The sequence below is a fragment of the Netta rufina genome, assembly GCF_964035555.1.
Source record: "Netta rufina genome assembly, chromosome: 9".
In the NCBI taxonomy this organism is placed as follows: Eukaryota; Metazoa; Chordata; class Aves; order Anseriformes; family Anatidae; genus Netta; species Netta rufina.
This window is the reverse complement of record NC_140132.1, coordinates 24,995,948-25,137,821: the sequence shown is the minus strand read 5'-3', so window position 1 is coordinate 25,137,821 and position 141,874 is coordinate 24,995,948. Positions and strand designations below refer to the sequence as shown.

At 43.1% G+C, this 141,874-nt stretch overlaps 6 protein-coding genes across 11 annotated transcripts in view; 4 read left to right on the top strand and 2 right to left on the bottom strand.

Annotated features, from left to right (window-relative positions):
* Positions 1–24,785, top strand: part of RSRC1 (arginine and serine rich coiled-coil 1) — a 141,417-nt gene extending 116,632 nt beyond the window's left edge. For all 3 annotated transcript variants that reach the window (XM_084291853.1, XM_084291854.1, XM_084291852.1), the window contains 3 exons: positions 20,834–20,940; positions 21,887–22,033; positions 23,103–24,785. In XM_084291853.1, the coding sequence (XP_084147979.1) occupies positions 20,834–20,940; positions 21,887–22,033; positions 23,103–23,195 (347 nt within the window). In that variant the 3' untranslated portion in view covers positions 23,196–24,785. The remainder of the gene's footprint in view (positions 1–20,833; positions 20,941–21,886; positions 22,034–23,102) is intronic.
* Positions 24,786–34,714: 9,929 nt separating this feature from the next.
* MLF1 (myeloid leukemia factor 1) lies at positions 34,715–50,042 on the top strand. 3 transcript variants are annotated; one of them, XM_084292277.1, is made up of 8 exons: positions 34,715–34,941; positions 39,035–39,197; positions 41,755–41,799; positions 43,974–44,063; positions 44,928–45,056; positions 46,123–46,282; positions 46,840–46,972; positions 47,895–50,042. In XM_084292277.1, exons 1-8 carry the CDS (start codon positions 34,922–34,924, stop codon positions 47,995–47,997), a joined length of 843 nt encoding a protein of 280 aa, XP_084148403.1. In that variant the 5' UTR covers positions 34,715–34,921; the 3' UTR covers positions 47,998–50,042. The 3 variants fall into 3 exon arrangements, with proteins under 3 accessions (XP_084148403.1, XP_084148405.1, XP_084148404.1); XM_084292279.1 differs by having other exon boundaries at positions 34,715–34,955; XM_084292278.1 differs by lacking the exon at positions 41,755–41,799.
* Positions 50,043–51,144: 1,102 nt separating this feature from the next.
* On the top strand, positions 51,145–73,295 carry GFM1 (G elongation factor mitochondrial 1). Its single transcript, XM_084291988.1, has 18 exons — positions 51,145–51,220; positions 51,634–51,786; positions 52,517–52,649; positions 52,866–53,070; positions 53,705–53,821; positions 54,412–54,562; positions 58,660–58,814; positions 59,893–59,977; positions 60,619–60,756; positions 61,438–61,539; positions 62,212–62,268; positions 62,667–62,804; positions 63,607–63,689; positions 69,715–69,877; positions 70,798–70,942; positions 71,310–71,470; positions 72,342–72,395; positions 72,859–73,295. The coding sequence occupies exons 1-18, from the start codon at positions 51,170–51,172 to the stop codon at positions 72,988–72,990; spliced, it is 2,223 nt and encodes a 740-aa protein (XP_084148114.1). The 5' UTR covers positions 51,145–51,169; the 3' UTR covers positions 72,991–73,295.
* LXN (latexin) lies at positions 63,928–69,069 on the bottom strand (the record flags this gene model as incomplete). Its single annotated transcript, XM_084291704.1, has 6 exons — positions 63,928–64,017; positions 64,615–64,677; positions 66,820–66,956; positions 67,491–67,665; positions 68,219–68,281; positions 68,917–69,069. The coding sequence occupies 6 exons, from the start codon at positions 69,067–69,069 to the stop codon at positions 63,928–63,930; spliced, it is 681 nt and encodes a 226-aa protein (XP_084147830.1).
* A 2,122-nt stretch (positions 73,296–75,417) lies between the features above and the next one.
* Positions 75,418–84,185, bottom strand: RARRES1 (retinoic acid receptor responder 1). Its single transcript, XM_084291909.1, has 6 exons — positions 83,940–84,185; positions 79,402–79,464; positions 78,313–78,487; positions 77,495–77,631; positions 76,608–76,670; positions 75,418–76,514 (listed from the first exon to the last, which is right to left on the bottom strand). The coding sequence occupies exons 1-6, from the start codon at positions 84,177–84,179 to the stop codon at positions 76,356–76,358; spliced, it is 837 nt and encodes a 278-aa protein (XP_084148035.1). The 5' UTR covers positions 84,180–84,185; the 3' UTR covers positions 75,418–76,355.
* Positions 84,186–107,283: 23,098 nt separating this feature from the next.
* Positions 107,284–119,500, top strand: MFSD1 (major facilitator superfamily domain containing 1; the record flags this gene model as incomplete). Of its 2 annotated transcripts, XM_084291631.1 has the most annotated exons (17): positions 107,284–107,425; positions 107,559–107,611; positions 108,017–108,129; positions 108,470–108,512; positions 108,822–108,889; positions 109,522–109,630; positions 109,860–109,962; positions 110,609–110,707; positions 111,329–111,440; positions 112,275–112,331; positions 112,823–112,979; positions 113,500–113,597; positions 113,898–114,010; positions 114,510–114,557; positions 115,289–115,349; positions 117,666–117,780; positions 118,033–119,500. In XM_084291631.1, the coding sequence occupies 17 exons, from the start codon at positions 107,284–107,286 to the stop codon at positions 118,090–118,092; spliced, it is 1,551 nt and encodes a 516-aa protein (XP_084147757.1). In that variant the 3' UTR covers positions 118,093–119,500. The 2 variants fall into 2 exon arrangements, with proteins under 2 accessions (XP_084147757.1, XP_084147758.1); XM_084291632.1 differs by lacking the exons at positions 117,666–117,780; positions 118,033–119,500 and adding an exon at positions 116,682–117,578.
* Between the last annotated feature and the right edge of the window lie 22,374 nt (positions 119,501–141,874).

The window sequence follows — 141,874 nt, the reverse complement described above, 5'->3', positions numbered from 1 at the left end:
GTGGAAAGTTGATGTGTAATGCCTGGGTAATTAAAACAAATGTATTTTGCTTATATGTCAGAGAATAATGGGAAAAGATGTTTTCAGTTGTGTGACAAAGCCAGTGCAAACAATTGAGGGAGCCTTACAATTTCTCCCTTCAGCTGTGAATGGCATCCCTGTCTCAAAGAAAATATCTCAATTATTCACATCAAAATGAATCACTTAACTGTCTATGGCATGTATTACTTTCACATTGACTTAAACATTAAAAAAAAAAAGTAAAAATATTTACATTCCTCGATGCAGTGGTTTTACTCTGGAAATATATGCTGTCATGCATTGCTTGCTGCAGTGAATTTTATCTTCAGCTTGTTTGATTTAGATGAAGGTAGGTTTAAGGTTGCAATTGTTATTTAATACACTGAACAACCTCCATGGAAGTGTGTCCCTGGATCTCCCTGCACTCTGCCCCTTGCCTACCTCCAATGGCCTGGATGTTCGCTCAGTTGTGCCAGTAATTTAACCTCCCAGTGACCATGACCAAGGTTTGAAGACGGTGTAATGGTCCAGGAGATCGTGTATTTTTCAGAGTTGACCTTTTGATGGGTTCATCTTCTATGAAAATCAGCCCTGTGCCCAAATGCCAATCATATTTTGGGTAAGGGCGGGGTGTCATGCACAGAGCAGAGTAATACAAAGTAAAGCTGTTTAGGACACCCTGAAATTCAAGAAGTTAAGAGATTGGGATGTTGTTCATTCCATGAGATATGATAACCATTAGGCAAAACTGAAAAAAAGGGAGGAGGTGGGAGGTTGCAGGAGGTTGCTTGGGAATGTGGCAAGCGGAAGACAACAACAAAAGGGAACAGCAGCAATGTTTACAATTTTACTATGCCATCTCCTCCAGTCTTCTCTCATCATCTTTCTTTCCATTTTTTCTAATCTTATTTGAACATCTCCCTGCGTCTGCCCACTCTTTCCCTATCTTTGAGCACAACAAGTTGAACTTCACGGCAAAGACAGAAAATTTAATTTAGCATCTATGGTGCCTTCATCTCTGCCCATCTCTCCTACACCTTCCAGGTTCCAGAGTCTGATTCTGCTTCCATGCAGTCTGGGTCTAAGTTCCCACTACATTGCCATTTTTTGAAGAATCACACCACTTTCCTGGTGATGAATTTCCTGTTGTCCTGCTTGAACACCCTTATTTTTCAGGCATCCTCACAAACAAACAAGAGGTCTCAAACAGCTAACCTCTGCTAGCATTTCTTTCCCCACAGTGCCATTCATATCTTGGGCTGAGCTACTGCAGTTTTTTAGGGCTTGCTCCAAAGGCTCTGAATTTTAGGGAAGTCTTTACATATTTATTTGATTTTGGAATAAGTCATTAGTAAGATTTTCGGGTGAGGGAAGTATATCCTACCTGTTTGCATGTTGCCACCTCTTCTCGGGTACCAACTTGGGGTGCTGTTTATTTGGTCACAATCAAACTCCCATTTTCTTCCTTAGGTATTTTTTCTTTAGATGGAACTCGAGCCCCAATAATTTCTGAAAGCAATTTGAAGCTTATTTGCACTTCAGATACAAACAAGCTCCTTTAAATCTTCCTGCGTGAATGAGAAAATTAAGTATATTTTGCAGGTCTGATTCAGTTGGTTGCAGCCCTACAGGATTTAGACGTTTTTATGTGATTTCCCACCCACTGTTTGTTTCTAGATTTAGATGCCTTTAATAAGCTCCAAATCGTGGGACTCACAGCGAAGTATGCTGAATGTATTTCAAAACTCTAATGTAATCTTTATTAAAAATTCATGCAATTGATTCCCTTCATCAGTTGTTTGTTTTCCAGAAAACAGTTGAAATTTTGGGTTTGCGTTATCAGGTTAATCCAAAGCAGCTAGCGTGTATTGACTGCCTAGAAAACAAGCTAGAAATCCCCAAGTTCACCCAGCTAACAGAGGATGAAATGGGCACTGGTGCTTCTTCAGTTTAGTCATGTTCTGGCACGCCTTTACCAGCGGTATGAGATGGAGCTAACCGCTGTCCACCCGTCAGGCTCAAATTCAGAGGACTGGTTAATCCAGCAGGAAGCTTTTGCTCCTATCAGGTTCCCAGTAATTACAGGCTTATTTAGCTCCTGGTAAAGTTGTTGCTGCTGGCCCTGCACGGTTTTAGGTGTAATATTCAGGTCTCGCTGAGCTTCTCGTACCTAGAGCCCCTGCTGTGCTTGACAAAAATGAAAAATAGGACATAATTATCTGTGAAAAATTTGGACTAATCAATTGCATTTCTTTCTCTGTTTGAAAGAGGTTGGAGGTGTTCACATTTAATAAACTTTTAGTTTAATGATGTTTAAAAAACAGTGAGATGGATGCTAAGCTTTTTTTCACTTCAAAGAGCATTAGGCAGTCGTTACATCTGAAGGAAACGTTTGTTTTTATGTTAATTTTCTAATTATGTTATCTGGGATGCTCTGTGAGAAGGTATTAGAGACACATCGATGCTCCTGCCCGTTACACCTAAGCGGGACAAATGCCAGCGTGCACCCAAAGCAGTGTCACCACCTCCGTGCCAGCCACTTCACCCGCCCAGGACAGAGCTACGGGGCTGCAGACCCCTCTGGGAGCTGGGCTTCCTGGGCAGGGGGGGTTCAGATTAAAGCAAAGTTGGGAGCAATTTAGCGTCTCAAGTAAAACTTGCTAACATCATAGGTTCGTGGACAACCGCAGCTTCAAAGCAGAAGGCTTACTCCTGCTGCTTGTCCTGCAAGAGTCGCACGCGCTGTAGGTGGCTCAGTCCCTTTGAAGTCTCTGGTTTTTACTTTAGCTACGCCAGGAGTGTATTAGGCTCTCCGTAGAGCTCTTTAAGTAGACACTTAGGTATGAAAGAGGTCTTTTTGTCTGCAGGAAGCTGATGAATCCAGAAAACAAGTCCCAGGTTTGCAGTGATGGTGCTTCAGATCTGTGCTGCCCCGGTGCAGCCGAGCATTATGGCTCCTCTCATACTTTGGGACGATCTAATAGAGCATCCAAACCACTTGCTTATATCCATGTGATAAGATTTGGGCACGATTTAGAAATCTGTGATGATTTTCAGTCGGGAGTACACCTCAGGCTGCCATGCTGTGTCTTTATAAAGATTCCCTTGCTCTGAAGAGGTTTCATAGCATGGATTTTATAGATATGTATCAATGAAGATCTGTAAAAATCTGTATGAATTGTCTAGCCTATCAAAATGGAAAAAACAAAGGAAAACCACCTGTGTGTTCCCATACACTGCTCTCCTAGCATCTAGCAGCTCGCTGATGTTTGCTCCCCTCTTTTCTCAGGACCACTCCTGAGATCGGGCTGGAAGCGGGCGTTTTGCTCTGTTCTCTAAGAGCCTTCACACTGCATCTTGCAGCTTCCATCTGCCATGTGTAGGCTTTCGATAGCTTTCTAGGAGGGTTAGGTGGAGCAAGATTATATGGATATCATGTTAGCAAATTGGTTAGTAATCTAGGAACAGGGATTAATAAACTGTTCTCATGTTCCTGTGTGGTTGTGTTCTTGTGGGAGAAGTCTCCGTCGTGTGATGGCTTCAGATGGCTCAAAGTTCAGGTGATCTCTCTCCTGACTTGTCTGCAAGATGGTGCTTGAGATCTTTGTAATTCCCCTTCTGATCATTTAAATGGACTGGGAGTGAGCAGAACTCATCGTGTCTGCCACGGTGCTTGGGGAGGATGGAGCTGGAAGTTCCTTCAGATACTTTGCTTCTCCTAACTTCTTCCTAAGCTATTCTTTTTAGTTCAAGAGGTTGCCAATAAGCTCTTGCTGTGAGTCCCTGTTGATCTCACCAGGCTGTAAAGCTGTGTTACGTTGCGGGGAGCTGTCCTTCAGTCTGCTGCTTGCTCCTGAAGCTCTGAACTTTGCTGAGCAGCACCAGACTGCATGGCCAGCTTTAAATTCCTCCTCACGGACGATCCAAATCCAGCAGTCCGGTTCCTAAGGAAAGGAAGGGTTATGTGCAGAGCAGCGAGTTTTACAGATCAGATTTCCTCGAAGCTTTTTGGCTCTCCAAGTACTGTGTCGGGTCCGTTTGGGATGGAGGCAGCAGCCCACGTGGCGCTGCGAAGCTTTGGTCTGCTGCAGGAAGGGGAGAGCGATAACTAAACTGTGTTTATCTCGACCCATGCATTTTTTTTGCATCTTTTCTTCCTTTTCTCTCCTGTCCCACTGGGGCTGAGCGCCAGAGCTGCCGGCCGGGGCCAGCCCCCCGCAGCCATCTGCCTTCTGCGTGCGCGGCCGTGGGGAGGGCTCACCGCGCGCAGGAGACGTTCAAAAAGCAAGCGGCTATGACAGCCGATCCTATAACCACCCATCTGGGACTGATCTGTGGTTGATTATGAGATTAGAATGTGTAACCAGGAGCACACAGCTGTCTAAGGCCCCTCGCCTTAGGTGACCCCCGTACCGAGCTGCGTGGCTGTTGCACGGGGTGAATTCCCCGGCTGCTGCGTTCGGGATGGAGCATTTCTGGGCTGTGCACAGGAATATATCTCATGTCATAGCGATGAGGATAGTGGTTTGGTAGATATCTAAGGTTCCTGATCCAGGGATCTCTACCAACTCTCTCAAAATGAAGTTACAAGCTCTGCGGAGTTAAAGCTTTGTGTGTGCTTCGAGGCTTCACGCAGGACCAATTTCCCTAGGAAGAATCGCATTATCCCCACTCGCTGACCCAAACGCGGTCAGCATCCTGACCAAATTGATGTTACTCACCTGGAGATAGACAGCTGCAGAAATAAGGCATCCTTCCCAGGTTCCAGACATCTCGATTCAGCTTTGAGCCATGGTGATATCCATTTGGAACTGAAAAAGGTGCTTGGTAAAGTATGGTAGTTTAGCTCAAAATACCTCAAGCTGGCTTTGCTGGTTCTGAGAACAAAAACCATTTTTGAAACCCTCAGCTCTCAGAGTTTCAAAGGCAATTCTGAAAATTTCAACTGAGGAAGAAACGGGAGGTGGAGAAGTGGGATAGCCGGGGCCTTTTGTCTGGGCAGGGAAGGAAAGGGGCGGCTGGAGGCCAGGATAAGAAGGGGAGCGCAGTCGGTGGAAGTCAGGCGGTGCCGGGATTCGGAGCAAAGCCCAACCAGGACGGGAGGGGAAGGTGGAAGGGAGCTAACTCGCAGCAGGACCACAGACCTGCACCGGTGTGTGCTCACAGGCACGAGTGGGGTGGTGAGAGCACGAGCAGGGCGGATGCACCTCGTCTGCCAGTCTGCCCTTTGGGAACCCTTCTAAACCATTCCGTTTGCCAAAAAAAAATCGGGCAGCGTGTGTCCCTTCATAGCATGTCAGCCGGGCTCCGCTGAAAACCAAACCAGGAGATTTGCTGTAGAAGAGTGGGAGACAGCCTCCCGGCTGGAGGCTGAGCAGTCCAGAGGCTCAGTCCTGGTGAGATGACTTGGGCACGTTAGCAGGCTGTGTTTGGGAAAATACGCGTGTGGTTTTGTCCTTATATCCCATGGTGAGGAACTCGTATGCGAGAAATTGTTTTGCCTACAGGAATTTTAAAGGCTGAGAATAGAAAGGCGAAGGAGAAAAATGTTGGTTAGGGAATGAGGAACAGTGGTAAGTTACAGCGAAAGCAGGAGGAGAGCTGCTTTTCAATTTATTAATAAGCACCATGAAAACCGTCCCGTGGAAAAAGTTCTGCAGAGAACAATTATGTGTATTTTTGATCGTGGGATTTTTCCTAAATTAGCTTCTATTGAGTAAGTGGAAAAAAGGGGAAAAACTATTTCAGGTTGATTTTTGAATACCCGCAGTGGTTTTATTTTGTGCTCAATTGACCGTAGTGGTTCCCTGCCCACCCTCCCAACCCTTTCTGGCTGCAATTCTAATAATGAAATTGTATCAATCCTGTAATGCCCAGTTGTAAAAGTCACCCTGCGTTTAGGCAGGCGCTGCCTGGTGATCCTTACTCCGTCTGCTCATATTCAAGCACGAGCATTTGCCTCGGATATCCATCGATTCGTCACCGAAGCGTGGTGAGCCACTTTCAGAGGTCTTAAAAAAAAAAAAAAAATAGAAAGAAATCAAAATGACTAATTCTCCTGATTATTGCATCTTGTATCCAGCGTGTTGCATTTTCCCGGCGCGAGGGAAGCGCGGAGCGGCAGCGGGTTCGTCCCCCGCCCCATCGCGAGGGTGTCTGAACATTACTTTTATTGTAATTTTATTGCCAAATCAGGTGTGAGATTAGATGTTGGATGTTACATGTAATCTGCTCAGAAATCAAATTATTTGACCTCCAAGCCCACCAGTCCACCCTCCTGCTGGTTTGCTGTTAAATATGCAGCGTTTCCCTGTCATGAATACAAATAGAGGACAAATTAGAATCTACAGACAGCTGACCTGAGCTCCAGATTAGAGACTAGGGGCTTGTGCTGTTTTAAATGTTTTAATTACCATAGTCCCTATAGCCAGTTGAAGGACACACACAAAAATCATTTTTTTTTTGTGCGACAAAAAAGCAAAGAAAGAAAGAAAAAGGCTCCCTCCTTCTCATTTGAATTTTTCAGTTTGATTACATTTGCACTTCCATTGGCTCTATGCTAATTTGCTGCATGAAATTAGGTCTATTAATAAAGAATGCGCTAGTTTAGCAAGAGTGTTTTCAATGGAGGTCTTTTTCCACTTTGTTTTTGTTTACTTGCTTCCGTTTGGGGCTGCCTGAAAATGACATCAGAATCTGGAGGGAATTTTCCTGCCAACCTTGATTTTAACTCCAGGCCTGGCAAGGCAAATCCAGAGTAGCTGAAATGTGTAACAGCAGCCCTGGAGATAATGCATGCAGCGTGCTGCGAAATGAAAACGTGTGTCCCTCCAATAGTCACCCAAAAATGTTGGACTGCATTACTGCAAGGTTTTTGGATCGTTTGTCTTGGCGTATCATGCATAATAATCCTTTATTTTTTTTGAATTTAAATACAAGTTGTCTTGAAACACGTGTCCTGCAGTTGCACGGAGAGGCAGAACCGGGGACCCTGCGAGGCAGCCGCCGCTCCCAGCAGTACGTTGCCCGTAGCGGGGAGGCACAGATGGAAGGGTTGTGCTGGATAACAAGGCGAAGAAGTTTTTTAGAATGCAACTAAATAAGGTTCGTTCTTTTAAACCCAATCAATAAATAAATCAATGTGGCTGTGGTGCTTGCACCGGGCGGATATTATCCCCATGCCTTCATTCTTGGATTTGCATTTTTTGTTTCTCATGTGTGTTGGCCCAACGCTGAATTGATTAGTTATGCCTAGCTAGTAAGCACTGAAACATTTTTATATACTCCAGGGAAATAAATTTGGCAGAAAATCAGCATGAGTAGATTTAATTATCACTCTGAGACCTTTTCCTTTTCTGGCTTAGTGATCCTGAAACTCTGTGTGTTTCACTGAAATCTGTGTGGACGCTAAGCTTCGCTTCCCAATTTGTTCCTCCACGCAATGATAAGCCAAGCAATTACTGGTTTATTGATTTTTCATCATGGCAAATTTAAAGTTGATTTTTTCCTGAAAAGGCAGGGGTGATTAAGTGTTTCCCCTCGGTTTAGTACAAGAGAGCTATGTGGCAGAATCTAATATCCTGAGGTCAACCTCTGCAGGCAGATAATACGGTGTCTTGGCCACGTGTTAAGGAGAGAAATCAGGGCTACAAATGTGATAGGATATATGTGGAGACAGTTTAATTTGCTCCATTTATATGAACAAGTCATGTGGCACATGCTTGGAAAACATCATTTTGAATAGGCTTGGAAATGAAGCCCACGTGGGTAGGAGGAATGAGGAAATGCAAAGAAGAGACGCATTAAAGCACTTAGTGTTAGAAGAAAATTGACCTTTAAACAGAAATAAAACAAAACTTCAATGCTTAATTCAAAGATTTTACTGAAATTTTTGTGTTACTGTGGTGTCACCTATGCTGCAGGTTCACCCTTGCAGTAAAAAATAAGTCAAACTGTTCAAGTCTGAAAAAGATGGGGTTTGTATCTGAAGGATTCTCGTAGCAACCCTGGTATGGAATGGCACCGAGCGTTGTATGGCTTTCTTGGAACATGTGGATTAACGGGATTTAAATCAGAACGGGGAAATTGTGCTTCATGCAGCAGATGTAATGCGTTGCCCTAGCCTAAATGTGCTTGTAAAGCAGTGCTTTATGGACTGGGATAAACGTGTGTTTATCTCTGCATGCAGTAGGATGGTTTAAAATAACTTTTCTCCTATCTTTATATTCTAGATTGAGTAAGTATCTAAATCTAATTCAAAATATTTTAAAAAGAAGGCGAACTTGTACTTAAGGAGGTGTTTTGATCAGTTTGGAAGAACCTCACCACTTCCCAACTGTCTTCTGGCATTTAACTCAGAGCTGTGGAGGACAGCATCAGGAGCAGGTTGCAGTGAAGGCATGGTAGAGAAAAGAAGGTAGTAGAAGTCTAACAAATCCGAGTGAAATGGATGAACTGTGGTTTATATAAATGCGTTGGACCCAAGCTATAGTATTGGAATCCAGATTTGCAGTGCCTGTATTTGGTTTGCCTGAAGTGTTATCATCGAAACAGCCTGGATTCGCGTCCTGAACCAACCCCATCCCTCCCATAGCCTCAGCCTGCGCTTTTGATGGGGAAGTCTCGTGCTCAGCCAGTCTCAGTAGTAGTGCTGGAAATCCAGGAGTGCCTACGCACAACTCGCTTTTTACTCTGTGGTGTGAATGGAGTGCTCTTTTACGAGGTAGGACAGTTTAATTACACACTGAAAGCATCAGAACATTTGCTTCTGCTGTGCCTTCTGTGTACGCGTGCTGCCTGGTATCTCGCCAGCGTGATGCAATTAGCGCTATCCTTTCAGCTCCCACCGGCTTGCCCAACCCTTCAGTGGCAACAAACTGAGATCAGAATTTCCTACCCAAACTCCTCCGTCGAAAGCTCGATCCGCAGGGAGTGCTCCCCTCTGCCTCCCGCGCTGCTCTGCCTGACGCCTGGGCTGCATTCACCCAGCGCCTCCACCCAAACGGGCACCGCGCAGGCTGAGGGCGTAAAGCCCGCGTGGATTCTCAGGGATGTGGGGACACAAAGGAAAAATTGCTGTGTGCAAGAAAGGCTGGAGCACTAAACTTTTAGAAGGTTATTTAATTTTAAATTCTGCACATATTCCAAACTACAAGCTCTGATTTTTGTACTCCCTTTTAACCTGTTGGACAGGAGCTTTCGCAGAATGAATCTAACCAGTAGTGTAGGGTGTCCATGACAAAACCACGCATGGCACACACCATTTTACTTAACACTTCCTTCAGTAAGAGTTGAAGGGCTGTACCTTGGTATAATTGATATGAAAAACACCGGCTGCACCTGCTACAAAAGGATTTGATTGCATGAGGTCAGGCCACGTAGCTGCAATAAGTTAAAGTGCTTTACTCAATGATACGGGAATATATTGGGATGCCCTTAAGTTCGTTAGTTATTGCCTTAGGTCATAGCTTGCGTTCAGTAAATTTTATCCAAGTTCATTGTTCTGGTGATGACCTGAACTCAGTCTGTTGAGTCTCCAAATTATTTAGTGTAGATATCGTGAAAGAAATGCCGTGCCTGCTTCTATCCTTATGCCAAAATGCTCCGTGGTCGTCATCCCACACTGGGTGCTTCGGGCTGGGAGGTGCGCCTGTCTACGAGGAACTCTTGGACTTCTTCACACCGAGTAACTGCAGGAGAGCGCAGGGTGAGATTTTGCAAAACGAGCAATGGAAACGCTTGCAAACATTCCGTTTTATTCCCACAGCGAAATTTCACCCTGTCTCATCACGATTGTAATTTCAAGTCTTTCCAGATTTGCCTTCGTAATGGCAGATTTTGAGCAAAGTGCAGGGCTCTGCAGCTCCACCCTTCGCGTCCCCTGGGTGCGGATGCTGCTTCATTAGGCTGACACAAACACCTGGTGTTGCGCTGCCGGTCTCTGGAGGCTGTTTCAGCATCTGGCACACACTGTGATCTTTTTTCATGTGCGTTTAATCTTTTTATTGACGTTTTATAATTAAAAGTAAGCAGAAACAAATCAAGGATAATATAAAAAAAAAATGTGAAGTTTTGTGCAGTTGCGGTGGCAAAGGACAGCGTATTAGGAAAAGCATCTGAATAGCAGTTAAAAATGCGAGGGATAAAATTGCCGTGTGAACCTTGGCGTCCTCATCGGCCGTCTTCCCCAGCGCAGCTGATCACCAGCCCTGGGGTCGATGCACCCCTGAAGATAATGGCTTCTTTGCTAATCAATCCCAGGGTTTTTATTAAAGCTCCTGTAATTAATAACCACTTTGGAATGTGTTTCTTAAATTTGGGGCTGCTCTGTGACTGTCCTTCTCGCAGAAGATGGTGGCCTCCCGCAGCTTCCCATCCTGTGCCCCCTTGGCCATGCACCCCGCAGGTCCCCCAGCAGCTGTGGGGTCTCTCCCTGCCCCATCCCGAGCACATGGGGGACCCTTTCTTTCATGTGTTTTTTCGTTTTGGGAAGGGGGAACAAGGGAGAAAGAGAAAACTGATCCTGAAACCCTGCATGCTGCAGATGTCATGCTTGCTGGAGAAAGCCTGGGCTTATTTACCTCTGCCTTTTGCTGCTTTTATGAGGCTGCCACTCGCAGTGGCTGTTCAGAGCTGGTTTAGCAGCCCTCCAGCTGCGGGCTGTCCGCACAAAATACTGTTTTGAAGATGAAGCTCTGAAGGGAATAAAGCAAATACCATCGGTGGGGTGGCAGTTTGTCAAGAAACCCGCACGGTGTTCAGTGCTGCTTTCCAGTTCGGGTGGTGCAGAAGTGAGAAGTGCTCCAGTGCAGGGCTCTGTTGAGCAGGAGCCGTCCCCAGCAGCTTCCCTGCAGAAACCTCATGTACTGCTCCTCGGCCAGATGGCCCATCAGTCCTAAAAGTGTCTCAGACGCCTTTCACCCACTCGCTGTCTGGGTTTGTGTAAAAAACATGAGCGAGAAGGGGAGTTTCAGGAGCAGCAAACGGGGTGGCATCGATGTGGGGTAGCCCTTGCCTGTAGATGCTCCCCGCGTGCTCGCTGCGGTTCATTACCCACCCAGAAGGTGGGCTGCTTGTGTATTGTTCGTGCATGCTTTGACTCCACACAACTAAGTTTTGGAGGGAGAACTTATTTACGAAATATTACCCTTATTTAGATTTATTTAACTTAAAAGTGCTCTGACCAGCAGCAGGACTTGGCAATAGTTCACTCGATTTTAGAAGTTTGGTGGCAGTGATTCCAGAAATGGCAAAGGAAGTGGCACAGAAACATAAATTGTTATCGTTGTGGGGAGTTAGTGTTCCTCAGCACCAGGTTGTGGAGCCAGGAGCTGGCTGCACACAGGAGCCACAGTCTCTGTGCAAGAAAACAGGACTCTGGGCGATGGGGCTGCACGCACAGCGGCTCCTGCACGTCTTCCCCTTGCCTGACTCGGGTGAATGCCCAAATTCAGCGGGCTCTTTTTAAAATTGCCCTAAAACTATGGGTTTTAAATAGCACCGTGGCCTTTTGTGAAAAACATCAAAGCTGATGGATTTACACAACTGTGGTCTGATTCTAGGGAAGGACAGGAGCACGGATCCTGCTCATGTAGCGCGCACGGCTCCCGAGCATCCGTCAGGCTTGTGCCTACCTGCAGGCAACTGCACTTGGTGGAGGGAGCTGACGCTGCTTGAAATATCGCCGCGCTTTTTCAGGGTTATGAAGGTACATTCTTCACCTGGGAAAGAGGAATGGTTTATTTTAATCCTCGAGTTTGCATATGAATAGTCTGAGATTTGGCTTTATTGCGCGCATTAGCTGAAAACCCATGGAGCAGGAAAGCAACGCACAGAGCCTGTGGAGAGTTACAGGGAAATTGCAGTGCGCCCTTATTTGAAGGAAAAGTAGATTAAAAATAACTACTTCCCTTATATCATCTGTGGAAGTGTCTTGTTTTGCTCCTGTATTAAAATACAAAGCGGCATTTATCCCTTTCCGTACACAGTTATGGAGGGAAGAAATCAGATAAATTCTCCTTTGGAATGAAGCCCATTAATACAGGGGATGCTTTAAAAGAGACAGAATAGCAACAAGGTGTGCAGAAATATTAAAAATATTTTGCAGCTGGTATTTGAAACGTTTTATTTTAGTGAGGACTGTGGGTTTAATTAAACTTTCATTATCACACCTGCGAGGATCAGGCCCTACCTAGGGAGGTAACGCAGGTTCAAAGCTAAAACCTCACCTGACAAAGTTATTTTCCCTTCCCTCCCGTCCCCCAAAAGAGAAATGCTGCTTACAATGGGCATGAACTGTATCATCAGCATCATGTTAAAAACCACCTCTTCCAAATCCTTTCAGAGGCGTGCTTCAGGTTAACCAGTGCTGGGAAGGTGCTGGGAGGGGGCACACACGTACACAGTTGCAGGGGCCAGCACATACTACGATTTTAACTGCTTCTATTCTAAAAATGGGAATGCAGACAAACTCACATTCTGTCTCATCGGGCAATTTATGACTTTTTTTTACAAATTAAAAGTCTTGAAATTGTCTTCAAAATTTAAGACAGACGACAAATAAACACTGCGCCTGTATGTCATTGATGTAGTGTATTTTACTGCTGCTTTCGTGGCCTTTCTTTGTGCTAAAGGATAAGTCTGAGACAAGCATCAGTTAAGGTAATGGGATTGTAAAGCAATCACATAATTAGTTATCTGACTTCAATCATCTTAGAGAAATTTATAGCTACGTATTGAAAAGCTGCGTCCAGAAGGGAAAATAAACAAGGGCGTGTGAGACGGGGCACGGGGGAGCCCTGGCAAAAACCCCAGGTAGTTCCCGTCCTGCCGAGCCCGAAGGGCTGCCCCAGGCCCCGCAGAAGCCCTCACGGTGGGGACTGCAGCGGGGTGTCCCACAAAAAGTAAAAAGGGCTGTGGGACGTGAGGGCACCAGTGCCGTCATCTCCCCCTCCTCTGGGTCACGCGTTTGTTTTATTAACAGAGAGAGAAAATCCTGCTGAAGAGGAAGCTTAAGCGTGTATTTGTTGCTGCTTTTTAGATCCCAGCATTATTTAAAAACAAATAAATAGAGCTCGGAGGTAGGCGGGGGGGTGGTGAGCTGTTGGTTTCCAGCTGGTAGCAGCCAGCAGCAGCCAGGGGCCGGGTCAGTGCCGCGGTGCCGTGCACGTGGTTCGTCCCTGCGTCGTTCAGAGCGGTTGGTCCTGCAGCAGTCCCTTCCGAGGAGCTGGCATCTCGAGATCGCTGCCCCATGGCACTGCAGTCCCTGCCTTGGGGTGCCAGGAGATCAGCATGCTTCTGGGACCTTCCCCCTATTTACTCATTTGCCCACACAAGAATTCTCCAGCCATGTAAGGCGTCCCAATTCATCCGTTAAATATTTCTCTTAAATCCCGAGGTTTGGTCTTTAAATTTCCATTAATTTGCACTGTTTGGTCTGTTGAGGTTTTCATTTGTCAAAATTGTTAGCTCTCGGGTATTAGTTACGCAAATATTGATGTGCAGCTTTGGCCTGTTGGCTATCAATTGAAATCAGAAAATCAATGGACTTAATAGCTGCTCATTACGCAGTTGATGCATTTGCAGGGCTGAGCCGGGTATCGTCAGCGACCAATCAATTCAGTCAGAAACTATTACACCATCACTGCCAGAAACATTTTCATGGTGTTTTGGTGTGTTTAGAGTTGACCTTAGCAAAATCACCCCCCTGTGGGGTCCTGGGGGGCAGCACGGGAACCCCAGGGACCCACAGCGGGGAGAAGGCAAAGGCAGGAGCATTATTTCGGTCTCGTATTTATGGTCGCTCATGGCAGCGCTGCCTTGGCTGTCTGTTCCCCGTGGCTGTAGCACAGTGCGTGGCGGGGGCATCGGGGGCTCCAGGCTCCCGTGCCAGAGGACACACGTTCCTTCTTGCTTTGCACCTTCGGGAAATCACAGCGGGAAAATTGTCGGCGTGTTAAAGGGATGATTCCTAAAAGTTGGGGGTTGTGTAAGATCGTGCTGCTGTCCTGGCAATGTAGATGTAAGGAGGGCACTTGGTGATTAAACCTTGTGAAATAGAGAAAAAGGAGGAGTCAGGTGTATCAGTCACAGACCACAGCCGTGCTCTAACTTTCTGTCAGAATGTGTGCTTAGACAAGTCACGACGATGTTGTTCCACCGAGGGATGGCCCTGTGGATTTTAAACAAATTACTTATTTGCAGCCAGAAAAAATGTAGCTTTGTGATTTGAAGTGCAGTCCTGCAGAAACACACGCATTTGGTCGAAGTTCCCATGCAAGTCAACACGCCGAATTTAACAGAAATCACCAGTTCAAAGCACCAAGCATCTACGTATCTGGTAGTTATTATTTTTAAGTCTGTACCACTGTTCTCCAAAACAATTGCTAGAAAGTCGTGCCATTCATTTTAAGCAGGTATTTTTCCCAACTGGAAATAGCTTATTAAGGGTTATATAAAGTAATAGGTTATTAAAGTCAAAGAGAAAACCCAGACACTCGGTAAACACGCAGGATGAGTGAAGCACAGACGAAATTAATGACATTGAAGATGACATACATAATTATAACAGAAAGGTCAGGGTAGGTGGCAGTTTTCCCAAGTATATAGAGTGTCAGAAAAATCCCCCAAGTATATATTTTAATTGAGTTATGTTTTCTTTCCTTCACGTTGAGGCATTAAGGTTTTACCCCGTTGCTGGCTCTGTGCTCCTAGAATTTACCATGGCAAAATTCCCAGATCTGCGTTTTGACAGTAAAACCACATCATGCGTAGGCTCCTTCCAGGAATGAAATACAACTTTGTATTTGCCTCCAAATCATCGCCGTCATTTTTTGGTTTTAACAAAAATAGATTTAATACACAGGAAAACAGCTTTGACAAGAGCGAAGATGAATCGGACGCTATTTAAGACGTGTGAGAAACCTGTGAGAAGTGTAAGGAGCCAGCAGCCGTGACACAAACAGAAAACTACGGCAAAGAGCGGACGAACTGCGAGGAGACGGCGCGTGGCGAGGAGCCGGGTTGCTCTCAGAGGTGCCGTGAGCCCCACACAAAGCAGCAGCCCCTCTTCTCTGCTCCGCTCCGACGTCGTGCCCAGGTCCAACGCCTCTGGCAGGGCTGGGGCCAGGCTGTGGGTGGAAAGCCTTGTGGCAGCAGCCGGCCACACGCTGTCCCCTTGAAGAGTTACTCTTACTGAAAAGGAGAACAGAACAGAAAAACAGGCACGGTGCAGCCAGCCGCTTGGGCTTGGTTTTCCTGGACAGAGCCTGGCGTGAAGTTTTTGCGCCAGCAGAAGCAGAAAGCGGGAGGGAGGAGCTGGAGGGACGGGCCACCCCGCCTCAAGCAGCACCAAGGCCTTGTCCACAGGGAAGGGAGCCCTCAGGGCTGCGTGTCGGCACGTGGGGAACACCCTCACTGCACATACCCCCCAGAGGAGGCAGGTAGTTGAACTGTTTTCCAATAGCAATTGTACGAAAGTGGGTTTTTTTTCATTTTCTTTAGCCTTTGATTTGCCGCCAGCCACCGTCCCATGTGTGCTTCTCTGCTCTCACCGTGTCGAGGAGAAAGCGCTCAGGGCGTGTGCACACAGCTGAAGCACATCCCTGCAAGCACACGGAAATCAAGGAAAAAAAAAAAAAAAACAACACAGAATTAAGCATTATGGCTTTTAAGTCCATAATTGCAAATTATCCACTGGATTTCCCCCTCAGTCAGTGTTGCTTCCTCTTGGACAGTTTAGTTAGTAGGAACTGTTAATTATTTTATAGGCTCGTTACTCGACAGGCAGGTCTGTACTTTATTTTGCTGCAGCTATTCAAACCTCACCTTAAAAACAGCATCAGGAATCTGTTCACGGGCTGTGCTGGGGGCTCACCACCACAGGATCGGCGTGTTCAAGCTGTTGATGTCTCATCTTGCCACAGCCCCGCGAGGTGAGCGCGCGTTATTCCTTCAGGGATGTTAAGAAGAGAGCAGAGAGGGCAGCACAGCAGGGCTTCGGGTTTGGAGAGCTTTAAAGGCAGAGCATGCCGTCGGTCCTCACCGTCATCTGCAGCAGCTGCGTTTCGAGTAAAGTCCGGGGGGTTAAATTGTGGGCGTGCTTTGGATGTGACTGTGCGAAGCTGGGTGCAGGAGCTGGGAAAAGGTTAAGCCCAGCTCAGTGCTCGGGCAGAAAAGTAAGATGTCTCGGTACAGCAGGAGCAAACGGGATCATTCCCAAATGTCCTGATTTGCCTAAACAAAGGTGGATTTTGGCTAGGAGGACAAAAGCATTCTCGACACATGGCCAATGGGTCGAAGAAGCATGTTCGAGTCTCTGGGCATGGAGCCTTTTTCCCAAAAAAAAAAAAAAATGGTATGAGTTAAGGAGCCTGTGAAGTTAGGGGAGACCACTTCTTGGTTAAATTCATCAGGAATTGGATCCGTTTGTATGAACCACAGCCCCTTGCGTGGAGTCTTTTATCAGCTAAAAAATGTTGTTTTGTTTATCTCCGTGACTGTGCCAATGTTACATGTGGACTTACTCATGTCAAATGTATTTATTTGGACGAAATGAATCCATGGGATAAGTGTGAGACTTAGCTGAGAAGGCATTTTCTTGTTTGTGCTGGCTAATGCCTCAGTGTGGTGGGATTTTTGAATACATGTGCCTAGCACCAGTCAAATATGACATGTTTAGGTGGTATGAACAGCATCGTTTCATGTACCAACTAAAGGCCTGGCCCAGTGAAGAGCTGGAAAAGTAATTCTAGAAAAAAATACAATTTCTGCTCAGCTATTTTTCATTTAGCCACTTAAATTGCGTTCGGTGTTTGAGGGTAACCAGAGGTGGTTCTTGCTACTGTGCATTTCCCCTGTTGTGTTACTCAGAATCAATATATGGACTGGAATAAAAGCATGGAAGTTACTGCTATTGACACCAGCAGCACCGTGGCACCGTGTGTCAATGCGCAGTGCGGGGGAATTGTTAAAATCCACATATTTCATAGCTCCTCTTGGAAAGCCTCCTCTCACGGTACTGCACGCTGCAACGTGCAGGAGAAAGAAATCGTGGGGCGTGTGCAGTCGCCGGTCCTCAGCTTTCAGCACGGCTTGCTGAAGAGCAGACAAAGAAAGGTCCACGGAAAACCCCGTGAGGGTGCACGGGTCCAGCGCTGCTGCCCACGTCCCGGTGCTCATCCCATTCCCAGCAGGTCTCTCAAGCACCCGTCTCCTCCCGCGTGCCCGGTGCACGGGGCCAGAACGGGACCGGCTTCGATCCTGCCAGTGCTGTGCTGCTGCATGGGGCACAGCTGGGTGTGGAAATACTTTTATTTATCCGAAGGTGTCCGAGAGACGCGTGTCAGCTCAATATAGACAAATTGCTACACATTAAATGTATACGCAATAGATGCACTCGTTAGTTTGTACATAGAATACAGAGGTTATTGGGGATACAGATATATAAAAGATAGAAGAACCCAGTAATTGCCTTTAAGATCAGAGCACAAAGCATTACCTTGGATTTTACAAGGCCAGCGAGCAACAAAAGAGCAGTAATTTATGAGCTCAGCGTAAAAGAATAGCATAATTGCATTAAAAATTAATGCTAATGAACACTAAAATGGGGAAGGTGGTTATGATGAAAGTTTGTATTCATCTTCCCTGGTTTGAATGATGGCTGGTGGCTTGATTAATGGCTTAATTTCTATCAATTAGCGGGGAAAAATCTCCTACGAGACAAGGGTAAATTGAGCATTGAATTACATATCTTGCTTTTGTGTGCGGAGAAAAAAGAGCAGCGGATCCCTGCTATTAGCCACGGTGACAAATGCGGCGTGCCCGGCGACGTCGGCAGGCCCAGCGCAGGCAGCAGCGCGGGGCTGGGCTCGGGGCGGCCCCGGCTGCCTGCGGCCTCGCACCAGCACGGCTCGAAGCATCGACCACCTTCAGCGCCGTGTCCTAGCGCTCTGCGAGCCCGCTTTGCCTTCCTCCTGCGTGTCTGTAAATGTCCTCGAAGGCCGCGGGGTGTGAGTGGACGCGGGGAATGGCAGGCGTGGAAAACCCACAGGGGTGAATTTGGCACGGGTGCAGAGAGGCGGCTGCTCCTAGCTGCCCCTGCTGCAGTTCAGAGCTCAGCGGCTGAAGTTTCCCCATTTGATTTGATTTGAGCCCTGATATTTCTGTTCTGCTAAGGAAAGGATGTCACTGTGCAGACTTGTTTTAAGATACCACAAAGGGTGGGTGATGTGGCTATAATATATTTAAGCAGTGGATCACAGGTGTGAGAGTACTTAGAGCTGAACTACAGCTGAAGCAGTACGTGCGCAGTAGGATCAGGATTCTGCGGTATCACCTCATGGTAACCACCCAGAGTAACGCCAGGTGAAGGGGAAAATAATTTCCTTTTCAAGCCGGTTTGTCTGTTTGTGTTTTCCTTTCATCCTCAGCTCATAAACAAAAGAGCAGAACAGACAGCAATTTGTTCTGTATTTCCAAAGATTTCCCTTAACATGTATTATATTTTAGCGGGTCAGTTCAATTAGCCAGGTATATCCCTTTAAATATAATTAGTTAAATATGAAGAAATGTATTCTGAGGAACATCTTAGGTTTATTTTGACGTTGCCTTGATTCTTAAGGAGTTTTCTTCAAGCAGCTTAGGAAGAGGGATCGGTTCATTTTCCCAGTCAGGGCTATAGATTAGCAATGAATCCAGTGAGCATTACAACTTTGCACCTAAACGCCATACAAGAAATATATAAAATAGATTTTTATTTGATTTAAAACAGTTTGATGGGTCACTCACAAGGTGCTACCCACTTAATGCTTCTGCTCCAATACCTGTTAAATTCATAGCAGGATTCAGCAGCGGTTTTGTCTTTAGGAATAAGCAAACAAACGGGAATGTGTCAGGCGGGGCTTGCAGGCGAGTCGCTTCTTCCTTTATCTGATTCCGCAGCGCTTCTAATTACTGCGTGCGTGAAATTTGGGGATAGCATCTCAGGCATCCATCCGACAGAGGTATATGTTTTGTTTCTAAAGGGACATTGCAGATTCCTGCTAACACAGACCAACCATGGCTCGGGCAACCGGGTCCCAGGGATCCGCAGATTACTCTAAAATTAGTTTAGGTGAAGGCTCCCTGGCAGAGTTGGCTTCATGGTGGGAGGCAAAAAGAGCGACAACGGCCACTGGTACCCGCGTGGCGCTGGGCAGGGCTGGCCACTGCTCCCGGTGCGGTGCTGTGCGCGGTGCTGTGCGCGGCGTGCTGTCAGCGGGCCCCGGCTGCTGCCATTGATCATCGTTCTTGCTGCTGCTGGAATGGCCTATTTATAAAAAATGGCCTCAACAATCCCTAACGCGATATTTAGCTTGTTTTTTTCACGGTAACACAGTAAAAAGACTTGCTGGGCAATGAGTTAGTATTGATTTTTTTTTTTTTTTGTCTGTAGCCTCTTAGCTTTCTGACTCCATTATTTTTGATTTTACTATGAAATACATATCCTTCCCACTGACATCTGACAAACAACATATGGAAGTCATTTTATCTACCAATAATGCGTTTGTCAAAAATATCATGCGCTAATGGGTTCTGCTTCCTCCAGTCCATTTTCCCCAAGTTAATGTCACTGATGTAATTCTAAACATTTAGTGATTTTTGCCCCCTTAATAATTTGTCATTCCTATAGGTTTGGGTAAGATTCGCATAGGGTACTGTAGCAGGCTGGGAACTGGCCATAGGCTGTGCGTTACAAAGAGCTGAGCAACTGGTTTGAAGTCCGCATTCACCGGCTTATCTCTGATCCTCAGAGCTCAAGGAACTACGATTTCCTCTCTCTAGGAGGGCATTGGTATATTTAGTTTTGTATTTCCCATGGGATATTTAGAAGTCTTTTTTAGAAAAGAAGTCCTTAGCTCCAAGCCAGCAGAACTTTTAAATGTGAGCTTAATTGTAAGCAAGCAATTTTTTCCTTTTTAACCCAAAAGAATTACACTTAAGTACGAACTCAAGCTTTGCTGTAGCGCAGCTGCTGGCCTGAGCTTTGCCAAAGCTGGAGCTTTCTGGAGGCTTCTTGCAAGTTGTATCTCTTTTGTCTGCCTCATCCGTGCTCTAGTGCTCTTCACAGAGCCTGTCCCAACATACGGGTGCAGAAAGCATGTTCAGAAGTAACTAAGCTGGAGACAAACTGGTTAATGTTGTAAGTGGGAGCATGCAGTTAGAAGAGTGAATTCAAGACTTGCTTGTCACTGCAGTTAGACACAGAAGTTGGTAACGAAGATTAACTGCGCTCTGAATCCGAAGAAGCAGAAAATGAAACCAGCAGTAAAGTGAACTCTTTTTTGTCAGCTGTACTGCAATGACCAAGCCGTACAGAACTAATGATGTAGCTTGTCACCAGAACTGGGGTGGTGGCACGTCTCTGGGCATCCACAGCCAAAGCAAAATTCACCTCGGTACAAGGAGAAGTGGTTTTACTACTGCACGCAGACTGGACTCCACTGGGTTGGTTGTTCTGGCCACGAACCCTTACCTTCTCTGGGAAATTCCCGTGCCATAAATCTAGCAGTTGTCCTGCAAGGACTTCTCCAGCAAATTCTTAAGTTAGCATCTGGAATGGTGGCATGCCTTCAACAGTGACGGCCCACTGACTGTTGTTATTTTTACTAAAGGAGAATGATTTTTTGTGTAACAGAATACTTTGGGCTACATTGCAAGTTTTGTTTTTTTCCTGGCATGCGCTGCAGTAAGATATATTCAAGACATCGCTTAGACACAGCTTTTATCAGAGGCTTACAGTAATGTGTACTGACATTGCACCTTCTTTTTGTAGACCAAGCCACCCTAGTAGAGCAAGTGAAACGAGTGAAAGAAATTGAAGCTATTGAAAGTGACTCCTTTGTTCCACAGACATTCAGATCAAGTAAAGAAGTCAAAAAGGTAAGTTTTCAATATCCTTTCTTGGTGCGTAATCCTTTCAGAGTCAGGTGGCTTCTACGCTGTGAATACAGTTTCCACTGATGAAAGAGCATCGATGTTGACAACCCTAAATCCCACCACTGGAGTCAGAGTTTGGACAGCGACTCTCTGGTGTTCTCGTGTGGTGTGCAAGGAAGAACACGTTTAAGTGTGTAACAGTTCCAGCGAAATCCACTGCTTTGATGGTACATTGTAACTAAGCTGCACAACTCCAGTTTTTAAAAATTATTTTTAAATCATAACAAGTCATTAAGATTTTTTTAAGGAAAAGCAGAAGGATTAAAATCCAAAAGTAATCGGACACTTACATTGCAATTAAGGATAGAGATCAGTGCTTTTAATTCTTCTGAACTGAAAACAGAGTTCAGGACTGTTCTTACTCGCTGAAACAAAATGACCTCATTTTCAGACAGCTTTCCAGAAACCTGATGTGAGACATCCAGGCTTCAGAACTGTACCTGCATTTGGGCTGCCAAGTTTTCTAGGGAACTCGGGCACTTTTGTCTTTGGCAGCATGTAAGCAAGGTGTTGGTTCAGTTTTTCCACCTGACAGCAAAGGATTTTGAATCATCACTGTTTGATTCCCCAACATGCAGATTATTGTTTTTCCAGAAGTATCTGAGAAGTTCATGCAGCTTCTTCAGAAGGTGATCCAAAAAGAAAAACAAAGCTACAGTTCTGCAAGCTCTCTCCTTGCCTTTGGCAGTACTTCTTCCTCTCCGTGTGTTCGGTCTGGAGGTGTTAGTCCATGCCCAGGCAGTTCCTGCTAAGCACGCTGAGAAGTATTCGCGTGAGGATCCTTTTGTGGGCATGTGTGCAATTCAAAGAAAGTTGAATGCTTGGTTAAGATCCTGTCGTGCTTGGGAGTTTGAGGATAAAATACTCAGATGTGTTTCTTTCTTTTTAGTCAATAGAGCCTGCTGAACTAAAACACGAACCTGTAACAATAGGAGCGGGAACTGTTGAAGCATCTGCTCCTGAAAAAGAAACAGCACCTGCCAATATCCCTACTGCCATCAAATACCAGGACGATAATTCTTTAGCACATCCAAATGTAAGTGTGTCAATATTTACCTTATCTTTAGAACAACGCAGCCCATTGAATGAGAGCAGGTTCACATGACCTAACAACAGTTTTGCCCATCAAATAATTTGTGGTCTGAAGACTGTTTACTAATGGGCCGCTCGCTGGCTCAGAAAGGATTACTTTCCTTGCATAATCCAACAGAGAAAAATGACAAGAGGAGGTTCACCAGCTTCTTGGCTAAAAGCCACGTGAACGCAAGTGAAACATCTTTTTTTTTTTTTCCTCTTTTAATTAAAAGAAGAAAAAAAAAGACTTTTCACTTGCATTTTAACTGATATTATGTATTTTAACAGACATTTCTGCTAAGTCCTGTTACTGATTGAGTCACCTGACCTGGATAGCAAAACCAGTGCTTGGCAATAGAAATGCAAGAACAAATACTTAGGGATTTAGGAAAGTTAGATAGGAAAACTAAGCACTGAAAACCTTTATGAATGTTTTAAGATTTTCTTAGAGGGAATTGTGTTGAGAAGCTATCTGATCATTGTAAAAAATGTTAAAAAAAAAAAAAAAGTTCTAAGTTTTATTTTCAGTTATACAATGGGAAAAATATACAATCACACTCATTTATCCAGTCAAAACACCAAGCTCTGTTAAAAAGTAGTGCAGTTTTTGAGTTGCAAACACATTTTATAACAAAGTAACTCACTGGTTGACTGTAGGGGAATTTTAAATCCTTTCCATGTCCATAGAAATTGAGGAAAAGAATTTTTAAGGATTAGCAAGTTAAAAATTACTTGCAGTAACTAAACTAATGCAAGTTTTGAATAATGGATATGGCTAACGATGACGCAAGACCTATGCAAAACAACAAACTCATTGTTTCAGAGGGAGACTGAAGGTAGAATATCTTGGCTTTCAAATTACTGGCGTCTCAACCTTTACTACTGTGTTTGTTTCACTATTTTAACACCCACGTGCCGCTGAGCTTCTGTTCTTAGCATTGAAATAGTCAGTATGTATTTCAACACACTGTAACAAACAGAAAGGTTAATGACTTGTGCCTACTTTATTTCTTCCCCCCTTCTTCTCTCAGCTGTTTATCGAGAAGGCAGAAGCAGAAGAGAAGTGGTTTCAGAGGCTGATGGCACTTCGGCAGGAAAGGCTGATGGGCAGTCCAGTGGCCTGAGCAAACTCCTGTGACCATAGCATACAAGTTCTCAATGAATGCTGAGAAATTCTACCATTAAATGTTTTATTTTTCTCTTTTGAGGGGATTTTAATACTCAGTATGAGATGTACAGAGAATAAATATTTCATCCGAATAAACAAGAGTGTTCTATCCTCAGTTTTTTTCCCCTAACTCATTGCTGGGTTACTTGTAGCGCTGAGAAGGGAAGGCTATCAGAGCAGTGTAATTTGCTTTTTCTGTACTGGATTCCTCTTGGGTGCAGACTTGACAGCCCAAGGAGACGTAATTTTATACCTCCCAATCCCCCCAAATATATAACCGTGCAGCAGTTTAAAGATAAATGAAAAAAATAAGACTGTCAAAGAAAGTTCAGATTTACCAGTGCTCAGACAGTAGGAGTACAAATGATTCCGCCCTGGGCCATTAGATCTTTTGCAGCCGTAGAAGGATTCAGGGCAAATTATGTTGCTGTTATCTCGTCTTCCTTCCACCTTGTGTTACGGGAGCAGCTTTTGAATCCTGAACATCTGTGGGCAGTCTCCTCGCTGAGGGGCTGTTCTGAATTGATGTGCTCATCCGCCTGCTCCAGCCTTGTCTGGGGTCCTCGCTTGTGGTGGTCCTGAGTGGAAATAAATGTTTTAAATTTCCCTGAGTGTCTGCCCACTACTGTTAGCATCCTGGTAGATGTAAGGAAAAACTATGTTAACCTTTTAAATAAATTAGTTAGATTTTCAGCAGTTTTCAGTAACTGTATTTCCTGTGCAATTTTAAGCATATTAAGATGATCAATAATAAGGCAGTCTTCTCTGAATTCTTAACGGGAAATAACATAAAGTTTGTGTCTACTGATACAGACCTTTGTCAAAAAGACAAATGAAATACCTCTTACTGTACAGACAGTTTTCAGTATATGAAGTTACCATTTGTCCAAGTGTGACTTTAAAATAATGGGAGATTAGTCACATTTGACCATATCAAGCTTATCCCTCAGGTATATTTAAAAAATATGGATCTGTCCATCATCTAACTAAATTCCAGAGATCAACCAAATAAAATACAAAAGTTTTTTTTTTTTAGGTGTTTGGTAAATCTGTGAGAAAACTATTCCATCAAGAGAAGACTAAAATAAGCCTCCAACTACTGGACATAATATCTCATTGAAATTACCTGCCTGGGCTTTCCTTTGGGAATGAAGAAATTCTTAAGGCCTTTTTTTTTTTTTAAAAAAAAAAGTTTACTTTTCCTTGTTCTCAGATCTGCAGTGAAAACAATCAGAGGGAAAAAGATTCTGGAAATGTGGAAATGTGCTTTGGTCGTCTTATTTTTATTTTTGTTTAGATCATTGATGGAAAATGTATTAAATTTGCATTCTAACATGTTTTTAAGTTTTCATTGTGAACACTGTTAGTTTTACGTGGTCCTGCATTAAAATGGCTATCTGTGTTTCAAGACTATCTTGTCTGCAACAAGAAGTGGAAAAAAAGTTGTTTGTCTTGTTTCATTTCAGCATTTTCAAGTGGCAAATATCTGTCATTGTCCTGTTTTCTAATCGCTTTCTATGTTTCTTTCATAGTAAATAAAAAACTGTGATCCCTACATAAGGTGCAGAATTAAATTCCTCTTTTTCACACATCGTGTCAGATAATTTTAGTATTTGATTCAAAATGATTCTTTTTATTTAATTTGCATTCCTACACGTTATTAAGAAAATTCTACAAACCAGTCAAAGTAAATAAGACTTGATGGAAATAACAGGAGGTGCGTACTATTTCTAATCAACCAGTAATTAAATTTGTCTGGGCTGAAGGAGAATTGTGAGCAAGATCTGGAAAGAAAATGGAAAACAGCACTTAGATCTTCTGAAATGCACTGAGAGGTTGAGTATATGGTCCTCTACTGAGATATGCCAAACATAATTTGAGACACAGAGCAAATCCTTGTCAAGTTGATTTCTACAGTTGCAGTTGCAGACTGGTGTTCGGAATAACCAATAAAAGAACCATTCAGAATTCGGTAGTTTTAATGAAATATTTAACTTGTTTCTTGCCCCAGTGTCTCTGTGGAAACTGTTTGTTTAAGGAGCAGTTTCTTCTCCTTTAGGCCCTATATTCTCCCACCTTCTCCCAACTCCTGTTTTGAACATTCATTACATGTACTTGAAGTTTATGAAGTTGGTGGTGCTGGGAGAAGGACCTGTCAGGATTGGGTTTTTAACTTGGTGCCATCTGTCACAAATTAGCAAGCACACTATCCTTGTTAGAAACCTGCGAATTCATACAATGCAGATGTTTAAAGATGCCTACATCGAGTCGGTGATGCTCAAGTGTGTGATTAATGAAGGGAAGGTTTCACACGGAGCTGAGCAGCAATCTGAGCAGTGCCAGGTGTTGCATCTTGCAAGTGGGTTTCAATCTTCTTGTGGCTCCCTCATTGCCTGTAGTGAAGCTGGATGTTCAAAGCACTGATCCTTGTGATGTTCGTGGCCTTCTGCAACATTCGTTTGCAGTGACTCTCGGTGCTTTCCAAAGCTGAGCCCTATTAAGGGGCGCTGGATCAGCACTCCGCCTTTCTGAGAACCTGCTGTTGCTGCTTTTACAGCTTAACTTTCAGCAAAAATAGAAGCTGTTCCACTGAGTTTGCTCTTGTAGAGTAAAATAAAGGTTGTATAAGGCCAATCCGTGGGGTTATAAGTGTAAATGTTTACCACAGCACTCTTGATTCAAGTTGTGTAAACTCTCTATTTCCTTCTTTTGCTTTTACTTGAATAGCAAGCATCCTGTGATAAATTATTCATTTTCCTGTCAAAGGTAGACAGATATTTGAACATGAAAAATGAAGTATGGAAGAAGGCAGCAACATTACAAATAAACTTGATTCTATAACCAGCACTGCAAGACTACAGAGAAATTTGAAAAACTTGCTACTTACAATTATTTTATAAGCTTTAGGCACATTTTCAATGGTTATGTCAAAATATGTGTGCACTCCACAAGTTCCATGGGTGGGGTGTGTTCACTAGAGGAAAAGACAAAATATGTTACCTAATCGGATAGCCAGATACAAATGTTATTAACTGTGTTGTAACACAGACATGAAACTCGTATCAGTGTGCACCAGTATAATTTAATAAGGCAAAAACCTCTTGCCTGTGAAGACCTTGCTTCTTTTTGTCATATTTTGTACTTTATTCTATGCTCCTGGTAAAAATGAACGGATTCCTGATTAAGAAAGGGGAAGAAACGGCTGTTTGTTAGCTGTCCGGCCAGGACATAGAACTATTAGGGGGACTGTGCAGCCCTTAGAGACAGCGGCGATAAGGTTTTGTCATTCAGGACATGTGACTGTGTCTCTGATACAACTGGCGGTAACACAAAGTTCCTCATAATACCAAAGTGCCTTAAATCTGACTTAGACAAATCATGTGTAGGAGTGAAAAGATAATGCTGTAACTTGATCCGTTCAGACTTCTGGTAGTCAGCAAAGACCTCTACCCCTAGAAATTACATTAGCAAACTCATTTCACTTAGCCTGCTGAACAGCCACCATCAATTAAAATCAAACTCGACTGATTTTGATTTGATAACTTTCAGGTAAAATGTTCGCTGGCCTTTTCTGATTTCGTCCGTCATCCAGCATCTCCACAACTATTTTTTTATTATGATAGTTGCTTGAAAATTAGCTCTGTTTAGTTTTGAATTATGGTGGTTACAACATTTTAGAAAGTTTTTTTTTTCTACTAAAATAATGTTAGCTCCAAAACCCTGCCAGCCAGGAGATCAAATTTTGCTACTTCTGCTGCAGCCTCTCAGATATGAACAGGACTGAATGATCCCGAAGGCTGTTTTGCCGTCAGTAACCCAAAACCAACCTCCTCGGTGATTATAGTTTTCCATTTGTCAAGTTACAAGAAGCAGGTTATTTTTAGTGGAGATCCTTGAACTCTAGAAACCTGTTTCAGAAGAGATCAGTTTGAACCCATGACTTAATCCACCCATGATACAAGGCTTCAAATAGTAGCAGTAATAAAAAGCAATGCTCTAAGTATTATTGCGGCAGAATTTAAACTTTACCATTTGTAGTTTTGACAACATATTACATGTATTTCTTAATTTTTTTTTCCTGACTCTGTTCCCTTCCCTCCTTGTTTTCCTCCTTTGCTGAGACCTAGAATAAAAAGAGTAGCAGTGGCCAGGCCAGATTATGTGACACAGGGGAGCAAGACTTAGCCACTGAGTCACTCTGGAATTGCCACTCCAGGATGAGATGTGACACGATCCTTGTACTCTTTCTGGAGTTGAAGCTCAGCCCAGAAAGGGGAGGCGGGAGCTCAGCTCCCGGTGCTGGTGCGGAGCCGTGCTTCACGTCTAGCTGGGCTCCCACCCATCAGAGCGTGCTTCACGAGCTGAATATTTGTTTTCTAGTGTTACTTAAACCCAGGTGAAAATGAAAACCACTACTTGGCTATTGCTTTTGCTTCTTTAGCAATACAAGAAGGATTAGGACGGCATGATTGTAGTCCTGCAGCGGTGATACGAGAAGCCTTTCAGCCCTTGGGGATCATTTCTGAGCGCAGTATTTCGAAAAGGCTGTAGTTTAAAAGGTGCTTGCTGAGCTGCCACTGTAAAAATCTCGTTCCCACTAGATGTCTCTGCAGTCCCAGCGCAGTCGTCGCACGAACCTCGGTGGCCACCTAGAAAGGCTGTATAAATAAATGCACGGAAAGCGAACCTGCCTTTTTGTTTCCTAACTGGAGCTGGAGCTCAGGTATCAAGACAGAGCACTGCTGCCTTAGAATCTAAATCTTTTCAAATAAAAAATACTGATCCAACAGGTAAAAGCCAAGCATGTACAATGTATTTGGTGCAGTCCCTGGGGGAGTTTATCGGAGGAAGATGTACCCTCTCTGTCCTGAAGCAGTTTACCACATCAGGTGGTGAGCTCTGCGATGGGCAGCTTCTGGCACTGCCTGCTGGGGACAGGACTGTCACCTTCCTCTGGGCGCTGCAGGTGCTCCCGGCTGCTGGAGGCAACAGCTGGATTTTCAAGTTACAGTTCTGAAAGGAAGACATAAACAAATCTCATTAATTATTATTAGTGGGACCTGAATACTGCTAACATTTGTAAAAATGTCAAACGTGGGTTTTTTGGATACCTTTTCAGTGATTTCGGAGTATTTTTCTGTAAGTTATAGGCGTCTTATTTCAGTATTCATACGAGTTACAGAGCTGGGTGACTATGTGAATTGATTATACATTTAAATAAAATATTAATGTAAATGTTATTACATGTCTACCGCTAGTTGCTTGTAGTAGAATGATGCTTTTATCTGACACTTACCAACAATTTATAACAAACTGCTTTTGCAAAATACTCTGCATTGGGCTGATGTTACAGATGGAATGCAATCAGTTTTTTAACAACACTATCAAAAGGCCACTTCCACTAAAAAATATGCTTAAGCCTCTGGAAATTGCATTGCATCTTTAAGCCTACCTGTAAAAGACTTTAACTGTAAAAATGTAAGAAGTAAGGGTACCTCATTTATGCCAATACATTTTAAATTTAAATAGTAACTGCTGAGCCTTACAAAACTGACTGGGGATTGAGCACTGATTGTCTGAGTCCTCTCAAATTACCTTCAACCTTGCTTCTGACATTGCTTGGTTGTACACGGAAGGCTACAGTGCAGAACTGATCGGAGCCCCCAAGTGACCTGTTACCAGGTTTTTTTCCAAAACAGCTCAGAAAAAGGACTTAGTTTTAATACACTGTGCTGGTTCTCAATAGATAATCAGAACTAAACTTTCCCTGCACTTCTGGAAGTTAGGGGCTGCAGCAAATGTAATTAAAAAGTAATTGTGTAATAAAAGCTGGCATTTTCTCCTTAGAACTGATTACACCTCTTCTTGACAATTAAAACTGACAATTAATTCCTGCCTTACCTGTGAAATTAGTCATATACCGTGATCACTTCTGAGCTGTATAAACGTGATGTTGTGATAAGATGTGCATTGTTTTCTACAGGGCTGATTTAAATATGGCTTTAATATTCTCTGCTCAACGAGCAAGATTTGGTTTTACGCTTAGAGACAAACAGCCTAAGGCAGGCAAGACCTTTTGGATTAGTTCTGTTATTTGAACAAACACGGCGCTGTCTGAACTGCGGTCACCAGTTCTAGGTAGTGGAGAAATCTGGCTCCAGGTGGTGCAAACTGCCTGAAGCTGGGAAGAGCTCGGGTTTAGATTCCCCTGGAGCTGGCTGGTGCCGGCAGCAGGTGAATCAGGCAGCTCTGGCTGCCTAGCTGTGCTAGCCCCTGGGTGTGTGACACCACGCAATGTGCACCTTTGTTTGTCTGATTCTACATCTTGGTGGCCAAATCCTCAGCTCAGTTTGCCAACCTTCACTACTCACCTGACACAGATTCTGCCGCAGGAATACAATCGCTGCCTTCACTCCTGGAGCCAGCAGTTTGTGAATCTCGAGGCAGAACGCCTCCAGTCCTGGTGCACAGAGGAGCCCCCACCATCTCTGTACGCGCTGCTGTTGGCCACGTGCGCTGCTGAAGGAAGCATCAGAGCAAGCGCCAGGTGGCTTTGCCCCAATAATCAGAAAAAACTCAGGGCTGCGATGGTGCTGCTACTGGAGTATGAGTTTTTTCCTCCTCTTCCACATGCCAGAGAGATCAGTCACTGCGATTTAAGAAACAAATATGTCACCTCACAGAAGACTGCTCAGGTTCAGCATCTTCAACATTTATTGTCTGGTGGTTTGGCCATTGGGAACAGCAAAATGAGATAGCTGCGAATTGCTGGAGTAACTCAGGAATAAAATTCCCTCTGCTCCCTAATCCTGTAACGTGTGCTGCCATAGTGCTTATAATTAAATAGTTGCTGTACATGATGGCAACACAGCACATTTAAACAAATATTATTTTTGGACCAAATCCTGAGATCAATGATAAGCGCTCCACTGGGACCAGGTTTTGATTCTTTTGTTTGTTTGTTTTCTTTATTTATTTATATTTTTTTTTTTGTAAATGAGACTATATATATTTATAAGCCTCCATTTTCACCCTGATATATAAGAATAAGAACAGAACAGAAAATTAGGGCTGGTTAAAACAAATACAGTTTCACTTACTGAAAAATAAACTCAGGAATTCATCGCTACAAGATGTACTTAACGTCAAAAGCTCAGAAACTCTCAAGTGGGTTTATAGTTTACATAGAGGATGTGAAAAATGACATGGCAATAATAATTTTTAAAAGAAACAAAAGCTTATCCTGCAGGTCTTGGAAATTAATTTCTATTACAATGCTGAGCTATTGCGAGGGCAGGCTGTCACCTACCGCTGTTGTGCACTTTCTAGCAGTTTCTCACGAAACATCTAGATCTGGTAACTCATAAATAAGACACTGGACACCACGGATTCTTATAAGGTAATCCAATCTGGCAATTCCTACAGCTCTCATACCGGTATTTTGTAAACAGCTACTAAATAAGTAAATGAAATCAAATATAGATTTTAAAGAGGGAGCAGGTCTCTCGCATTTCTCTGAATCTAACAGAATATATTGCAGCAGTTCTTTCAATTAACTCAAAGAAGCCCCAAAATCCCATCCTTTTACTGTGCTGAAGCCTCCCAGATACGTAAGACTTCAAATGCACTTGACACGAGGCGAGGATCTGTCTCGCAGTCCAAATGATATTTGCTGCCCTGACAACAGCACACAAGCATTACTTATTAATTCATACATTATTGATAATCCTCTAATTTGTGTGTGATGGGAGGAAGTTGGTCTGCAAGTAAGTTATAAATGGAAGGTTATCAACAACTTGCAGAAGCCGGTGACAATGCTATATATAGCTGGTCCCAGCACACGCTCTGTCGATGCCACAAAACACGTTTCTTACCCACGGGTGGGATGAGTGCAGAGTTAGGAATGAGCTTCTACAGCAGCTACCGTAAAATAGTTGCTTTTTAAATAAACTTCAAAGACAGAACAGTTGCTTTAAAGGTTATTTCCTGACGGAACACAGCACAAAGTGAGTCTCAGACTGTGCCCGTACACATAAATGTTTGCTCTCACAGCAGTATGTATGTGTCTTAACATCTAGCCAGCAATATCGTCTCTTGGTGTACTTCAGATGGGTTCTGGCTCTCATTCCAACAAAGCAGTTGCTGGCTGGCACTTTGCCTAGTTAAACATGTATGCAGTTAGGCAATTTTCACCTCCAAGTGTTAAGCATGCCTACTGGTTAAACATAATCCTTGTATAAAACAGTAGCTGATGACTACCCAGATAGAGAGTCGGAAATAATTCTGTATTTCTCAGCAATTGCACCAATTGTTTTTCATGTATTTAAATATATCGTACATAGCTCTACAATACTAAATAAGTTGATCACAATCAGGATCTCGTTTCGGCCTCACTCTAATTGATTTGTGCTCTGGATGGAACAGAAAACAAGCCGAAGTGAAACTGCTCCAGAAAGGAGCCACTCAGCCTGAAGAGTTGAGATGAACACAAGTGTTAGTAGGAAATGTTTGGGGCAGGAACCTAAACAAATACCTGCGGAACTGAGAGAGAACAGAGCATTATAAATACCAACAAGATGTCAATATGGCAAAATGACCTTTTGTTCTAGATGAATATGTTCAACAAAGCTCTGAAGTCTGAATCAGATGTAAATAGTCATATCACCAAAATGAATAAGAATTAAGAAGGTAAATTAATTCCTAAGGGAAATCACTGTAGATCTCATTAGTTCAGGAACAAGATACCTTAAAACTTTTAATTAAAGATAATATTTACTGCAAATGAATAAGAGTTGGCAGGTTTCAGCAGAAACCATAATCTCATTTATGCAAAGTTTTCTTATATTAAGGCAGACATCATTAATCTCATTGGAGATGCCCTCCAGACTGACAGTGCTGTAGCACTGAGGTGATTTCTTACAGAAGTCTTTTTATCTACACAAAAGAAATCTAACTCAAGCAGACACAAACCATAAGAAGGCCTGAGCAATTAGAGATATCACTCTGTGCAAATAGAGTACTGACTTTATCGTGTTAGTGAGCCTCTCGTAATGAGCTGACTTCTAACGGGGCCCATCTTCCCACTAGCAGCCGAAAAATTAACAATAACTAGAACTCATATTGCTCAGTTATCTGCACAGTAATCCATCTCAGGATCTGCTCTGACTTGGGAAGAAATTTCATCTTCCAGAGTCTAACTCCATAGAAAATTAAATAACAAACTGTAGATGATACGATGCACTCTCACCAGCTGTTGGAAGGCTCCACATTTCCTTTTTATCACTGTACAGAAACGGCAACGGGTTTCTTATTACAAGGCAGAATTCATACAAAGGCTGCCCTGCATTAACTGAACGTGCAGTCTGTTTTGGGCCATGTTCAGAAACTGTAAATAAATGTCAAAAAATAGTTAGTTAGGTTTTGGTAACCGCAAACAAGTTAACCGCCCTAAAACATATGTTTTGAGAAGATAAAGCTCCATGTGGGTAAGAATTTGCAGGATTTTATATCTGACGTGCTAGTTATGTTAACAAAAACTTGCCTTGCTGGTTTGTAGCAAGTAATTAATACCCACCCTAGCATACCATGGCATGGATATTAGTGAACTGCAATAAGAGCAAAAAAAACCAAATTGATCCAGGGTATCTGTCTATTAATCAAAATATAATGGCAAGTAATTAATAAATGAGCACTGTACATGACCTAATCATTATGGCAAAGTTACTGCATATTGCATGTCCAGTACAAATGCAATTGAGCTTCAGAGTTTTATAGAGCTTTAAAATCTGTAGGTTGAAAGACTAACTAGAGTGCAAAAGATGACATTACCACAACGTTCATAATATTTTTTGTGTGCGGTTCAAAACAAAGCTTGAATTCTGTCTCTGAGCAATAAAAAAGTTCTTTGATAACATCATAACTGGCACAAGATTTTGTTACAAAAAGCCCCAAAGCACTCGAGTTCACTTCCATGACTACAGCCTGATTTGTTTTATTTGCTAATCTTTCATCAGAAATGTACAAACAGTTCACAGACTTCACCTGGATAATCAATGTGTAACCCTCTTTCTGTCATGCTTCCCTGCCCACCGGTCAGTCAGCATAAACATTTTCACTGTAACAACTGCTCAGACTTGGAGTGCATCTTAAGGCTGCAATATCACCACTTGCTAGGATCTAAAGAGAAGTCTACATCAGTAGACAGCAAAATCAATGCTCACCCGATTACAGATATTTTTCAAAAATATTGCAGGCTCAGTTCATTCATCTTTTATGTCGGTTTTCCACTTTGGGCCAAATACCAGCAGGGCTGCTTCTGCAGTATGATGGATCTTAGTGGGACTAAGGATCTGCTTTCATGACTGCCATATAAACACTCTCGTGCTCTCTCGTCCCACCTGGTCGTCCAGGGCACATTTTTTTGTCCTTCCCCTAAAAGCTGGGAAATTGAAAAAGAGGCGAGGAGGGGAGGAGAGAGCCTTCACCGTCTCTCTGCAGGAGATATGAGAGGAAACAACCCAGAGCACGCAGCTCTGAAAAACTTTGCCATTTAGACCAGAACGTTTCCTCACACATACCCATTTCTCTCCATAATTCTCCCATTTTATGAAGAATGGTGAGATTTCTGTAAGCCTGATTCCTGCAAACCATGGGCTAAGTTTATGCAGAACCGCAGCTTTCTAACACGCTCCCACATGTCCACAGCCACTCCGCTCCCCGGGAGGCCTCGATATCTCTCCCCATATATTTGCCCATGCCCAGCGACAGGTTTTACTGAGGGGGTTTCTCCCTTACAGGAGGCCGTGGAGCTGATTCTTCCTGCGGATAAGACAAAGAGCTATTTTTCCCTTTCTGTTTAAGCAGTAACCTTAGCCATGTTTGCTCTCAGGGACTGCTGCAAAGCCTCAGCATTTGGGTCTGTCTTGGGAGCACTTTGGCGATGTGGAGTGAAAGGTGTCCAGGTGTGCACAGCCTGCCCGTGTCCCTGACAAGCGGATTTTGCCCGTTTCGGCCTCATTTTTGCGTAACTCTGTGTTTTATGCAACATTTCGTCACGGCGCTGCTCACGCCGGGCGGTGTGAGGCGTTTCATCGCAGCCCCTCAGCGAGGGGTTGGGGGGGGGGGGGGGGGGGGGGCACTGCCTGCCCCTCACGGCACACGGACTTTATTTTACTGCCACCTAGCGGGAAAAAAATAAAAACAATAAAAAAACAAACAAAACCCCACGATTATTTTAAAGAGTACTAAAAAGTAGCGGCTCCCGAGCGCAGGGAGCAGCCCTGAGGGTCCCGTCCCCTTACGGGGCTGAGCGTCCCCTCTCCCCCCTCCCCCCCCCTCAGCGCCCCCTCAGCGCCCCCTCAGCCCCGAAGCTTCTGGAGCGGGGCCGCGCGCGGGAGCCCCGCGGTTGCCATGGCAGCGGCGCCGCGCGTCCCGTGACCGGGGCGGGGCGGCGGGCGCCATCTTGTGCGCCGGGGGCGGGCGGCCGGTAAAGGCGGGGCCGGGGCCGTGACAGGACCGGCCGTGAGGTGAGGCGAGGCGCCGGGGCGCCGTCCTCCTGTCCCTCTCGTCCCTCCCGTCCCGTTTTCAGCTCGTCTGCCTGCCCCAGCCCAGCTCCCGGCCTCAGGGAGCTCGCCCGCTGAGGGGACGCCGCCGCGCTGCTGAGCCGTGGGGGTTGTGGCGAGGATGGACAGGTGCCGCATGCTGTAGGTTTTCTGTGGTATTTCTCTTCATTTCTTTCTTTATTTGTTTTTATTTTATGCTGTGGGGGTGTTTCCGAGCTGCTGGGGGCGGTGCGGGTGCGGGGACCAGCCCTCAGTGAGCCCCCAGGGCTGGGCAGGGGGCACGGAGCGCACGGCGGCCTCAGCGGTCCCTAATATATATAAACATAGGGCACCTGGCATTGCCCGCAAAGGTAAGGGATGTGAGGAGGAGGGAGGCTAAGCCCCGAGCCCGGAGGTGCGGGTTTGTTGCTGTTTCCCCTGGTTACTGGGCGTTCTGCCCCGGTGCATCCCCATGGGAGCCTGGCCCCGGCCCTGCTGCAGTCTCTGGGGCTCTGTGGGGCTCATGAGCACAACTGGCTTCAAGCTTCTAACAGCTCATCCTTATTTGTGGGATGTGCAGGAGCTGTGGCTGTGTGGGTCCTCTGCATGGCATTAAAATATTAACAGTGAATAAGCTTCATTTGTAGTGATCTGCAGCATGCTTCTGCGATCCTTTGACACATCAGCTGCTCTCCTCTTTATTCACTTTATTCATTTTATCACAGCTGTTTTAGAATGCCTCGTGCAGCTCAAAACTGGAGGAAAAAGATTGGGGAAGATAGAGGATGGGAGTGCATGTGAAAAAGATCGATGTTGAAATTCATTTTCTTGGCACCATCCTCGTAAATCTGTTTTACATATAGTTAAGGAAATGAGCTTCTTACTTCAGATAAGATGAGCTTCCAGAGCAGCCTAACAGCAGGCATCTGTTGCCCCACAAGGAGAGATCTGGAGCGCTGAACTGGAAATAGCGTGTGGGTGAGAAGTGAGGTCTCCATCTGCGAGCAGCTGCCTGGGGAAGCAGCAGTCACTCAGCCCACGTGCTGCCCGGCCAGCTGAGCCCTGGTGCCTCAGACAGGTGCAGAAGGTGGAGCTCCTCTGCCCCATGCAGCTGTCCTGCTTATTTAACTTACTGATAAGCAGCTTTTGTCTTATTGCTGCAGATGTTATTGGTGGTGCTGTTCTGCAACTTCAGTGTTATGTTCCATCCTAACTTGAAAAATGTGCTTAATGTAAAGTGTGGTTTTCAAAAATCCCAAACCGAACTTATCATTTTAAGACACTGTTTCTTTTTAACTGAGCAGGAGCATGCACTGAAGTAAGAAGTAGCAGTTGCAGTACTTCTTGCAGTACTCCTTGTTGTACTTCTGCTGTGTGCTGTAACAGGCTTCAGCTGAAACTTCAGGGCTTAAGCCTGAGTTGGACACAAACTTACCCAGTCAGATGCATCTTGGTGACAATCCTCGCTTGCATATGTGCTAGCAGCATCAGCCTCTGCATTTTCAGTGTCTATTTCCCCATATAGATGTACTTGTGTGAGACCTTAACAGTCTTAAGAGGCTGAACGTTCAGTTCTTTGATCCCTTCAAATACATATTAATTAAAAGTCAAATAAACTACTTACAAGACAGAAGTGCAAGTTCTGTTACTGCAGAATACTGGAAAGACAAACGTATAACTTAATTTTGAGACTATTTTGTGGTGCTTAACATGCCAAGTGTGTGAAATCCTTACAGAACTTCCTTTCTTTTTCCTCCTCACCTTTCCAGTATAATAGTGCAAAGTCTGCAAAAGTCATGTGTGTCTCAGCCAAAGTACTTCCCCCACCCCTGCTCAAATTTAAATTTGGCTGTCATCAATGGTAATTAAACAAGGCTGCTCTACACCTGTTGCTGTCCTATGGTCTGTGATTGGGACAAAAGACTGAAGATCTTGCATCCTTTATTGGGGATATTAAGGAGACTTTGACTTGCCTTGTATATATGTGTCATAAGGGTGATTATACTCCTTTTGTAATTCGAGTTTGTCATAGGAGACATCAAGAGGATATGGTTAATCCTTTTGGAAGCCTTCTGTTCCAGACAGATTCTGGCTTCCCACTGCTTGTGCCCTGCTCCAGAGCATACAGAAATCAGGCTATTTCTCTGAAAGCTTGACAGTGCTAGATTTTTAATAAATGTTTGCCTAAAATCTCCTTGGGGAGACTACAGTTCCAAAACAAGTTGCTGCATGGTATATATCCTGTTTCCCTGTCCCTGGTGCTAAGAAGCTGTGTTTCTAAATTGTTTTGTAGACCTTTATTTTATCTAGGACAGAAAAATAGACCTCCACCACCCCTCCCCAAGATAGTTTTCACTGCAAGTATATCAGATCCTTGTAGGAAGGTGAATGGCCAACAGAAGTTGCCAGAGACATTAAAAGAAGGCAAAAAGAAAATGTCACAAGGTACCAAGCACTGCTTTGTCTGGTGACACACGTTGCTACATGTTGTGCACAATAAATCCAAACAACTTTTCTTACCTAAATTAAACCTGTTGAATTGTATTTTACTTCAGTGTTGTGATAACTTAATTGTGGGTGCCCTCCTTCTGAACTGGAAGGGAATAGGGAGAAATCTTCTAAGTTATAGATGGAATGCAGTTCATTTTTAGTTTGTCTTAATAACTGCACTGGTCTGAAGTTTGTGGTGTTGAAAGAGACTGGAGGCATGCACATGCTGCGCTGGTGTGTTCATGCTTCCCTCATCTTGGCTCACGCAGTGACTCTTTGCATCTGTTCTTCATCCTGTGAAAACCAAGCTGGCTGTATGCAAGCTGCTTATCGCACTGGATTGAAGCTAAAGCCGGCAGTCATGTGAGTGGGGAGATTAGGGCCTGCTTATGGCAGTGGAAAAACTACTCCTGGGCTGTAACGGCCTGTCTGCACCACAGTGCATGTGCGTCGCTTAAGGGGGTACTGGTGGGTTAAGCGTCCTGTTTGGAAACTAATCTAGCTTTACATTTCTAATCTAATTTCTGTTAGTGCATTTCTCTCTTTTACTTAAAAGGAAAAATTAAATTATATGCAACTTTCTCATCAAAAGAGACAGCAAACAGATCAGAGTGGCCGCGTGGTGTGGAAACTGGTACTTGTGGGTCTGGAGGAGAGGGGTGGGGAACAGAAAGCCTGCGCAGGAGTCTTGCAAGGGATGAGTGGGTACCAAAGAGGTCAGAGGAACAGCCAGGAGCTTTTCTTAGGGACAGGGGATATTATGGGAAAGGTTATGGTGCCCTGGAGAGAAGGAGGGTGAGAGCTGTATGGGAGTGCCAGGAAATTGCTAGGAAGAAGATGAGGTGCTGCGAAGCCTAGGTAACATACCTGGGAAGTGACTGGTAGTGCTAAGAAAGCAGCTTGCAGGGGGAAAACTAGGCTGGAGATGGAGGGAGGAAATGAAACATGGTTCTTGTATGAAGTAATCACTTCTAGCATTTGGACCACAGGCAACGGTGTTATTCATATAATGTCAAATTGTCTTTCTTCTTCTTCTGGCCTCAGTTTGAACTCCCTAGTTCTTGGCCAAATTAAAGAATGCAAAGAATTAAGTAAATTGCAACACTAGCAATATTTTACCTTCAAGGCAAGCTTTGGATTACTTATGGGGTTCTGTGGGATTTTGGAGATAGATATTGAGTGTTTAGAAATGGGACAGAAAACTTATCTCTTCTTTGAGTTTGTTCTTCCTGAGTGGAGGAAAGGGCTGTGAGAACATGACTTGTGAAGGCAGGGGAAAGGGAAGGCAAAGGTACAGTGGTGGGGGATTAAAACAGCGGGGATGGAGTTGGCATGAACTTGAGAATGGTATTACAATATCAGGGGTTAGAGGTAAAAGAAGTAATAAATAAAATATATGTCAGTCTGTAGTTCCTGGCAGATTGAAAGTCCAGGATAGAGTAAAATAGGTCTGCAGAGGATGGGTTATTTTAGAAGAGATAATGCAGTGTGGCCACCTGAGAACACAGGAGAGCAAGGAAGGCATCTGAGAAGACAAAAACTAAAACAGCCACCCACCCTGGGAGATGGGAAGAACTGTGGGACAAGTGGCAGCTCATGAGGAACAGGAGGGTAAAAATGACTGCCCTGTTGGGTCCTATTAAATAAAAAATACGGACAGAGCGCCGTATGGAATGATAAGAAAAACTGAATTTTAGGAATTTCAGCTATTTTACATTGTTTGGAATTTAAAAAAAAGACTTTCTATGTGCAATGTCTTTTCCAGTGATCCTTTTGCTGCGCACCATGAATACATGCGGCAGATGATGAGAAGCTTTTCTGATCCTTTTGGACGAGATCCATTTTTCAGTATAACAGATGGCGAGGAGAGAACAGTAGATCGAAGAGTGCGCCAGGATTCTCAGGTTGCTCTGAGAGGAAATCGCAGAGTAAGTCTTTTCTTAATCTCTAAGGATTGCTACACGGAATTTACATTTACTGGTAATAGAGCTGGCTTCACATTTCCATACCTACTAAACTTGGCCCAGTGGAAACGGAGCCTCAACTGTTACACCCTTGGTCAGATTGTCTTATCACTGAGTAAAATGTGAATATATTTTTAATTAGTTAATGGCTTCTTGTTTAAGCATTTATTACTGAACACTGACAGACTTGTTAAAACTTTAATTTTGACAGAAACAAAACTGTCTATTATTGAACACTGTTCATTTAATTAAATGTCTTCAATAAATATTTATCAAACACTTGTTTTAATGAATATGAAGTATTAAATGTTTCTATTGTAGAAAGGCATTAAAAAATCCAAAGCCAGAGCCTTCTCTGAACATGATTTCCTTTTTATGCTAACTTCTCTCTATGAGGTACATCGATATGTTGGTGCCTTTACTCTGCACTTGAGTATCTTGTGTCTAGTTATTTATGTTGAAATTGGATTTGAGCAAAATCATAGTTCCAGCCACCTAAATAGTATCTATACAGATATGTTAAGCCCTGATTCAATCTCTTTGTTGTAACTAAAGGCTTCACATTCTCTATTTGGTCTGATTTTCTTTGGTCTCCTCTGTGTACATAGCAAGTAAGTATTAAAGATCTGGGGTATTCCTATGGAACCTGGTATTTCTGTAAACTACCAGCTGCAGTTAATAAGTGGGTAACAATGTTTTACATGAAGTAACTTTTCAACTGCCTGGGCATTCAGGACAATTATAGCTTATGCTTCTGTAACTAAGTCTTATCTCTTTTTCTGTGTTTAGAAAGAATGTACATTCAGTGTTGGTTCCTTTCCTTCCACCAAGCTAAATACCTTGCTTTTGAATGATCTCTTCATTTAATGAACAATGCTTGGTTTTTAAAAAACAATTGGAAGGCAAAACATATTGCAGGGATTTGTGGCTGTTCTTATTCAAACCTAGATGTTAAGAGCCTAATAAGCACAGTTGAAACTCAGACTGTCACCTACTTGTCAAAAGGGTAACTGTCAGATTCCTTCCTCCATGCTCATACCTCACCAGTTAGTTTCAAATATAGATTCAAATATAGATGTCGCTGGATCTAATTGGGGCATGGTCTTTTTCTCTGCTGAAGCAGGTTCTTATGCCTTGGTTCAGTAGATGCCAAAAAACAGATTGGACTTCTTTTTTCCTTGATACCTTAAGAGATTTCTATCCCTTATTCTTAGCAACAAGTTAAAGCATGCCATGCTTTATCTGTGGTTACGGAAGGGAACTGAAGGTGCAAGAGCACTGTTATTTTGATAAGCACAAAGGAATTCCATATGTGCTAAAATCTTTCCAGTATCTTTTAATGTTCCTCATCTTTCACCTAAGAGGTGTAAGATGTCACAAAACTATACTGATTATTTGAGCCTCATAGTTGTCACAGACTCCTTTTATTGGCAGTTGCCTAATCTACAGCTTTTAGTATGTGTTATAGAATAAGGAATCCATGAACTTTGTGACTTAATTTCTGGTGATATCCTTTGATACCTGATACTATCATGCTCTTTTCTGTCACTAATATATTAGTCTGTAAGAGTTCATGAAGTTATTCAGGAATTATATAATTCCTTCTGTTCTTACTATGAAGTGTTTAGTACTTCTGCCCAACCGGCCTTTCTTTAGATAGGCTTTTATGTAACTCTCCAATCTTAGTTTCCTGGAAACACCAATTTGTTTCCTAGCATTTCATTGCTGTGTTGTGTAGGGTTATTCAATATCAGTTGGTCAAACAGGAACTGTTCTTGCTGGTGTTTTTAGCTACATCTATTTATACAGCTTCAGAAGCATGTAACTTGCTCGTGGGGGATATGTCTTCAGGTGGTTCTATATATGATGATAGACTTACTTAGACCTTCTTTGCAATGACCTTTGAAACTGCTGACAAATTAGACTTCATCTGGTTTATTGCAGGAGATGATGGTTATTTTAGAGAAATCTTTTATAAATACATGAGTCTGTAATACATAGTGCTTGTGAATGGGTCAGCTGCATTGCTTTGAATTTTAGCACTTAAACATGCTGGTCTTCTGAAATCACAAACTTCCATTAAATGGGGCTATTGATTTGTTGTTTTTAATCAACTTTGGATTTTTATGGCATGAATAGAACAAAGTGTTTTCAGAGCAGTAGGTGATATCTGAATGACTGTGTCTTATCGTAAATAATTTTAGTACACAGATTACGTTATACAAGTGTTTTTCAACTCTTAAGGGTTTCTAGTACCTACATATGAATAAGCTTAAAAACAATAGCTGTCACAACACTTAAAACATAACTAGCATTAAATATTTTTACTTCTCTATACCCAGAGACTGCTTCATATTACATTGTCATGGCACTCTGAATTACCAAGGTCCTCTTGAATGTTGGTCTTTAGATGATCAGAAATGTTTAATGTCACTTGCTGTATGTGAAAATGCAAAAGGTATTTCTGCTGTGTCCCCTACTAGGTGCAACAGCTAAAAGACACTGGTCCTTTTTCTTCCAGGCAACAAGCTACTCCCTCATGCCCTTTGCAGGCTTTGGTAGCATGGTCAGTATCCCAGGAGAAATGATCTTTGTGCCTCTTGCTAATATGTGCGTACTGTCAGCATAACTAAAGCATGGACAAGGGCTGGTGTTGGTGTGCTTGCAACCTGCTCTTACTGGTGCTGGGGTATGAGACACTAAATAATTAAAGATTGTTTCGGATTCAGTGAAAATGCTGGGTGTAGGCTAAATATGCTGGTGTGGAGGCTGGAAAAGTTACTATTTAGCAGCTTGCTTTTCTGCTCCGTGGTGTCTGTTAGGGCTTGTTCTTGAGTGGAGTTGAATGAAATAATACCTGGAGCGGGACTCCTGCCCGAGTGCTGCCTGCGGATGACCACTAATGGCTTGCAGCATGCTTGTGGCCATGGTGCTCACCGAGACCTGTAGTGCTCGTGGCTAAGACCAGCCAGCTTCAGGAGACAATTTCTGCAGGGACTGGGCTTGGGATGGTTTTGAGCTGCAGGGTTTGGGGCCCTGAGTATCCTGTAAAAGATCTGTAACACCTACCTGAGGGAAAGCAGATCTATTATTTGCCTCAGAGGTTTTTGCTTCCTTTGGAGAACTTTAAAGAGTCCTTAAGTTCAAAACCAGTAGCTTAATTAGTGGCTTTTAATTGGAGATCAGGTAAAAATAAGCATGAATATTTTTGAATGTTCAAAACTACAAATTACTTGTTTAACTACCTCTTACAGAGGCACAGAATGATAACTTGCCCTGTGCAGGAAGTGCGTTAGCTAATCGAAGTCCTTTTGCTGTTACACAGACCAGTTTTATCCCCTAGCCTGTAGTGAGTCTGTAGCTATGACTGATTGCTATATAATGTTCTTGGTTCAGTGTCCAGACTTTTAACTGCAGAGAGCAGTTTTCTGGAGTTACTGATGTTTAAAGCTAGTTTAAGGCATCAAATCATTATTAATTTATAATTATAATTATTGCATAGAGCTTTTGATAGCCCTAAAGGATCCAAATTTCTTGCTGCTTGGGAGAAGACTTTCTGAACCTGAATTTTACTGAGCTTTGTGCTTATACTGCAGATTTTTGATTTTATAATACATAGTTACTTAAGTATATTTAAATCTAATTGCATATATTTCCAGTAGTTGGAGGAATGTGGGGCTTGTTTACTGTCAGTAGCACCTTGGTGATGCCAAGGGCCTGCTATGTGCAGCCCTGCACCTGCCTTCCCCTCCCTGCTCTGCAGCCTCCTGCTGAAGCTGAGCCTCCACCCAGTGCTGTGCCCGCAGCTGAGCAGTGTGCTCCAGCCTGAGCCCCTGGTGTCAGTGACCAGGCACCATGGTGGGGAGTTAGAGCAGCTCCTGAGTAAAAGTTCACAGTACAAGGGGAAAGGCATGGTGAAAATCATCTCTACCATCCCCACCTGCTGCACTGGAGAGGAGCCCAGAGGAGCATGCTCATTTGGGACTGCATTGCGAGCTTCCCAGGTGGCTGCTTAGGATAGCCTACCCTTTTCCCTACTTTGTCTCTTTGGTATTTTTTTTATTTTTATTTTTTTACCAAAGATAGCTTTCATCTGTGGAGGCAGTATATGCCATCAGCTACAGACCCTACTAATAATACAGTGTGTGTAAACCTGTCTTAATGCCCCTTGTGCAACACTGGATCTTTTGCTTTCATCTCAAAATAATGAATGTTTTGTTGGATACTTCCATAGCATCAGGTAATTAAGTTGCCATTAGGATCCTGAGTTAGGGTTCTCTGATCTTTCCTTGTTGCCAGTTTTAGCTGAGTAACCACTTTCTTCTGAAAAGGAACTGTCATCTGGGATGCGTTTTCAGTGTGATTCCATATGTATTAAGGGATTTGCATAACAAAGATAATTTGATCTTCAAGTACGTAAGGTATGGAGTTAGGTTAGAGTGCATATGGCAATAGCTCTAGCACACTAGCCACAATATGAGCTTACTCATACTTACATTCTAGCATCAGAAGTCTTCCAGTTTTGTCTTTCCAGCATCTCCAGCTTAGCAATCAAGTTCTTTGTGCTAGCTTTCATTTTTTCACTTGAGAAAATGCAGTTTGTCTTGCTTGTCTATTAATTGCGGACTACGAAATACCCTGTTGGTCTTCCTTGCAGGAAAAAAAAGCATGTCAAAAACAGCCTCAAATTGAAGAATCACAACACTTTGATTTAATTTTAACTGTTGTATTGTTTTTCAGCATGATGCAGATTTTGGGGACCCTTTTTTTGCAATGGACAGAATGATGTCAAATATGAGAAACAGCATGCTGGAGATGCAAAGAAAATTTGTAAGTTTTTTACACTTGTTTTAAAACTCTTTGTAGTAAAGAATGACAGTTACTTAAAATGTTACTCCAAAATTCCTGCTAAGAAAAAGGTTACTGCTTGGAAGCAGACAGTAAGAAAACACTGCTTCCCACACCCACCCACAATATATAGCGGTGTTATTTCAGTGTTGTCACTGATTATTTGCCAACAACACTACTCTAAATGTATACTTGGTTCTCTAGAGCTTCAAACTTCTCAGAGTTATCTGGTTTCTGGCTGTTGCCAGAGCTGACACCTTAAGTGAAGGAGCTGTCTGAAGTGTTACTGAATACTTAAACAACAAAACACCAAACACCTAAATGCCACCCTGCATCTAGATCTTCCAGTGTGTTTTATTTTCAGTGCGGCTTCTTTCTTCAGTCTTTGAAGATAACACTGATATCTCTTAAGTGTTACTGAGTATATTGACTGTGTTACTCTGATCTTGTAAAATGGCTTGTTACCATCATTGCTCAAGCCCTGTTTCACCTGAACTCTTTGTTTCTTACTGTGTATTGTATGGGGTAAGACTGGCCTTACAGGTTATCTTCAGTACTAAATTAAGCCATGCCAGAACAAACTTCTGAGCGGTTGCTTGTTACTGCCCATGCTCTTCATTTGTTGACATGCTTCCTGGCATGGGGAGGCTGGTGCCCAGACAACGCTAGGACAACAGTAGGAGCATATCTAATGCCTGGGTCTGTTCTTGACAGCCTATAACTGTGGTGCCGGGACTTGAGGATTAATTTATCAGGGCTATTTCTCTTATTCGTAGTCTTAGAATGTGAGAAGTGTCTTACCCACAACATCATCTCTTCTTAATAAGAAGACTGTATTGCTTGTAGGATGAGCTGTCTCTCCATCCAGATGCACACACCTTCAGCTCCTCCTCTGTGATGACATATTCCAAAATAGGGGATGAACCGCCAAAAATTTTCCAAGCCTCAGCTCAGACGCGCACAGCTCCAGGAGGTGTAAGTAGTCCTGAGCAAAAGTGTGGTGTGTAATTATCAAGTTCATCCATACCAAACCTCAGTTTTCTTCCAGTTCTGTCTGCTGGAGACAGTTACTCTTATAATTTAGAAAAATGTCTTTGTAAATGTAGTCTTTAATAAAGAATACTTATACTAATGTGCTGTTTTCTTCCTTGTTATTTGTGTATTTCTAAGTATATATCTAAATTTTATACCTGCCAAAGACTGGAAAACTTGAGTGCCAGAACAGTTAATTTCTCAAGGAGGTCTTCAGGTGTCTTGCTCTTTGCTATAAATCACTTTCTGTGCATTTAAAACTAAAACTGTCTACAGTAGAAGATAGCAAAAGGCAGTCTACTTATGCAAAACATCATTCTCTTTACTTGACTACTTTTAAATGCTTATGTAAGGCTTCATATGAAGATGCCCTTTCATTGACTTTGTCGCAGCTGTTGCATCTAATTCTGCTAAGAAATTTGAATTTGAATTTGAACCCTGAAGCAAGGTTCATGAAAGACTATATGTGAGCAGTAAAGGCCGTTCAGCATGATTGGCTGTGGGATATGTTCAAGCTCAAGCAGACACTCAGTTATCAAAAAGGTTCTAATAATATACTTATGAACACAGTGATAAGTGGTTGCCTGGGTTTCAAGCCAGTCAACATGACAACCTAGTAATTAGTTGTCCCTTCATGCTGAGAATATTGGCATCAGCTATTACTCATTCTGTTGTCACGGAGAATGTTGAAGACTTGTCTGCATGTAGTATATTTAGACTAGGCTTTTTTCCCAACAATTAATATCCAGCATGTGCGTTAGTTATGGAGCTTTAGATGTTCTTGTTTAATCTTTCTGTCTGTTGGCAGAAGGAAAATAGACTTGATCTGTGTTGTGGTATATTTCCTGCCAACACAAGAAGTAAGGCAACTGGAAAAGCATGTAAAACCTAACTTTTGAAAAAGTCAGATATTTAAAAAAAAAAAAAAAAAATTGAGGAAGAAAATTGATAGATTTGTTTTTAATCTTTTTGTTGTTGGAAGGACACTTACTTCCCTTTTTTTGTACAGGTTAAGGAGACAAGAAAAGCACTTAAGGATTCCGAAAGTGGACTGGAAAAAATGGCTATTGGTCATCACATTCACGATCGTGCCCATGTCATAAAAAAATCAAAGAACAGGAAGACTGGTGATGAAGAAATAAACCAAGAATTCATCAACTTGGATGAAAGTATGTCCTTTTTATGCAGTTTTCTATTGTTATACACTGATACCAATTTTGGAGTACTAGTTATAGTTCTTGACATTGCAAAAGGGGCAGTCTTGCAGAAAGTGCTAAGTCTGCAAATCAGTTCTTATACTCAATAAAAGTTCAAACATTTGAGGCTAAGGTAACCAGTTAAGCATTCTGTTACAATATACAAGCCAATAGTGCCGATTATAATAGCTGTTTGTATTTGAAGGTACTTCAAACACATTTTTAACAGAATATTGCTATCTGTTGTGCATTAGTTTAAATGGCTATACTGCTCACGTTGGTAATAGAAAAGATGTATTTCAGAGATGCATGATTAAAGTGTGCAGATACTTTTTACAACACTGACTTTTCTTTTATCTTTGAAACTTAAGCCCAACAATGATTTTAGTTGTCTTAAACAGACATAAAAAAGTTTGCAGGTTGTGTACAAAATCATGAACAATGCTGTACAAAAACCTGCTTGTGATTAAATGTTTTTTCTATCTTGCTTGCATTGATTTAAAGATAATATTAAACTAACTGTTTTTCAGCTGAGGCCCAGACTTTTGATGAGGAGTGGCAGAAAGAGATAACTAAGTTCAAGCCAACTAGAACCAGATACAATTTAGAAGCTCCAAAATACAGGAGTATTCAGCACATACCTAAGGAAGATGGATTAAAAAGGTAAAAATAGTTTGTTACTAGATAAAGGAAATATCAGCAAAAGTGAAAATTCAATTCTGAAGTAATCTGTTTATGAAGAAACAATCCTCACTGGCAATCTGAGAGCACTTTTTTTGCTCCAGCTTTTCTGATGATGTTGCAATTAATACAAGGCAGTATTTTTATAATTAAATCTTGAAGTTAGTATTTTGACTGTGCAAATTGCTTTGATTTAACAGGCTAAAATGTTACAGCATTTTTTTCTAGAGCTGCATGCCAGTGCTCTTAGCTCAACTATATATAGGTGTTAACATTCCCTCCCCCAGTTGTTAAACTGGGCTAGTTGCATTAAGATAAAATCCTCACTGAGGACTAGGTTAATCTGTTCTCCTGGGTAAAAGGAAAGACACCTTCCCTACAGCTGAAGAGAGAAAAACTCCTCTCTCCTGGGTTAGATTTCAAATGAGACCTCTTATAATCCTAAAATGAAGAAGTTTGTGTAGGGAGGAGTGCTTCATCTGTAAACCCAGGAACCTCTCCTGCTATCCACCAAGCTTCAGTTTTTCTCCTACTGATGTAGTTTCAGTGGAAGGTGTAATGCCTTTATCAGTTTCATGTTTGGTAGAGAAGAAGGCTGCAGAAGGGGAATATTCCTGTTCTGTAAGCTACACAGCACTTCTGGTACCTCTTCAGTCCTAGAAGCTTACTATAAAGGCTACTTTCATTTCTTTACTTCATTTTTCAAACAAAGCTGTTTCATTCTTCCCATCAAGTGTGCGAGAGGAGGAAGCAGTTCAACCCTGTGGTAGTAACAGCACAGGTTTGGAGGGAATCTGTTCTACAAACAATGACTACACCTTTACATCAGTAATGAAAAAAAATGTATTTCCCCACCCCTGTACTGTATGGTGGTTGTGATTTCTGTTGTGCTTCTCTGTTTCAGGGAGAAACCACTTGCATCTGTGGGTTCCAGGGGACCCAGAGTTTCTATGGAGAACCTCAGTGTGAAAGGAACGCATGTCCCCATCAAAAGCAGCAAAAAATAAAATGTTTCCATTGTCCATTTGGATGGAGATTCTTCAAAGAAGATAATGGTGCTGCACTGCTTATGTTCATATAAGTATACACATGTATGACCAATCTGTCTTCTGTTTTAGTGTGTCTCGCTACTGTACTCTATTGACTTTTGAATGTCGTTTAAAACTTCAGATCCTAGGTTGTCATCTAGTGTCAGTAAATATGAAAAAGACACAAAACAAACCTTTCTACTTAAAAGCACTTTAATAGTTTATCAGTAATTCTGTTTAAAAATAGATGCTTTGGTTAGCAGAGTCTCCTCCACTTACAACTGCACCAGTCTCAAACTTCTTATTAAGCCTGATAATTTTGTCCCATATAGTGCAACTTGCACAGAAAGTAAATTCCATTCTTACTTTGTGTGGCCAAAATAACTTGTTCTGGTGACACAGCAATCAACATACATTTCGGTATGCTGTAGCCACTGTATATGTAGCTTTAAATTCATACTTTAAATTGGTATAGGATCCCCAGATTTATCTTTTTTTTTAAATGAAGAAAAGTGAGAGGAGTACTAAAATAAGAAACTGTGTTTATCAGCATTCTTTCGTTCATAAGCTGCACTTAACATCTCTCATCTCCATCCCTAGCCTGTTAATCTCATATTTCTGATCCTTTGTATGTTTCCTTTGGAGGTAGCCCATTATTCTTCAGTCTTGAAGGTTCTCCATAGAAGTTTTTCACTACTCTAGAATAATATCAGTGTCCTAAGAAGCTCAGATGTAACTATCAGCTCTTAATTTGGAAGAACATGGGAGAAATGATTCAGTAATGTGCAACCATTCATTATCATTTCTTGTCCTAAAAAACTAAAATATCCCTACATGCAGGAAACCATTTCCCCCCTCAGCTGAGATGAGATCTTATTTCATGCACTGATTTAATGGATGTAAAAGGATCCTATATCTAACACTTGATCTCCCTTGACACTTTTTTCATCATCATTTGGTGAAAGGGTCTGGTTCGATAGGAAAGCAAACTGACTGAGAACAGGAAGTGTCTCTGTATTAGAAGTGTTAAGTTTGTGTGCTGTCTTGTTACTCTGAATTGATCTCATGTTGTAAAATAAATTTCTGTAGGTACAACATTCTAGCATTGGCACTAAAGCGTATATTTCAAGGCTAAAGCATAGTGTAGCCTTCAAAAAAAGTCAGTGTTAAAATTGTTTAATATTCATATGACTAAAAGAAATAGTCTAGGTTGTATCTTTCTGCAGGTTCCTCAGATTATTTAATGTTGTGTAAAAAAAAAAAAAAAAGTACTTTTATTGAACTGACAAAGACAATAGTTTCTCTGCTTGTTTAACAGTGGCCTTCTTTCTAGTATTAGAGCAAATACTAGTAGCAATAACTTTTTTGCTGTTGCACTGTTCCACCAGCAGTCAAGGTAAGAGGATTTACTGTAGTAGGCAGCGTGTGTTGTGGCTCAGACGTGCACACATCCCTTCTGCTGCCAATGCTGTGGGAGCAGAAACCTCTGACAGGGAAATGGGCAGAAAGCCATGTGTAATATCACAGTAATAATACCTGTGGAGGATGTCTGCCAGAATCTTTAATCTAAGGATGCTTTTATTCTCTTCAGAAGGTAAGAGTACAGCTTAGGGCCTGATCCTTCATTCACTGAAAACAACATCAAATTTGCAATTAATGTAATTGAGAATATCAGGCCATAGAGGCATTTTTCAGGTGTCACTTAAATTTCCTAGTGATAAACAGCAGGAAACATGTTGTAACTTCAAGAGAAAACAACTGAATTTTGAGAGATGTTGCTGTTTAACAGAAGACAATTCATCTGACTGCTCATATTTTTGCCTGTGCTTTACTGGGATGGATGAACGTACACAATTGAGAAAATGGGAACATCGCGGGTTAGAAAAATTTTGGTAGAAAGGGGCTAATAGTTGTCATAGACTACTTTGTTATGCAAAACAATGTTAATGTTATGCAAGAGAAATTGTTCTACATAGGAACATCTGAAACTATAGTTCTTTAATAAAGAGTTATTTATTACTTATGCTTATTGTGTGGCTTACTTTACACCACAATGATATGTGCATCAGTTTGGGCTGCTTTAAAATATTCTTCCATATGACATCAGTGGCAACACAGCAAGGGGTCTGTTTCCAGAAGAAAAACATGCATATACCACAACACAAAACAGCTTTGCAGCAAGGAAACACTTGGTGTTAGGCCAAGTGTTTCTTGTATGAAAGACTAAGTTTCCCTCGTATAATCATAGTATCTCTATTCTCAAATACTTGAATAAATTTGCTATATATATATATTACTTTATTGAGCTGTGACTTGAGTATTAGTATGTCATCACTTCCAACTGCTAGCATATCTGTGCTCTTACCCCATGCTCAATGCAAAGTAATTGCTTCTCTTTCAGGGTGGGGCTGAGGGAAGCCATGCAGGGTAACTGCATCAGCTTCACATGCTGCCTTAAGCAGGGATATTTTGTTTGTATCTATAATGCTGACTTCATTGGAGACTTCATTGGAGCTTGCTGTTCTAATAAAGCATTAAAGAGCAGTGAATGGGCACTTGTGCTCCAAGCATCTTCCTTGTGTGTTATAAACTTGTATTGTTGTTCTTCTGCCACTGAGCCCAGCTCTTTACTTTCTAATTAGTAAATGCTATTAGTGAATATACCTGTTAATAGTAATGCTGTATTTGATACTTCAACCTATTGCATTGTTTTCGTAAAATCTGCTAATCCTCCACTACACTTACAGTATCGCTGATACATGTTCAGACAGTGTCATTAGTAAACTTCATTCAGTAGCATAGTCCTTACCATGAAGGTCACTAATTAAAATACTAAATAAGATCAAGAAGCCTTTAAGTCCACTCCAGCAGGCCATGTCCCCTGTCCCTCAGCGGCCGTGAGGAGAGGCGTTGCTTATCACAGTCCCCTATGTGCACACATGACATGACCCCGGCCGTGCTTCCCTAGTACCAGCAGCCCTTATTTTCATCTAATACAAGCCAATATCGTGTTTTGAGGGCGAGATGAGTTAGATTTATTTATTTTTTTGAGAATCTCGCCTTTACATCTCAAAGCTCGGCGGCGCCCGACCCCGCATGCGCCGCGCTCCGGAAGCGCCGCGCTGAGGCGCTGAGGCGGCGGGCGGCAGCCATGCTGCGGGCACTGCGGGCCGGGGCGGCGCGGGGCCGGCGGCAGCCGCAGGTAGCGGGGGGGGGGCGGCCGCCATCGCGGCGGGAACCGGGGAGAGCCCTGACAGGGCCCGGCTGAGGGGAGCGGGCCCTGCGCCGCGCCGTGACGGGGTGGGAGGGGCATTAGGAAAAAGAGGGAAAAAGTGGCAATTCTGGGAAAAAAAGGTGTCTGGCCGGGGCTGTGCTCGACCTGGAGAAGTCCCTCGTTAGGCTGAAGGCGCCCGTCTGCGGGAGGGAGGCTGGAGTCCGGCAAGGGGACAGGGATAAAGGGCAAGGCAGCGGCCCTGGCCTGGGGGCTGCCTGAGGGCTCTGCAGGGCTTCGGGGTGCTCAGAAAGGCGCCTGAGGGCAACTGAGAGCAGCAGGGTGACCATTTGATCCGCATTTGATCTGTGCTTCCCTAAACCAGCCACAATCCCCTTTTCCAGCTTCTCCTGAACGCCTGCAGGCACTGCTCCTCAGGCATCCTCCCCAATGAGCGGATCCGCAACATCGGCATCTCGGCCCACATCGACTCGGGGAAGACCACCTTGACGGAGCGAGTCCTCTTCTACACTGGCAGGATAGCACAAATGCACGAGGTCGGTTTTTGGGGGATGCCAGGGCAGAGTGGCTCTCCGTGGGCTGTGTGTTGGGGGCCAGCGCAGCGCTGCTGGGGCTCGTTCATCTGCAACTTACTGCGTGGGGTCAGGGAGCTGTGCCTGATGCACCCGGTGGCAGGCCAAGCTAGGAGAGGAGTCCTAAATTTAAATTTAAAAATAAATGGAGAAGAAGAGGATTGAATGATCCCTCATTTGTGCAGTGTTCTCTCTCTTCCACAACGCTTCAAATCATATTTTGAAACTTATTTCTTCTTATTTCTGGTAAATGCACCATGGGAGATGCACGTTTCTTTTAATACTGTCAGAGATGGCTGTGAGAAACTGAGAGAGCGTAAGGATATAGTTTTTAGATTCAGATATATTAGCTTATTAAATTAATAAAAAAATATAAATTTATAAATAAATAATTTATAAATTAATTTAAAAAGCTTATTAAATTAATAAAAAATGAAGCCTAATTTGTGGCAGATTTTTGATAACCTCTTTCAGGGTGATGATCTTAAGGACAGTAAAACACATTAGCTTAGTAGATGAAGCTGCAAAAAAATCAAGCTTCTTTGCACTTCAGGAATTGTAAATGGTTCTCTCATGTCTCCTTCTCATTGCTGTGTGAAGGATGATGCTCACTGTATGAAAGATCGCTCCTGCTCCTGTAGAATTCCCAGTAAACTCTCTTGGACTAATTTTTATTTATTTATTTATCGATAAGGTGAAAGGTAAAGATGGAGTTGGAGCTGTCATGGATTCAATGGAGCTAGAGCGACAACGTGGAATCACGATTCAGTCTGCAGCAACGTACACCATGTGGAAGGACACCAACATCAACATCATAGACACGCCAGGTAATGGCAGTTCCAAACACTTCAAGGTTGCTCTTCCTTTGTATATAAAAAAAACGGTGCTGTCTTTGTGCTCGTTTAGTGATTGACCTTGAAATCCTGTATGTCTGGAGACTGATTTCGTTGGATGTTGCTGTTTTTTGCAGCTGTGAGAAAACCATTACTATTTTTTATCATCTATGACTAACTTTTTGTTGGCTTTTTTTTATTGTTATTTAGGACATGTAGACTTCACAATTGAAGTAGAGAGATCTCTGAGAGTTCTTGATGGAGCTATTCTGGTTCTCTGTGCTGTTGGAGGAGTTCAGTGCCAGACAATAACCGTGAACAGGCAAATGAAACGTTACGGCGTGCCGTTTGTAACATTCATCAATAAGCTGGACAGACAGGGCTCTAGTCCAGCCAGAGCAGTCCAGCAGTTGAGGTATCTATCGCTTTAACTTACCTGTGGAATAATTCTGAACTATTCACAGAGCAGATTAATTCTAAGAATATTGAAAAACATTCTCTTGTGGAGTCTGTAATCGCATTTTGGGAGATAATGCATGGCTTGAGGTTAAATGGGGAACTAGATGCAGAGCCACTTTAAAAACAGCCTTTTTAATTTTTCTTAGATACTGGTGGGAAATGTCCTGTAGCTCGCAGCAGGGCGATGACACAAGGTTGGGCAGTTTCTGCTTCAAATACCAGAAGTTCTGCGTGCCTCTTACCTGCCACCTTTCTGTGCCAAACTTTTATCTGTGAGATACACATGTTAATGTGCAGCAAGGGAGAAGGAGCTCCCATAATCAAGTAATCAATCTGAAAGCTGTCTTTTGTGCTGCCTTTTTTCCCATGGAAGTTGCTCACTCTATCTGTTGGGATATAGAAGTCAGGCAGTTACTCAGGGTAAAATGCAACTAGGCATTTTTCATCAGTATTGGTAGATTTTGGCACTGTTAAAAGAACGGAATATGGTGATACAGTGTAGGAATGAGATGTTGTTTAAAGACCATCTGGAGCACGTGAATGGAAGTGACTTTTTTCTTCAGCTAATCGATGTTTCCTCACTTTTTCAGATCCAAGTTAAAACACAATGCAGCTTTTGTTCAGATTCCAATCGGTCTGGAGGGAAACTTTAAAGGAGTTATAGATCTAATTGAAGAAAGAGCTATATATTTTGATGGTGCATTTGGGTAAGGTTTGAAACTTGCATATTTCTTGTACTGAAGTGATTCTTTAGATGTGTAATACCTATAGTTTTTCTTCAGATATGAAGCCTGCTGTTTGGAGAGTTAGGGATGCAGCTTGTGCTAGGGCTGTGGTATCAGCTTTCAGCCCACCAGGTTACAGCAAAACGATTCTGCAGAGTCAGATTTAATGACTGGTAGCTTCAGCATGAATCTCTGGCTAACTGCAGCGGTGTGCAGGGGTGGTAGCAGTGCTTGCCACCCAGAGAGATGGGAGACTTGCTTCATAACGGAGCAGATAGTGGAGATTTGGCAGGAGCTTACTGGGATGAAGATAAGATGTGGGTGAGCTTGTTGATCAGGTTGTCCTGCATCCCTGCAAACTCCTACCGTGAGTGGGAAGAATGCTTTCCTGCTAAAGCATCAAAGCATCAAAGATAGCAAGTTAATAACCCAATTTTTTATTTATTTATTTTTTAATATCCATGCCAACAGTAAATTTTTCTTGGTCAGGCTGGTTGTCACAATGACTAGTGATTGAAAGGCTGCTTCGTGTGGTATCCCTCAGAGTGGCTGTATTATTTGTGTGTTTTTAGCCAGACTGTTCGATACGATGAAATCCCAGCGGAGTTTAGAGCAGAGGCTGCAGATCGGCGTGGGGAGTTGATCGAGTGTGTTGCTAATTCGGATGATCAACTCGGGGAGCTGTTCTTGGAAGAAAAGATTCCTACAGCTGCTGACTTAAAGGTAACTTCATGGTGTTTCTTCTTAACATCGTGTTCTTTCTGACTTTTTCCCTTCTCCCTAAAACGTTTCTTGAAGTCTTGAAGAAATCCTTTGCCTGAGTTCTGTAGGGCTTCACCTCCTGCAGGTGGACTCCCAGTCCAATCCCTATCAAGGGCCCATTCCAAATTTACTTTCTGATTGGGAAGTCTGAGCTTGTGGATGCCCCTTTGAGCCATTTGCTTGGCTCTAAGGTACATCTGCTTGTTTTTGCCATTCTGTTACCTACCTGCAGTGCAGCTATTGATGTCTGTGACTTACCTTGTATTCTGTAGTGAATCAGTTGTGAGATGCTCTAAGTCTTCCTGTGCCTAGGAAATCCTGCCTCAGTTTGTATTTGTGTTGATGGCATCCATCGGGTAAAAGGAGCAGTACACTAGAAGGAAATCGGAATGACTTGACTTGGAGATTCCAGAGGAAACAAATCTAGGACCAAAAAAAAGAATTTAAAAGAGAAGAAAAATGAATTTCTTGAAAGATGCGGAATGCTTGTACATGATTTATTTTATGAAATACTTTAAATACCAAGTGTCAAACATGCCAACACAGAGGGAAGCACACAGAAGTAATGAAGAACACCATTTTTCCTACATCAGCTGGTCATAGACTGAAAATTGTTTGTTTCCAGGACAGTTTGGTATCAGTTTTTTCAAGTGCGTGTCCACATAACAGAATGTGGTGGGGAAGCCCAGGAAGCCCAGCTGCTGCAGCTCTCCATTGTTTTGCAAGTCCTGCAGCAGTTTGTTCCTGGATGAGATCAGCTTACACTGTTCAGTGGTGGCTGGAGAGTAGACACAAACATGTTCTTGGCGATCTGCACGTCCTGTAGTGGATTGTTATGTGGATCACAGTCCCTTCCCTAAGGACTGCAGGTGAGCAGTGACTGTGGTGTTGGCTTTAGTCAGGACAGGTATAAACGCTTGGCTACCCCGGTCAGCAAAAACCAGCCTGTACCACACACACATGGACTTAATTTTTCTGTGCTGTGAGCGTGAGGTGGCCTGAGGACACCTTAGGGCACTGCTCACCAAGTTGGCATTCACCACGCAGCCCCGCGAGTGGGTGTGTAACTGAGGGCAGCAAGGCGCAGCTGTTGGCACACAGCGAGTTGTTGGGTGTTGTGTCGTGACAGCCGGTAGCGTAAGGCAGCCATACCGAGGGCTGTATTGCAGGCATGATTCCAACGTGGTTGCTTTTTACCCTTTTAGCTGTGTTATGGCCGTATAGATTGAGTTAATTCATGCTTGGTGCAGGTATCTGTGAGTATTTGCCACGACATCTTGCTACCCTCAGAAGTTAACCTGAACAATAATCTTCTAGTGGCTGCTATTAACAGTTATTAATCAAGGATTGAAGCTGCCACAGGGGATAAGTTGCTTAATGTGATAAATTAATTAAAAAAATAAAAAAAGTGCTGTGTGAAGAGCCTGTAGCCATGGCAGAAGTGTTGCATGCAGACTGCTTTTCCAAGGGAGCTGCTGGTGAAGTTCAAATCAGTTTGCTTTAGAGTGGCAGCGTGTCGCACAGAGCCTCACTGGGGGCCGAAGTCTGCCTGACGTGACACTCCTCACCTCCTTTTGCTTCTCCCCGCTGGGTGCTCAGCTGTGGCTGCAGGAGCCGAGCCGAGCTGAGACGTGGTAGGAGCAGGAGCTATTTCGGTGAGTGGAGCCCGCCAGGCCAGCTGGGCTCAGGTCAGGAGTGATCAGAGTGTTACTTTAAACAGAGCCGTGACATTGAAGTCCTCTTCTGAGCATTTGTCTCCTTGGCAGTGCCTGCTTGCCTTTGTGCAGTAGTCTTTTTTTCCTGGTAAGATTTGCACTGCTCGCTTTCCTGGAAGTTGCCCACTCTATCTGGTGGGATCGGGAGGGCTGGCAGCTGCTCAGAGTTGGTGGGCACGCCAGGTCCCCCAGGGGTTATTCATCTGAATCTTCATAGCCGCTAAACTTTGATCATTTTTAACTTTGTAACAGACCTTGGGCTTGAGTTTAAAAAAAAACAAAACACAGCCCACACACCTTGTTTTGGCTGTCTGGGTGATTACTGGTGGTGAGGAGTAGGCAGGAATCTGTATATCCCCACTCGGCTCGAGGCGTAAAAGCAAAAGGCTTTTTTTCAGAAGTACTCAAAAAATGTAGCTCTTAGTGATACAACCATCCATTTAGCTAGTCCAGTAATCAAATATTATTTTATGAAGCCTGAGCTGGTCATGTTTCAGGGCAGCTTGTCTCTCTTAGGTAAAGATAGAAATAGAACAGCAATTCTGGAGACCTGCAGGGATCAGCCCTCCACCTAGAGGAGGGACGGTACAGATGTGAATGTACCAGCACCGTGAGAGGTGACAGGCTTTGTGCAGCAAGCTATTTTTGATAGCTCCTGCTGGGATGAAAATCTGTTGCAAAACTGAATTTGCCTATTCAGCATGCATCTGCTTCCCACTTCTGAAAGCCAATTAATTACAGCTATAATGGCTCCAGCACTGCAGATGCAGGTTAATTCGTCCTAATACGTCCCCGAAGATGGATTTTCTTTCAGTGGCCAGCAGCCAAGTCTCTGCTGAAAATAATCTTTTGGTAGGAATGATGCTAAGTATCGCTCCTGGATGGCACAGTCCTAGCACACCGTGGTTGCTGCAGATCAGCTGGCTCGACATCGCCCGGTTTGCTGCCGTCCGTAACGCTGCACCCAGGGAGCTGACGTGCCCCAGCTGCTCAGTAGGGCACCGGGGTACCAACAATCTCTGTAAGGAAATAAAAGGGTGCCTCCCCACCCCTAAAGAGGGTAAATTGCAGTCACGTTGCTTTATTTGAAAACACGTGGCCAAATAGAAGCACTGGGCATCAGCTTGGGGGTATTTGCAGCGTTGCAGTGTGTGAGAGCAGACGTGGGCTAAAGGAGCAGAAGTGCTGATGTGGGAACTTTTTCCTTGTATTATTTTTGTGAAATCATTAAATCATCAAATCGAAGGGAACAGATCTCATTCTCAGAACAATTTAAAGGAAGGATTTTCTATTTGCTCTGTCAAAGGTTTTTGTTTTTTTCCGTTTTCACTTTTGGCTCAGGTAGTCCACATCGCGCTCTGGGTTAATGGTAAAGATAGTTCAGCCTTCTCTCTTCAGGTTCTCTAAATAACTCCCAGCTTAGGTAATGTGATATACCTTAGTCTGTTAAGGGGAATCCATTTCTTTTCCGTTTATCAAAGACAGCAGGAGCTGCTTGAGTTGGAGTGAGGCCACCGTCTCCGCGGGGAGGTGGCATCCTCTAGTGGCAGGGAGGGGTGAGGCCGAGGAAGCAGTCCTGGCTTTGGTAACTGGTTGGGGTTAGTTCCTTTCTGCTCACCTTTCCAAACCTTTACAGATGACAGCGATGGAAGCCATTCTGGAAGCTGTTGGTGCTCAGTTAAGCATTGCATGACATTGCAAAGCGTGGGTGGAAGTCACTGAGCAAGCAGGAGGCTGGTGTGCAGTTAGGTTTTCGTTCTCAGCCGCTTAGGAGATCCTGGAAGGATTCCACAACTTCAGCAACTGCAGATGGATGTGAAAAGGTTCTTCTGCTGTGATGTCAAAGCACTCCTCATCAAAAAATGATGATTCCTTGGGCATGACACTTAACCAAATATCTCTGCACTACCAAAATTTCTCTTTCAGCAGAATTTTCCATACTTTAGAGAAGCTGAAGCGTCTCATCTTGCTTTCACAAATATCTGTGTATTGTTTCCCAGCGAACTTAAATATGGGAAATGAGAGGCCTAAGACAGACTTGAAGAATCCCAACTTTAGCAACGTAGAATCAAGGAACTTTTTCTGAATATTCTGGGGTTATCATTGTAGTTCTTAAGCATTATCAATTCTAAGTTAAACTTAAGTTGTTGGAGGGTGAGGGGGGCAACTCTCTTGCTTCTCTAGAGTATCAGTGAGCAAGGTGTAGTGGGGAGGCTTTTGTGGGGGGGCTCCAGCAGATAGCCAATGTGGATGGAGGGGATGTCTGGAATGCTTCACATTGGTGCTGCATCAGACTCCCGGAGCTGTTGCAGAAGGCCAGTAATGCACTGATAATTTTTCCAGCTTGCAATCAGAAGAGCAACACTGAAAAAGTCCTTTACCCCCGTACTTGTGGGAAGCGCTTTGAAGAACAAAGGAGTACAGCCACTGCTGGATGCTGTCTTAGAATACCTCCCAAATCCTTCGGAAGTGGAGAACTATGCTATTCTTAACCAGGGGTAAGTCCATTCGTTAACCTATGCTGAGGTCTTAGAATAAGGTTTCAAAGCAGTGCAATATGTGGTGGGAAACTTCAGTGACAAAACACACGGTCATTTACCATTTGCATTAATTAATGCAATTACCATTCTGCGCCACATTCCAAAAGTAGGAGAGCTCACCTGTCATTTCAGGGTTGCTGTTTATACTTGTACCTCTAATGCGCACTAACTATTTTTCAAACGTAACATTTATATGCTGAGACAGCTCTTATAAATTAATGATAACCCTTGAAATCATGCCTACATTAGAGGGGAGAGCACATCTGAAATACGTTAACTGATGTTTTATTCATTCGGACGTGGCTGTTGAAGTAGATGTGCCATCACAATTAAGAAATATGAAACCCGACATCAGAGGCAGCAAGCAGCCCTTCACATTCCAGTCGTGGCTTGGGGGTGGTCATCAGGCTTTCTGAATGCCTTAGAGTTGTTCAGACACAGTAAGAGCTAAACAGAAATGATGCCAATAAATACAGTTTATGGCTTTCTCCCAGCGGTCACCTGAATTTTTGAGTCCTGGCTGCTGCTGGGCCATTTCCTACATGTTAACATCTGCCTGCTAGGGTGGGCTGAAATGTCTAATGTGGCTTGTGGGCATTGGCAGAGGAGTTCTGCAGCGTCCCTTCCCTGTGCTTCTGCATCCACATTGCAGTCTTACTACAAAGCTGCGGTTGCAAAGCCTCTAAGATTGGCGTGTTCAGCTGCTTTTAGGTCAACCACTGGTACACCCATTTCCTTTTATATGCCTTCTGTACCTGCCAGTACAGAGAAGTTAACCTGTGGCATGCAAGCTGCAATACAGTGTATATAACGTGCTCTTGTTTTGTGTTTTGGTGGATAATCCCCTTGCTGGCATTTACCAAAACCTTCCTGTCTTGTATGTGCAAGGGTAGAACAACCCAGCATGTAAGGCTCTGCTATAAAGCTGTGAAACCAAGGGCCCTTGGGACTTTCCAAGACTGGACTTGTGTTAGAGGAGATTGCCGTGTTTTCTTCATAACATAAACTCCATTTCCATTCTGTTTTTTTTTTTAAGGGATTCTGAGGACAAAGCCAAGTTCCTGCTGAAATCCACTCGAGACAATTCCCAGCCTTTTGTAGGCCTTGCTTTTAAACTAGAGGTAAGCTGTTTAATGTTTTTCTCTAATATAAAAAAAATATTAGAGAACAGTAGAAAACACAAACCCAGCTTCCAGCCATAATATCCACAAATGTATCAGACATTGTCAAATTTGGAAGTCTTAAAATGGATTCTGGGCCTCAAATACTTCACAGTTTTAAAACCTGAAAGTGTTTTTTTTGTTGTTGTTTGTTTGTTTGTTTGGAGGGGGAAGGTTGGCTTATTACAAATACTTTCCGAGAAAAATTCAGGGCTTTTTTAAGTTGAAAATAATGGAGCAGGAGAGAGACAAAAACAAAAAAATACAGTTTTAACCAAATAGGTTGCTTGCTGCCCAGAGAGTAGCAGTTCACATGAAAATCTGGAGTGTGGCTGACCAAATTATTAGCTAATGTGTGCCTCTGTTGGGAAGGCTCAGCACTGGCAAAAATGGTGAAGGAAAGGAAATAGCCAGTAAATGTCAAGTTCCTTTTCAGAGTCAAGTGAAAGCTGAGACTATGCTAAACAAAGTTTTGTTTACGTATCTAGTGTGTAAACTCAAAACAGAATAATTTATTCAGTCAGAGCAGACCATACTTCACACAGTAGTTGTCTTGACTCCCGGAAGGATTATATTTCATTTTTAATGAATTTTGATTTCAGGCCGGCCGTTTCGGGCAGTTAACTTACCTTCGAGTTTATCAGGGGATGCTGAAGAAGTCTGATTATATTTATAACACTAGGACTGGGAAGAGAGTGCGTGTCCAAAGACTTGTCCGAATGCACTCAGACAACATGGAGGTGAGTGAGGGGCAGTCCAGGCACATGGGCTGCTTTTTGAGATACTCTCACTAAACACACTTCTCGCTTTTCAGGTATCTCTGAATGATGTGGTAATGTCAAATTTCTGCTTTTGTTGTTAATTCATATTTGCCTGTAGTGTTTAATAGACGTCTACTAGAAACTGAATGATCTTCAGTGTATTATTCCCACTGAAGTGGAAGAATCTTTGCCTGGGAAGCATTATAAGATGGCTTTGAGATGACAGCTAAAGAAAGCTAGCTGTGGTATTACCCCATGTACCATGCTTGTGGGAGAAGGGAAATAGGATTGGCAAAACATCCAGCAAAGTTTTCTTTCATGTGATTATCGAACACTATTCTTAAACTGAAAATTGATTCTCAAACTGCTGCAAATGCAACCCTTTCCTGTTTAAAATTCCTTAACTCCATAGCTGGATCGCGACCGCCTGTGAAAATGTTTTGTTGCTTGCTTTGCATCCTTACATTAAAGTAAGGTAGCAACCAATCTGAGATACACTTTTTGGACATTTGTTTTGAAGAAATGGATGGGGGAAAAAAAGGAGCTTAATGTTAGGCTTTTAAACATGGTGTTTATATCTCTGCTTAAAACCAAATGTAGTTTGTAATGTTAGTATCTTTTTCAGTGTCCTCTAAACAGTAACTTTTTTTCTTTCTTAAGGATGTAAACGAAGTTTATGCAGGAGACATATGTGCGTTGTTTGGAATTGATTGTGCTAGTGGGGATACGTTCACTGATAAAACAAGTACTGACATCTCCATGGTGAGTATGCCTCCTCATGTACAGTAATTTACTAGGATTTTGTTGTAAAAAGTTATAATCATCTGTCATGTTTAAATATTTTTTGATGTATTCACAACTGCAAATATTTTTGTGATGATTATACCTCAGGAAGGCTGTATATGTAGAAGTGTGGTACATTCAAGAGCTGCACATTCGTTTACAACACTTGACATCAAATCCACTATTGCAGTGTTATCAAACCGTTCAGGGCTGTCGGAAGCATTACCACATCATTTGCTGTCCATGGGTAACTGAATACTGAGAGGATGCTATTATCCCCAAACTACTGAGCTATGTATTTGTATACAGATGTAAAATACCACTTTTATTTATATGTACATTTACAAAATATGATGGGAAGCAGAGGCTTCTAAGTAGTGTGAATCCATACAGAGAACAGCTTGCCTCTAGGTAAGTCTTGGAAATGCTGTGGTTGGCAGTATGGCATTTATTAAGTCATAGCCTTGTAGCAGTCCTGAGGAGAGTTACATAATTTTGTTGCATTTACACGATGACATTAGACGCAGGTTGATACGTAAAGCAGTCATCTGTTTGTGACCCAGAGTTCTTGTGATCCACATTTTCTGGAGAAGTTGCATCACTAGGTGTAGCAACACCTGATTGCGTGATCTCTTCCTTTATCACTTGCAGGAGTCCATACACATCCCTGATCCTGTTATTTCGGTAGCTATGAAGCCTTCCAACAAGGTAAGAACCTGTGAATCAACCTTTTTCTGACCGAGTGGCCTTCTTTCTGCCGCTTTTATTGCTTTGTGCTGGTTAGCAATCAAATATGAAATTGTTTAGACTAAGCTGAGCATTGTTGTGAAATATTCTTTTGAAAGTACTTAAGAACATAATCACGTTATCTGAATGATGTGTTAGATAATATTACTTAACCCTAAAGAACATGTGTGTTTTGAGCTAGGTAAACATAGACTTCAAATAACTGGAGAAATAAATGCAGCTCTAAGTGGGTGGCTGTTTCAGAAAATAACTTCATGAGAGTAGAAGTGCTAAGCAGTTGACAAGAAAATTTCAGGTTTCTTCGTGTGACTTCTGGACATTCAGTTAATGTTTCCTTTCAATGTGTAATTGTTTTTTAGAACGACCTTGATAAATTTTCAAAAGGCTTGAGCCGCTTTTCAAGGGAAGATCCCACCTTTAGAATCCATTTTGATGATGAGAGCAAAGAGACCATTGTCTCTGGAATGGGAGAACTGCACTTGGAAATCTATGCCCAGGTAATTTGGAAAGCAGAATCAATGGAGTCTACTTTTGACTATTTTGCCAACCAAGAATTCTCCTTCCTTTCTGGCAGAGACATTGCTATACAAAAGTTTATCTGCAGGTAGGATAACCAATGCCAGTCTCTAGGCCTGATTTTGGAATTGAGTACTTTAGGTCTCTTTATATTTGCAGGATTCTCTGCAGGTGCACAACTAAACTTAAAATCACGGTTCTCACGTGACAGCTATTTTGAGGTTTTCCTAGCAGAAAGTACCACAGCATCAATGTGACCACTAGTAGCTGCTTAGGGAAGTACTCAACTTCTTAGTCAACTTTTGAAGACTCTTCCTCTCTAGTGGTTCTACTTTGAAGGCTTATTATCTATTTAAATGAAACTTCTGTCTAGAATATTTTCACTTTTTTTTGCTTCAAAGACATAAAAATGTTGTATTAAGCACTATACTTTGCTTTATCAGCCTTTGCTTATAATTAATTTTACTGTTAATTATTTCCTACAAGGAGAGAGAAATATTCTGCTTCCATTCTTTTAAAGGTACCATTCCATAATTAGAGATGATGCAGGCAGGAGGGAACAGTTACTTGCAATGATTTATTTGTTTCTTTCAAGTTGATATCTGTTCTGGATTTTAGTTTAAATACAGCAGATGTATCTGAAATGTTGAAAGATTGAAGAAAAGATGGCTTTTGTTTCGGAAAATTTAAACTTGAATAAATAATCACATGGTTGCTTTTCCCTGTATTGCCATGGTGTAGCTACAACTCTATTTCATTCTTTTTTTTTTTTTTTTCCTGCAGAGAATGGAAAGAGAATATGGTTGCCCTTGCACCATGGGAAAGCCAAAAGTTGCCTTTAGAGAGAACATATCTGCACCTGTGGCGTAAGTATTCTTTTAGCAACAATGGAGTTTTTTTTTGTTTGTTTTGACATAGACTTTGACTGCACAGTAGAGAAAGTGCCAGATCAAAACACAACAAAGAGGGGGAAAATGTTTGAACAAAGGTTCTTTCTTCGTACCTTGATTGTTTGTCCACCCCACCAATTTATATTCCCCCCCTTGAAATGCCCGTGGTAGCATCTGAGCTTCTCCCATTGCTGTATCAGATGCTGCAGTCGTCCTATACATGTTTTGGCTGACGGCTGTTCTGTGTTACTTCAATGCCATGCTGCGGATGCCAAAGAACTGTCATTTGCCAGGGAATAATCTCCTGTGGGTAGAAAGTAAAAATGCGAGAAGTGAGAAGGTGTTTTCTTTGAACAATACTGAACTGGCACTGACTGCTCTAACAGCCATACCTGGGCTGGCTTTAACTAGGCTGATCCTGCACCAGTAACAGTTCAGGTTAAGATGCACAACACACAGTCCTGTTGAATTGTTCAAGTGTTTTAAGTTCTCCTGCAGGAGCAGTGTTCACAGCTCCAGCTAGGATGCAGTTAAGCAGTCCAGGATGCTGGCAGCTTCTTCTTCCCTTTATCCCTGGCCAGTTTGCCCATAGTATTCCCTAAGAGGAGAGAGCTGTGAATGACCACTGTGTTGAACCTCTGCCATTTGCGAGAAACACTGGGAAATCAGTTTAAAATTAGTCTCCCAACACAAATTAGAGAGCTGTTGTCTCCTGCCTGCATGGGGACAGATGCAGATAATGCTGAGACAGATGGGTGGTCATTGTCCTAACCTCACCCATTTCACCAGCTGGCCTGCCGGCACCAAATCTGTGAGAACCTCACCATCTGCATGTCTAAACTGGACATCATACAGCTGACAGTCTTCAAAACAGAAAAGCTTTTTAGAAATAAGACTTTACCTGGGACACGTTTTCATGAAGTAGGATCATGTAGTCGAATTCAAGATACTCATCACTTCTTTTCTGGAAAAATAAGATGAAAAGGGCTGAACTTAAGACTTCCCCCTTCCTTAAAAGTAGTGAATCAGTTTGTTTTGGTTATAATAAGAAGTTTCTGATACACTTCCGATGAAACTGGCCACTCATGTTAATGAATAAAGCAGATGTAGCTTAGTCATTATAACAAAACAATAATGTTTTGTTTGTGAACTCTAAAAATCTCATTTGAGACTGTAGATAACATTTAAAACCATGCTAATTCCTCCTTTAAAGAAGCTAGACACATCATAACTTTAGGAACTTATTTGGAAAGGGAATAGCTGATTCTACAAGGTGTCAGTTTAGCTTGAAAATTCGTGAATGAAATTGTCAACAGAGTAAGATTTCCAAGCCACTCCAAATGCTTTATAATGGGTAGGAAGTTATCAGTGTGTGAACAACAGAATACCTACTGACCTTTGGAACATGCTTTTTACATAACTACTCATCAGGCAAGAGGAACAAAATTACTAGAGAAAGATTACAGCAGGTTTAATAGTCTTCCGTCTTCCTTATCCTTAAATTCACCTGGTTTGTTAAAGAGGGCTTTAAAACCTTGCAAATGGTTAGCCCTGCTCCATCTGTGAACTACTTTAAGGTAGCCATCAGAGGGAGCAAATTGTTAACAAATCCTGCTCCCAAAATGAGTTTCTGCATTGCCTTCACACCTAAAACTTCATGAGAATTCACCGGCTGTACTGGGTGGCCAAATATTTGGGCTCTGAAAGTCTTTCTTTTCAGAAGAAAACCCAATCTAAAAATCTAAACAGGATTTCAATCTGAACATTCAATCTAAACATTTTCAATATGAAAATCTAAACAGGAAGTCCTCTTTTTCAGATCTAGCGTACGTACTAAATTTAAAGTTGACCATCACTTCAGGAATTATTCTTAACTCACAGTATATTTTCTCCAATTTGAATAGAGAAGAACTGGAAGAATCTACAGAATTCTATTCAGTTAAAACATTTTTGCTCTGATCGTAACTTTTCTGAAAACAGGTTGCCTTTCCAGGTAAAATGCCTTCAAGGCCTGTTGATGATGGCAGCTGTTGACTCAATTTGAGTAGCTCTATTGAGATTTGACAGTTGTATTTATTTCTGAGCTTAGGGTAGATTTCTGAGTTTAGCTGCTCAGGATTAACACAGTACTTGCAATCACTCAAAAAATAGTGAAAATATAAAACATTTAATCCTGAGTATTCTGTTCCCTCGCTGTCTTATGACATGTTTTCCTGAATGCAGTTTCCATATCATAAACTTAGTTGATGCATATCATGCTGATACAAGTCTAGGAGCAATGCTTCAATTGAACTGAACTATAAACATTGGGTAGAAAGCTAACCCTGAGGTGAGTGTTACAGAAATTGTTAAATGGGTCATTTAACTCTTTAAAAAAAAAAAAAAAAAAAAAAAAAAAAAAGCTTTTCTGCAATACGAATGTCTCAACAAAAAATTAATTTATTCTACTCCCCCCAAGTAAAAACCAGCATTACTAAGAAGTTTTGGGGAAAAAAAAAAAAAAAGTTGTGTGGACTTAAATCAGTATTTTCTTTCTTGATTAGCATTTGAACTAGCAAATGGATAGAGACTGGAACAGTATAAACAAAAAGCGATGTAGATTGTATTTTATTGAAGTTGAGATGCAGCCCATTGCTGCTTGTCTAGATCTTGGTACTGCAGAGATGTCAAGCAGTGTTACGGTGACTGATTGCTAGATCATGATGTAAATCAAGAATATTCCAATGCCTGTTATGCAGGTGCAGGATTACTGGCAGATCAGCCTACACTACAGATGAAAGGCAGGAAAGTAATATAAAACTGTAATCAAAGGGATGACCCCTAAGTGGAAAGGAAAGTTTTATTTTAACTAAATAACCATAGAATACTGCTCTCACAGGAAAGCTGCTTCTAAAAGCAAAATTCAGGAAGAGAAGAAGTAGACTGAATAAACAGGCAGCTAAAACATAAAGCTTAAACACTGGCTTAAAAATGAACCAGACCAAGAAGTTGAAACACAGTTGAGGTTTCTTGCTTAAGAACTTTGCCTCAGCTGTACTTCAGTACATGCCACAATTGTTTAGCTCCTGAATATTTTATTTCTTGCAGGGCATTGATGGTAACTTACCACTTGCTTCACGTGCTTTATTTGGGCAAGTTGGTACTTAGTATTTTCATTTGAGTTCTTCCATATCACATAGCCAGAGGCAGCCCAGGCTAGCGCTCTGATGGGCTCCATTTCTGGGGGCACATTGCCGTAGCTGTCTGGGAAACAAAGCAAAAAATACACATTAAGTAAAATTCATGGAGTCGCAGTCATTAATGGGATGATACAGCTTAGTAGACAGGGTCTGGTGCTAAAACTCAGGGGACCTGGCTGATGTTTCTTGCTGTTACAGACCTATATGATCTTGGAATAGCTGCTATACCACCCCTCTGCCCCACTTCTTCCTCTTAACACACATTCTGTAAGGCCTTCAAGGCAGGGGTTGCTCTGCAGTAAGCGCAGACCAGAGTAGTGCAGTTGGGGCACCTGGTGTGCTACCAGGAACAGATAAAGAAGAGGTTAAGAGGTAGCAGAGGGTTTTCAAGGAGCAGTCGCATACAAATCACAATTCAGCAAGGAAAGTGCAGAAACGTGTATTCAGAGAAGGGCCAACAGCCCGATCCCCCTGGTCCCAGCTCCTATGGTAGGGGCTCCCACATGGATCACGGACCACCACCGCGTTAGCTCAGGTTTGCTTCTGGCCATGGAACATGTTCTCTCGCTTCTTTCTCACCCAGGTCCCTTCTTTGTACCTGGTATGTTCTCTGCCAAAAGCTCGTTTTTCAGGCTCTTGATTCGATTGTAGAACAGGTTATCTGCTTCATCTGTGTTCTTAAGTTCGCCTTCAATTGTAAATTGCACATCTGGAGCAGCGTTTTTGTTGCCCAGATGATAAAGAACCTCAGCAGTGCAGTTAACAGTACTGTCCTGTTACAGAGTTAATTAAGGTATTAATACTTGATTAAATGCATGTATAATATTGGTAATTTGCACTTTAAAAATTATTTTATTTTCTTAGGGTATGACCCACAGAGATTTGTGATTATTTAAGACAAGGTTACATTTGTAACAAGGTTCCATTTGTAGCATTTCTGCGAATACACTTTAAAGGCACTTTTCCTTCTGTAGAGATCTCAAATGCAGTGTCTGTGGTGCAGAATGTCACTCCTGTTACTTAGTTGGAGTCATGGGTTTGTATAACTTCCGTTTGAAATTGAATGACATCGTAATGTCTTCGTCATTTCCCTCAATTTGGTGTCACAGCAGTAAGCATCAGATACTCAGGGCTTGTACGGTGTAGGAAGTGGTGATTTCCTTTTAGTAAAAAAGGGAATCACCCTTTTCAGATTTAAAATTTGAAACACAATCCCCAGCTGTTACGGTCGGCTAGAATCAGCAGCATGAAGTTTTGGCTGTTCAGTACACATCACTAGTGCCAAATTCTGCCCAAAAGGTGTTAACGAAGTAAATCCAAACTCACTTTCTCAAAGATGTCTTCTAACACGAATTCCAGGTGGTATTTATGCCCAACACCATCAATATCCTAAATAAGGAGAAGATTAAGAATATTTATTTTGTATAATGCTGAATTTCTTTGGATTCTGGAGAAGTTTCTCCAGAAGTTACAGAAGTTACTCTGTAATATGAATACAGAGCTGGGCTATTCTTTTTTTTTTTTTTTTCCAGCCGTTGAGATTGCTCGTTCAACACGCACGTGGCACAGAGCCTGATCAGTGCCACCTGTTCCCTTCCCAGTCTTGCATGCTGGCATCCCAGCATGGTTCTGCCCTATACCACATACTGCCTGGTTAAACTTGACACACCAATCTTACTTGGTTCCTTATACTGCACACATTTTGCACTTTGTTAGGAATTGCATTGTCTTTTTACACAACCAGCTACCTGCAGTTAATCAAGCAGGTTAGCTTTGCTAAAACACGGTTCTAGCAGGCTTAGGGGCACATCACCCCCTCTGTGGTGAATTTTGTCTCCCTGACAGCATCAAAGAGCATCCTCCCCCTGAGCGCGTGTGCTGTGGGGGTCCTTAATTAAACACCATCTGCCTGCAGAAGGGCAGACACAGCATCAGCACCGTCAAACCAGCGTCTATTCCTCAGCCCCAGGCAGCGCTGCCTCAGGGTGCCCGCAGCCCCCTCAGGCCCCGCGGCCGGGCCTCACCTGGCGGCGGGCGCGGTTCAGGGCCCTCAGCGCCGGGCCGCGCCCGGGGGTCCCGCGGCGCCAGGCGATGAAGGCCGCGGCCAGCGCCGCCGCCCGGCCGGGGAGGCTGTGGCTGGGAGGCAGCTCCAACGCCGGGCTCGGACCCTGAGACATGGGGCTGGGGGGTTTTGGGGGGCGAGGAGGGCGGCCCGGCTCGGCAGGGCTGTCCCCGGCGGCAGCAGGAAGCGGCGGTGTGGGGAGGAGCCGTCACGGAGCCCTCCTCCTCCTCCTCCTCCTCCTCCTTTCCCTCCCCTAACGTCCTGAAACCACACAGCCAGGTGTGATAGAGGGTTGAATGTCTCAAAAAAACGAAATCCTTCTAGTTCCCTTAAAAAAATAAAAGTATCCAACAGTTGTTTGGTGTTTTTTCCCCCCAGTCACCCTTTCCCACTACCATCAAAGTACTTGGTGGGACTGCGGGTTCGTGTGGAAATAAGAGCTTGTGATTCAGGCAGGTGACGAGCCTGAAGGTAATCAGGCTTTATTAGCGTTGCTTGCCATATACAGAAGTGTTTTGAGTTGTTAAATCATTGTAGACTTGTAGGTTCCAGCTTGCAAGATGAAGAAATGCATTGCTCCTCCTTTGAGCACTGGAATATTCTCAGCTGTTTTCAGCCACACAGCTTTTAGTCTTCTTGATTAACTGAAGGGAGTGAAGCAAAATGCACAACAGGAACTTCTTCCTTATGAAACCGTAGTTAGAGCACAATTTCTGTAATGAATAACATAGAGTTCTGTGGGGTTTTTGCTTGGTTTTAGGTTTGAATATACACACAAGAAACAGACTGGTGGAGCAGGCCAGTATGGCAAAGTTATAGGAGTCCTTGAGCCCCTGGATCCTGAAGACTACACGAAATTAGAATTTGAAGACAGAACTATTGGCACAAATATTCCAAAACAATTTGTGCCCGCTGTTGAAAAGGTACAAAGCGATTTGTGTATGTCTGTGGTATAAGAAATACTGATTCTTGTGGTGGTGTTTTTTTGCAGTATTCTGTTAACATTTACTATGACTGTCTTGCCCCAGGCAAGGAGACTTTTCCCATTATTTCAGTGGAAGCAGAATCAAATTTATATGTTTTTGCTTAATATCTTACATTCCTAACTTTTCCACTTAATTTAGAAGCTGCTGTTTGTTTTCTTTGGTAGTGTGTGCTTGCTCTATTTCTATAGCAGTGCCTTAGTATGAAAGCTAGGCTTGCTTTTCTGACAGTAAAACAAGCCTCCTTCTGATGATCCTGCTTTTTAATTTCCATGTTCTGCTTCCGGTTGTGGCCACACAATTCTTATCCTTGATTCTGAAACATGCAACTTTTTTGTGATTTCTCTGAGACCAAATATATAGGTAACTGTAGTTAAGTTAATTTAATGCGTGAGTTACCAACTATTTCTTTTTTTTTTTTTTCTCACCACTTCTGTGGGCTTCTTCTGTTTGTGTAACTGTATAATTTATCATATACAACTTTAATACTTCTCTGTCTTCTCATGATCTTTGAAATCATTAATCAAACTAAAAGAATTCTTTCGTTATTCCATGATGTGACACTTCAAGATTTTTTCCAAGTCCTGCAAAAAAAACACACAGTCTCAAAAGAACCTTGTTTTTCAATCCAATAGTTGAAGTATTATTTTCCACATAAAGCATTCTTTCACTCTTTGATCATACAGCCCCTTAACAAAACAAAGTCCTGAGTACGTTCCTTTTCCTTGTCTTCTATTGTATGGCATTATTTCTGTTTTTAAGGTGACCAAATTTAGTGTCTTTTATAGGCCATTGTTAATAGCAATCTTTTTAAAGCTTAATCTCAGTCTGAAAACTAACTTTAAGATGTTACTTGACAGGGATTCCGAGACGCATGTGAAAAAGGTTTAACATCAGGGCACAAGATATCTGGAGTCCGATTTGTCTTAGAAGATGGTGCACATCACATGGTGGACTCCAATGAGTTCTCTTTCATCAGAGCAGGAGAAGGAGCCCTAAAGCAAGGTATAAAACTAGTAGTCTGAATGTGTAGTCCTGCTGGCTTGTTTATTGTTGGAGCAAATTTTAATGACATCATTTCTTTAGGTTGGTTTGTTGCCTGGTATATCCATACGTATATTCAAAGTTTGGCTGGTTATGTAGAGCAGAATATGTGCAAAAATTCATAGAAATTTTGAGGAAGGCAGACTAATCTTATAATTGTATGAAGGAAGTCCTTTTTCCTAGATGAGATTAAAGAAACACCAAAAACTTCGTATTTATTGGGATAAAAAAACGAAAACATTCTACCAAACTATCAAACGCATCAAAATGTGCTATCAAACTATGTGCCTGCGAGCACAGAGTGTGTTTCATGTTCTTTTCACTCCAGCTATGGAAAATGCCACTGTGCGTATACTTGAGCCCATTATGGCAGTGGAGGTGATGGCACCCACAGAGTTCCAGGGAACAGTGATAGCTGGAATTAATCGCCGGCATGGAGTCATCACAGGGCAAGACGGCTTGGAGGGTTACTTTACTCTCTATGCTGAGGTATGTGCTGGTAGCTGATTCCTGACCCTTTTTTCTCCTCTGTTGCCTTTTGACTCTGTTACTGGTTTTCTTACTGGCTAGAATTTTAAACATTTTGGTCAAGTTACTTAGTGGATAAGCTTATCATGAATTTTCCATTTGTGGAAGCGTATTGTGCAGTATTAGTGAACCTATTGTAAACCCATCCCACTTCAGAGAAGCGTATTTATTACCCTAAAATCATGTGGTGTCAGAGAAAGGAACAGAACTTGATTTTGTCAAGACCGGCTGGCTGTGCTACCTTGGAGTGAAACAAATCTGTGCAAATCTGTACTGCTGCACAGAGTTAAGGGGGATGTTTCTGGCAGCTGTCTTCCTTCAGCTGATAACTGCATTAACTGTAATAATTGCAGATAAGAGCAAAGGATTTTTCTTCACACCTTTCATGTCTCTTATAAAATGTATTTGTTCTCATGTTAGATCATACCAAATGTACATCTAACAGTGGTGGTAGGGTAAATCCTCAGCAAAGCTTTAAGTAATGAGAAACCATACTGTGCATTGCTCCTGCTGCATAAACTGTATCTAGAGCTGCAGCCTTCGATGTTTCAAGTGTTGTGATCTCTTGCTAGGTGATGCAGGTTACTGAATTTGGCATATTTGGCAAGTATCTGGTGCATTCAAACAGAGATCTTGGGGATTTTCGGCTGAATATACAATGTGAATATACATTAGTTGAAATAAGAGGTATTTACGAAAGCAGATAATAAAACCAGTACTGTTTACAAAGCACGCCAGATTTTTTGTAGCATAATTGAGATTAGTTGGATGATAACCAAAAGTAGATGGAAAAATACTGTGTTCCTACAAGAGTAATATGCTTGGATTTTAGGTGCCACTGAATGATATGTTTGGATACGCCACTGAGCTGCGGTCTTGCACAGAGGTAAGTACTCTCCGAATTTTTTGCTAAAAGACTCTTATTTCTATGAATCAGGTGTGCTAATTTGCATCAGGATTGGCATAATACATGCAGCAGTAAAAGTGATAAAAATGGAAACAAATAAAGAATAGGAAAATAACATTGGAGCTGTTACTGTTACTTTAACTGTTTCTTAATGAACATAGCTATCACTAGCTGTGTCATATTCAGACAAAAAAATCCCTGCATACTTTGGGGAGGGAAGACATTCAGAGTTGTAAATAATACAAAGCAACAATAACATAGAAACAATGTTCAGATACTGTTTACTTTTGTATCTTATACCTATGTGCCTCAGCACATAGTGCTCCTATACTTAGCCAAGTTTTTGCTGCATGTTATTTCACAGATTTGGGTGAGGCCTACAGCTACGTAAGGCTACTTGTTTAGCATCCTAACTTTGACTATTTTCTTTCCAACTCCTCAGGGAAAGGGTGAATATACAATGGAATACAGTAAGTACCAACCATGTTTGCCCAGTACTCAAGAAGAAATAATTAACAAATACCTCGAAGCAACGGGACGACTTCCTGCAAAAAAGGGCAAAGCGAAGAGCTGACTTTTTTTCCTCTTGAATACATTGAACAGTTTTTCACAATCTTCTCAAAAAGCTCGGTTGCCCAAGCCATACAAGCAGTCAATCCTGGCTGGATAAGTGCAGGCTTCAGTGGGACTTGGACTTGTAATTTCATCATAATATCCTTCCTTTGTGGTATGCTCAGAAGTCTCATCAGGAGATTACAGCTGTATTGTTCAGATGTAAATGCTGCTCGTTAACAAAATACACAAATATTATAACATTGATAATAATTTGTCTTGAAATTTGTCTCAATCCATTTTATTAAAATAATTTTATTTTTTTAATTGATAAACCATTGTTTTGTAAGTGGGTGAGTTACTATTTCTCTGTCTTTGAAAGTTTAAAATTTTTAGGTTATCAGGCTAAATATTAACTCTGGATAGATGTGGAGGATGAATTGTCATCCAATACCGTGTATTTTTCATGTAAGTGCCCCAAGCACAGATCCTTTGCTCCTGCAGTCCACTTACAGCATACAGTCCAGAGGAATGCCAGTATTTCTTCCTTATTCTCCAGAAACAATGCAGAGTCCCCAAAGTTGTGGCAAATTGACCAAGGTCATCTGTCAGTGCTGCTTGCTTATCACCAGATCTGCTTATCACTTACGGTACGTGGCATTTGGAAAGAGTTGACAAGAATGTACATACAAGTTAACTCTTTCCAAAACTATGAGCAATATGGTTTTATTTTATATGCTTGTTTTCTTGGCTCCTTCTCAGAAAGCCAAACAAGAGATTCCTTTTTTTAGAATCTTTCAGTCAGGAGAGCATGACGCTGATGATGCTTAGCTTGGTAATCGGTTGATGAGATCTTGCTTACTCGTAAAGAAGAGATAAAACACGCACGTTAGAAATAGGTGAGAAAAAGAAGATGCCATTTTCATTTAATTATTACCAGAAGATCCACTCTGGATTTTGTTTGCGTGCTCCTTCTTCCTGACCTACTCAGCTTAACAGCATTTTTGCAGATTTCCAGTAAACAGAGGAGGAAGTTCCAGTTCAAAACCAACTACATTCCTGGCGCAGGGTCGTGGTTGATGTTTACCAGACACAGAACTGCAATGGCTGGGCTTCTTTTCCTCAGCATTCACAGAAAGACGGTGAAAATTACTAATTTTAAACTTGGAATGCGTACAGTGTCAGAGATTTGTCGGTGGCATGTAAATGCTAACTCAGTGCAGGCATACTGTTGTATGTAAGTATGGTGTTGCTTTGGGCCAAATCCTTCTTGATTCCCTTACATCCGTAGCTTTTATTTCTGTGAAAACGTTCAGCTGGAACGAGTTTCAAGAAAAGCCCTGCAGGTTCTCTGACATTTGGAGATTTCCTTAAATAAGCAAATGTTATAGCACATTTGCCAAAGTTCAAGGATGCCTTATGCAGTGTGAATGCGATGTAAAGAAAGAAATGGGGGCTAGTTATTATTTTTGGTTATATTTATGACTTTCATGTTACACTTTTTAGAGGCCAGTCATGATGTGAATTCTTGGCTGACAGATTCTGCCAGATGTGTGCTGGTTCTCCACAGATCTAACACAGATGCTTAGACCAGAGCCTCAGGTCGCAGGCACGGTGTAGGGACAGCTGAGGCACGGTGAGGTCTGTTGAACTTAAATATGAGGGAGAAAAATCTACAGGTGGAGAGGGAAGGCTACTGGATGTGGGGGACGGTGGATGAAGGAACGGGAAGAAGCACTACCAAGAGCTTCATTTTGGAGATTTTATTTCTTCATGTATGGTGTGTTTGTTTTTTTTTTCTTAACTTCAATCAAATTTTAGGTAGCACTTGTAGTATATGTTATGTAGTTGAGCTCTTTGAGATATGCTGTGCTTTTTGTGTGCGTGTATGTGAAGAATTCACTGTGAACCAGCCTGAGCCTCCACACAGGTAACATCTGCGTTGTCTTAATCAAGGCTTTTGCTTCAGTACAACCTGTGTCATGTCAGGTTCTGGGCCACTGAGTGAAATCTTGGCCCTACAGAAGTTGGTAGAAATTCTGCCTTTGTATTCCAGCAGGGTTGCTACTTGCCCAGAAGTTACTACGTGCAGTTGCTTAACTGCCCTAAGTTGCATTATTTACATGGAATCAAAGTAACCCTGGTCTGGCGAGTTGAATGTATGTGATCCTCTGTCTTTGCCACTGCTCTCCATACTTTGAACACAGTAAGGAAATTAAACTTGTGGTTAAGTGCATTGCTGAAGTAGAGCCCCAAAGTGCAAAACCTATGCTATTTTCATGTTTTAATTCTAAAATGTTTTTATCAGTGTTAGTTCCTTTTTAACTAAAGAAATGTTGCCATTAAAAGCTCTGATTTCATGCTTTTGAGGAGAAATGTTTTGTCAGCACAAAAGAAAACTTGAAGGATCTGTAAAATGCTGCTTCACTGAATTTATTGTAATGGCCGTTATGTGCTGATACAAAAAGCTTGTCAGCAGAAGTATATCAGGCACTGATACACCTGTGTAAAACACCTGAATCTGGGAAGTTATCAGATCTCCCAGCCTAAATCTCCCCTGGGTAGAGCCTTCACATTAACTACTGAAGGTAAGAGCAAGAATTGCGTCTGTACTGCAAATACACTAAGACAACATTCTCAGTTTCCATCTGACAAACCCTGCCTTGCAGTGTTCTGGTCTGGTGACAAATGTGGCAAGACAACAAAACATTTTTCTTATATCAATATTTTTTGAGTTGACTTCACAAATATGAGAGAAGAAACTTTCTTTTTATGTAAGCTTACACAGCAGGGCAGAGCTGTGCATCAGCAGGACTAGGACACGGGAGGTGCTGGTTACTGGCTTCTGGGTGGCTTTGTGGGGAGAGGTTTTGCTGCCTTTACTCATCCACATCCTTTCAAAGGCCTTGCACTGGGAGGAGGTGGAAAATTGGGGTCAGCAGCATCATGAAAGAAAACCCAGCTTCCACCATGTGTAATGGCATTTGTTTTATTGGAGATAAATTAAAAATCAGCATGTATCTACCTCAAAAAAAGTCAGCAAATATTTCTTAGTGACAGATTAACACTTCTCCTCAAGATTTTTATCCAAATATATTACTTTTGTTCACAAACCATGTTACTATAAGTAACAGTAAGTTAGTGACATAAAATCAACTTGTGTATGTTTATCTGTATACATAGTAGCAAAGTTTTAGGTAGATCTCTAGAACGTGAATTTAGAGAAATTAGAGAGATTCATTTTGGAACAAACAGGCTAGTGGAAGCATTCAAGCTTCCTGTAGTGAAATTCACTGTAGTGAGACTTGTATAGAAAAATTACCACAACTTCAGGCCTATTAACACAAAGGTTTTCTATTTAATATGTGCATAAAGCTGACAATCTCTTTAAAAGTTTTCTTCCCTTTCATGTGTAATTCCAGCAGCTGACCCAGATTCCATTCCAGATCCATCTTCAAGCCGATGACTGTCTGACTCACAGGTGTATTTCACTTTCAGAGGGCGACCAGGAAGCCAAATGAGGCGCATGTGACACAAAATCATTTCCTGGAGAATGGATTTAAAAATATTTGTCTTTTATTGTCTTCATACTGTTTTTCTGCTGGTGAAGGTGGGTATTATATGAATCTGCTTTCTTACCTGTGTTGGCATTTCATGGAGCAGGATGGTGTAGTCAAACTCAAGGGAATCATCTTTCCTCATCTGGACATGTATCAAAAGAAAACAAGAACACAAGTTATATTGGTGAAGTTCAGGATCTACCCTGATTTACATGACTGCAGCTAGCTTGCTTAGGGAGTGAGATGAACAGGGCTCACTTACGGTAGCTGGCTGGAGGAAGACAGGTTTTTGTATATGGACAGAAGGGGAATTAGGAGCACTCACCGCCTAAGAACTTTGAAGGCACTGTGGTGTAGCTGTAGCCTGACATGAAACTAGGCTTACACAGATGGAAACGAAGTGAGTTAACTGTCAAATAAATTGGAGAGTTTGGGCTGACTACTAAAGTCTCCTTTGGGAAGATGCTGTTCTATGTAACTTGGGAGTAATAATGGAACACACTGTATGTTGATCACGGATGAGTGAGAGAAACAAAGCTTGGGGAACTGCTATCTCATGTGCTGTAGGTGTAAGGTACGTTCAGCAGAGAGCATGAATTGGACTGATGCTCCACTTAAGCTTGGCTAGAAGGGCAGATAGCACTAGGAGTGACTTAGTGTGGAGCTGATGAACTGCAGGACTAGATGTTCAAATTATCTCCTGATTAAACCTGCAGAAAGCAAACAGATCCACTCGTGCAAACAAGGAAAACCAGACTTTATCCAAATGAGTAAGTTTTTTCTGCCAAAACCTGGATTGGCAAAATAATTTATTCTGATGGAGACACTTGTATGGGAAGCCACTGGGATTTGGGAAGAATCATCCCCCCCTGCAGTGCGTGAGGCTGCTAACAGCTGTTTTATTCTCTGCTGCTCGACAGCCTGTCAGCCTCTGCAAGGCAGACGTGGAATTTCCACTTCACTTACCCACTGCTTCACAGACTTGACTTGTGACATGAAGTAACCCACTTTCTCTGTTGACTTCTCCCACATCATGTAACTGCTGCCAGCAACAGCCAAAGCCCACACTGGCTCAAAGGCAGGTTCCATATTTCCAAAGATGTCTGAAAGGCAGTAATATAAAAATGATTAATTCTGGCTGTTCCTCAGAAAAACAAACAACCACAGAGCACTTTTGCCTGGCATAGCACTCTGCTTGGGAATTGGTTCTTTTTTTTCAGATGTGTTACAATCTTGGAACGGGAGGAGAATGAACTTGTGCTAAACTTACTGCAACCACAGAACTATGAGAGCATGATGGAAGTGAAGGTTTCCAAGAGACATTACTCACAGGTTCCCCCAGGGAGGTGAGGAACCCAGTGTCCACAGTAACAGGGGTCATTGCCACCTGAAGGAAAGGAGAGCAGTGCCCTCGGTTTCCAGGATGGAAAAATTGTTGGTCATCCCTTGTGAATTTCTATCCACAGCTGGGGAAGGTGTGTGCATTGAGGCAGTTGATACTACTTAAGGATATTTTGCATTCACTTTGAGGTAAAATTGCATGGTCTTGTTTTTAAATCCAGAACACCCTCACAATGTTGTGAGGACTCCCACTGTTGCTGAACAGTGAAGTTCTTTTTCTCCCCAGGAACTGCTGGCAAGACAGTTGTTTTGATAGATAGCTCTATAGTTTTAGGGTTCCACTGTGTGTTTCTGCTTTTTAAAGCACACATTTGTTTGTATCCTTTAGTGTCCAAACTCTTTAATATGAAATGAAACACAGTTGGTTATTTGGAGGAGCATACCTGGAATATTGCTTCCAATTATTGGTTTGGTTTGGCGCTTAAGTTTTCGATATAATCTGTTGTCCTCTTCTTGGATTTGCTTCTGGTCTTTGGTGTTTATGCACTTGATATTGACAGCAGGTGGAGACTTTTTCTTCGGATACAAGACTGTAGCAAGGCAGCTCCCAGCATTTTCCTATAAAAGTAGGAATTTAAAACTTTAACATTTTATTTACCAGCAACACATTCTTAATGAAAATCTTGGCATTAATATGTGAAGTATATACATGTATATGGACTAAGTACACACTTACAGAGGTCATAGAAAGCCTTTAGAAGGTTATCTTTTTTTCTTCCAGAAAGGTAAAGAAGTTAAAACAAGGCTAAGCTGTTTTTTTTTTTTTTTTTTTTTTTAATATAATAATTACAATGTAGCAGAAATGTACCAAGTCATCTTGGAAATACACTTGCAAATTCTCAAGAAATAATATCAATTGATAATGGGGACTTTAATTGTATGACACTTCTGCCTTGAAACAAAAATAATGCTTCATGTTATGTGGTACTCAGGGACATGGGTTAGTGGGTAATATTGGTGGTACAGGGACAGTTGGACAAGATGATCTTGGAGGTCTTTTCTGATCTTAATGATTCTATGATTAAATTCTTATACAATTCAAATTATTTTTAGAAGTGTGTAATAGAAAAAGATGCTCATAGTTAAATCACTAGCAACAACTGTGACAGAATGAATGGAAAGAGGGTTATAATTAAAAATTATAATTAAAAACAAAGCAACAGTATTTATTCTTTGGTGTGTAGACACAACAGGAGCTACAACTGGATAACGAGGACCATACTGTGACACTGGGTTTGGATCACCACAAGGTCTGACTCAGAAGCTTGATGTGACTTAACCAAGACAGCCTCTGCAGGCAGTGAGCAAAGCAGGTGGCTGCAGTGCCTGCAAACCATGGCCCATGCTGGAAAGGTATAACCATGAAAGTAAGGCCTCAGATCCATTTACAGAAGCACTTAAAGATGCCTTGTTTTGAAGGAGTTGGAGTTTATGCACGCAGTAAGAGGAAACGTGGGGGACTGTAAACTTACCCTGCTTCTGTAGTCTTCGGTAGTGAACTGCAGGTAATACTTCTGACCCATTCCTGGAATGCTCTGAAAGAGAGAAGGAGAGGAGGAGTCAGCCCGCAGTGTAGCTGCAGTCCTACACTCTGTAACTCACCGAGGTGTGCCACAAGCACAGAGGAGGGAACCTGAGGGTGCCTTGACTACCTCATGGCCTTGTAATGCCACGAAGTTGGCCAGGGGAGGGCCATGGAGCTGATCCGAACAGCAAACGCAAAGGATCTTAATAAATAACCTTTATAAAAGGATCTTAGAAACAACAATAAATAGAGCAACACCTCTGTTTGGTAGTCTGGTTTCTTTTCTAAACACAATACTCTTCAGGTAAACAGGAGGGGCATTCTGGCTGTTTGCACAATGCTGGCAGTTAGAATCCAGAGGAAACGTGCGCATTTTATTTATCTAAACTTGGCCCTTTGTGTTCCATCATACTTTGTTCCACGAAGCCGTTAATAGCGTACTGTTAGCAGAGTTTCATTTACAGGGCAAGGCCATCAGCCCAGCACCTGCCTTTAGTACATACACGTTAGGCGCTGCAGATAAGAGGAAAAATTGGTTTAGCCATTTGCTCTACCTTCGTGAAATCTCCTCTTTAAAGGGAGCCAAGTTTGGAGTTGGGCCACATAATACCGTGAAGGGAATGAAAGAAACAGTGGGTAAGTTCAGACCTTTATAACTTTTTCTCTGCCCTTCTCTCCTGCCCTCATTTTGTGCGCTGGTTAAAACGTTGGCCTGATCTACTTAGTCTTAAGTCAAAATGACAGGTTTTTACATGTTAATACAGTACATTTTAATCTTACCGTAGCAAAATGGTAAAAACTAGCTGTCTGAACTGCAGGCTTATGAGAAGGATCTAATCTCATAGTTGCTGCAGTCAAGCCTAAGCCTCTAATTATTGGAAAGGTACCCTAAAGATACTATTACTGCAGATATTTTTTTCTAGCATTTTTCATTTGATGAAGTATTGGTATTTTTAAGCACAGTGACCTAGGCTTACTCCTTTTCTTGTCATCAGTACTACAGATGAGAAAACCTGAAACAGAGTCAGGTGGACTACAACACTCCTGAAGCAGAAGTTTAGCTCTGGATTAACAAATAATGGAGGGGGTTTCCTGCTGAACCTCTTCCTCAAGCAGCACAATGCAGTGGCTGGGCTGCACGCTGGTCCTTAACAGCAGCTCTTCTATAGCTAGGTCAGATCTTTGCAGTCCAGCATATTCAGTCGTTAAAAAAAATGTGTTCAACTTTTCTTCCAAAATTACTTTCCTTGCACTGCTTTCACCTGTCTTGTCTCCTAAAGAAAAAAATCATTTTTATAGCTCTGATAACTTTGAGAACAGTTACCATATTCTGACAGAATATCTCAGGAGTTTCATTTCACTTGTTTGGTATCACGTGCTAATAAAGAAAAGATACAATGGAACTTCTTATCCAGTCTGATTCTTCTCAGCAGAAGAGAAGAAGAACTCTTCATGATTAACGGCTTGTTAAACACTTACTTTAGAAAAGAACACACAATTCTGTGTTCATGTGGTTTTGGAGCTGGTATTCTGTCTGTCTTCAACACCACCACCACAGCAGCACTGCTCACCTAGAAAGCTTTCAAGTGGCACTACACAGCTAAAATACAAAGGATGTGCATAGCAGAGGACTTCTGATCTCTCACTGGGGAGATCTTACCTTTGGCATGAAATAGTTTTATTTTTTACAAATGTATTTCTAGTATCTAAGAAAAGAAAGCACTTCCACAATTACTTTCACTATTACCCCACAGTGCATTGCTATAAACCGTTGCATACTGTGAATTAAATAAGTGCTGAGGGATATTGTACATGACACAATGATGGCAGGCTGAAAGTAACCAAAGATAAAAGTGTCCAAAAGAAAAGGAAAACAAGTGAGTAATTCATTTTTCCACTGAACAGCTGGGTCACGGGATTGTTTTATTACCAGGCTCAAAATTAATGCAACTTTCATCACAGATTTCTAGTGCTGTGAAGGCCAGAGCAGCTATTTAACAGCAGTTTCATTCCAGGTCCTGACAGAGGCAGTTTGACAATGAGTTTACGCTGCTCTAACCCTCTGCTGGCACTGGAAGGGGCGATCCCTCTCACCCCTTGCAGCACGTTCCCACCTCCTCTGTGTTCCCTCATGGGGTCAGAGGGCTGACCCGACCCCACACACTGCCACAGGGTCCTGGGGGGTCCCCACCTTGCAGCCCTCCACTGCCCCTACAAGCTGGCAGCTCAGGTGGCTTCTCCCCTGGCTACTGGGGAGGGAAAAGCCAACAAGGATTGCCACTTTCTCTGCCCCTCAGTATCTAGCTTTTCCTAGACAACCAACCTACCCTGCCACTGATCTCACCTTCCCCACCCTAACCTGGGGTCCTGACAGATGGAAATTCAAAGAAACCTTTTAATTGACTTTAATACCAGGACCAGAGTCCTGACATTATACTCTTTTGTGTCAAGATGAGCTTGTGAAGACAAATTTCTGTCCATAGATTAGTATTTGTATCCCAATTGAAGCAGTTGCAGTTTAGTCAAGGGGTCACCTGGCATTACCTCTGCACCTGACCTGCTGATTCACCAACCTAACTGCACAGTTACGCTTTCCAGAGGCATAGAAGATTGTTTTGGGGAGCCAGTTTCTGAAAGTTTCTCTTCAGTTCTAGGATCTTCAGCTGGCACACACTAAGGCTTCTCTTCTCAAATAATCTATTTTAAAGCACAACTGTCAATAATTCCTTGAGATGCATTCTGCTGTTTTCTGAAAGATACTTGTTTAATTAAAAAACCCTCACATTGATGAGAAGGGACAGAAAGAAAAATGCAGCCAATGGCAAGGTAGGAACCATCATATGTTTGGCACATGCCTGGTGCTTTTTGCCAGAAGAGGAAAGCACTGAAGTTTCCTTTTACCTGAACTTGAAAAATCCTTCACATCTAGCAGAATTACTGTACTGGGGACTGTCTCCACTCTTGTTTCCAATTAACACGGTTTCACTGGTCAGTGGGCTAACAATGTTTGTTTTTAAATGCTCATGATTACACTTAATAATAAAATTATCCTATTTCTGCTAGACCCAATAATACATTAGCAAACAGGTAACTAGCCTTCTTAAAAACAAACAATATCTCTGTCTCTTATATTCACATTAGATAGCACATTCCTTCCAGGAAATTCTTTTCATTTTTTACAGTGGAGGACAGGAAACAGGGAAGTGACCGTGTCTGCAATGTTTCTTCTCTTGTTTTTACAGCGTATGAAGAGAAAAAAGGGAAGTAAGCTGCTTAAATTGGTTACAGCAAGCTCCTACAGCATCAAGTGCTGTGAGGAAATAATGAGGCATTTAATTTCTCCATAACGAACCGATTTCTTCTTTCCTGTATTAAAAGGCAGGTGGGCAATACTGGATGGAGAAACTCCTTTTCCCTCATTCCAGCTGAAAGTACCTCGCAAATACCCAGTTACACTGGGGTTGGAAAGAGGATCTGCACCAACCACCTCCTGATACCTGTCGGTTTAGGAGAGAAGTGTAGTGCTCCAGCAGCACACACTGCTCCCAGAGGCAGTGCTGTCGTGCTTAAAAGAGGCACAAGCACCTGTAAATGTAAATATGTATGCATCCATCTATGCATGGTACCTTGTAAAGTGCCCAGTAAATACAAAAGGGCCACCGGTACATTTCAAGAGAAGTGTCAAATATTGTAGTCAAGCTCTGTCACTGATTTCTGCAGCAAGCTCAGAGGGAGAATGAGATGTCACAGCAGCACATCCATCTTCAGCATCTGCTAAGCTGTCTGTTTACCAAAGCATTTGGGAATGATGATAAGCGCAGTAAGCTCCTTACAGGCTACGGTCTCAGGTAAACGTATAGCAGGACACCTCGCTGGTGTTCCCTGCCAGATAAGACGACTAATGCTATCATTCAGCCTCATCTTACACAAGGCAATACACAAAATCTGAACCGTTATGCAGTAGCTCATATTTTGTCATATTTGTGCTGAAAACCATGACGGATAAAAAAGGTGGAAACGTTGACTTTACTCTCCCTCCCTCGGGCACAAACCCCATGCCTCAGTTTCCCTTCTCCCACCTGCGCTGTGATGCTTTGGGTCCCAGCTTGAGCCACTCAGACCTATCACGACTAGCATTTAGGGGACAGTTAAATCATTAGGCTGCTAATTAATGACCTTTGGGGCAGCTCCTCCCTCCCTGCTGGGGGAACCAGGTGCCCTGAGGGCAGCAGCAGCGCCTGAGGGGACGCGGCCGCGCCGAGCCCCCTGAGGGGAAGGGGCGGCGGGAGAGCGCCTCGGCTGCTGCCCACCGCCCCGTTCTATTATAATTATTAACATTATTTAATTTTTCGTTTCCCAGCGCCGCTTTCTGCCCTCGCAGCCCTCCAAGCGCCCCGCTGCAGGGCGCCTCCCGCCCCGCTCTCCTCAGGAGCCGCAGCCACCCCTCGCCCTCCCGCCTTGCGCCGCCCCGCGGGGTGCCGGTACCTTCATGGTGGCCTTTCGGACCTGCCCCAGAGCCCGCAGCCCGCTGGGGGACGCCGCCTGGAAGTTGTATTTGTGCAGCGCCACCCGAGCCGCCCCCACGGCCAGGCGGCTGCTGGGGTCCAGCGACCGCTCCGCGCCCGGCGCCCAGGGCGGCTGGTCCGCCACAGCCGGCGGCGGGAGCTGGGCGCTGAGGAGAAGAAGGAGGAGGAGGACGGGCAGAGAGGCGCCGAGCTCCTGCATGGTGCCGGCAGGCGGCGGCTGAGCACTGAGGCGGGCTCCCGGAGGGGCCGGTACTAATAGCGGGGCCCGGGCCGCCGCCTCCCGCCCTCCATTCCCCGCCCGGGAAACGCTGGGGAAGGTCCGGGCTCGGCGGCGACTCCCCTTCGCCTCAGCCCTCCCACCTGCTGCAGGGCTGAGGGGGCTGAGGGCAGCCGGGGGGGCGTAGGGCTCCCCTCAGCCCCCCCGGGTTCCCCTCAGCCCCCCGGGGCTCCCCTCAGGCTCCCCCAGCCCGAATGTCCCCTCAAGGGGTGAAGCGGCCCCCTTCTCAAGTACCATGCGTGAAACACTTCTGGTGACAGATAGCAGAGCCAATACAGACCATTGCGCTACAAGCAGCTGTTGTCTCCTCACCGTTTTTACCCTACAACCCCCCCAAAACCTAAACCTGCTCTCTCAGAGACACCCTGAAGGCGTCTCGCCAAGGCACAGCTGAAAAGTTTTGGGAATGACACACAAGAAACAGTTCCACACATCGCCATCCTGCAGGCTCAGCCCAGGAGTTCACCCAGCCCAGTATCCTTTGGCAGTGACTACCCAGAGAAAGAAGGAAGAAGAGGTGACACTTGCCAGGAATACTTTCCCAGCTTCCCACCGCTAACAACTCTGGGGTTTCCTGAGGTGCGAGAGGTATTTTGTGTGCTTGGTGTCCTGCAGAAGATTTCTCATCCACACCGGAATTGTATCCCGTACCAAAAGGTTGACTTTTGGTTAACTTGCCACCTCTCCTGGTTTCACAATGCACTGCTTGACTTAATGTCATATCTGGAGTGATACGGCCGCTTTTCAGAGAGAAGTGGCATTTTTCATACGTTTTGGGTGGGGAAATGTTTATAGAAATTTGCAGAGGGAACAGGCAAATTATTTCCTTACGCGGACACTTGCCATGTTTGTCTCCAATATTCTCTGTTTAGCTAGAGGAAACCACCACATTCCAGCCTTTCCCCATTTATCTTCACTGCGATGACAACTCAGATGTTACTTTTAAAATGAAATACAAAGCATCCTTCTCCTTAGCTGACACTGGGAGCCTGAGCAGTGCCAATTGCTTCCTGATGCTGCCAGCTCGCTTCACGCACTTCGTTCCTCACAGCAGCGCTCCCGAGGTAGGACGAGCAGCAGAGAAGTCACTTGGGCAAAGGGACTGCAGGCTGCTGAAAGGCCTTGGCGAGCCACGGTGTGAAGCAGAGGTATCTGGTGAGAAATGCTGTGGTACAAGAGGCATAACAGGGTGGGCAGGGAGGAGGTTAGGACTGCTAGGTGCCTGCTTTTCCAGCACACAGCATTAATACGCTCATGTGCCACAGCTGTTCCCATTCAAGGGAAGAAGTTAGAACCACCCTGTGCAGAGGCTTCACATTCACAGTGGGATTTTGTGGAAGTTCAGAGTCCCAAAGAAGAGGTAAAAGTTTAAAATACCTTTTGTAGATCCAGCCCTTTGTCACTAACTCTGGAAAACCTGCAAATCCCTGATGTCTCAGTGCTGAGCCTTGAGGCTTTGACCCCATCCTTAACTTTCTATGTGCTTCCTTTTCCCTCATATGTTCTCCTCCTTTTCCTGCTCTCTCTGTCAGCATCCCTGTCAGTGATACGGTTGTTTCCTTCCTCCAGAGCACAACAAAGACTGTGAGTAACAGATCTGGGGTCAATATGGGCAGAAAATCGGTATCACAGAGCAGGGACGAAAAGGAATTTCCATGGCAATTTCCTAAATTGCCGTAGAGATTATGTTGCTATAATTCGCTGTTGATCTAACATGACTCCACATTTAAAAACATTTTTACTTGGAAAAATAAAAGCTCAGATGCTGAGTAGGTCTAGGTCAGGGTTAGGGACATGCTCCTAAATATGTATAAACACAGGCATTTGCTGCTTTCACAAAATTTTGGAAGTGTATTTATTTTAAGTCCTTACTGTAAGGGAAATTCTTGGGGTCCTTAAAGGCAGAAAGTGCATCCTGTAAGAGCCAGGCCTCAAGCCCTGCTCTGCTCGTTTGCTTCAGGCTTTTTGGTTACAGTAAAAATGGAGTGTGCAATATCTGAACAGAGAGAACAGAAGCTAGTGATCCAGCTCGAAGGGGTACACGTACTCGAGTTAGCTGGAATGTGGCACAGGCAGTTGTTCCTCAATAGTATCTTCATACCTCTCATCCCGGTTCACTTGGTCCAGGTTAGAGAGGAGGGTGGTGGTGTAAGTTACATGTTAATAACCCCCCTCTCGCTCTCTCTTCTGTAACGAATGGTACATTATGGCAGGTTTCCCAGCATCAACGCTGTGCAGCAGTTTACATCACTCTTATGTCACGTCTGATTTGGGCCCTTCAGAAATGGAAGCGAGGGTTGTTTTGGGCAGCTGGTCTAAAAAGCATTCTGAGGTTTTCGTTTTCTTACCATCTTTTTCATACATCAAATACTTGTTTAGAGGCCAGTTATTCCTAATTTGTTTCATATTTGAAGACTATTTCTATATCCTTTGTAAGCATTTTACAACAGACCTCACTGGCTCATAATCACTAACAGATGACTGTAATGTAATACACTGAATTTGGACAAAATTCAGTTTATTTTGTTTTGCAACTTTTCTAGTTCTAACTTCAGTGTCTTGCTGTAGTTAAAAACAAGCTCTTTATGGCCCTCTTATTTAATTTTAAGGGAATTATGCATAGCGTTTTTTTTTATGCCACCAATAACTACATCTTGATTTTTACTCTCAATAATTAATCACAAGAGGTTATTTTCTGTGTAATGTCTTTTTTTTAATTATTATTTTTTTTTTTCTTTTTCCTTTTCCCCTGGATAAATAAAGCTTTTAATAGTTGATCATTTTATGCATTTCTGGGCTGACCTTGCCTATGGTTAAGCTCAGATTTAAAAATATGTATGTTGTTTTTAGTGTGGCTCATTTTTATCAGGGAAATTTGGTTTTAAAGGCTTCTAACTATTTGTAGGTCTTTCTGATCATAGATAAGATTTTTTTTTTTTAAAGATGAACATATATATTAAGTGTTCCAAACAACAGTTTCCATTTTTGCACATCCAGGTAGCAGACTTTTCGCAATGGTTTGTGTATTTGTGACTCAGCTCAGACTGTGTTTTCCTGCAGATGTTAGTGCTTAACATTCTTGATATGTGTGTTGTATTTTTCCAAAAAGGGAGGCAATGTTAAAGCGAAGTGACACTTTCTATACTTTGAGTGAGCATATAGTAAAAAAGTCTTCTAAAAACCTGTGTCGATTGGACTAGGAGGAGGTTTGCAGTGTAACTGTAATAGTTCCATAGGGAACTAAAAAAAAACCAAAACAAACAAGATGAGAGACGGCGGTTGAAGGTAATTCATGTCACAGCAAATATTTATTGGCTTCAAGGACTCTGACTTGTTCTCCATTAAATTTATGGGATTGTTTTTGACCAGAACTGTTGGAGCTGGGATATGAAGGAAAGTGTAAGAACTTGAAAGCTGCTCATTACTTCAATGCAAGTTGTTTGGGTCAGTACAGCGGAATAGTGCTTGAAGTGTAAGGGGTTTTGATATCTGTGTCAGTCAAGAAGGTCTAATAATCCATAATTCCTCCTAGCCAAAATATGCAAATTGATCGATGCCATCTGCTTGCATTGTTTTGTGTATTTTGTGTATTGCCTTTAAAATGTGTGCCAATACCCTCTAAAATTCAGAGTCACGAGTAAGCTTCAGAGTTTTACTTTTAACTGCTCCTGTGCTGCTGGCAAACTTCTCTGGTGAATTATCCATCAGGACTTGTGGTCTTGGTGCTCAGAGACTCCTCTAGTTCAGAGGCTATGTCTGGTGGTGTAAATCACCTTTAATCTCCCACTGCACTCTCTTCTCCCCAGATGTTTGAAGCCATGTGGCATTTCTTGCAATCTGCTGTAGCTTCAGTGTATCAGATCAATACCTCTGACAGCCCATCAAACATTTAAATATGGAAAAACTTTGTGAGCCTAGTGAAAGAGAAGAACACAGAAATTCCCAAGCCCACTATAGGATCTTACTGTGTCAGTGGATTTTACCCACTATTTGTTTTTCCTTCCCTCAGGTTAGCAACATTTTTTCCCAAAATACGAACAGTGGTACCAGTATAAATGTGCTAGCATCAATTCTAGCAACTGAAAGTGCGTGCAATTTGGATCCATTTTCCTCTTCATTTAATGGTGGTATCTCGTGTATCTGGGGAATTCAGCATGAAATTGTTTATCGTTGGGCTGCATCCTTAACTATTGCAACTGGCTATGGCAATACCATCGCTGATTCTTTGGGATTTTCTTGAGGGTGTATCTCATAACAGGGCCACATCTAAACTCATCTGCGCTGGGGAATAGTCCCAAAGCTACAATGTACCACTTCTACAGCTACTATTAATTTCTTAACCTTTATAAAGGATCAAGTGTGCAGACCAATGCCACACGCCTTGCACTGCCAGCATCTGCAGAGGCTGCTCTGGGAGAGGGGTAAGCTGCCCGGCCTGTCAGCAGGAAAGGTTTGCGGGGTATTTCCTGGCACAGACATTGCCTAGGGGTTGCTGGGCTTGAGAAAGGAGAGGAGCTTACAGCAGATGGCTCAATCTAAGACACAAATAATGGAATCAGAAATGATCTTGTGCTAGAAAATGGGAATAAATATGAAATGACCTAAACCCAAGAAAAGTGAAAGGCTGTGTGTTACAACAAGGGAGAGTAAATGATTGCAGCTTATTACTACTATTATTCTAACATTAAAAGGGTGTACAAAACATTTTGCTAATCTGTTTAGATTTTCTTTTGATTCTGTATGGCATTAACACCCTTCAGAGAAATCTCGGTTTATAGACTGGCCCCAGCAAACACATGCCCCATGAGATACAGTCACTACAGAGACGAGCGTGAGCATAAACAATGAACAATGCTTCTTAATCACAGTTCTAAAAACGAAACGGATCTTGGGCACATGTTCAGGCCTGTTCAAAAATACATGGAAATTAAAGCAGCCATTTAAAGCCCGAAGTGTTGCTGATAGAAAAACAAACGTGACTGAGAACTCTGTGCTCCTGGTGGTCACCACGGGAGGAACTCAGCCGAAAGGCTGGGCAGAGCCGGGATGCTTGGTGGCTCTTTCTGTCCTCTCTGTGGCTCTTGCAGCCTTCCTGCCTCATCCAAAAGATGGAGTCTAAAACGAAGCTTCTAAAAGCACTGCTCGTATGTAATTCCTCCTGGCAGATCTGGATGGATGCTAAGTCATGACCCCTCGCCTTACACACAGGGTTTTATTTTGTTTGAGGTTAACGTTTACCTCATAGCTGACAGCAATAAAAATCACCTCGAAACACAGGCGTTTCTGACACTGTTTTATTAAAGAATCAGTGTATGTCACTGTTAAATAAGCATTGCAACAGAACAATCATTTTTGAATTGTTTAGTTGCTCAATGTTTAAACAAGGCATTAAATGTTTGCACAATAAGGGAACAACGGCTCAGTTAGTGTTTTAAGTAAGGTGGGGACAAATGAGTGAATTCTTACCCCGGATTCCTTACCACTGCATCACAAACTGTCTTCTTGCAGGTGACGTATTCAAAAAGATCCAGCAGAGGTAGGAGCTGAGAGGAAACGCATTTTTCATAGTCTTGCTCACTCTATCCTCCCTTTTCTCCTCAGGTTTGTAACCGCTGTTCTCTGGGCAGGGAGCATTTCCAGGTGTCCTCTCACCAGGAGCAGGGGGTGCCTATGTGGAAGGTCCAGCACCTGTACGGTCAGAAGGCAAAATGAGCAAAGCACTGGTGGAGGCACAGCCCGACAGTCGTCCTGAACAGACGGTGCTGAGCAGACAAAAATCCTGCCCTCATTCTTTGTTTCTTTACCAAAGTTCCTGAAATCTCGCAGAACAAAGATGAAGCACCCAACTAAACATTCCTCATTGAAAGGCTCCCCAGATCAGCTGGTGATTTTCACTTGAAAAGAAGTAAACTTTATCCTTAATTCTCTGGTAAGAAGAAAGATACAGTTTTGTTGCAAGGAGACATTTCAAAGATCGTTTGATTTATATGTGGAAACTTATATTCATATACTGAATTTTGAACTTTTTTTAAGATATACTCAAAGGAAAACACTCTAATTTATACTTACGTTAGTAAGTTTACTACCCATTTTTCAGCTCACGCCTATGAAATGGTGTGGTGACAATTGACACGTCCCCGGTTTTACTGTTCTTACAGTGTTCCCTGTAACACCAGGTGATTCAGTCCTGATGCAGACCCCGAATAAAAGCAGGTTTCTCATCAGGACCTTCTAAACCCATCTCACACTTGTGATTTTTCACCGGGAGGCACGTGTAGTTATCACAGATACTACTTATGCAGCGTAAAAAATAAACTGGAGCTACATTGGTACTCTGAGCATTAGATAAATATGGAATAAAAACATAATTTTCTTTGAGAAATTCAGATATACATCACTCTATGTGCTAACGAACAGTTTGTTCTCTCAGCACTTCTCCGACTGGTCCATGGCAGTTTCCTTCCCATTGCTCCATCTAACAATAATCTCACTTCTTGGTTCTGATTAGGAATAATTCCTTCTTTGTTCCTTTCTGCATCACTGCGTTCCCAGAACTTCTACGAAAATGAACTTTTTACTCGATTAGTCATTCTGTTTTGACAAATGTGTGCTCATTTCCTCGCGTATATGTATAAAAACTGTTTGTGTTTATTTCTGCACATCATGCCGCTGGGTTTAACCAGCAGGATGATAGTGGAGTTGAAATGGAAATCTCTCTGTTGGGTTTGAGGATTAAAGAAAATATGGAGAAACAACATCGCTTACAGAGCACAGACTTCAGAGTGGCCAATGTGGTACTGCTCATGAGCATTATAGTCACTTAAACACTGTTTATACTGAAAAAAATCCAAGTCACATTTGAAAGCTATGATCTCAGCAGTGGCTTTGATCCCATAATAAGACTGAATAAAAGGCTCAACAAAAACACAGTGTGTGGAGAACAGTAGAGGAGCACTACCCAGTAATTTTCAGAGACATTAATGCCAGTTGGAGAGACTACAAGGAGAAAGCCCTCCAACTTTCAGTGCCATTAAATTTAGGAGAATGTGTGTAACCTGGCAAATCTCCAGTGATATGAGTTGGGTGCTGCAGACCTGCATCCTATCACAACAGACAGCGAACTGACCATCTGTATCCTCGGCTCTCACCACATGCCATTGTAAAAAATGTTCTTGTGCATTCAGTCAAAAATGCTCAAATCGGTATTAACGTTTGGTATTTTTCCTTTATATTAAGAGCTTCTATGAGAAACAGGGCAAATTAAAGTGAGAAATGTTTAATGTCAAGTATAGTCTAAACAGTTGTTGGAAAACTGAGCCTTTGATATGTTCAAATGTTCCATATTTTATCAGATTGCTTTGGAATTCCACACCCCGGTCTCTAATTTTACACACCAGCAGATTGGTAAGTCAAGCTCTAACAATTTTATGGATCTTTACTGATACTTTACTGGTGGGGAATGAGACGTTAACTCAGTTTATCTGGTAACGATCAGGATGTTAACATAGCTCAGGGGATGTTAATGCCCAGCCCCAGGACAAACCACAGAGCTGCAGTCGCTCTGGCATCTCGCATAAAGGTGAAGTCACTGGGCAGCTCGTTGCACTTTTTGCATGCCCGGAGCTGAGCCGTAAAGGCACGGAGCAGTCACCAGGTTTCTCCTGCAGTTTGCTGAACACATTATTTGTCACCTGATGAAGTGTGCTTCTAGCCCCGTGTTTGTTACCACTGACTAAAAGCCACTAATTCATTAGCTAAGCTCCTTCCAGCAGGGGTTATAACGTGATCGGGGAAATTATTCTGCTGTTTCACTAAATCAAAGTGAAACGTCAGGGCTTTTGGTTTGATACCCTCCCAAGGCTTTAAGAAAACGCAATTTATGGCTGAAACCAGATTAATATTTTATATTTCACAGATGCAAATTTGACATTTTCTGTTGGAAGAGCTCTGGTTCTCCTGCTGACACGAAAGCATTAGCAATGAAAGCCTGGGATGAGGGAAGTTCTGATCAGCGTGCGATGCATAAAACAAAGCCCTCTGCTGTTTGATTTTGGCGGGGGGCAGGGGGTTAATGCCGGTGTCTGTACTCAATCAATGTCAGCACGAGATCTGTGATGAGGGTTACAAGGTGAGGCTATCTTCAGGATGCTCTGTTACCATTTTTTTAAGAAAAGGTGCATCCACAGCTGGGGGATTTTGCTCTGCCTGGTATGACTAACCAGGTGTTTTTATAATGTGCTGAGGAATTTCTATCAACATCTCAGAGGAAAGGGCCTGCTGCCAATTTAATAGCCCGATGTGATTCCACTGGAAATGGGCAGCAGGTGTGCTGCCAGGTGGGAACGGGGCTGGGCTGCAGAGCTGTAAGGTGGTCATGGGCACAGCACCCCACCACATGGACGTGGCACAAACAGAGCTGTACTGGCAGAGCTGTAACACGCAGCTGAAGCACTGCTGTGAATCCTGTGTTTAAGATTTCCTTCCTGAATCCCTTATCCCACCCACCTGCCCCAGTAATTTTTAACCGAGACTGGTATTCTGTGCTTGGTCTGGTCCCCAAAAAACTCGAAATGATTTGAAGAAAATTAATGAGTAAACAAAGAGAGGGAGAACTTTTTCTTTCTTCTGTGTAAGATACAACTACAATTGCAGTGTTTTCCATGCAGATGGCTCAAGCACATTCTGAAATTTTCTTTTGCCTTTGTTTTAAACAGTTCTGACTGACCCTGCTTCCAAAGGTGAACGCGAAGAACAATGGCAAGAGAGCGAGTGCTGAGCGTATTTAAAGCACAATAATGGGAAGTGCTGATGACCTCCGATTTCCATTGAGTCCTTTTCCTTCCCCTGGCAAAAGTTATGGCGTGTCACTGTCACTGCACGACTGGATCCTGGTGCTGTGAGCCCCTTCAGTAAGGTAATTGATATCAATATTGGAAACATTTATATTTGAGTGGTGACATCTTAAGGGCACAATGGTATCTCATCACAACAGGACTAAAATAAACCTTTTACACGTGTGCATAAGTTGCTGCTTATGAGAGACACAGTCCAGTCTTAAACAGCAGATTTCTCTCAGTAACATCTTCCAGCTAAATTTCTAACAAACACTTGGTGAGGTACTAATAATGCTCACTTCGAATAAAAACATCGCTGATTGTATACTTCCTGGATTTCTCCTCCACATTTTTGAGAAGCAGGATATTAGGTTTTAAGAAGTCTGTATGCTTTTGGCTTCTATGCAATGATAAATCTTAATTTTAATAACTGGACCTTTGTACTGACCGTGTTAAAGTATTTTCCAAAGTAATTTGATGTAACACAGCCGTGGTTTACGCTGGGTAGCTGACTGCCAGGTCCTTCATTGCTCCTGTTTCTGTGTATTCTGCTATGCCACTTTCTGCAGGCTGTCTTTGGAAGGCTAAACATGTATTTTTAACTGTTCTAACTTTGCCATAACGCATGAGCTGCAGACAGAGATGGGGAAAAATAAAGTGGTCCCACAGCAGCTGGGTGCTTTCAGCAGTCAGTGCTCAGCCCTGTGCAGATTGCAATTGCAAATTTGCACAGATAAAATGCAGGCAAGGCACAATGCGTTAATGGACAGAGTGGAGAATGCAAAGGATTTTATAAAGCACTTGTGAGAGCAATTTAGTTTTGCCTAGTAATTCATCACTGGAGACAGCAAAACGGGGAGGATGGTACTTTTTAGCCATGTTCCCCCATGGGCATACGTGCAATCCCCACTTTGTATTCTGACCATTTGTCAGTGCAGAAGACTTCAGAGTTAGCCTCGTGTAACTCGTGCAGGGCTTCCATGCAGCCTTCTAGGTGGAGCCCAATGCCATTATGTGGTTTTGTAATATTAAATCCACGAAGTGTGACCTTGCTTAAAAAAAAGCTTCGGTTGTGCAAGCGCCTCATTGTGGCACTGGCGCTGCTCAGGGGACCTGACTGTAGTGACACAGTGAATTCTCAAATCTGCACATGTTTAATTGTAGCTGAGGAATTAGGGGGAAAAAAAAAAAAGACTTAGAGGAACATAGTGCATGCAAAGGTAGGAGGAAATGCCTCCCATTTGCTTTCACAAGTGAGGTTGCAAACCAGACACGCTTACTAACTTCTGTTGAAGACAAATAAAAATATTTTTCTGTATGAAACCTTGAAACTATAAAAAAATCTTTTCCTACTGGAAAAGATTACTTTATGCTGAGATTATGCAGCTGTTATGATTTAGGTATTTCTTTTTAATGATTTATTTTCTGGCCTTCAGGATCCTAACAAACAACCTTGCGTGTTTGCAGTGAAGGCAGCAGTTTAGAAGGAGCAGAGAAAATTTGCCATTGGCTTGAAAACTTGCTACTTAGGCCTGAAGCAATTAATTGCAATAATTAGGCCACCTAAAATGGAGGGGCCTTCAATAGAAATATTTCACTTATGAAAGCAGACTATTGATCTGGAGAGGACCCAATTAGAAGACCATATCAGGAAGGGAGGTCACTGAAATTAAATTAATTTGAAATGAGGTAGAGAAGGGAACAGAAATCTGCTGTTCTGAACAACAAGATACGAGGCGATGGAAGATCAGCACCGAAAGTCACAGACAGTGGGATGGGAACGGACCCGGGGAGGTCATGCAGCCCGTCCCTGGGTGAGTGACCTCCTGAGAACAAAGGCGATTGTTTACCTCAGGAAAAGCCATGGCTTTGTCAGGGCAAACATCATAAAACTGGGACCTGTGATTTAGCACCCGATCTTAAAGCTGAGTGATTTACTTTTCACCTGTGCACTTGTCAGGGATGCCAGCGTGTCTTGGTGCTGTCAGCTGCCGGGTTGGGGCCTGCAGTAATTGTGTATTAAAAGCATTGAATCATGGAATCACAGAATTTCTAGGTTGGAAGAGACCTCCAAGATCACCTAGTCCAACCTCTGACCTAACACTAACAGTCCCCACTAAACCATATCACTGAGCTCTACATCTAAACGTCTTTTAAAGACCTCCAGGGATGGTGACTCCACCACTTCCCTGGGCAGCCCATCCCAATGCCTCACAACCCTTTCGGTAAAGAAATTCTTCCTAACATCCAACCTAAACCTTCCCTGATGCAACTTAAGCCCATTCCCCCTCGTCCTGTCACCAGGCATGTAGGAGAACAGACCAACCCCCACCTCGCTACAGCCTCCTTTAAGGTATCTATAGATTCCTCAGGTGTCGTGGCAGATTATTAATAGTGAGTATAAAAAATCAGTCCTGAAGGAGGAGTGTTTCCTAGTTTAACAATGCCTTCTTGCTAAATCCGTATTTGCTGAGTAGTCAGTGCAGACGCAAGTGAGGAAAGCATTGCAACAGCACCAAGATTTTCTTACAGAATCAACAAATCGGCTGCGGCAGCAGGTCATTTACATCTGGATGCTGTTTGTTTTCCTACAGACCCGCTGCCCAAACTCTCACTGCAGCACTTGCTGCATCCAGCTGGGGTGGGGAGGGAGCTGAAACCTGCTGTAGGCTGCAGCTCAGGGTGCCCCCAGCCCCGGGGAGCCAATTTTGAGTCCATTTGTTGCCCCGTTTATTTTCCTGTTGGCTTCCTTGAAGCCACGTGCTGTGAGCGGTGAGTCAGCCATCAGTTCTCCCCAGGACCTCTGGGAGGCTGGTTTTGATCGCAGGGCTGCTCTCCCACATCCTGGAAGCCCTCACTCAGTGTTTGGGGCAGGTTGCTGGGCTGCACGCCGCTGCTGGACGCCTTCCACGGCCGGAGCTGGCTATCAGGACCTTATCTCCCGGGCGTAACGCTTGTGACGTTATCTGCCTGAGAAGCCCGGCGCTTCGGCTTTGTAGCAGAGTGACAGTGGGCGTGAGGCTGCCGGTGGGAAATATTTCAGGGGAATAATGGCCGGAAACGTGCTGAGAGGAGCTCTGCTCTTTTGGGTTTTATAAAAAACTTTGGCCTTGCTTGTGAGGCAGAAAGTGCAGTAAGTTGGGAGCCAGGGCTAGGAGAAGGGAGAGCAGAAGCTGAAATGATGCTGGGATGGTTAGGGATGGAGACAGGACGGTCCTTTTTGGCAAATCTGTACAAGGAGTCACACTTTGGAGCAAGCTTATATCGAGGTGTTCTGTTCTGCTGTTGTTTGCATTCATGAAAAAGCAAAGTGTGGAAGCCTACACCTGGAAGTGTGTTAAATAAAGTGTGTTTCTGCTCTGCTGTATGCTCAGAGCCTCCTCTGCAGGCTCGCAGGGGTTATTGTTGGTCATGAGTTTGGGATTCCCAGCTCTGCTTTCCATTTCCGTGGCACAAAGTAACTCGCAGGGGCAAGTAACCAAGGCTCCCTTCGCTGCACCCAGGCTGTAGGCAGGAGCAGTTCCATGCATCTCTCCTCTGTCTCACCGCTCACCCCGGGCATTTTGATGCCACGGCTCTGCCTGGGCTGATCCTCACATTCCTCGTCATGGTGGTTGCTTTGGTAATTAGCTAATTAGCAGGCTGGCAGTGGTAATAACCACCAATGTCGTTTTATTTTGAGCCTGTTCTTCACAAGGCTTGCAGCAGACAGGGATCTGTGGATGCTGTAAATGTTTTTCACGTTCTCATTCAAAATATTTTGGCATATGTAATATTTTTAATACCCATGACGGGGCTGCTCGAGTGTGCTAATACACCGAGAACAATCTGATCAGTGCTCACCAAGGAGACTAGCATAAGGCACAGGAACAGGAAACCTTTAAAGGGAAAAGAAAACTTGAAAATACAGATTCCAGGCAAAAATGAGGAATTCTGAGTAGTTTGCAGTGTGACTTTGGTGCCTGTGAACTCTGGAAAAGTTTGTCTCCTACATGGTGCAGATTTTGGACACCTTACTATCAAAGCTAGACCTTTGCTCAATGTGAATACTCGCTCATTATTTGTTGTTGTTGTTCAGTAGATATTTGTGCACAAATATCTGTGTATTTGTTCACTGTTTTAGCTAAATCTTACCCAGACGTGCAGGTCTACGCCCTCAGTCCCACTGAGGTGCCTGTCAGGATCCAGCACTAAATTACTGGAGAAAATGTGACCCTGGGCAGTACAGGCTGCTCCTGGCTGCGGAGGCAATGAGGACAACACCACTTTCTATGAAACTTTATGGCACAAAAAAATGTCATGGCAAAATGTTCTTTTCTTTCTTTAAAAAAGGATCCTGGCTGCTTTGTGAGATTAGCCCTGTGTCTGTTGGCAGCTTGGCTGCAAGAGGGGGAGAAGGAAGCATGAACGCCTTGGGTTTGCTGGTCCCAGCCCTCCACAGCATGTACCAGAGCATGGCTGAGATGTTTGACCCCTCTCACCTCTGATGAATCTACTGGCCATCTTATTCCCTAGAAAAATCAGGTTTTAAGAAGTTATAAAACCACTAGTTGTTTCTTTTCTTCTTGTAGCGATGTAAACACTCCCATGCAGTGCGGGAAAGCCATCCAAAATAACACAGTGGTTACCGGTGCCTGGAAAGACTCCAAGGGACACATGCCCCAAATAAATTAGGAGTCAGCTCATTCACCAGCGGGTTGTGTGTAAATTGGTTGTCAGGGCAGTTGACTGGAGCTCTCAGAGACAAAGTCTGTCCCAAGGCACTTATTGTTAAGAGTGTAACTATAAGCTGGACGAAGTGTGATTTCGCACGGTTTGCCAAGGGAAGCAAACTCGCCAGGTCTTGTAGAGGGGCCAGGATGGGATGTTATGACTTGGCATCATTCTTGAAAGCAAGATTTTTATCTGTTCCCTTTCCTGAGTTCAGTTTTCTCTTTCCATGTTACTTCCCTATAATTGTATAAAGCTTTTATAAATGCTTGGCATTTGTTGGTAGATGGTAGATACTTGAAATAAGTGTCACATCACTTCACCGTGTTGTTGTATTTTATTTGAATACGTTGTGGTTGTCGATCACATTGCAGATATGGCACATGAACTCACTGCTCAAGTTTCCAGAAAAGAGAAAAAAAAAAAAAAAAGCCTTTGCTTTCCAGATAAGGGAAAAAAAGAAAATTTCATATTTTTTTCCTCTGCAATTTCTTCTACATTATGACTTCATCTGGTGGTTACAGTGCAGACCCTTGGCTTTTAGCTGAGATCATAATAAAAGGTTGCATCTCTTGGTGTTGCATTTGCAGGATTCGGTTCATAACTGCTATTTGTAAGACAAGCTCTCACCCAGTGCTGCGGGATGTCCTGTTATCACCACCAGCCTTTTGCAGTGGAGCTCAATATTAAAAAACCCTCCCGTGTGTTGCTGCAACGGAATTTATCCAAGAAGTTTCCCTTCTGTGAGGAACTTGAGAACTTTATTTCCTGGGGGTGTATAAGAGTATTTATGAGCCTGTAAACCTATTTTAAACTTGCAGTGCTTCAGAGATGTTCGGGTTGGATGAATTAGCAAGGCAGCGCTATCAAACCCTGAGGCTCCTGGAGTAGATCTGTGGGAAATGCAAGCAGTTAGAGGCACAGAAACAGGTGGGGAAGAGGAACTAGAAGAAGCAGTGGATGTGCAGGGGAATCCCTAAGAGTGAGTTGGGTTTTGCCCAGCCTCTGTGCCAGGTGTGGTTTGCCCAGGCGGGGCAGGAAAGGAGCTGCAGCTGGTACTGGGGAGCCTGCAGTTGTTGGGGCACCTGAGCAGGAAGGACTTTTGGCAGCCTGGGGTCAGAGAAGCCAGCACAAGCCCTGGGCTGGGAACATTCAAGAGATGAAGCAGAGTTTCCAGTACAGGTGTCTGTGTGGTGTGAGCTCTTCCTCAAGATCAGCTTCCCCTTCAGAGACTTTGGTTCTGTTAGAATAAAGCAAATGACTCATTATAGATCTGAAAGGTATCTGCATGTGTGAAGGCCAAAGAAATGTCCCAAAGCAGCTCAGCGTAGTGCGATTTGCCTCCCTCGCCCCAGTGAAGTCATGGCTTACATGTATATGCCCAGTTATGGTAATGTAGGCACTGACATTGCTGGGAATTCTGTTCCTGACAATGGGGGGAGCGGTAAGGTCACAGCCCTCCCACGTCACCGTGATTCGTTTCGCGTTGTGTTGCCCTTCTGCACGGTGCTAAGAGGATGCCATAATTTAGGGTTCACCTAAACAGATGTCTATACATAAATAAAACAAGTCATAAGTGCAAGATGATACAAGCAACGCATAGTTTCTGGTGAGAACCCTCTCAGAACTTTTGCTTCCACCACGCACTTATGTTCACACACAGTCATTTCCAAAAAACCCTTTGCTCCTTTTCCCCTTCAAACGGTAGCACCCACTCTGGTGCTCGGGTTCCCACTCTGGGTCTGGGCCGGGGCCTCGGCTTTCTCCAGGCACACAGACACACACACACATCTCCAGTGTAGATCAACAGCATGTAAGAACTGCAGGCAGAAGTATTTGTGATATATACATATTACCCATCATGGGTATATGTATATATATAACTATATATATGGATATCTTAAAGTAAAAATTAAAAAAAATTAAAGCTAGAATGTCTCTTCATTGAAACTTCGGCCTTTGGCCATTGAGGCTTTGGGACCATGTTAACTTTACCCTACATTTGCTCAGTGTTGATTACCTCTGCGTGTGGCACTGCTGGTATTTCCATAGTGCCAGGAAAAGGGGTTGTTGATATATTTCAGTTAGTCACCCATGCAACTTGTATTTATTCACTTGTCATTTATGTGGAAGGACGTGAATCTACCCGATTTTTTTTCCCCCTAATGCTCTGAGTAATATTTATGAAGTTGTTTGTACTTCGAAACCACAAGGTGGTGAACTCAGAGATATAAAAATGCAAAGAACGGTAATCTCTAAGGAATGAAAATGTGAAATCAAGTGTTGAGCAAGATGCTTTTAAAGGAAACAATATATTTTCTGAATTATATTGCATGTGATTTTCTTGCTGTGCAGAATAATTCTTCATTCACTCTTTGAAGGAAAGTAAAAAAGAAAGCTGTGTATTTCATCCCCTTCTCCAGCCCCTCACTTTAACAAATGCTTAGGCAGAATATCATGCCCTCATTTTATTTTTGATTATCTGTTTGTGAAATTTTCTCCTTCCCTCTCCAGGTAGATAAACTGCTGGCTTCCAGTTCTTTGCCAACGAGGAAGGAATTATGCTTTTTCTTTTTATTTGTGTAACTGTCCTGAGTGCTTTTTGTGATTTTTCTCATGGTATCGCTTTCCTGGGGTGACGAAAGAGAGCAAAGCCTCATGCCCTCAGGGATAAAGGGGACAGGACTCAGAATTATTGGCATGGTACTGATTCTGCATTTCTTGTTTTTATTTTGAAAAGCCTCAATCCAGTAAGAATAATTAACATATGCTTGTCAAATACACGTATAGAATATTTCTTTTTTTTTTCTTTTTTTTTTTTTTTTTTTTAATAAACTGCTAGGTGAAGTTATACCACACTTGGTTTTGTTGGTCTCTGCAAACAATTGTTCAGGATCACCGAATTTTGAGAACACCTGGAGTGGATAAAATATCTATGTACACTATGCTGCCTGCTAGAAGCGTTGCAGCTGGAAGAAGAACTCATCTAAGTGCTGGGGCACTGGAGCAAAGGGAAGCGTCCACCAGTCAGGAAACTGAAAATTGCTAGCAGGGAGTCTCCTGGGATAACAACAGCTGGATAAGCTCATGCATAAAGCTGGGCACTGCTTATCAGGGTGTTGTCAGGAAAGAGCCCTCACTGTGAAGCAGGCTGTACCTAGATAAATAGATCCCAAGTGGGAGGTTGCACAGGGGAAGAGACGTTCCAAACAAACAGCCTCACAGCTCCAACATGGAACGCAGCTCCTTGGGCCTGGGGCCTAGTGGAGATGGTGAGAAGCAAATTGCATAAAGGCGAGAGGATTCGGTTCAGTGCAATGTGCGAGGAAGCAAGCCACAGGGTCAGACATACCAACAAGGAACGAATCCCAAAGTTCAGAAGGTGATGGAGCCACGGGGTAAAGCTGTTTGCTTGGGAAGCTCTGTTTGGTGCTGGGCTGCTGTCTGGAGAGAGGAGGAGGAAAAAAACACCTTGCCCTTGGCTTGGAAACTCTCCAGAAAAGTTCAATCACTGGAGGGCAGAGGAAATGCCTGATGAGGAACGGCTTGATGTGCATAAAATACTCAGCATTGGTGGGGGACAGGGGATGGGGGACAAGGCGGGGGGCTGAAAGGAGATCTGTATTTGGAGTACAAGTAACTAAGGGAGGCTGATAACTGAAGGCCTTGGTTTGGAAACTACGAGGATTTATGCTGCAGTTAGAACGAGGAGGTTCTTGCTGGGTACTTTGCCTGTGTCGTAGCCTGGTACCCAAGTTACCGGGTGGTGGTACTGATACACATCCACTGAAGAATGCTGTCTGTGGGGTGAGCTCTGCACATTGCACATCTACAGGGCTACGAAGGGCAGACGGGAAGGCCTGCAACGGAGTCAGCGGGAACCAGCTTCCTCCTCCTACCACTTCTGTTACCCTAAATGCTTGTGTTTCCAAAAAACGAGTGGTCAAGCCCCGGCGACAGAGAGCCTTTACGCTGCTTTCTGCTGCTCTGTGGCCAGCGGCAGTGACCGCTGTCCCTGGCAGGGGTGCGGACTTCCTCCAGCCCCGGGCGGCTGGGCAGAGCGTGGTGGCGGTGTGTTGCACTAACCTTTGAGTGCTTCAGTCAACACCAGAGCTTCCTTCCTAAGCTGCTGGGCTTAGTTATAAAGCATTTAGTGTCCATCCTGTTAGAAGAAACAGTTCGCTTCTCAAAAAAAGTTAAAATGTTATGCGAATGCCTCGTTTCACTGACAGAGCATCCGATAAATGCTGTGGCTCGGTGTTTGTGTTAGAGCGCTTCACAGGCATCTCTGCTCGTTCAGCATTTCAACCAACTAACCAGGAGATTTTTAAGGGTTAGCACTGTTAATATATGTTGAGCAAAGTAGAAGTGTTATCTAGTAATTCAAGCATAGTCCCCCAAACCAAAATTCATATTTCCCTCCCCAGCTCTGGACACTATTTGGCTCTAGGTGCATATGGGTGTGCTAAGCAGCCTCTGATGCACTGTTTGTTGTTTTTTTTTGGCTTTGTTTCTTGTCATCCACCTTGATTAAAGTATCCAGAGAGTAATACTAAAAGAAAGCTTACTGCAAGTGCTGAAGAAGCTGCACCTTGTGGATGACTGCTCTTACGCTCTCACTGCAGGCATTTTGCTTATGCATTATCTGAACAGGTTTTGCTCTTGGAGGTATGGCCTGATACCCACTTCCCTTAGGGAATATCTAGGGGCTTTAAATAATTTTGGGAAATCTGAAGAGCAGTTTTTCTTGATGAGCTTAGAAAAAAGAGCAATAAACCGACGACATTCGGTTCTGTGGTCTGTTGTCTGACTCAGCTGAGCCTCTTCGGCTGAGAGGGGAGGAGGTGTTTGCTTTGGCAGCATCACTTTCTGAACTTCAGGAGGTTTCCTAGGCCAAGATCTTTGGTCTCACATGGATTGATGGTGCAAAAATGCTTCCTCAGCCTTTTTTTCAGCTTTCTCTGATGTAAAATAGTTTACAGAAATTAGACACGTCTTAAGGAGTTTGTATGTAAGTCCAATAGCACTTGAGTGAGACAGGAAGAGCACAGGATGCAGCGAGCTTTATAATAACACATTCCTTACCACATGAGGTGATTAAAAAATGTTTGTGTGCCTGTGTATGACAGATCTTTCATAATAGGTTGCTAATGCAAAATGGAGGCAAAGCATAAGATTTTTGGTTCAAAGAATGGCTAATAGGCTAATGATGGTGAGGTAAATTTTATCATGTTAAATACACTTCCTATTCTTTGCAATTTTGTCGTATTCTGAAGCATTTTTGCTGAGGACAGTAATAACTTAGGAGAACTAAACTGTGAAAGCTAATCGTTGCTTCACGTGGGTATTTACTATCCAGGGTGTTCAGTGAACTTGATTGATCTGGGCAATGCAAAAAGGTGAGGCCACAAGCAGAAGGATTTTATAGCATCTATAAAGTACTGTACACAGTTTTTGCTCAATTTTATGCTGTTAAACTAAACATTTGGTATCATATGGCACTTTAAGTACTTTGATTTATGGTAAGACAGAAATTGCATCTGTAATAAACATTCTAAAGTATGAGGTTAAGAGTAATCTACTGTATTTATTTGTGGCATAAAGTCTCACCAGCAATGCCTTTAAGAATCATCTTAGGCTTAACTCACACTGCACATTGCAGCCACACCGCGCTCCAGCAAGGTCACATCCAAGGTGAAGACTGAAGTGAATGGGGAGAAAGGGGTGGCATGGCAAACGTTTTGTAATAGCTAATGGAAAAACACCCTTTTTCTCCTATTAAATATCCCAGATACATTAATGTAATTTCTTACTCTACTGTAAAGGGCTCTATGTTATACCTAACAAGACAAAGTACAAATCCAGTCTTGTTTAATATGAAAACATTTAAGCACACAGACATGAAAATAACCTGAGAAACCCACTGACATCTTTGAAATTAAATACCATAAAATTAAATGTGTTTCAGGTTTGCAAAAATTCCCTCGAGGATGAATGAAAGCACAGAAACCCATTGTTGTACTAGAGCCTGCCATGGCCGTGTTCCATGGGAAGAATCTTACCACCATTAAATTTACTATTTTGGTATTAAATCGATTATACTCGGTGGATCCTGTTTAAGAATAACAAATTAAGTAATACTTTTAAATGATTTAGGTAGCTTTTAAAGTATCTTATCTTAAACCTTCCATCTTTGCATATTTTTGTATGCTAGTAATAGCATGGGAGAGTGGCAATATTGCAATTGATATTGTAAGGGATGAATGACAAAGGCTTCATTGGCTTTAACTCTCCTGCACCTTTTTCATAGGAAACCATAGAATAATTCAATTCAGATAGATCCCTTGTGTCCAAAAGCAGGCAGAACAGAGGACAAGAAGAAGCAAGCCACGTTATGAAATCATGACGTTTTCAGGATAACACAGCTTAAATAAAAAAGACAAATCCAGGATGCCTTTGTATAAATAATAAAATTAGAGAAAGATTTGACCTTTGACGTGATACGTTCTGAAATAGCCTTCTGTCTCACTGTTTTAACAGGAAAAGGAGGGATATGTTGCTGTCATTTCGTGTTTCTGTTACGTATTGGATCAGCAGTGGCATACTGAATTTCTTACAATAAGGAAAACAGACTGTAATATTACGGAGAGCTGCATAAACTAAAATGGGACAAGAACATAGGAAACCAGTAAAATCCTACCGCTCAGTTAGCAGAAAGTCACGATGATGTTCTTCGCTGAGTACTCATTTTTCCAGGAATACTTTGTCATCATACTTGGCAGAGGCAATTGCCACGGCTGTCAGAAGCTCTTAAAAACACTTTTGCAGAGTGTATTTTTTGGTCTGTAGCATACAAAACATTGCAACAAAGAACCCAGGAAGAAATCCTGATCCACACTCAGCTTTAAAGATTGCAGGATTTTTGTGTGCTTGTTGATTGATTAATCAAAGTCAAATAAACAAGAGCTGTGGTGAGGATATCTGCAGAGCCTCTGAAAGCTTTTAATTTCTGTTCTTCACATTGACGTACACAGCTGAATCCAGGCCGTAATATCATCATCCTAAATCACAAATTGCATTTTAATATGTTTACTTGCTTTGTGTTTTTGCCTGTTGCTTTGGTTATGGGCTGAAGAGCCTTTTTGAGACTTAGGAGATACAGCCTGTTTTTCTAGATCTTCCTCTGGATATCCTTGGTGATAAAACTGATCAATAGTTACAGGAGAGTTTCTGTTGGATCCTTTAGTCAGAGTGCTGGTATCATGTCACTGCCTGTGAGTTATAGAATCACAGAATGGCTTGGGTTGGAAGGGATCTTAGAGATCACTGAACTCCAACCCCCTGATGCAGGCAGGGAGACCTTCCACTATGGATTATACATTGGGTTGATTTGAAATTAAGAGTATTATAGCTTAAACAACAAAATCACACAACAATGATAAAACATTAAAATGGCACTTTTGTGTGTGTTGGTTGCCTCTTTCATCTTTAATCATCACTTCTATTTACTTGTGCCTTCCGAACCAACATTTAAAAATAGTTACAGGGGAAATGGCAATATATTTTTGATGATAATATTCTGGCACTTTATTTATTTATTTATTTATTTTAAGTTTAACTTTGTAGGGTACATCGGCTTTGAACTGGCAACCATCATTTTGTGGAATAGACTGTGCAGTTCGTTTAATATTTCTGAGGGTTTTCTTCCTTGACCAACACTATAATGCTTCAGAAATTCCTGTGGTTCAGATTAAGCTCTAAATGGGGCAGAAGTTCTTAGGGAAGCAGCCACGAGCCATAAAGAAGTTGGTTCTGTTGATTCTGGCTCTGTACTTCACAATCAGCATGGCTGGGGCTCCTTTGCTCGTCTCTGGCAATGGGTCCAGCTGTCTCCTGAGGTTTCTCGGCATTTTCTTTCTGAGAATCGTGGTGGGAGGGCAGTTTGGGAATTTCAGACTTTTGCAACCATGTTTGTGTTCTGGAGGGAAAATAGAGTGTGAGAATGACCAAAAAAATATTTTCTGTGGATCAGAGAGAGCAAGAAAAGTACTGGGTGACATGACACCGGACTCCTGGAATAATGCGGATAGTTAGATAGGAAATAATTTTTTTTTCTTCCATACACAGACTTTCACTAGATATAACTTTGCTGCTCGAAGTTATCCTTTTTATGCTTGTATAGGACCTACGTACAGCTAACTGTGCCCCCTGTATGGCCGCACGTTGCCCTCCAGCTCCCTCCAGCGGCCCTGAAATTGGGTTTGTTGGACGATGCTTTTGCAACGAGGCCGTGCAGTTTAAGACCAGTTTTTTAAGAGAAAACTCAAAGAACTGCACTAATTTTGAGTACTCTAGACTAGTTTAGGGTGGCCGAAAATGTGACCCAGTAATTTCTCTTTTCTAGGAAGACAGGCATTCGATAACATACTTGTCTTTTGGCAGATGTGTAGCTTTTGGAAGGCACGTACTGAGTGAAATGTAAGCAATTTATTCCCAGTAGTAGTCTGCAGTAGAGCCACTACAAGCACGCTATACCAATGTGTTTTGAAAACTTACTGCTGAATGGTTACTGCTCAAATTTTTGACAGAGCAGATGGAAAGTGGGCCTCGGCTCACTGCATGTCAGGCAAAATGCAACAAATGTGAGTGCTGTTGATGTGCTCACTGTAGGCCTGCCATTAAAACCCTTTTAAATAGCAGGTAGACTATGCATGTGCCAAAAAAAAAAATAAATAATGACAAGTCCTTCCAAGAGTGTGCCTAAGACACAGTTTTATCATTGCTGAGATATCAGGGACTTTTATACATCTGACATCCTGCTATGTTTTGCGCAGGTGACTTTTCTGATGTTCTCACACAAACCTTTATGATACAGGCTCACATGGCCCTGTCCAGTGGCGTGAGTGACCCAGGACAGAACACCCAGCAGAGAGGTAACACACGCTGTGAGGAAACATGCCAGAAAAGGTGGAAAAATAAAGAGGGGCACAGAGAAGATGTGAATTTAATGAATTTAACGGTCTCTTAGCCCAAGTAACACGCAATAGGACAAGAAGAAATGGCCTCAAGTTGTGCCAGGGGAGGCTTAGGTTGGATATTAGGAAAACATTCTTTACTGAAAGGTTTGTGAAGGGTTGTGAGTGGCTGCCCAGGACGCAGTGGGTGGTGTTTAACCCTGGGGGTGTTTAAGAGAGCTGTAGACGTGGTGCTTAGGGGCACGGTTTAGTGGTAGCCACGGCTGCTTGGTTAACACTTGGACTTGATGGCCTTAGGGGCTGTGTGAGCCCATGGTTGCAGCAGTGCCCGGGGGTCGCCATCCCCATCCCTGCGCCCCGCCTGAGGCTTCCCCATGCAGGCCGCGCGGGCCCTGCCCGTCGCCATGGCAACCGCGGAGGAGCCCGCGCTCCGTTACCACGGCAACCGCCGCGCGGCGCCTTATGGGGGCCGATCACGTGACGGCGCGGTCACATGACGGCGGCGCGATGGCGGAGGAGGAGCGGGCGCTGCTGGGCTCCGATGGCGGCGGCGGCGCCGCGGGGCCCGCCCGCCGCCTGTCCCCCTGCCACCCGCAGCGCCTGGCGCACCGCCTGCTCGTCCTGGCGCTCATGTGCTTCCTGGGCTTCGGTGCGGGGCTGGGCGGGTGGGGGGGAAGCCCCCGGGCAGGGCCGGTGCGGGTCGGGGCCTCTCCTCCTGAGGCCTCCCCCTCCTCCTGAGGCCTCCCCCTCCTCCTGAGGCCTCCCTCCCCTTCTCCCCGCAGGCAGCTACTTCTGCTACGACAACCCGGCCGCCCTGCAGACGCAGGTCCAGGCGGTGAGTCCCTTGGGGGCTGTGCGGGCCCCGGGTGGTGCTCCGTGGGGTGCTGCTGGGGGGGTGCCCGGCCTGGTGCGTGGGGTGCGGGGTTAAAATAGCAGCGCTGAGCCCCTCAGAGGTGCTGGTGGCGTTCATTTGCTGCGTTCTGGTTGAAAAGAGGTGGGTGATTTTCTTTTAGGAGCCCCCGAGAACGTCTTAATCTCTGTGCGTTAAAACAACGTGCATCAGTTCATTCTGAAATAGCCATTTCCAGCAGAAATCGCGACCAAACATCCCCTTGTACTTTCTGATCAGAAAGTGTGCTTATTTCTATGTACTCTTACGTATATGTGTATTCTGTGACTTTGTAGTTACCTTAGGAGCAAGTTATTTACTTATTTTCAAATTTTCCTCCTGTTCCTGTAGGATATGAAGGTGAACACGGCGCAGTTCATGGCGCTCTATGCCTGGTATTCCTGGCCCAATGTGGTTCTTTGCTTCTTTGGAGGCTTTCTGATAGACAGAGTATTTGGAATACGGTAGGTGTGATCCCGCTGTCATTCGCGTTTAGCGGATGAGAGAGGTAAAGTGCATGCAGAATTTAACGCAGCAGAGTTCTTTCTTTTTCTTTCATACCACCTAGGAACTTCTGCTGGTACAACCAGTTTCTGTTCCTTTTATGTCTTCGGTAAAATAGCTTCAAAAATGCCAGTCTGCATCTCTTTCTTTTTAATGAAATTGTCAAGCTATCACATGTATTACACAGAACTTTCATTGTACATCAGCCTTCCCTTTTTCCTTACTGTATGTCTAATACTGTGTTTTATAGGGGGGAAGAGGAATCGATCTATTCATTAAATTGTTCTATTTTTCTTACAGGTTGGGCACTATAATATTTAGTATCTTTGTTTGTGTTGGGCAGGTAAGTGCAAGTGAGAGGGCGAAGGATGATACCAGAAGCATCTCTGTTGGGAGTGGGATGGAGAAAAAAGCTTGGATGGCTTCACTGATAGTAGTGTGTACTCAGGGTGGGTCAGGATGGATTTTGTGTAGCCAGCAGGTTAATGCATAAGGCAGAGGAAGGAGTAAAATAAAAAGGAAAGAGCAGGAAGTGGATGTGGAATAGTTCTCTGGGCCCAGAAAGGGAAAATCATCTTGCTTTGAGATGGTTCTAGTTTGATTCGCGCTCCGAATTTGAAATGATAATTCTTCTTAAATGTTTATTTGACAGGTGATCTTTGCCTTGGGAGCACTGTTTAATGCTTTTTGGCTGATGGAAGCAGGCAGATTGGTATTTGGGTAAGTCTAGAGGAGCATGCTGTGTGCCCTGTCATGTAGGATCAGCTTTCTGCGTCCTAGAAAGCTGCGGCTGTGTTTGCACTCCGACAAAATTGTTGGCTGTTGAGGCATCTTTGAAGTTGAGATGTGCAAAAAGTTTCAGTCGTGTAATTTTACATTCTAATGTAAAATTAGAAAATAAGTACAGCTCCTCAGTTGTTCTTCGTTTGGAACATCCACCTACTGATTTCAGAAATTACAAAAGTCCCCAAATAAAGACTTGGCACTCAGTAGTCTGACAAAACTGGGTTAGTCTTTCTCTAATTTTTACTTTCTCAAATAAAGGGAATTCTTAGCAACAACAAATACAAAAGGGCTGCAGTAGTGGCAAAAATAAGAGCAAATGTCATATCGCCTCCTAGTTTGGAATGTTCCACAGAATGAAAATGCTAGAAAGTCTGACTAACTCTACTGGGGGGTGGACAGTTCTTTGGGTTCTGATAAGATGCTGCTTTTGGTGTCGTTGGGGTCAGCAGCTGTGCTGCGAGAAACTCCTCTGAAATACTCTCATATTGGTATTGATAGCAAGTGATGGGCTGTTTCTTGTTATTTCCCATGTTAACGTGTTTTGTTTTATGCCTCCCTTTTTTTAGAATAGGTGGAGAGTCCTTAGCAGTGGCACAGAACACGTATGCAGTCAGTTGGTTTAAAGGCAAAGAGCTAAATCTCGTGTTTGGATTACAACTCAGCATGGCCAGAATTGTAAGTTTAAAGCTGTGTAGCTCTGATTCATGGACTGTAACGGGTGTGGCTTGTCTGTGTTGCTGGTGGCTGATGTTCCAGGTGTTGTTTTATCTGTCTTTAACAGATATTTATAAATAAAGACTGTTTATCTGTCCTTACGTGTTCAGTAAGCAGTTTGACTAATGTTCCTTTTGAATTCATGTAATTGTGGCAGGCATTATTCATTACATAAGTCTGTTCTGCCTAGGGGAGCACAGTGAACATGAATATCATGGGATGGATTTACTCCAGAGTTCAACATCTTCTGGGGCACAGTGGTCACAGTACTCTTGGCGTAACTCTCATGATAGGTTAGTAATAATTTTGAATTGATATCACTTGATATTTTGGGTTTCTGAATTTGAGTGGTATGTGTATACGTTACTGATTTCCTACTAACTATGAAGTTAGTAAAATGCTGCGTGATTTTTCTGGCTGCAGAACTCAATTTTGTGTCTTACAGCAGTGAAATATTCAATGTACTCTGAGTAAAGGGCAGACTTCAAAAAAAAAAAAAAATCTGAAGGGCATCAAGTCACAGATTGTGTGTAGCTGCCTGATGTGTAAAAGCAGATTTACATCTCCCTTTGGATCAGCATTCCTTTTCTTCAGAGCCACTTGTGTTAGTGTTAACGCCTTGGTGGTGTTAACGAGGCCTTGGCTTTGGTTCTGTTATTGCAAGGCGCAGATAAGGACTGACTGAGTGGGAGTGGTGGTAATATTTGTGGAATAAATACAGTTGGTGTTTGTACTGCAGTTCCAAACAGGTGCCTCCTCTGGTAGACTTCAATATTTACACCTTATTCTGAGCTGCACAGCTTGTTGAGTCTTGTACATAAACTGGTGTTAACCTGACTGAGCTTGCATTAGATATGTGAAGATATGTTACCCTGTGTGTCTAAAGGCCCAATTACTGCTTTGTTCAACAGCTAACTGTGTCGTCTTACCTTCTTGCAGGTGGCATAACGTGTCTCTTCTCACTGGGTTGTGCGCTAATCCTCGCTTATCTGGACAAGAGAGCAGAGAAACTCCTTTGCAAAGAGCAAGGGAAAACGGGTGAGTGCTGTGGGCAAACGTGCCTTGGACTTGATTCTTTCATTCTAGAGCAGATCGTTCCAGTTGCTCAATGCTTTATTTATGGAGCTTGTGTAGAATCTTCCAGTTCACACCAGTTTGGACCAGTACTGTTTTGTTGAAATCGGTCTTCTTTCCTTCAGTGGGTGTGCAGAAACATGCCGCTCTCTTCCACCAGTGTGGTGTTTTGAGCTCTCTGTGTGGGAGAACTTAGCCCAATTGAAAATACACTTGTTTCTCAAGTTCTGTTTGAGTATATAGCGTGACGTTTCAGACACTAATTTCACAAACTGATCAAGCTGTTCTTTCAAGGAAGTGTTTACATTTAATTCTACTGCACAAGACAGCTTAAAAAAAAACTTTGGAGAACTTGTACATCTGGCTTAATGCAGGAGATAGAGTTCTCCACTTCGGCGCTGTTGATCTAGGACCTGTATTCTTAGCTTCTGCTCACTGTGTGAACTTCATACAAGAACATAGATAGTGGCAGGATCATAATACTTCAGTAGTGACTCTCGGTCACCTGAATGTCTATTCAGTGTGGATGAATTTCAGATATGTTTGTGCTGACTGAAACAATATTGTCTTTTGCCTCCGTTCCAGGTGAAGTGATTAAGCTGACTGATGTGAAGGACTTCTCTTTGTCACTGTGGCTTATATTTTTAATCTGTGTCTGTTATTACGGAGCGGTCTTTCCTTTCATCGGTCTTGGGAAGTAAGCACCTTGCATAGTGCAGCTCTTTTTCCCCTTGAATTTGGCCAGGGTTTCACTAGTTGTAATGTGGTTTATAAGGTAGGAGGTGCGGCTGATTAACAAATGCAGACGGCTACGGGACCGCTGGTCTCCTAGTAAGTCTGTGCTGCACACAACTCTTACACTTTCCTTATCTGCTGGGCTTTGTGGGAAATACCATTCGTTTGTGTAGGTGAGTTGTCAGAACTCAAAAGCATAACATGTGTTCCATTGCCAAATTAAAACTCTATTTAGATTGAACCATGACACAAGATTTGGTGCAGAAAGTTGTGGACAGTTGTCGTATAGGATTCCTCCAATGCTCATACACCATCGAATTTGAGTTGGGGGCTTAAACATAGTTACAGCTTTGGACTAAAGCTCTTTTGCTGCTAATTTTAATTTATCCAGCTGAAGCTTGAAGCATTTGTGTGTAGATTTTTTTCTCTGAACCGTGTGACTTGATGCAAGAACTCAATTGGAATTTGAATATAATTAGAAGCAGACCTTGTGAGCTTCATGCGTATTTTATGTTGTAAAGTGGAAAGTTTGAGATTACTTGGAGGTGTTTTAACAGCCAGCAATGTAGGTGCCTATTTTTCATTTGTGCACTTATTCTAAAACCTCTTACTGCAAATGTCTCATTACTGTGTTATGTATTGGTTATGTATTTAGAATGTTTTCTGCAAAATGCAATGTAAATAGTCCTTTGACAAAAATCTTGAGACTCTGAGTCATCTAAATGAGATCTCTTTTGGAGTGTTTGATAATTATTCTTGTATGCATCGTTCTAAGTTTGTACTTCTTTACTTCTAGGGTTTTCTTTATTGAGAAATTCCGATTTTCATCTCAAGAAGCAAGTGCAATTGACAGGTATATTTTGGTTAGTTTAATGAGTAGATGCCCTACTACTGTGCTCTAGGAGTATATGTGTATCTGTATTTTGCTTCAGTGGGTAGATAGAGTTGGCATGGGCTGAGAAATAATTGGGAGACATTTGCTTAAGTAAAGATGTCTTAGATATGCTGGTTGAGGGATCTGAAAGAAAAAGTTCTATCTGAAGTGTATTACTGTGGAATTTAGTGATTTCCTTCAGAGTAGATGGAAACAGTTTAATAGCAATGATAAATACATTTTCCTTGTTCGAAGAAGTATTCGGGATCTGGCAAAACGCAAAACACTTGATGGTGTGTGATTCCAAAAGCTCTAAGTATATTGCTGTTTCCTTCTTGGATGATGAATGTCTTTGTGGTCTGAGACGTTTGGGGAGTTTTGAGTTCTGGAATCTATTTTTCTTTGTGTGTGTGGATTTTATGGTTTGAAGTTACAATGGAATTTTTTTTTCTTTTTTTACTCTTTTATAGCATTGTGTATATTATATCGGCACCCATGTCTCCTGTCTTTGGATTCTTGGTGGATAAAATTGGGAAGAATATCATCTGGGTTCTATGTGCTGTAGTAACTACGCTTGCTGCTCATATTATGTTGGCGTTCACCTTCTGGAACCCCTGGATAGCAATGGTAACCAGTGTCTCAAAGAGACTTTGATAGCTAAATCTGACAAAATAAGAATTTTTGCTGCTGATTAATTATTCTATATGTTTTGTGTCTTCTGACTGCATAGATAGTGTTAAAACCTATTTAAATATTCCCTTGTTATGTTGGTGTAGTTATGAAGCTATTAATATCATAATTAGGCCACTTCTAATGGCTTTAAACTGTCTCTAGTGCGCTATATTTGATAACTGTAAACTTGAATAAAAGCTTTTGTTGTGAGCTTCCTTTTCCTGAGGCCTGAGAAATAGATTATGAAATTAGGTTTACAAAGTTGAATGCAGTGCCCACCAGTGTTTCCACTTCTGGAAAGAGTTCTCTCTTCTTCTAAATATGCATATTTATTTAGAAGAACATAGCAAAAACAAGTTACTTTTGCTCTTCTTTTCTGTTTTCGGAGAAGGGGAAAACTAATGCATGCATTTATTAGAACCGTACAGCAAAAACACATTTCATCCAGCATCTTGTCATTTATTTATTTCACCAGTGTTTACTAGGAGTGGCCTACTCCTTGCTTGCCTGTGCCCTGTGGCCCATGGTGGCCTTTGTTGTTCCAGAACATCAGCTGGGAACTGCTTATGGCTTGTAAGTACTGAGATCTGTTATGTTGCTCTACAGTGATGACATCCCTGTACTGTGGAACCACTTAATACCAAGTAGTTGTAACAAGTTAAAGGTTGCTGATTCTGTTCAAGTTCTGTCTGAGAAGAGTTCTTCTGTAGTTTCAGTGGGTGGTTGCAGCAAGTGCACAGTAACTTCTGCGAAAACAGAGTTGTGGCTCTGCCTAACATATGGAGAGAAGTTAATCTTGCTGTTCGATAAAAATAAAATATTGATTATTCTTTAAAAGGCTTCTACACAGTGGTAATCCTTTGTTTTTGTTAGCATGCAGTCTATCCAGAATCTCGGTCTGGCAATTATTTCTATAGCAGCTGGGGTGATTCTGGACACAAGAGGATACTTGTTTCTTGAGGTCTTCTTCAGCGCTTGTGTTTGCTGTAAGTAGTGAAAACACTGAAAATAGATTCTGTGCGTTGAGGAGACTTTGGCTTCTCTACATATTTTCTGTAACATGCTAAGTAACTCCTTTGTGTCTGTGCAGTTGGATAGACATTTTCAGCTGAAGCAATGTTGAAAGAGACTTATACCTAATGAAGTATTTTATGTTTTATTCTGAAGTGACTTTGTGAATAGCGTGGATGTTTGGAAAAAATGCAGAGTGAGTGAAAGGGTAGGTGAATGATGCTCTTAAAGCCTGTGTTTGTATCAGGGGTCTCTATTAATATGAAGAAAAAAAACTTTCTCTGAGTTACCATGCTGCTTGTGAGCATAGCAGAATTTTCAAAAGTGATAAAAAATGCTGCTGCAAAAAGCTCCCTTTCATTACAATTGTCATGAAAAAAAATCTTAATTGTTGCTTGGTCGGATGTTAAAGCTGCTTTTATGTTATTGCAGTAAACTTTCTGTCAGCTAAAACTTCTTTATTTTATTTTTTAGTGTCACTGATAGCTGTAGTCATGCTGTATTTTGTGAATCATCTCACAGGTAAGTTAAGTGCTTTTAGTGTCTCTTGATGCTTGTTTTTCATAGGAATTCATGAAGTTACTAAGATGAAGCGTTTACAGTTGGCGGTGTACAGCTGGGTGTCAAACGCTATAGCACATGGATTTGATGCTATCCCTTGGATAAGGCTTGTCCTCATCAAATGTGTTTCCTTGGTGCTGTAGTGTGAACCTTGCTGATTAGCAGGGTGAAGTACCTACCCCTCCAGCTAACTTGAACAGATGTGTAGGATATCACGCAGATAAGCAGTTTAGAAAAAGCTATTTTTGTGTGTAAACTGCTTGATTGTATGTATCTGCAAATATTAAAACTTGGTAGACTTTCCTTCAAATAGTGGTCTTTCTCAGCTACTTCTTGAAGCTGTACCCACTGGAAGATCTAGAGGGGTTACCTTAGTTTGTTTCTTTCCAAGTTGCTTTTGCTTTCTCTAATTTTATGGGGAAGTGTGATGAGTTGTAGAGAAACTTCGTTGTTACTCAGCAAAAACCTGAGTCAGGCTTGAGAGCTTAGTGTAGTTCCTGATTTTTGCTTGCTTATTTGATTATGAGGAAGTTGCTTTCTTCTATTTACATCGTTTTTTGTGAAAATGACTGATCTCTTCTGTCAAATGCTCTGAGAATTTCTGTAATGAGGTATAATATCAAAGATACAGAATTTAAAAAGTAAATAAATTGATTTTTAAAGCTTCAAAGTAGTTACGTCATCTGTTGCAGGTGGTGATCTTAACTGGTCTGCAAGGAAAAGGCAAAAACTGCAAAAAGTAGCTGCAACTGAGTAAGTATAAAGAACAGCGTCCTTACAAAATGTTGAACCTCAAGTAATTAAGTAGATTACTGGCAGACCTACAAGAGACTTAAGTTCAGACGTTTGTATTGAAAATCACTTTCTTTCCTTCAAGGTAGTAGGATTTCATACTCTTACCTCTTGTGAATAATTAAAGGAAGTAACAATTAACCAGGTCTCCCTTCCTGGCACTCTTGCTTACAATTTCTCCTCATTAATTTCAGTAACCTTCCAACTCAGCAGAATAGAGGTGTAGTTTTTAAAAGTTTGTATCATTTATTTTAAAACTTGCCATTTTACATGGTGTGTTCTTGACAGAGTCAGCAAGAAACATTACTCGGGTTTAATGTCAAGTGATGCATGGACTAATTTTTTAAGTCACATTAAAAACTAGATCCCTCTTCAGGAGAAACCCTACTCTGGTCCCTTCCTGCTCAGCTTGCTTCTTTTGCTGTCTTATGTACAAGTCTTAACCCAACATGTCTCTGAAAACTGTAGTGTCAAGCTCAGTTTGTGGTCACATCTGTGCCATAAATGCTGGCTGCAGTGAAAAGCTTTTCCGTGACAAATGTTAATATGGAACCCAGCCACAGCTTTCAGGATAACTTCTGTGGAATTTGAGCTGCTTACATATGAGCAACGTGGAATTTCTTTGACATATGTCCTGTTCTGACCTAATTCAGCTCAGTGAGTCCCTTCAGATCCTGAAGTTTGTTTGCATGTAATGTTGTTGAAATGCTTTACCTCTTTTAATAGGTAACTACACTTTACCTGCAGATACTGTGCTTCTCACAGCTTGTATCTAAGTTCTTTCCAGATAAATACCTTGATACTAAAGACACTTTACATATGTACGTCATGGACTTTTATAAAATTTTGCATATGATGATACTTAATATATATTAAAAAACAACAACAACAACAAAAAAACACAACAGCCTGTCAACAAAGTCTTGCCAGGTGACTTGTGGTGGCATGTAACACTTTCTTGTTGTCCTGGTTTGTTATATATCAGTCATGAGGAACACTGAAGGAAACAAAAGCTTTCCAGAGCTGGTGAGCAGGCAGACTTAATTGTGATGAGTATCATCCTTGAGGCAAAACATCACAGCCATTTTTTAAAACAAATGAAAGAACAAAAGAACCTACATTGTGCTCGGGAACAAAGGAGACCTGTGTCCAAATAGAGCCGCTTCTCAGTCTGCCCTGACCATGTGCATAACACTGCCAGAATTTACTGTGAAAGATGTTTTAGAGTATGCTGTGGGATATAGTGCCTTAGAGTAATATTTTCAGTAATTTTTATTACAATGTTTTTTGCAGAAAAGAAAGTTGATTAGCAAATATCATCCAGAAGTGGGGAGCATTTGATCAGCATCATGTCAACTTGAAGAATTTGTGTTGCTTAGTTTGGTGGTCAGCATTGGACAATAGTTCTCTTTCAAAAGATTAACACTGAGAATTTTACAGAAAATGGTTAAGTTTTGTGCTTTGTAACTAATTTTAACTAATGTCAACTCATCTCTTAACACTTGAACAAAATCGGTTTACAGTGTTTTACACTGTTTCAGCTGTGTCATTGGAGAGGGCACTCTGCAGCCCAGGACAAACACATTCATCTTTAAAATAAAGACTAGCATAAAGCATCTATGTACAGCACTGTACCATGTTGGTGTGGGTGGAGACTTCTTAACAGCATTTTATGTACTGGAATAAGGTTCACTGCCTTCCTTAGAAGTGGGTCACTGTTACTGCCTTTGTCACTGTCTTAATGCAAACCACTGTCTTAAGCTAAACATGTTCAGAGCTTTGTTCAGTCCTGTTTCCCTTTCAGGTTGTGTAGGAAATGACTGACCGACGATGGTCTGGTCAAATATCGACTCTTTTGTAGGCGACTGCTGTCAATTCTGAAGACTGCTGAGCGGTCTTTTACTTGCCTTTTTGACAATTGATTCTTTTTGTATTGTAATCTTATATTTTAAGGAGTGAAGAAGACCTGTTTAATAAAGGGATATTAAATTGTTTTTACAAAAGCTCGTTGAGCATGTTGTAATCTGTGGAAATCAAAAGATTTATCTTTCTACTGAAGTCTTGCAATCTAAATAAAAGGAAACTGCAGAAAATAGCCTCTCTCTTTCTTTACACTTAGTGTAATTCATTCACAGCTTTCTTCTAATTTAATATCCAAAATTCATCTACAACCATTAGAAACGTTTTTATTTATAGGAAATAAAACCACTGTACGCAAGATAGTTGCTGGGTTTGCACTCTTTAGTGCAAGTCTCTTAAATGAATTTTCTTTTCCAGAGCTGAAGAACAAGAGAGACTCAGACGTCAAAATGAAGATGACTTGGCTAAATTACGGCCAAAAGCTGATGACTTTAGTTTCAGGAATAAATACCTCTCCAAACTAGGCGCTCAGGTATTAGTAACAAAGTAGGGTTTTTAATAGTAATGAGTAGAAGTCTAAAATGGCTCTTTCAAAACCTTGGTTTATTGTTTCAAATAGCCAGCACGTTAACCTCTGAGTAGAATGCTTAATGTATGCTTGTTCTCAGAAACAGTCTCACTAATGGTAGTTAAAAATGTAATGAGGAAAATGGAATTGAATCAGACCAAATAAGCTGAGGAGCATGCCTCTCACGATGCATGTTTTTAATCTTATTTTTTGCAGCTACCAGACAATTATTCTTCCTATTTATCAACAATGGCACACAGAAGCGTGTTGAAATAACATCTTGCCCTACTTGCAAAAGCAGAAACACATTGAAGTTCCTGTACACACAACTTTGTTTCCAGTACTGAGAACTAACGCTGCAGAAGCAGAACCATGCACCACATTTTTCTGCAAGCATAGACCCTATTTTTAAAGTATTTGGCTTAAGCTCCCCTCTGCACCTTGAGGTAAATAACACAGGTACTGAGGAAGAATCACCTGGCTGTTTATTTGAACCTGTGAGCATGTGCTACACCATCCTAAAATACTCAGTGAGTAGCTCAACTCAACAGCTAAGACTTGATCTCCTCTCAGTATACAACCATGGCTGAAGTGTGGAAGCTTTGCTGCGGTAACCAAGTTGCTGTGAAATGAGTCGATGCAGTCATGGAATATTTAACTTCTCAAGTTGGACAACTTTATTGCCATATTGAAAGCAATCTGTTTCATTTTTATTGTAGAAAATGTGAGGGAAGACTACCTCTTATTTTTGGACTAAGCAACTATTTCTGAAGAGACTGAACTATACAATTCTAATGCTTCTATTCAAAAAGTATAAGCCCTGAATTTAATATTAGATCACAGACTTAGCAATAACCTCATGTAAGTCGTCATTAACATGAAAATTGATGTGTTTAAGAGCTTGCCACTGAAAACTGTGGAAAGAGTTCTGGCACTCTGCAAAAATGTTCTTACATTTCATCATGAAAATTACGCTTTTTCCGTAATTTCTGTGGAAGGCTTGTTCCTGAACAGAGCTAGTTTCTAGTAACTCCTGCGGAGTGCTTTATCAGATTCTTTTGTTTTTGTTAACCATAAAGCCTCACTTATGTAATTGGACATAAGTTCTTACACTAAACTAATCGTACTCTAAAAGGGAAGAGCATCTGGCTTTCTTGAGCACTGGCTGCACTGAGCAAAGAGCTGCTGTATGAGTAGATGATGAAGTGCACAGAGGTGAGCAAGCTTTTCTTGGCTGACTTCAGGCAGTTCTTGTGTGCCCCAGTGCTTAAGAAATTTTTACAAGTTGCTTGACTGGAGAGAAAATATTTTGTTAGAATAAAAAATTATATTTATATTACTTTGCCTGCAGTAACTTAACCCTTCTGCAACTCATTGTTTTGATTTTATTTTATTTTTTAAAGATATGACTAAGTGGAGATTTCTTTCATGTTCTGAAAAGGCTAACAGGTTTGTGAAAGACTAAGCCAGGACTATTTTGATTACTATTAATGTATTCTGAAGAGCAATCTAGGAAAACAAAGTGGCAGATTGAGCTTACTTCTGAACTGGAGCAGTACGCTGACCTGTGAGAACTCTTATTGGTGCTTTCTGTGCTCCCTTAGAGAACCAAACACTATCTTGGTTGATTTTTGTTTGTAGACTTGTGAATTATGGGTCTCTTTTAATAAAAGCTTCAAATGGATGTTGGCTCCTGTATTGTTCTTACTGTTTTGTGATGTGTTGTTGCCCTTGGAGGTAGTTGAGATTTACTTTTTTTTTTTTTTTTAAAACAAGTACAATTTCTGCTTTCCTCTGAGAAATACTTAGATGAAGCGTCTCTTTGAGGATCCAAGGGAAAAATTTCCCCCCGGTTCCTTTGCTGTTGGGTTGATTCATTTGTTCTTCTCGGGAAGGGAAGAAATTAGATATTGTTCTACTGCTCTTCCTCACTTCCTTCAGCTAGCTGCTTCTGCTAGTCAGATCTCTGCTCCCGGTCTAGCACTAACACGTTATGATTACAGACAACTTCTGCTGTTCCCCATGGATCAGCATTTCATGCAGGACAGCAATGAGGAACTTAATGTCTTGTTGAGACTTTCAGTTCCTAAATTCTCTGTACTCTTGAGCATCTTGCTGAAGTACTGCGGTGCACTTCTATATGTGGTGTTACACCCATGTCAGCTCAGCTCCAACACCCCAGCCTTTCCTTCCTGAGGATCTTTCATCTCACTAATTTTTTATTATTTTTTTTACCTTGTTTTTCCATTTGTGGCTGTGGAGCATGGGAGCTGTCTGGCTTTTGTTCCTTTGTCACCCATTCCCCTAATAAATGGAGCCTTCTTCCCTCTGCTATGTTGGTGCTTCAAATTTCTGATGCATAATTTTGGATTCAGGTTGACCATCAAACAGAAAAGGGGAAAATGGATTTTTGAAATCAGAAGTGAAGTTTCATTTTTTTTGTCTTCTGTACAGTTCTAGTGCTGGGTGACTTTTCCAAGCCTCGCACCCAGTCAAGCAGATGGCATCTGCAGCTGGGATGTGCTTCTTCAGTAAAGGGTGAGTCTTATTGGGGTGCCTGTCCCCTTCGTGTTCATGGCAGGCCTGGCAATGGGGCCAGCCCGGTGCAGCCTCAGCTCCAAGATGAGCCTGGCTCGGTTAGTTTGACCAGAAAGAAAGTAGAGGAGGGAGTTCAGACAAATTTTGGGGCTCACCAGTGGCCTCCAGATTTTGTAAAATAAACTCTCAGCAGCGTCCTGCTGCACGTAGCTGATGATGAGCAAGGGCAAAGAGAAGAGGCAGAGCAGGTCTGCCACGGGCAGGTTCACCAGGTAGATGGTGGAGCAGGCTGTGGATGGGGTTTGCTCATCCTCCGAGCATAGTGGAGATGGAGCTGGACCAGGAGAAGGGAGGGAAGATGTGAGCAGTGTAGTCTATCCAACAAACTCTCCCCTGTTCTGGGGTACTTGTCACTAGAGGTCACTGCTGCAACATCAACATACAAGGAAGGTTTTCTGCACTTCCTAGTGCAAAAAAAAAAAAAAAAAAAAAAAAAAAAAAAGTCTTACTTCAAGGCTGCAATTGCTGCTTTTCTGTGACTGACTTACCTGATTCTGGAGGCTGCTTTCAAAAGGCAGATGCTAATACCAATAGTCTTCAGCAGGAAGAGGCCACTCATTTCTTCTCATGCAAGTAAAATAGGGTAGGGTAATAAAGTGACCAAACTATACACACATGCATGCACCCACATATGCATATATATATATATATATATAAACTGAATTGCAGAATGACTGAGGTTGGGAGGCACCTCTGGAGATCACCTAGTCCAATCCCTGCATTTATAACTGTGTATGCTTAATTTCCTGAAATACTCGCATGTTTAAGGCCCCTGCCTCAGACTGCTGTAGTTTGCTGCCCTGACTCCATTACAACTGTCTTTGGTTGAGCTTCTGCCCAGGATGCAAATGACTGAAGCTGCTGCCATTCCTCCAGACACAAATGCAGTGAGTGTGGTGGCTGTTGTGTTTTCTGTTTGGTGGGTGGGCCAAACCATGGTCTTCATCCACGAACTGGAGCTCTTGACTGGCAACGTTAGCATCCTCAGCAAAAATCCTTTTGACCCCAACCTGATGTGTTTTGTGTAGCCTGAATGTTGCATAAAACAACATAGATTTAAGTCTCTAGCTGAAGTGATCCCTGCCTTGTTGTCTGCTATATATATAAACTTATTTAAAACAACTATATCCAAAAAGCCCCCAAAAGGAAGGAGTGATCAAAAAAAGTCCCTGTATTCTACAGGTTAAGACCTAAATCGTGTCCTCCATAGAGAACAGTGCTGCAAACTTGGTGATTTCCTATATGGGTGTATGTTTGAGCAGGGTGAGCACTTCTAATCCCTTTTCCAATCAGGACATGGTATACCCATCACAAAGATCTCTTGACTTCTCTAATTTCCCATTATTAAGAGCTCATTTTGGTGGCACAGCCTTGTTGGATTGCAGCAGTTTAGGGGTTTCTGAGTGGTTCTGGGATGCGTATTGTCACATTGGGCTGGAGGAGTGCTGCTGGAGAGGTTCCAGCTGGGCTGTGAAAGCAGACCTGACCTGCAATGGAAAGCCTGCTTACCCATCCGAGGTCATCCGTGCATTTAGGATTGAGTCTTTTTGTTCTGCACGCAGAAGGTGGGGCCTTGCAGCAAACGGAAGAAAATAGTTCCTGTTCTGTTTCCTCCAAACAAGCAAATTTTACTCTTTCTGGTATCTTTAATTTTTATATAGTGTCTGCAGATCTGAAAATATCAGGATGTTCCTCAAATTATTAAAATCAATTTTACTATAGTATCATAATTAATTGACTTGTTTACATGTTTGCAAAGCTCTGTCTGTAGATATGAAACAGCTGTTAATGTCAATAATTCAGAGAGAGTGGAGTTGGCATCCTGCATTTCTCTTGTCAGCTGGAATGATGATTGAACATAACTGGCCACTTCAAATTAAGGTAAGTGAAGTAACTGCCTTATGGCATCCTGGGTGAAATGGGTCACATATGGCCATTGCAAATTGCTGAAAAAATCTCAGATGTCACTTATGGGAAATTGGTTAACCTACTTAATACTGAAGACTTACGGCCATTTTTATATTCTACTTTAGTCACAGAGCTAGTCAACGTCTTACAGATTGTCTTTACATTTTTGGGGGATATTTTATATTTTTAGATACATTTTTTTTAACGGAGTAGCAATGAAAACATATCAGCATATGTCTGTTGCTCAAGATGAAGTCTGTTGGGGAAATCTCTCTTAAAACGCTTACATGGTGCCTCTTCTATACTGGACTGGTTTGTATGGTTACTGGGCAATCTCTTCTGGCCACTATTTTGGGGTGAAACAACCTGCTAGCCAGAGCTGGAAACTAGCTTGTTCGTCTCTGCTGAGGCTTCAGTGCAGCCTGGATGACTCGGGGTGCCCCTCATTTACCAGTGCGCTGGCATGCAATTCAGACTTACCTTGAATGAGGTCGAGAATAAAACTTGAGTTATCAAAAACTGTATTGCTTATAAAAAGAGCTCCCAAAAGCAGATTTTCCAGTCTCTGTATATAAAATTCACTTAAAATAGTTTTTAGTGAGACTAGAGGTGATATCCCAGTGTATGAAATCTGTCAGAAATGATTGATACACACATAAGAAGCTGAGTGAAAATTGAAGTAAAGATATGGCATTGCCAGGCTTCATTTAAATACAAAAGCTATGCATTTAGATTGATTTATTTTTATGCCAATAGGTTCTGACATAAATATAGTGATATATAATGTATTGACTATAATGTCAACATTATTCTAAAGCTGACTCAAGGAAAAATATCTCATTGTTAGTGCTGTAATATAATGCTTTGTTCTGCTGAAGGGGAAGGCCTATAGAAGTATGATCAAAACAGCCTCTTTCTTAAGACCCTTTGTAATGCCTCTTAAAATGACCTCAGGTTTTGCTAGTCCTTGCGTCTGCACTTCACGGCATGTTGGCTGTTAGGTTGGTCATTAGTATTTAATGCTCGTCCCGGCTTTGTAATGAGCACTGTGCACTTTGTACTGGTTAAACTAATGGGTTACAAGCCTGTGGGCTGTGTGCTCTTGCCCTAAGCCCATACTAAGATGTCAAATGATCTTATTTGAAATTTGAATTGAGGCCTGTATGCTCTTTTTTTTTTTTTTTTTTTTTTTTTTAAACTTGTTTTTGAACTAACCTTGCTAAGGATGGAGCAATTACTGGATGTTTTGGGGTGAAAAGACTGAGTGAACAGTCTAACAGAAATGGGATTCACCCTTTTTCTTCAGTGCTTCTGTCCTTCACCTTCTGTTATGAATTCTGTATGTCAAATCTCTGGATATTTAGTGAAGCAATGTGACCTTTGGGACCAGGGCAATTGATGTTGGCTGTGGCCATTGGAAATCAGTGGACACTGCAGCCTTGCAGCAGGGCTGCCTTTCCCTCTCTGTCAGCCCCAGCATGAACTTTCCTGCTCACTTCAGACTTGGATCCAGTGCTTCCACGTCCTTTATCCGCTCTGAAGGTGTTCCTCATGTTGAGTATCCTCTGTTTCTTAGCTTACATCAGTCTGCAGAAGTTATGCCGAACCGCACCATGTTAACTCAAGTCTCCCTTTGCAATTTTTACAAGCTTTCACCCCTTTTCACACCACTAAGCATCTCTCTTGTAACAAACGATCATGTGTAATGTCTGAAGTGTCCGTGGCTCCTTGCTCAGCAGTGAGCAAGAGGCAGGGCCTGTCCCCACAGCTCTGTTTGTTGTCCCCATGGCCTGGTGACACTGGGCTTGTCTGAGGTGGCCTCCAGGCCCTGATGCACACCAGCAGTTCCAGGAGCGGCCAGTGAAGGCCCCACTTGACCAACAAACACTTCTGTGGGTCACCATGAGGCGAATTCACCTCAGTGTGTGCCTAAGGGGGCTTTGGGGTGGCCGCAGGACTGCTCCCCACTGCTGCCCCAGGCCCTGGCTGTGCAGGGAGCCCTCATGGTGGGACAGGTCTGCATCAACCTTTGAACAATGAGTTGGTAATAACACGTATACGACCACCACCATGAGCACAATAACATCAGTGTCACTCCCATAATGCTGTACATTTTGGTACACTGGGTCCAGTGACGTTTCTGTTCATGTATGAAATGTTTTTGAAGTGTGAGACGGAGGGTGCTATAGATAGATTTAAGTTTTTCCGTTTTATGATTTTTTTTTTTTACTTTCTCATTTTCTCCTGCATTTTTCTACTTTCGTTTTGTACAGGCTGCTGATATAAAGAGTTTATTCATGAGGTTAACCTAATTACTGTCTTCAGAAACAAAGCCTGTTTCTACAGTGAATATCCTTTTGAAATCCATCATCTGAATATTGCCTAATAAAGTTAGCAAATGGCCTCCAAATGAACCAAAATGACTCAGTATCTCGTCTAGCAAAGAATGTATTATGGTTTTTCTGATACTGACAGAAATGTTTAAAATTCTCATTGCATTGCTTTGCTGCTGGATTAATATGCATTTCTCTGTCTTGAGATGAAAAACACTGTCTAGATTTAATGCAACACTTACGAAATTGCTGATGTGAGTCTCAGTTAAAGCTATTTTATATACACACTGGAGAGCGTACGGGAGACAACTGGAAAGTTCACTTTGAGGAGCTCCAACATTTGTAATCAGTAACTAAAATACATTCGTGGAGTTGCAAGACTAAAAGGCACGAATTTAAGTGCCTTCATCTATTTTCTGTGCTCGGCACAAAGGTGATACATTTTTCATGTAAGCAAAGCTCCTTGGAGCAGAGGGTGCTCTGGGGAGGTGATTAAGGAGGATGGAGATGTGCTGGCTGATGGAGCTGGGGCCCGAGCACGCACTGTTGGCATGTCGCGACATATAAAAGCCCATTTTAGCCTCTCCTGTTGCTTGTCTCAAGACAAATATTCCTTACTTTATTCTTTGTGTTCTTTTGGGGGAGAAACAATTTTTTATTTTTATTTTTTTTCTCAAAAGACCATCACGTCTACTAAGTGCATTCTGGGACAGCGGCATTTAAATTTAACTTTCCTCCTCTGGAGCAAAACCCCAGGTAATCCTGCTAAAAAGAGAGTAACTGGCAGCCTTCGATGTTCTTGCTGCTGACTGCCTGCTTGACTCCTGCAGGCATTCATGGGGAAGACTGGGGTGGCCTTTATGCTGTTCTTAATTTTCCATTTCTACCTGGACTGGAACTTTTATAAATAATTTAACTTAATTATTACGTATCTTTCTATCTTGGAAAATATCACTTTACAGGAAAACATGACAGAAAGCATACTGAAGAGCTGCCTTGTTCCACTGACTACGAGAATCCAGCATGAAGCAGTGATGGACGTTTGATGTGCCCAAAAGAAAATCATTATTTCAGTTACTTCTTAAATAGCTCTCTGGTTGGGAAAGAGTATCTGAATTAATGGTAGCTTGGACATCATTATATATTAATGGGCTCCAACTGATTTATTTTTTCTGGCAGTTATCCATTTGCACAATGTATTATGCCTGACTGATCCATTTCCCCTGCTATTGAGTGGTAGATTGTGGATTAGTACCTCGAGCCAACGCCAGTCTGCATGGGAACGTAATAGGATCTTGCATCGTTTTTAATGGTGAGTTATGGGCTGTCACACAGAATATCTGGACACACTTAATAACTTTCTGACGACAACTGTAACAGACGTAATGGTAAGTATGTGTTGTCACTGAGCTGCTGGAGAGGCAGGCTCCTGCTTGCCAGGTGCTATTACACCGGACTGAATTGCCTTTGTAGATACTTCTGTAGTTACAAACTTTTTCCTAGCTCCAGTAGTGCTTAAATAAAAAATTGATCCCATGGAATTATATTGCTGAATATTAAAGTCGGTATTTATTTGCAAGAGTCACTTTGGGGTGCCTAATTTGTCCGCGAGAGCAAGGTTTTTTGCTCAGGCTGCAAAATGGTGCAATAAAAATCAGTGATTGATGTTTATTATCAGATTAAATGGTTTAGCTGTGGGGATCAAAGTTATAAATTACAGCACTCCCCAAGCTGTGATTGGCCACTAGAGATCTTTCTAAGTGCCAGCGTTTTTTAATGAGATCGTATATTTTCAAGCCTCTAACAGTATCAACTTTTGTAGTTTATTGAAACTGTGTTTTAAATAACAGCTTACGGGGTGTCAAAAATATTGGATGTGTTTTGTATTTGCTTGGTCCAACAACCTGGTGGGAAAAGCCATTGCTTTGAAAATGGTGGTTTTGATTCCCCAGCGAACATTGCAGTTCAGTCTGGGGACCTAAAGGAGCATGAGGGCTGTAGCATTTACTTTGGGTTTTGGTCATTTCATTTAGAACTTGGGGCTGAATCTGCTCTGGGTCTTTGGTTGGATCGAAGTTTAATGGGCAGCTTTTTGCCTCTTGGGAGTTTGGCCACAGTGAGAGAGGGATTCTCCTCCACTGTTCATCAATGTAGAGGAAACTGGAGGCTGCCCCACATGGGAGAAGAAGGCAAACACCCCAATATTGTTTGCTTATTGCTGATGGAACATGACCCTGAATGTCAAAAGCCTAATATTCAAGTCGGAGGCATTCCAGGAAGGGCACACTGAAATAATTGTGTGAATGCTCTTAAATTTCTCTGCCTGAAAACTACCAGTCAAAGCATAGCTAAAATTTAGTCTGCCATTAGATAAGACTAAATTATATTTTGTTACTTGCTAAGGGAGATTTAGAATTGGGGTAAAATCTTAACTGTGCAACCATTAATCTCACGAACAGCACTGCAGCATCAAAAGCAAGACATTGTCTTCCTGTCCCCAGGACGTTCTTTGTCAGAAAATCATTTGTTTAACTCAAAGGAGGCCTTTTTCTCTTTTATGTTAAAAAGTTGGTCTTTTTTTCTTTTTCCTGCTGGCTGCATTTACTCCTGGGAGACTCTGATTAAGCGGCTGGCTTCAGAAGAGTGTGCGCTGCGTGGCCCTTCTGGGGGAGAAGTCACGGGGGTGCTGGTGGCACCACAAAGCAGCTCTCATCTGTCTGTCCTTCTGTGCTGGCACGCTGAGTGCTCTCAGGGAAAACTCACGGCTTTCCAAAGGTGAGAAGATGTTTTTTACGGTGATGTACAAGCATGAACCGACTGGTTAGCAGCCAGTTGTGTCTCGAGATTTCCCTCATTTTATTGATGTGGCAAGGGCTTGCCCCAAACCCGTCTCAGGAGCAGGGGGTTCCCATTTCTGCACCCTGCTGGGTGCTCGCCGTCTTCAGCTCTGCTGGGAGGACACTGCTGAACGAAGCAATGCTCGCTGTAATTATGACAGCTTCATATGTCCTTTATTGAGTCACATTGGTCTGCCTTATTTTTAATTCACTTTTAAAGGCCAAAATGAGCGGAGGGCACCTGCGATAGTTGCAGCAGAAGATGGTGCAGCCTGGATCTGTGCTTAGTGGTGGCGGCACTGCCGTGGGGCTTTCGTGGCAGCCATCCCTCCCTCCATGCGAGCAGCGGCCTTTTCTGCTGTAATTGCACCTTTACCTTGCAAGCCCTAGTGGAAAATAATTAAATTTCATGAAAGCTTCGAGCCCCTGAGGGCATCAGTTAAATATAATAATGGTTTCTGCAGCTTTTAAGCAAATATGTTTTGTTTTTTTTTTTTTAAAGAAAGAAAAAAGAAATGAGATGAAGTCTTTTGCACAGCGTGGAGCTGAAGACTTGATTTCCACGTTCTTAACCCCTGGCTCTGAGCACCACTTCAGCAAAAGGTCAGGCGTAGCTGTTTACACCCAGGAAGCAGAGGCAGGAAGGATCCTCAGGGTTTCCTGGAGCTGCCAAGCGATGCCCGTTGCTTTATGGTGTTCAGCTGGGATAAACCTTGAGCTACTGCTGCTGGAAGGGAACTGCTCGGTTATCAGCAGCATGGGTTGCTTTACGGAGCAGTCGAGGAGCAGCACGCACCTTCTGCAAGGTTGTCTCAGATGGAAATAAAGCACCGAAATTATCCTAATAAATTATAATAATTGTGCCTGGCAGCATGCAGTAATTTAAAATAGATTAATCTAACAAGCCTTAAATGTGAATAAATAATAAACATCTTCATGCATTGGGAATCTTATTCGGCTTAATCCTGAATGAATATTAATTACGCCTGTAAACCCAATGCAAAAATCGATCCGTGCGGAGGAGGCACAAGGTGCTCAGTGCACCGAATTGGCCGGAGCCCAGCTCAACCTTCTTGCCATCCATTAAACCAGATTACAGTGCTGCGAGGCTCCGTCACCGGCTGCCTTGTGATGAGCAGCAGGCTTCAGAGCGGGGGCTGCAGCCTCGCGTTTTATGTCCAGTTTGGCATTTGGGTTCCTGGCGGGGATGAGAGGTGCTGCATCTGACATCCCCCTGGCGTGGGGACCTGCTGGAGGTGGCTGGCTGTCACACTCCTTGCCTGGTCCGCATCAGATCACGTTTTCCTTTCCTCCCAGGCCTTTGGGTTGAGCCTCCCATCACATCTCTGCACGGACAGGTGCCCCAGGAGGATTCCTTGCCTGGCAAGACGAACCCTGGGGCTGTGGTGATGGCTGGGGAGGAGACGTGATGTGTGCCATGTGTTTGTGCCTCTCGCGTGGCACCTGGTGCACCCGTAGAGCGCCGTTTCCACCAGAGTAAAGCTGCAGAGCTGTTGGGTTTTGTCTGAACATATGGAGGATGGATGAAGAGGAACATCTGCACCATCTGCTGCAGGGAGAGCTGCCTTTCAGCCCCTCGCCTCGCCGCCTAGCTGTTGTTTTGGATGACGTCCTTCCTTCCCTCCCATCATCGCCGAGCTCCCAGGGCCAAGCCCACCTTCCGCAAAACGCTTTGCTTCCCGCTGGGGCTTCCTCGTTTGGGGTTTCCTCTGCCTCCTTTTCTCTGCTGGGTTTGGGGCTCTCTGCTCATTTGGGGTTTCCTCTGCCACCGTACTCTGCTGGTACGGGTGCTCCCGCAGAAAGGGGAGCTGTGGAGGAGAGGGATGAGCCCCAGGTGGTGGGCCTGGCCTCCATCCACAAACCTCACACCACTGAGTGAAGGTCCCTCGCTGTAAGGTGCTGGGATGTTTTAAGGCCTACCATAAAACAAGCTGTAGCCTAGCAAAAGCTTGCGATGGGATCAGCTGCGGTCTGCAGCCTTTAAATCTGCCTTGATCTTTGCACATGGAAGCAATTCGCCACCGTCGTAACGCGCCTGAGACGTGCAGATACGGTGCCTGCAAGAAGCTGCTGGTATCTGCAGGGCTCGGGGAGGGGAGAGAGGGAGGAGGAAAGAGAACCCTGAGCCCGGTGGCAGCCGTCACCAGGCAGGGATTTAGTCTGCAAACAAGGCTAGAAATGCTGAATAACAGTTTGAAGAACCTGAGAATGTCGTAAAGTGGGAAGTTGCAAAAATAACCAGTGATCAGTAGCTCCCTAGGCGTTATAGAGCATCCTGAACTCACCTGGACGGTGCCTTGGTGAACCCAAGTACGCCTGGAAAGCCAGAACCCCATTGAGGGCATTGAGTTGGTGGCAAAAAGCCAAAAAACTTGGGCAGCTCATGCAGGTGCCACAGTGTTTGCACGGCTTGGGGATGTGGGGCAAACAGGTCACAGCATGTGTGAAACACGGGACATCTTAAACACTAATAGTGCAGCTCGTCTTCACCCAGGTATTTCTGCAAATACCTGAAATCTGACAGTTCCCATAAAAGAAAATTCACAATCTCTATACTACCCTGAAGCCCACCAGCTGTTTTTTGGGGTGTACAGCTCGCTGTTGGGGGGACATGGCCGAGCCCAGAGCTGGCATTCACCTTGGCATCATGCACACTGCCTGTATGAGGGCTCAGCAGGAATAAACAGCAGCAACATGACCTCACTGGGTTTTTTAAGGGCGTTTTTATATAGATCCATGAGTGAGGACCTTGCAGAGGCTGCACTCGGCTGGGTGCCTCGGAGGGAACACGGTGTTATGAGTTCGACCTGTCTGGAGCAGCAGTTCCAGCGCCTTGCTGCGAGGCAGGATTTAAATCTGCTGCCGTACTGCATCGATCCCAGGTAATTGCTTTAATAGTGGCCCCGGTGTAGGCAGTGAATGGGTTGCTGTCACTCAAGTAATGAAATTACACGTGCTGCTGAAGGAATTTACCCTGCTGCCCGGCATTGGCTCCCCGGCCCGAGGATGCTGCGTGCATCTCCCGGGAGAAGAGGGCTGGGGGGAGATGGGGCAGAGGCTGGGCAAACAAATGATTTAAGACAGCAGGGCAGCTGCTTCTGTTGGGCAGGATGATGGCAAACTCTTGCTTGTACTGTAGGCTATAATTCCAGCAAGTCTCGGCCATCTGTTGCCTTTTTGCTGCCTGCCTCCTGCTGTTGCTCCTCTTTGGTGTCCCCCTTACAGAGCCCTGCCTGTGCAAGCACATTGCTCCTGGTGGGAAACGGGTTTGGAAATCCTACAAACTCTTCTGGGAGCCTTGCAGAGAGCTTTACCCCTCAGCAGAAAGCAAACAAGGAAGACCCCAGCACAAAAAGACTGTCACACCACCCCAGCATCTCTCAGCATCACCAACGCCTTGTAATGAAGGAGTGATTTCCAGTACAGCACTAACTGTCAAAATGTGTACTTTTGGGTCCTAAATACTCAGTAATCTGGGTCCCTGAACAGTTAGCAAAATTCACCATGTCTCTATCAAGTATGGAAAGTATATTTAAAGTGTATATACATATTTTTCTACAGCATGGTAGCTTCATACAGTTTGATCTCCTGCATGCAGCCTGTTTGCACGTGATTTAGTACAATATTTATGGCATTTCTCGTTGGTGTAAGTAGCTGAAGTAGTGCTGGCGATCCTTGTCATTATTATTAACGCCAGAAGTAATGATTCTGTCCACCAAGCTGCGGGTTTCCAGCGGGCAGATACCTAGTTAATATAATGTATTTGACCTTCACGCTCGGTGGGGTGAGCTCCGATGGTCTGTGTGTGGTGTAATTGCTTTTTGATTATTACTCACAAACCCTGGTATTGTTTAATGGACAGATGAGTATCTTGCTTGGGAGCTGGGCCTCACAGCCACATCGTGGGGTTTTGTCCGTCGCGAAATCACCATAGTAACATCGCAGGGGAAGCCGTGTGCCTGATAGCTCCGTCCTGTGCTGAAATATCCGGGCTGGCTGATATTTGTCTTCTTTTTCCCCCCGTATCATCTCCAAGACCCCTGGAGGCCCCAGCAGGTCGTGCCCCTGGTTTGGCACAGCTGTGGTTTTTCCGTGGGTGTGGGTGCAGCAAGAAGCAGTTGTCCATCTAGATGGTGTCTTTGAAGGCAACCTTGTTTTCCTCCCATTTCTTTCAAGGAGATGGAGGAATTGAGTTCCCCAGCAAATCCGCGTGTTCTGGGTGGGATTTGGGTGTTTGGGGCGCTGCGGGGTGGCACCACCCATTAAGCCACCCGTTATGGGAAACGAGAGCGAGCTTCTGTTCAATAACTCACGGATATGTTAAACTCTGCGAGCCTGAAAACAGTAATTGGGTTGCCAGTGTGTGTTTAAACAAGGGATAAATTACATGTGATTTTGGCAAGCAATTTCACCCCCGCTGGTGCAGGAGCTCATTACAAAGGGAGGCAGGATCACCAGCCAAGATTTCTGGCTTCCTTTCTCTTTCCAGCATGACTTTATGCCGTTGTGTTATCGTCTTGGGCTGCTATCAGCACGTATCGTGCCCTGACTGCCACAGGCGATAAAACATTTGACAGTTTTCCGCTTCCCTGTTAAATAAAGCTGCAGAATGGTAAATCCCGTGGGGTAGCGGGGTGCTCTGCCCAAATCTCTCGGCGATGGGCAGGGGAGAGGCGAGAAGAAACCAGGGGCAGTTCTCTGGGCTGCGTTGGACTTGAAACTTTCCTGTCCTATGCAGAAAAAGCTACTGGCAGCCGTGAGCCCTGAACTGTTAGGAGCCCGTCTGCAGAGCTGACGTTGGCACGGCTGGCGGTTTTGCTTCGGCTCCTGATTAATCAGCGGCAGATCTGATCCTGCCCTGCTCCTCGCGGGGAGCAGCTGTGAAAATCCTCTCCTCCCGCAGCAGCTGGCGCCGATTCCTGCTGGGTGCTGAGACCAGGCCAGGGCTGCCCGCGGGGGCAGAGCCAGCCCCTGCCACAGCAAGCCCCTGGGCCAGGTAGGAATGACTCGACACCAGCCCAAAAATCACAGAAAAACATCCTACTTCTCTTCCTCTTCCTTTTTTTTTTTTTTTTTCTTTTTTTCTTTTTTTTTTTTTCCTTTTTCTTTATTTTATTTTTTATTTTTTCATCCCAGTGCTCTGGGTTTCTTGCGTTAGTGAGTTCTGCCTCAGAAACACACTGAGAGAAATGGACTTAGCATAAGGCGTTCAAAATGGGGTTTAAGGATCCTGCAGGAAAGTGAACTGCGTGTGATTTCATTCCCAGGTCACGTTAAGTGCAATTACATTTATGTGGCTCTGAATCAGTTTCCTTAAATATTTCGGCTATATATTTAACTTCCCAATGAAGTGGCTTATGCTGTAAATATTGAGGCCATCCGGTGTGATTAAATATTAAAAATGACATTTAAAGAAAGCCCCAGCTGCTGCGCGAGCTGAGCTCGCCGGGCTTTTGGCAAAGTGCAAGCTGAGAGCCGAGCTCCGTGTCTGGTTGCTGGTGCTTGTTTTGAGGGAAAAAGCGAGAAATCCTCCAGGAAATCCTACCCAGGGACTTGGGTGGGCAGCAGAGGATGAGGGCAACAAGTCCTGAGCTTGGATGGCTTCTCAGTTTTGCCTGGCTCAGCCAGCACCTGGCCAAACATGCCCAGCATCACAGAGCAGGTCCTGAGAGCAGTCCCGGGGAGGGAAGGGGCTGCGGGGCTGTGTCAGGGCTTCCATGGGGAGAGAAGCTTCTGAGCAGGAATTTGGGGAGAATGTACCTTACCCCAACACCAAGTCCTTCTGTAGGCAATGGGAACCCTGTGCAGATCAGAATTAAATCTCCTGATGGATACAGCTCGGGTTTCGAAATTCCAGTTGTGCCATCCCATTAAACTCCACTCCTGGGCGAAATGCAGACAGGAGGAGCTGGAGGAGAGCCAGGGGGAGGTCCACGGGAGTTCGTGTGGGTCTGTGCATGGTGTATGCAGGACACTGCCCAAACGGGGGGTCTCGAGCAGGGGCAGGAGGGAGGTGGGGTGGCTCCAGACAGTGTTGCCTGCTGCGCCCTAAATCCAGCCGGGGCCTCCTGGGGAGCGAGAGGCGAGCAGAGGCACCAGGAGAGCACTGCTCAGCACCGTCCGGTGACACCGAGCATAACTTCCTTAATTATCCCCTCTGACAGGGCTTACCACTCGTCAGTCGTGAAATAAAGTAGTATTAAAAGTCGGAGATTTATGGGATCTGCGCGCCCATGGGAAGGCTGTAATTTCAGGGCATTGATTTAAAGGGGGATAAATCCCGAGGGAAAAATAAATAGAGTGGATGTCAGGTTTAAGATTGCAGGTGACATGCATTTTATTTGCTTGGGACTTTTTTTCTCTGAAGAGCACACAGCCATCATTTGCCTTAAGTGGAAGCCGTCCCCGTAGGCTGCCTGCTGGGGGCCAGCCGCTGGCTGCCTCTGCTCCTGGCGACCCGAAGAGACCCAAAGCAGCTGCCACCATCACACAAACCAGGTACTGAAGGTCCAAATACCCAACACAGATAAAATGCTGAAATAAAATTGTCTAATTGGTTCTATATTTACAAACCACGGGAGAGAATAAGGACGTTGCTTCCCCTCCGTGTGGGTGGTGGCATTCAGTACAGCTGTGCATTATCCAGATGTGCTCCTCCTCTGATGGATTCCCATCATGAACAGTCATGAAGAATGACTTCAGCTGATCAGCAGGTGACTTGGGTGCCGCTTGGGTGTCTCCATCAGAGGTCTTGGGAGAGACTTGGGTGAGAACTCAAGCATTTGAGGTCAGCGGGAGCTTTTGGGTAGGTTCCCACCGGTACCTGACTGCTCTCCAGCTGAGAGCAAACATGTGCTAAAATATACCTGCCCACAGCTCCTGGTGTTTCTTCAGTCTTTTATTTCCAGTCTCTTTTAAAAATTCATCTTGCCGTACATGAATTTAGTGAATGCTTTTTTAAAAATTTATTTATATTTTTTATTGTATTCCAAATGATCTTTAGATCTGCAAAGGAACTGCAGGCTTTTTATGCTCTTGTCCCCCTCTCCCACACCCTGTGTTGGGGCTGTGTAGGTGCTGGGGTCACACTGAGCCCTCCTGCCTGCACCGGACTGACAGCAGTGACGCTCCCCGAGGCCGGGAGCAGCTCCCGAGACCCACTGAGGTGCCAGCCCCGTCCTTTCAGGGCTCTGCCAGGTCTGCTCACAGCCCCCAGGCCCACATAAAGGGGATTCAAGACCCCCACACTAGGGGCTTGCTGGTGAGTTGTCCTTGGTGGCAAACGAGCTGAGCGTATTGGTGTGCAAACCCCCTTCTGCAGGGGATTCCCCCCATAGAAGAGGTGGCTCCAGCCACACCGCTGCTCTTTGCGCTGTTTTGGGGTGAATTCCTTCCATTTGCATACATTGGTCTGAAAAGCTGGTGAAAAGTTGTGTTAATAAGTTTCAGTTTTCCAGGACTGTGGTGTGAGGACAGATGTTTGTGGCCAATTTCTGAGCTGAATGCTTGCTTCCCAGAGAGGAGACATCACGAAGGTGTGTGGGCACTCCCAGGGAAATGCCAGGAGGCAGAGATTTTCCACACATTTCCTTCTGTGGAGCAAAATAGGGTTTCCTTTCTTCTGATCTGCGTGATCTGCAGAAGGAAATCTGGTCACCAGCTTTAGCAGGGACTTTCTCCTGCCCTGCTCCCCGCTTCCACTCCTTGGGACCACCGAGGGTGGCAGTTCCTTGTGCCTGCCTCCCTCCCTGCCACCTGCTGAGCATGAGCAAGGTGGGAAGTGTCAGATTTATTTTAACAAACACAGTTCAGTAAATGTTTCTGGTAATGCTGTGTGGTTTTTCTTTCTTCTTCTTTTTTTTTTTTTTTTCTTTCTTTCTTTTTTTTTTTTTTTTTCTTGTAAGGGTCTGTAATACTGCAGAATCTCCTGGGGTTTTTAATGCAGTTTAAAAACAAAACTGAGCGGGATAATAGCATTTAAAATAATCCCAACACTGCTATTTAACGTGTGAAGTTGCCTCTGGCTTTGTTCCAGTATAAATCTACCTGGCTATTAAATCTGCCGTGACTGATGCCGTCCTCATTTTTCAAGGATGCATTAAGGGAGCTGTGATTGAAAGATGACACACAAATTACGTGGTGTTGCTGCTGAGATGGCTCTGATTACAGCTGCCTTGTACATCTCCTGTAAATTCCTGCGCTCGCCGTGTTATTTCCCTGCAAGGGTTTGTAAGTATTAAATTAATTCGGCAGTGTGGGGCTGTAAGGAAGAAGATGTTCGCGTGCCACGAGAAGCTGCAAGCGCCACCTCATCGGAGCTTCGGCTGCCCCTTGGAAACCTGGGTCCTGTGCTGGGAAATCCACAGCCTGTCAGAGGCTGAAGGAAAGGACCTCATTCAGGGCCCAGCTGGGGGGCTGTTGACCGAACCCAAGGGAATGTGCTAGGGCAGAAATGGATCTGATTTAGTTTAAGTTCATTTTTCCGTCTGTGGTTTCCCTGAAAATTTAGGGTTTATCCAGAGCACTCTGCAGAGGCTGAATATTTTCATCTACATGCACTCGTGCCTCATTTGTTGGCTTCTTCTTTGGAGCTTCTTCCCTTTGATATCTAGGACATGGGGTGGCACCAGGGTGTTTTTAAAATAAGATGCACATGACGCTGGTCACTCTGATATTAATGAACAGTTTTCTAGCAAACACTGGGATCGTCGTGGCTTTTTCAGGAGGCTGACATCAAGTAACAGGTGAAGGTCAGAGCCACGTAATTGAAAACTAGAACGTGAGCACAGCATCTGGTTTGCTCTCTGCTGCAGTGCGAGACTTCACCTCTACCTCGCTAAATAGCTCTTAAGAGAGATTATCATTAAAATCTGGCAGCAACTCAACTGGAGTACATCTGTGCACTGTAAAATAAAATTGTATTTAATGGCAGAACAGTTGGACCAGCTGACGGCCCCGCACACGGGTTAAAACCGAAGGAAACCTGTAGAAGCAGTATTAAATAAAGGCGATTTGGGGTACAAAGCATAAATAACAGAGGGGAAGGAGCCCCTTCATGTGGTTCCCACCCGTTTCCCACCTCTGCCTCCACCCAAGGAGCAGGACCTGCCCTACATTGTGAGAACCTGAGCAGGGGGAAGGAGGAGGCTATTTCTGGGTGGATTCAAAGCTTTTCCTGTAGTACCCAAATAGAACCACAGGATTGATGTGACCGCTGAGAAAGGGATCGTCCGACTGCATCCACACCTGAGGCAAAACTGCTTTTGTCACACCCAGGACTGGCTGGCTTGTCCTAAGCTACATGGTTTTATGTGGTGTGAAAAATGGAATGCTTTTAATGAGATAGCAGCATGGGTTATTAACTGGCCTACATGCGAGTAACACGCGTGCCACTGCCTCTGCACATCTTATTTAGCTGAAATTCTTCTTACAATTAGAAAATTCGCAGTAGCAATAATTTCTGTAATTGCTGGGCCCAGAGTCCGTAATTAAATTGATTCAATGAATTATTATTGTGCGAGCAGAATTACTGTGTGATTAAGAACATAAATTAATTTTTGTGTTGGTGATAATGCCAAAACTTGTGTGTTTGGAGTCAACAACATTTGGGTTTAAAATTTCAGAGCTGTTGGCTTCTGAACTGTGTGCCTACAGGAAAGGGAAAGCACTTGACATGGGCTCTCCTTGTGGTCTATGCCATATTGCTGTCTTTCCCCTATTCTTCATCTTCCATTTTTCGTAAATGGAATAAAAAGGGAACAAGCAGTAAACGTTTGAACAGAAAACAGCAGAAGACAGTTGTTCAGTCTACATTTTCACTAAATAAAGATTTTTTTTTGTCTTTTTAGATAATGCAGATTTTTTTTTCTGTAAGTAATATTTTTCCAGTCATCTCAAGTGTATTAAATACATTCCAAGTAGTTACCTAAATAATGGCAATCTGCAGAAGCTAACATGCTTGCGACTATTTTTTCCAGCAGAAATAACCCCAAATTTTGTGGATGCTGAAAGTTATGAACCTGATGTGTGCAATGAGGCAGCATGCTGTATTTTAGGTACGCGCTCATTTAGTAGCTGAGAAGAAGAAATGAGGGATGAAGAGTGCTGCTTTTGAATAAATATTATTCCATTTCCCTCACTGACTCCTGACCTACTGCAAAATTTCTCTTTATGAAGATTGGGTCATTAATTATGTGTAAAAATAAGATCCCGTTACACGTCCCATCTTTAGCAAAGAAACCCGGGACTGCATGAGTTTTACCCTATTAAAAATGCATGCTTTTTAGCTTCTTGCTTCGGCACCTTGTCAGCTGCTGTTGAGCTGCCGTGGGAAGGGGAGGGACGGCTCTGTCGGGTGTCGGGCTGGAAACGCCTCGGCTCCACAGGGGTTCTCTGAAGGGAGGCTCTGCAGCGCTAATCGCTTCGGGAGGAAAGATTGAACGCTCCTCAGCTGGGGGGAAAAACTATAAATACAGCTATCGGAGCAACCACATTTCTGATGAGAGAGGCTTTAAGGCCCCTTGGAGGCGAGAGATCCGAGTCACGATAGGGCACACCTCGCCTCTGAAATTAATTGATGGGCAAACGAGAGGGAACGCTAATGGCGGTGGAGTCCTTGGTGTGACATATGGTTGCTGAATTCCTGGGAAACGTGCAGCACCGTCTTGGCAGAGAGCTGCCGAAAAGCCGAAAGGATTAGATTCAGGGAGAAAGACGAGATAAGAGCGATTAGGTGGCTGAGGAGCCTGGCGGAGGGGGTAATTGCTCACTGTAATTGAGGGGGAAGATCAAAAGAACTTGACACGAATGCTTGACTTAAAACAGTGGGTAGAATTATGAGACTTGAGGAAAAGTATTAATTAGGGGGAAGATTCTGTCTGTTTTGTCGCTGGAATAAGTCATTTAGACATTTAGCTAGTCCAAAAACCTTCTGTGCTTTATCCTATAGACAGGTAACGCAGCATCCCTCCAGTCACACGTGGGGGCACGGTGCCAGGCACCCCCTGCCCCACGATAGTTCGTGTAGATGCAGCTTGGGAAAGACCAGGTCCAACCGCATTATTCTTTGAAATGGCACTTCCTCAGTGCCACCAGCTTTTCCCCCAGGTACAGCCCCAAATGCAGAGCTTCCAGTGCTTATCGTCTTTTCCTGCGAAGATCCTGTTTGAAGGTAGATCTCTTTAGACATTTTGCCTCTGCAGTTTAAGAACTTGGTGTAAAAACTTGCTGCCTTGGAGCATGTCCTTGTGCCCGACAGCACATCTCCTCCTCCATAGGTTTGGGCCACAACTGAATGTGCTCCTGTGACTCAGTGCAGAGGGAAGGAGATGGCACCAGGGCACCCAACCTTCGGACGTCCTCCCAGCTCTGAGCTGAAGCTTTCCTAAGAAGAACGAGTGAGAAACTTGGTGAGATGCACCTGCATCCTATACACGTGTACATGTGCATGTATGTACACACATGCCTAGAAACCCAGACAAAGACTGTGTACATATGTATATGCGTGATTATAGATAAATATAAAATAAAGTAATTCTTGAAAATGACTTTGACAGTCTTGTGTTCCTTCTTCTCCCCTCCTGTCCCATTCCTCTGCTCAGCCCTTCCCCTGCCGTAGCGCTGTGCTTGGGGCTGGGTGATCAGCAGCTGCACAGGACTCCTTCTGCAGGTGAAAATCAAGGGAAAATGCAGCTTTTTGTATCCCCAGGGGAGAATTAATGCCCATTGTTCAGAAGACAAAGGCAGATCAGTAGATTTGCTATGATGAGGGCATTAGAGATCATAGCTTGACTTTGGGTGCTGATTACAAAGGGGGCCTCCCCCCTTCCCTTCTGTGGAGCACGAGGCACAGCTAGGCTCACGGGAGAAGCAGGAGGAGATGGCCATGGAGGTGTTTTTAACAAGTTGGTTTGGGAAGTCTCTTTGCATCTTCACTGCTGGCTTAAGAATCGTGAATTTAAACAAATTCGATTCTACCTCAGCCTACTGCTGATACATGCTGCAGTTCAGGTCTTTTGCATTTCAGTTTATAAAGCCCTATTTAGCACACTACAGTCAAGCTGTTGTCAGTCAGCCACAGATTTATTGTTCAAACCACAGTTCATCACACGTCTTACTTCCTTCCAGACACTTCCAGGTTTGTGCATGAATCTTTATCGGTCCCCGTAACGAGGGCTGCGAGGGTTTGCAGAAGTGAGGACTGGTTCACCTTGGCATTGATGAAATGTCAGTAGCAATAAATGCCTCGCTTGCTTCACGGTGGAGGAGAGCTCGTTTCCCTAATGAGCTAAGATACAAATGTAATAAAGAAGCTATCACAATTTTCTTTGATACATGAATTAACGTGTTATTTAACATTGCTTCTGTACATTATCACCCACGGTGATTTATGCTCTGAAGCATCCACAAGCACATTTATTCAAGCTCTCCCCAGTCCCCAGCTATCTTCTCCTACAAGTGGCTATTTTTTAAATACTGAGTCTTCCATTTAACTTCTATCAATATCTGGTGTAACTGTAAATTGCCCCTTATTTGGCTGATAACATTCTATTCTCTATGGTACTTGAATCATGCAGCAAATTATGAAAACAAGTAAGTATTGCCATAGCTGTTGGGTGGTGTTGTTCTTCTGAGTTTGACTTTGGACTGTTTCATATATAATTTTGTGAGGGGTTGTTCGATAATACAGGCACAGGAGGCAAGTCTGATGGAGAGATGATAAAACAGTGAAAATTAAAAAAAAATAAAATAAAACCCAGAGCTCTGTAAAGAACAAGTGGTTGTGTAGAGAAAGGGCAGATTCTTCACAGGAGCTGGTAGAAAAACAAGAACCCAGTGGCATACAGTTAGCATTTTAAAATAAACATGGAAACCTATGGGTTACACTTTAGGAACAGGTTTTATTCAAACTGCTGCTGAGTGGAGAATTTGTTCAATAAAGTGGCCCAAATCCTGACAAGGGTGAGGCTGAAGAAGGCACAGCTGCAGATCCCCATCCACATCAACAGCACTGGCATCACCTTCAGCTCACTGCGATGTTTCCTCGGGGTCTGCAAGTGCAGCCTGGCAGCACGGCCCCGCACCCTGCCCACACGATGTGCAACGGCACGCTTGTGTTTTGGACTACCAGCTTTAACTACTACTGATGGGGGTTATTACCATCTAAAATAGCAATAGGATTAATTAGGGGCTTCTCTGGGGGCCTATTGCTATCTGCTGCTGTGGTTGAAGTGTCCTGCTGGGAGCTCCTGTTCCCCACTGTGTCATTTTCCCTGGTGTGCCCAGGAGCAGGTGCTGAGTGCGGCTTGCTGCAGATGGCGGTGGAGGTGGTGGCTCTTCCCCAAACATGGCATTGAAATTCAATCATAAAAGACGTTATCATGGCTCAAAAAAACATCAGTATTTTTCTAAATTAGAACTGGTATGGTGAGCTTTCCCCAGGTGACATTTAATTCACACAAACTATAATGAATCCAAAGTTTGCTCACCTGTTACTCCAAAACACAAGGTGTGATGCATTAGGTTTGGCTTCACTCTGATTTTATTAATGAATTCGTTAGTAAATAGTAAGCACAGTGGTGAGCCTCACCTGCACCTTGTGAGGCTGTAGCCCTGGGCTTTGATGGAGGGGAACCAGGACGAGACCTTCATGAACACCTCAGTGGAGGTGCTCTGAGTTCTGCTGGTTTTTGACTTAACACCTCTGGACTTGCACTGCTCAGGGTGTGGGGTTAAGATGGGAAGGATGGGGAAGGGGCTGGTGCCATGGTCCATGCTCTGCCATATGCTGCAGGACCCCAACCTCATGGGGCTAGGGGAGGACAGCAAAATACCTGCGTCCTGAGGCAGGTGCAGAGCAGAATACCTGCATGCTGAAATGAAGATTTATTTTTTAGCCCGTCACGTAGCGTGTAGTAACAGACTGCCTCTAGGAAAAACCATCGGTGCTGTGATGTGAAAGCCGTCTCTCGCGCTGATCCAGGCTGATCTATATGGATTAACATATTGATTCCAGCCTTAGATAAAGGAGAGCCTCTTGCAGGGGTGAGGGGTGTGAAGAGGCGTGCAGAAACGGGTGGTGCAGAGGTCTTTGTTCGGTTTGCTGAAACTCATCTTGGGCTTTCTTGCATAATCCGGCATTATGCGATTTCGTTAAAAAGAAAAGTTGAGTATCTCTGAGGGTGGTTCCTATAATTACCAAATTTCTTTGAAAACTCAGTTAAGAAGCCATCTGGCCTAGGGATTTTATTGACCTGTCACTGGCTAATTATGTTGAAAACTTTTATGATTATCATTAATAACTGCATGGTGCTTTGACAAAAACTTTTTTGTCTTCAAGTGTTGCCGTCTTTAAATTTCAAG

Bases quoted from the DNA above. Each gene is read 5' to 3' on its own strand.
- MLF1 (XM_084292277.1), top strand. From the start codon at position 34,922: ATGGACAGGTGCCGCATGCT. The intron at 39,198-41,754 runs GTAAGTCTTTTC...TTTTTCTTCCAG, and splicing joins CTCTGAGAGGAAATCGCAGA to GCAACAAGCTACTCCCTCAT. The intron at 44,064-44,927 runs GTAAGTTTTTTA...TATTGCTTGTAG, and splicing joins TGGAGATGCAAAGAAAATTT to GATGAGCTGTCTCTCCATCC.
- RARRES1 (XM_084291909.1), bottom strand. From the start codon at position 84,179: ATGCAGGAGCTCGGCGCCTCTCTGCCCGTCCTCCTCCTCCTTCTTCTC. The intron at 76,671-77,494 runs GTAAGTGAAGTG...ATACATGTCCAG, and splicing joins TCAAGTCTGTGAAGCAGTGG to ATGAGGAAAGATGATTCCCT. The intron at 76,515-76,607 runs GTAAGAAAGCAG...TCCATTCTCCAG, and splicing joins TCCATGAAATGCCAACACAG to GAAATGATTTTGTGTCACAT.
- GFM1 (XM_084291988.1), top strand. From the start codon at position 51,170: ATGCTGCGGGCACTGCGGGCCGGGGCGGCGCGGGGCCGGCGGCAGCCG. The intron at 51,221-51,633 runs GTAGCGGGGGGG...CCCCTTTTCCAG, and splicing joins GGGGCCGGCGGCAGCCGCAG to CTTCTCCTGAACGCCTGCAG. The intron at 60,757-61,437 runs GTGAGTGAGGGG...TTCTTTCTTAAG, and splicing joins TGCACTCAGACAACATGGAG to GATGTAAACGAAGTTTATGC.